Source organism: Leucoraja erinacea, chromosome 32, assembly GCF_028641065.1.
Source record: "Leucoraja erinacea ecotype New England chromosome 32, Leri_hhj_1, whole genome shotgun sequence".
In the NCBI taxonomy this organism is placed as follows: domain Eukaryota; kingdom Metazoa; phylum Chordata; class Chondrichthyes; order Rajiformes; family Rajidae; genus Leucoraja; species Leucoraja erinaceus.
The window spans coordinates 19438496-19543011 of record NC_073408.1 but is presented as its reverse complement, the minus strand read 5'-3'; the positions used below and the strand labels follow the sequence as shown (position 1 = coordinate 19543011).

The window sequence follows — 104516 nt, the reverse complement described above, 5'->3', positions numbered from 1 at the left end:
TTCAAGCAATAGGATCCTTCCACAATAGGTCACTGCAGATTATTACCCTTTAAGTTTACTTCCAACTACTATATAAATGTATGTGTTTCTGTCTGTACCATTCTTTTATTGGATGAAATAAATATTTTCTCATCTCCCCTCAAATCCTTCTACCAATTGCTTTAAATCTTTACCTTTGATATTTGTCCCCTCAACAAAATAAAATTCTATTTAGATCCCTCTTTACAGTACCTCTCAGTTAAATCCCCACTCAGCATTATCTGTTCCAACGAAGACATGCTTAGCGTACTAATCCTTTCCCATAACTTTTGCAGGGTTTTGATTTGAAATGTTGACTATCTCTCTAACTTCCGAGATGCTGCCTGTCCCACTGAGTTCCCCCAGCTGTTTGTTTGTTGTGAAAGTAGACAATAAATGCTGGAGTAACTCAGTGGGCCAGGCAGCATCTCTGGAGAGAAGAAATGGGTGACGTTTCGGGTCGAGACCCTTCTTCAGAATAAGAAACGTCATCCATTCCTTCTCTCCAGAGATGCTGCCTATCCCGCTGAGTTACTCCAGCATTTTGTGTCTACCTTTGATTTAAGCCAGCATCTGTAGTTCTTTCCTACACTGTTTGTTTGCTGCTCATGTTTCCAACATCTGCTGTCTCTTGTGCCACCTCTCCCTTAACTACAGTTTGCTATGCTAGCAACATCCTCATAAATCTCCTCTGTGTCGACGAGTGTTTCAAATAATATAGTGATCAGAACAGTACACTGTACTCAATTGCGATCAATCTATCATGGTATGGAGTTCTAGTATCACTTCCATGTCCTTATATTCTTTGTCTTAGCTAATAAAGAAAAACACCTTGGGTCAATCTTTTTATCCTCCATCAGACTTTTTAACCACTTTGTTGACCCTCATACAGCAGGACATGTCAAAGATCCCTTTTCTTTATGCTCAACAACCCCCATTTTACTATCATACCAGTAAATTTCTTCAGAACCTGATTCTATTAACTGACATCTATCATAAACCTACTGAATCCCACAGCTATCTAGACTAACACTTCCTCCCACCCTGTCTCCTGCAAAGACTCTATCCCCCTACTCCCAATTCCTCCGTCTACGCTGCATCTGCGCCCAAGATGAGGTGTTCCATAACAGGACATCTGAGATGTCCTCATTCATTCTGGATCAGGGGGTTCCCCTCTTCCATCATAGATGAGGCCCTCACAAGGGTCTCCTCGATATCTCGCTGCTCCGCTCTTGCTCCTCCTCCTCCAGTCACAACAAACTATTAGCACATCTTAAACAAATGTGAGCATACCACAGGATACACATGTCAAAATTATCGTCTTGTCTGTATCCATTTCACAAAAATTATGAAAGAATAAGTAAGCACAATTTACTTTTCAACTTATGTTCCTAGATGCAAGCACAGATAATGCAGCATGGTGATGCAGACAGTTTTAATGGACATTAAAACACTTTTTTTCTCTTAAAATATTTATGAAACTTTAGCTATAAACTTTAATTAGCCAAAAGAAAACTTTTGATATTTTTACACATCTGATTTTTTTTATAGCTCTCCTGGCCTGCTGCTTTTCTACTTATTCTTGCAATTCATCCAACATTTTCAGCATTATGTCCACTTATGGGAATAGTTGCGTAACTCTAGACATTATATTTTAGCCGTTTTGGAGTCGGTCTATAGGAAAGATGCCTTTCAGCTGGGAAGAGTGCAGAGAAAATTTTCGAAGATATTGCCAAACTCAAGGGCCTGAGCTACTGGGCGCACTTGGGCAGGCTAGGACTTTATTCCTTGGAGTGCAGGAGGCTGAGAGGCGATCTTACAGAGGTATGTAAAAGCATGAGCAGACTGCACAAAGTGCTTTTCAAAGAGTAGGGAAATCAATAACTGGAGGGCATAGGATTAAGGTGAGAGGGCAAAAATTTTAAAGGAACCTGAAGGACAGCTTTTTCACCATGAGGCAGTTTGAATAACTTCTTCAATCTGAAGAAGGGTTTTGGCCCGAAGCGTTGCCTATTTTCCTTCGCTCCATAGTTGCTGCTGCACCCGCTGAGTTTCTCCAGCACTTTTGTCTACCTGCAGTTTGAATAACGACCTTTAAAAGACATTTGGACATGTACATGTAGAGGAAAGATGGAGGGATATTGGTCAAAACAATGGGATTAGAGTAGATGGGGTAACTTGGTCGACATGGATGAGTTGGGTCATAGGGCCTGTTTTTGTGCTGTATGACTATGCTACAAGGTGCGGGCTGTATTGTAACAAATATTTTGATTATTATTTCAAACTTTAGAAATTTAGGTTTAGTCATTAGCAATTTAGTCAGATAACATAATTTTTATTCTAGCCTGTAAAGGTTTGCTTTAAAATATAAATTTATAGTTCTTCATCTTCCCTTACACATTCAGTTATATAGAGTCACAGCATGGAAACAGGACCTTCGGCACAACTTGCCCATGCCAACCAAGATGCCCCAACAATACCATCTCCACCTGCCCGTATTTGGCTCGTATCCAGCTAAATCATTCCTATCCATGTACCTGTCCAAATATCTTTTAAATTTTGTTATTGTGCCTGCCTCAAAAAACCTCCTCTGGCAGCTCATTTCATCTATCTACCACCCTCTGGGTGGAAAAAGATGCCCCTCAAGTTCCTATTAAATATTTTTCTCTCATCTTAAATGATTATCCTGTTTCTTGATCCCCTTCTCTGGGTAAAAGGCTGTTCATCTTCGTCACTATTTGCCAGAGTATTTATCATTTTTGGACTGTTAACTAATCTTTGTTATTTGTCTCTAAATAGGGTATCGCTAGTTCCACTGTCATTTTCAAAATTCAGAAGTAGAATACTCTAATATTTCCCAGAAAATCATTTCTTATTGTATACAATTGTTTGCCTTTGCTGGAACTCCACACAAATTAGCAGTGAACTCATCCACATTCTTGAACACATTGCAGGAACTCTTGAGCATTTTCTAAACACCTCTTTATTATTGCCCAGTAATATCTTACTGAACTATCGCAGAACATTTTTATGTTGAAGGTGTTATAAACATTTTAGGTATTGTTAATGTTATTCTTTATGAGCATGAGCCCCACCCAACCTTTCATTTTGAATTTCATTAGTCCCTTCAATACCATCTTCCAAGTCTACATATTTCCTACTATGGATTCGGCTGAAAAACAAAGTCATTGAAGCCCCATGGTTATTAAGAGGTTAATGAGCCTTTCATCAGCACTCTGTCTCCAATTATTAACCAAGTTTGAAAAGATTGGGAATCAGCACTGAGCAGTCAAGGAGAAAATATAATTTACTTCTCCATTGCTTGATATTTGAAACTTGCAATACAAAAGTTGAATGACAACATCTTTGACTGCCTACACTCCACTCATTCTGGTAATAAGTGTATGGCAACTAACAGTTGTGCATTTTGTGGCAGGAATGTGTTCTTCTTTTGAATAGGCTTACTTGAGCATAATGGAATCAGGGTCAACGTTTGATCCTACAACAGATTTGTAGTAACAAGGTTTCACTGTGTGATGTGTTATGCAACGTTGATTGGCACAGAACACAAAACGTGGTACAGGAACTTATTGAGGTCAAGAACTAAGGGCTCCAAAACACTACCTGCCAAAATGAAGGACTTATTTGTTGCTTTTGATCTTCTATTTGAATGTTTAACCAATATAAAATACCTCCTTTGGTCAAGGCACATGCTTCTATCTATATTTTAGAAATAAACTGAGAGAATCCATGTTCTGACACCTCACCATGACTTCAACTTTTTTGTGAGACAGCTTTCTGTGTTCAAAAGAGGGCAAACATTTATTTTGTGATCTAGAGCTGAGCACGAATAAAGAAGTAAAGAAAAGGCACATGGAGTTCCCATAGTGATACCATGTCTGTTCATTTTAATGAGGGGCCAATGACTTGAAGGGGAAGAATGAGCAGGGTGGAAATGTCTTTGGTAAGAAAGTAATTCATCTTTTAGGCAAAGAGGTAAAACATAATATACTTGAAGTCCCATCTGCAAACAATATCTACATATACAACCACAAATTATTAAATCACAGCCAAGGAATTGCAGGCCTCAATTAACAAGGAGTTACTTTGAAATCATTACAGTTATAGCTGCAGGTTTTACTAAACTCTTCAAATGAAGTTTGAAAATTGACTTGAAATTGGCTCCGTCAGTATCTTGTCATTTAACATTAAAGGAATACATTGCTCTGTTGGTTTAACTGTCACTATCTATCATGGATATACTTCCAAAAAGAAAAAGGGTGGGACTGCCAAATCTAGAGCCCCCTAGATTACAAACTGACTACTAGATAAAGAAGCTGATGTGAGATACCAATGCATCAGAAATCCTAGAGGAATACAGATAGAATAAGATTTTTTTTTAAATCTAGAAAAAGGGACCGTGCATGAAAACCTAATAAAATCAAATACAGGTCCACCACCGATTTTCCAGTCACTGGTGATCCGGCATCTCCTTTCATCCAGACAAAATTACGAGAGCACACTTGAAATCCCCCCGGACAACCCCTGAATATGCGGTGCTTAGGCCGGGTGATGCGACCGATCTTGAGCTCATCAGGACTTCCGAGGCTGATCACCGGGTCAAATTCACTCTGGAACTGAGCCGTAGTCTGGCCATAGCTGGTGGATCTGTTCCCATAGCCGACTTCAGAGGCCGACTTTGCACACAGCCTAGGCTTCCAGACAACCTAGGCTGTCTAATCTGGCCCTCATTGCGACTACCAAGGGCAGCTCGTTAACAGGCGCCTTGGCTGCCTGCGCAAGAAATCCAAGTTTCACTTCAAAATTAGTTTACATTAATATTTGTTTTATTTAAGTTTCTAGCAGTCCATGGTGCTTTTGAGACATGGGAGGGGTATAATTAGTGGGTCAGAGGTGTATGGTTGTATCAATATTACGTGACCTCTGTTGGGCCGACAAAACACTTAATACTCAAGGCTTTGGAAGCAAGAGTGCTGGAAAATCAGTTATGGACCTGTACAAGCAACTATAGTTCTAGCAATTATTTCAATCAATATTTCTTGGCTGCAAATGCAATTTAATCAGGAAGCTTACAATTTGGACCACAAATAAATATTTTCAGAATGGAAACTTTGTTGCCAGGTACTGCTTATGGAGGCTGGGATTATAAATTGGGATTGTAGGTCCTGGATACAGGGTTTACGTAGAGGTTTACGGAAGGTGGGGTAGAGTAGAAGAAATCAGAAGAGGCGTTATTTTCAGTGGGATGTATAATGCAATGGGTAAGAGTGCGACAAGAGTTTATTGAATAAAGTGATTACATGGCATCAGATTGGAGTTGTTAGTGGGTGTGGGTGTGAGAGAAGGGTAGGTGGGTCACTGTGGTGTCAAGAGGAGGCCTGAATGACAAAGGTAGGTGACTTACCTGACAGGTGTCCCAATCTGATGCTGTGCTGGTGAAACCATTTTACACAGACTAACAATAAATGATATCAAGATAATGTGGCCCACATTCCCTCTAATGCCCTGGAGTCAGAGACACAAAGGTGTCTCACACCAGCAGGTGCTCTAATGAATGTTCCCAGAGTAATAAAGCTCATTCAGAAATGGTTTCACACCAGAAATAAATTATTTTCAATTGCGTAATGCTGAAAAATATACATTGTAATATCTATGCAAATAGCTCTCATTAATCATTACAACTTTTGCTCAACTTTTTCTTAATTTAGTAAAACTAAGGCAGGGATGGCATTCAAATTCTTGAAACAAGATATTTGAGTCAAATTGTATTGTATATCTTTATTGTCATTTCCTGAGTATTCGCATACCCAGAGGAAACAAAAAAACGTTGCTCAACCAGTGTCCATTCAGTGTGCATGAAAAAATAAATAGAAATTAAAAAAAAAAAAAAAAATACATGTCACGAACAAATTTAACACTCTACTAAACATTCAACAGCCGTTCCGACCGGCAGCGGCACAACAGTGGCTCTGCTGCAGTGTGGGGGTTTGTGCGCGATATTTGGCAGGGGGCAAAGTCCATTTAGCAGTCTTATAGCCTGTGGGAAGAAGCTGAGGAGCATCCTGCTGGTTTTGCAGCTAATGCTCCTGTACCTCTTCCCAGATGGGAGGATGGAGAAAATGTCATGCGATGGGTGGTAAGGGTCTTTGATGATGGAGATGGCTCTGTTGATACATCTCTTCCTGTATATGTCCAGCAGGAAGGGGAGTGGAGCACCAATAATCCTGCTTGCGGTCTTCACTATCCTGTCCAGTTGGTGCCGTTCGTACGCCTTGCAGCTCCCGAACCAGGAAGTGATGCCGTATGTCAGTGTGCTCTCGACAGTCCCCCTATAAAAAGTCCGTAGGTGTGTAGTGGGGAGGCCTGCTTTACGTAGTCTTCGGAGAGGGTGAAGTCGCTGCTGGGCTCTCTTGACCAGAGCTGTGGTGTTGGCCGTGGACGTCAGGTCATCAGACAGATGTAGTCCTAAGAACTTCATGCTGCTGACCCTTTCCACATCAGCTCCGTCGATGTGCAGAGGTGTATGGTGTTGTTTCCCCGCCCTCCTGAAGTCAACCACCATCTCCTTAGTTTTTCCCACGTTAAGAATGAGGTTGTGGGATTTGCACCAACCTGTGAGCAGCTCCACCTCCATCCTGTACGCCGATTCATCATTGTCACTGATGAGACCCACCACTGTTGTGTCATCAGCGAACTTGTTGATGAAGTTGTTATTGAGTCTGGCAGTACAGTCGTGTGTCAGCAGACTAAACAGAAGGGGGCTTAGGACACAGCCTTGGGGTGAGCCAGTGCTCACGGCTATGGTTTTTGATGTCCTACTGCCCACCCTGACTGTCTGCTGCCGTTGTGATAGAAAGTTCAGGACCCAGTTGCATGTGCCAGCATCAACCCCCAATAGCTCCAACTTCTCCACCAGCTGCTGCGGAATGATTGTGTTAAACGCAGAGCTGAAGTCTATGAAGAGGATCCTGGCATAGGTATTTTTCCGATCGAGGTGTGACAGTATGAGGTTCAGTGTTGTTGAGACTGCGTCCTCTGTGGATCGGTTGGCTCTGTAGGCGAACTGCAGTGGGTCTAGGTCGGCAGGTAGACTATTTTTGATGTGCTGCATAACTAGTCGCTCAAAACACTTCATTACAATGGGTGTTAGGGCCACTGGTCGAAAGTCATTATGGCAGGCTGGGTTTGGTTTCTTCGGGACAGGGACGATGGTGGCACTCTTAAGACAGTTGGGCACTACTGCCTGGCTGAGTGAGATGTTAAAAATGTCTGTGAAGACATCTTTCAGTTGCTCGGCACAGTCTCTTAGAACGCATCCATGAATGTTGTCCGGCCCTGCAGCTTTGCGTGGATTGACGCTGGCAAAGGCCTTTTTAACTCTGGCTGCGGACAGCCTGAGCGGCTGGTCACTGGGAGATGGCAGTAGTGCACGTGTCTGGGTGCTGTTTTTAACCTCAAACCGTGCGTAGAACTCGTTCAGTTCATCTGGTAGGGAGGGGTTGTTTTGGCATATCTGCAGCGGGGGGCGGCTTGTAGTCAGTGATGGTCTGAAATCCCTGCCACAAGCGACGTGTGTCTTTGTCATCTGCGAAGTGGCTATTGAGTTTTTGTCCGTACAGCCTCTTCGCTTCCCTGATCCCCCGGGATAGGTTACCCCTTGCCAGTTTGTATGCTTCGTTGTCCCCAGATTTGAATGCCGCATTCCGGATTCTCAGTAGGGAACACACTTCCCCAGTTAGCCAAGGTTTCTGATTGGCACGCCTCCTGATGGTTTTTACCACCGTTACATCCTCAATACATTTATTGATGTATGCGATGACGGATTCTGTATATTCTTGGAGGTTGATGCCACTGTCATCTGTTGCTGCCTCTCTGAAAATGGCCCACTGTGTGGTTTCAAAACAGTCTTGTAGTGCTGCCGTAGCTCCCTGTGGCCATGTTCTGACTTCTTTGACCGTTGGCCTGTCCTGTTTCACCCTGGGTCTGTATGCAGGTGTGAGCATGACCGCTAAGTGGTCAGAGTTGCCGATATGGGGGAGGGGGGCTGCTTTATATGCATCTTTAATGTTGGTGTACACCAGGTCTAGTTTGTTCTTCCCCCTGGTTGCAATGTTCACATGCTGGTAGAATTTAGGCAGAACAGATTTAAGACTTGCCTGGTAAATGCTATGTTACTTCAATTGCAAGCTGCCGTCAACACCATCTCTACCATGTAGTAGTTTTTACTGGGTCAGACACATAGAGATTGGGGGTGACAAGTATGTTACTTACTATAATTTTGTTCCTTTCCAGATTAATATTTATGGAGACCATAAAATAACTGGGTATTAATCTGTCCTATACATACTATAAACAGAGGACAAATATAGTCTGGTGATTATTGCCTATTTTTCAGCTAAATATGTAAAATTCAGCAAACAAACATGAAAGATTAATCTCAATAGCTTAGTATCAATTATATAGTTCTTAAATTTTTTACAAGAAAAATATGACAAAAACAAGATCAGTACGTTTGATACTTGGGAACAATTGTCTTGCAGCACTGAATTTCTCTTCTGTTCATGAATGCCCACAGTAACATCTGACTTGCAATGACTTTGTAATATAAAATTCATCACGAAGCACTGTACTTCATGTACTCCTGGGTGAAGGGCGGCTGATTTTCAGGATTCCCATTCACTGCTCTAAAATAATTTTCAGCGTCAGGTTTAATATCAGGTTGAACTCTGGAGGGCAGTATGATACCAAGGACATGGACAAATATTTTATCAGTATTGTCGTTTTACTGGAGGAAAATAATGAAATTCTAAAATCAATAGAAACTAATATGTTGCAGGTCTGTCTCTGTAAATTGATGTCTTAAGTTGTGTGATACATTTTTTCACTTTAGATGCATTGTTAAGCCCCTTTCCCACGATGTGAGTTTACCCAAGAGCTCTCGCGAGTTTAAAAAAAAAATCAAACTCGTGGTCATCACAAGTATATATTTACTCTTGGACATTTTTCACTGTGTTGAAAAAACGTCACGAGTTACTGCATTTCCCGAGTACCTGCCGTTAGCATTACGAGCCGCCACGAGACATCCAAGAGCTCCTACGTACCCACTACGTACATTCTACGTACTTACCATGAGTTTGATTTTTTTTAAACTCGGGAGAGCTCTTGGGTAAACTCGCATCGTGGCACGGGGGCTTTATCACGCTTGGATTATAATAAAAGCATAATAATTACCTGCCTCAGAAGGGAACATAAAATTGACAGGACGCCCAAGACATTTTACATTTTAAGCATCCATTCCCCTCATCCTCTCCACTTCTCCTTTCCTCCCCCCTCCCCATTCCAGAGGAATAACACCTTATATTCCGCTCGGTTAGCTTACAACCCAACTATGTGAACCTAAACATGTTCTCCAGAGATCCCATCAGAGATGCATGTTCTTCATAGATATATTCAGTTCAAACTCAAGTACAATAGGTAGAGCAAAGGGGATGGTACAGAGTGCAGAGGATGAGGGGGGGACCACATTGAAACTTACCGAATAGCAAAAGGCCTGGATAGAGTGAATGTGGGGAGGATGTTTCCACTATTGGGAGAGTCTAGGACCAGAGGCCACAGCATCAGAACAAATGGACACACCTTTAGAAAGCAAATGAGAAAATCCATCATTGTACCTGTACCAAAAAATGCCCCCCCAGCTTGTCTGAATGACTACCGTCCGGTGGCCCTCGCCTCGGTAGTCATGAAATGCTTTGAGAGGCTGGTCAAGAAACACATCTGCACCTTCCTCCCTCGCAACATGGACCCGCTACAATTCGCATACAGTCCGAACAGATCCACGGACGATGCGGTCTCCCAGATTCTGCACACCGCTCTCTCTTGACAGCCAGAAGGGATGCTGTTCATAGACTTCAGTTCAGCCTTCAACACGATAGTCCCCACCAGACTTGCTGAGAAGCAGCTGGAATTGGGGCTCAACATCCCTGGGTCCTGGAAAGCCTGGGTCCTGGGCTTTCTCACCGCCAGGCCCCAGGTAGTCAAGATGGGAGGATATACATTGAAGTCCCTCACCCTGAGCACAGAATCCCCCCAGGGTTGCGTCCTCAACCCCCTACTATTCTCCCTGTACACACATGACTGTGTGGCTAGGTGCAGCTCCAACTCAAGTTTACTGATGACACTGTGGTGGTGGGCCTGATCTCTGATAATGAGAAGGCCTATCGGGAGGAGATGGCTGATCTGGCACTCTGGTGTCAGGACAACAGCCTCCTTTTGAATGTCAAAAAAACTAAGGAGCTGATCGAGGAGGGCACAACATCCGAGGAAGTACACACCATTGAAGATAAATGGGGATACTGTGGATAGGGTGAGCTGCTTTAAATACCTGGGTGTCCACATCTCAGAGGATCTGACATGGACATCACACGCAGCAGCACTGGTGAGTACGGCAAGGCAGCGCCTTTACCACCTCAGGCAATTGGGGAAATTCAGAGTGTCTCAGAGAATCCTCCAGTGCTTCTACTCAGTGGCTGTGCAAAGCAGCCGAACGCACTATGGTAACTACACTCACCCCCCTGCAGGAACTATACATCAGAAGGTGCAACTACAGAGCCAACAAGATCATGGGAGACCCCTTCCACCCCAGCAACAGATTGTTCCAGCTGCAATGGTCAGGCAAACGTCTCCGTTGCCATGCTGTGAAAACGGAGAGGATGAGAAGGAGTTTCTTCCCAGAGGCCATTAGAACTCCTATCTCACCAGGGACTAACTTTACTATACCAATTTACTGTTGTGTGGTGTCTTTTTATAATTGCAGTTTTTTCTTTTTTTTCCTCCCACAAAATGTAATATGTGAATATGTGATTCTGTTCCATTCTGTTTTGTAATTTTTTTGCACAATCCGCAGGCATTGCCACTTTTCATTTCACTGCACATCTCGTATGTGTATGTGATAAATAAACTTGACTTGACTTGATTTAGTCATTTAGTCATAGGGTTGTGAAGACTAGGTCAATGGATCTTTTTAAAGTGGAGGTCGACAGATTCTTGATTACAAAGGGTGTCAGCGGTTATGAGGCAAAGGCAGGAGAATGGGGTTGAGAGGAAAAGATTGATCAGCATGATTGAATGGCGGAGTAGAATTGATGGGCCGAAAGGCCTAATTCTGCTCCTAGAACATATGAACTGCCTACCGAGCAGTCACGGTGGTGCAGCAGTAGAGTTGCTGCCTTACAGCGAATGCAGCGCCGGGCAGTACATGTTCGATCCCGATTACGGGGGCTGTGTACGGTGTTTGCACGTTCTCCCCATGATCTGCGTGGGTTTTCTTCGAGATCTTCGGTTTACTCCTACATTCCAAATTGTACAGGTTTGCAGGTTAATTGGCTTGGTCAATGTAAAAATTGTCCCCAGTGGGTGTAGAATAGTGTTAATGTGCGGGGATCGCTGGCCGGCACGGACCCGGTGGGCTGAAGGGCCTGTTTCCATGCTGCATCTCTAAACTAAACTAAACTAAACTTATGAACATAGTTCCCATAATAGGGCACAAATGTCCCTTGAACAAACCATTCTAAAAAAAACATAATCATACTACTTCTGCCCCTAGAATTTATGAACAGTTCCCATACTTCTGCCCTAGAATTTTTGAACTAGAATTTTATGATTTACAGTTTTCAACATAACCAGTATTTGAACCAAATTGCTGTACCTAGAATTTTAATTGAACAGATCAAATGTTAAAATCATACAAAGTGCAAAAGACAAAACAGTACACTATAGAACAAATCATAGTCCCATGAAAAAAAACAAATCATTCTGAAAAAAAACATTAATGATGGTCTTCAGGATATGATGGAAATGTGTCAGCATTAATAAAGAGGGCGATTTGACGATTATTACCATTTGGTTGATGTTCCTTTAACAAGTCTTCCTATACCAAGATGGCGGCGGGACGGTTTGAATGGAGCTGGGGGCGGGATCTCGGGTGTGGGCTGAGCGAGCGAGTGGCGGTTGGTGCGAGCCGTTGCCGCGGCGACACGGCGGCGCTCACTCAGTCGCTCCCCGGCCTGCGGGCGACCCGGTGATGCCTCGGTTAACGCGCTGTGGGCCGCCGCCGCCGCTACCGGGCCCACACCGCCGCTCCCGCACAGCCAGGGTGCTGGCCGAGAGGAACCAGGCCGTGGTGCCGGTGGGAGCCTGGGTGGAGAGCGCCAGGGACGGACCCGATGACCAGCACCCGGCGTTTGTGAGTAGCGGGACCCGATGTAGTGGGCGGTGGGTAGCGGGCAGCCCGGTGCCGGTAGCGGAGGGAGCCGCAGTCGGAGTTAATGCAGCCCCATCCCCCAGACCTGATCGGAGCCGTTTCCATGGACACGTTATTCATCCTACAGCGCAGAAACGGCCCCTTCGGCCCTCCGCGTCCATACTGGCCCTTTTTGCCCACCCACATTGATTCCTCTTGCCTGCATTAGGAGCCGTGTCCTATATTCCATTATTATTATTATTATTAAAGCTTTATTTCAGACACAGGTCCATATACACATCAAACAGTACAAAGAATTACAAAGATACATTAAGAAATTGCATATTAGCCTAAAATATATATAAGCTATTGCACCAATGCCATCTTAGCTTAGAAGTGAATCTATAGCAGCTTTTCAGAGGGCTGACTAAGGCTTCAATTATGTGGTTCTCTGACTTGTCCAGGCGACACATAAAACTAAACATCAGCTGTCTTAAGAGTGCCTCACAGGTTGGCACTCTAGTGGACACAAACAATTGACTGGCACTATGCCATCTAGGGACACGAAGTAGCAACCTCATTGCACCATTACCTGTCTAAAAGCCTCTTAAACATGTCTGAGTACATCATCACCCCCATCCCCCCCCCCCAAAATCTTTCAAAAATCTTCAGAAACTAGTAACTCTCATCTTCACCGTTTTAATCCCTACTATGCGGAAAAGGAATATGCCTATTTTCCCATATAGAGGCATAACCTATTTATGCCTACATGTGTAAGAAGGAACTGCAGATGCTGATTTACATTGAAGATAGACACAAAATGCTGGAGTAACTCGCGGGCAGGCAGCATCTCTGGAGAGAAGGAATGGGTGGTGCTTTGGGTCGAGACCCTTCAGACCGAGAGTCAGTGGAGAGGGAGACACAGATAAGGAAATGTAAAGTGTGAAAACGAGGTATCAAAGGGGTTGCCGATCAAGGAAAATGTAGGATAGATCATTGTTAGCAAGAAGAAGGTGATGACAAAGCATTCAGAGATAACATTTAATCAGACGGTAGACTAAAAATGCTGGAGAAACTCAACAGGTGAGGCAACATTTATGGAGAAGGGTCTCGACCCGAAAAGTTGCCTATTGCTTCTCTCCATAGATGCTGCCTCACCCGCTGAGTTTCTCCAGCATTCTTTGTCTTGCTTGTTCCAGCATTTGCAGTTCTTTCTTAAACATTTAATCAGAAGGACAGTCAGACTGGTTGGAGAACTAGGGGTGGGGGGGGGGGGGGGGGGGGGGGGGGGTGGAGAAAGAGGGAAAGCAAGGGCTAATTGAAATTAGAGGTCAATATCCATATTGCTGGGATGTAAGCTGCCCAAGCAAAATATGAGGTACTGTTCCTCCAATTTGTGCTGGACCTCACTCTGACAGTGGAGGAGGCCCATGACAGAAAGGTCAGTGTAGGAATGGGAGGAAGAGTTAAAATGTTTAGGACTGGAAGATCAGGTTGCTTTAGGCGGATGATCAGCGAAATGTTCGCCGAGCCGATATATTGGAGTCCACACCTGGAACAGTGGATGAGGTTGGAGGAGGTGCAAGTGAACCTCTGCCTTGCCTCAAAAGACTGTTGGGGGGGGGGGGGGGGGGGGGGGGGGGGGTGCACTAGCGCAGCAGTCCAGTAAACCAGAGACCCAGGTTTTGATCCTGATGATGGTGCTGTCTGTAGGGAATTTGTACATTCTCCTGTGGGGGTTTTCTCTGGGTGACCTTGTTGTCTAATCTAATCTGGGATCTCTGGTTTTCACCCACACTCCAAAAATGTACAGATTTGTAGGTTAATTGGCTTGCTACAATTGTAAATTGTCCCTACTGTGTGTAGAACTAGCGTTAGTGTGCGGGAATCGTTGGTCGGCGTTAACTCGGTGGGCCGAAGGGCCTGTTTCCTGTATCTCTAAACTAAACTAAATTTAGACAACAAGGATGCCTATGTCGGACTCCTGTTTATTGACTATAGCTCTGCCTTCAACAGCTTAATCCTATGCAAACTCATCTCCATATCCTACACCTAGGAGTCCCTTCTCTGCCAGTGAATCCTCAACTTTCTGACCCACATACATCAATCAATGAGTATAGTTGTCAACAGATCCTCCACAATAATTTGGGTTTAGATGTATAATCATTGCCACGTGTAGCAAGGTATAGTGAAAAGCTTTGTTGGTGCTTAAATGAAAATACTTGAGACCCTCAAGTTCCTTGATGTAAATATTATCGACGATCTGTCTTGGACCAATCACATTGAAGCGACAGCGAAGAAGAAGGTATAATGTTTCTAATTCGTCAAGACACTGAGGATATTCAACATGTCTCCAATGACTTACAAACTTCTGCAGATGCACTTTATTCACATGACCGTGCTGTGTTGCACTTAATAATGAGTCAGCACAGAAAGTTAGATGCATCGGTATCCGACTTCCAGGTTGCTTTATACAGTACATATACATTTGGCTGCGTGCACAGTGATCAAAATGGAACTAGGGAGCTTGGGTTATCGTTCATTTTAAATCGGCCAAATATCTGCGCAAAGGACTTTGGTTTTTTGCTCTAACATTACGGTTATTAATTTTTTATTATTTTATTTATCTGTGCGTATTGCGTTTACGAACCTGTTAAGCTGCTGCAACTAAGACTCGTTCTATCTTCAGTACATATGACAATTAAACATTCTTAACTTGAAAATTATTAATTTATTCTTTCATATCAGTACATATGACAATTAAACACTTGATTTGAAAATCATAGAGCTTTTTCAGTAATATCTGCAGTGATCATGCTGGCCTGGAAGGTTAATATACTGGAAGTTGAGAATTTTGCTTTCATGGAGCTTAAAAAATTATCTTGCCGAAATATTATGGCTTTGAGCTAGTTGCCTTTTTTCTATTATTAAAAAAGTATTTTATGGAAGTTTCCAAATACCTTGTGCCTTTAATGCTCATTTCCTTTGACCTGTTTGAAATGTTGTCAGCAATCATTGTGAATCTTTTATTTCTTAAAATTATCACTATTCTAGCTATAAATCTTGCAGCATTCTGTTTAAGATGATATCTTTATTTTTAGATTACTGCTCTGGAGGTAGATGAGCAACTAAAGGAAATCCGTAGAGCAAAGTTGGAGAATTTGAAACGTTTTCAAGATGAAGTGAAGCATCGTGTGACCGAGTATGCTCGCATTTGTAAGAAACATCAACAGCAACGAACTTATGAAGCAGTAAGAAAGGAAAAAAACTATTAAGTAGATAATGCTTTGCTGTTTAATATCCTCAGTGTAGCTAAAATTCAAATTGACCGTTTGAAGCTGATTTTGCCTCATATTAGTACTTAAGTTTTTAAACTTTTATGAAGTGTTTTCATTAGCTAGTGTATGTATAATTTGAATGCAGCTGTTATCTTGCATGTCTTTACCTGGGGATCTTAACAAGGAATATTAATTCCATTTCACTGCCCCACCCTCCCACAATTTCAATACACTTGTTTCATCCATCTCCTTGTGAAGATGGACAAAGTATTTATTAAGAGCTACATGTATTTTCACCATCAAAAAACATCCAACTATTTGGGTCTTTAATAGGGTCTGCCGTTTCCTTAATTTTCTTCCTCAATGTATTTATAAAAATCATTGCTTTTTTTCTAGTGCTTTTCTTGCCTTCCTAATATTCTTTTTCATTTTTACCCAGCTTCTACTATGCTCCAAGGTTTATGCAGTTACACAAATCCAGTTAGTTGGCATAAATTTTGATAACATTTTTACCTTCAGATTAAGTATCCTAATGCATTATTCCCAAATAATAAAAATGCTAACCATGCAAAATCTCATCAGACAGCATTTCTGGGTCTCTAATAATTACAACCGCCGCATTAATTGGGATTTTTTAACTTAATGTTTTACATTTCCTAGCAATAATCATACCTGAATTTTGCTAGAAAATGTAATTCTTCAAATTACAGTTTGCTTAAAAGCAAAGGAAATAACAAAAGTAAAATTATAGAATTTTCACAACCTACTTGAAGAAATTCCTTGTGGCAAGATAAGGGCCCAATTATACAGAGAACTTCATTGTTTATTTTTTCTACTTAGGTTGAAAGGGATGATTGTGTGATAAAACAATCCTCTGCATCAGCTGAACAGCTCATTCCAAATAAAAGCCCATGCCTACTTCGCAGTAATGATAATGAGGTTGGGTTTGCTATATTAAGCCCAAGCTCAAGGTGGGTATCTGCACAGGGGCTGAGTAATGAAAAAGAGGAAGATGAAGATGTATTCAATGATCAAGCAAGACAGGTGAGAAGCTCTCAGAGGTAATTAAACAGCAGCTGCTATTTTCATTTTCAGATCAAAGTCACTCTATCAAGCTAACACCTCCAAGTATAAAATGAAAAATTTCACACCCTGAACTGTGCTACGTGGAGTTTGCCTGTACTCCCTGTGACTACATGAATTTCCACTCCGGATTCTCCTGTTTCCTCCTACATCCTAAACATATGCTAGTTGTTAGGTGATTCCTAGTTAGGTGGTTCTTAGGAGAACCAGGATGTTGGTGTGCATGTGTGAAAGAATAGTTTGGAGGAAGATGTATGCAATTGATGGAATGGCTGTGAAAAGTGATGTAGGTTGACCTGAATGAAGAGGTAATTGTGGAAATAATGCTTTTAATATGTTGATCTCTTTAGTAAATGTCTATAGTACACTGACGGGTCTTGACCCAAAACGTCACCCATTTCTTCAGAGTTGCTGCCTGTCCCGCTGAGTTACTCTAGCATTTTGTGTCTACCTTTGATTTAAACCAGCATTTGCAGTTTTTTCCAACACCTTAATTTATATCACTGAAATGAAAGTCATTTGCATTGTGCAGTGATTTAATTATCTCATTCTGCTTTTTGGGTCTGGACCCTTCTTTAGACTGATTCAGACCCTTCAATCAGTCTGTCTCCAATAATTACTAAAAAACATTTAGATGAATATCACCCAGTCAGGTGTTTATCGTTTCACCCCTGTGTACATTAAAGGACCAGTCTTTCTTTCTTTCTTGGTTTCCAACTGTCATGCGCATCTCAATGGATCCGCCTGATGAAACAGCTGTGATTGGAAACGTGCTCTTTGGAGGTTTTAAGACACAGATCTACATTATCTTAACGGGCCTGTCCCACTTGGGCGCCCTAATCTGCGAGTTCTGGCGAGTTTGCTCTCGACTCATACTCGTAGCATGGTCGACACGAGGTCGTAGGAGGTCTTTGTAACTCTCCTTCATGCTCGAGAGTGGTCTCCGTGTACTCGAGGCCTCAGTTAGGTCGCGGCGTTTTTTTCAATATGTTAAAAAATGCCCACGAGTTTAAAAAAAGGTCGCAATGGAAAAAATCAATACCTTTTTAACTCGTAGGTTTAGTCGTAGTAGATCGTAGCAGGTCGGCATGTTAGTCGTAGGTAATCGAAGGTAGTCGTGGATAGTCTTCATCATAATCGAAGGAGATCGAAGGAGTTCGTCTTCATTCTCCACTATTCGATGTCCAATTTTCCCAAAGTTTGTCGTAGCTAGTCGAAGCTAGTCTTCAACATCGTCGAAGGAGGTCTATATAGTCAAAAGAGGTCTTCAACATGTTATTTTTTTTAACTCTTCTAAAATCGCCAATTAGGTTGCCCAAGTGGGACAGCGCCTAAAGTTTGATCGTGCTTCAACTTATCCCATTGTATCTGAAAATATATATTTTTAAACTTGTTTAAATGTAACGTTATTTTTATATGAACTGGATTCATTGCTAAAAGGGATCAGATTTTGTCTTGAGATCAACAGTCTTTATTTGTAAGACACAAAATGCTGGAGTAACTCAGCGGGACAGGCAGCATCTCTTGAGAAGCATTTCTCGTAGAAGGAATGGGTGACGTTTCGGGTTGAGACCCTTCTTCAGACTGATGTCATGGGAGTGGGCGGTAGAGAGATAAAATGTAGTCAGAGATAGTAAGACTGGTGGGAGACTGGGAGGGGGGGGTGGTGGAGAGGGAGGGAAAGCAAGGGCTACTTGAAGTTAATGTTCATACCGCTGGTGTGTAAGCTCTCCAAGCGAAATATGAGGTGCTGTTCCTTTTCCAGGGGTATATGCTACCAAATTTCATACTGCTGGGATGTAAGCTACCCAATTCAATTAAAAAAACCCAATTCAATTTAAATAGTCTGTATTTGTATTTGGTTACAAAAACCATAATTTTGGAAGTAATAATAGAAATATTGATTTGTTACAGCTGAGCAAAGTTACAAAAGAGGCTCGTCATCGCCTTGCATCATGTCAAACGGTACCACAGATGGACCTGTGCTCAAGTCTACCAGGAGGTGTCTGGAAGGTATCTCCAACAAGAGATGTGAGTTTTCTTTCTTTTGATAACATTAGTTTCTATTGATCTTAAAGCTCGCAAATCCCTCAAAAACCGGTATCTTAAACTGGGGAGAAATTTTTTTTAGAACTGATTTTGTAGTTATGATTTCTTCCTCCAGCACCTGCAGATGCTGGTAATCTGAGATAAAAATGAAACATGTTGAACGCAGGTCAGGCAGCATGTTTCAAGTCGAAGACCCTTTGTCAGAAGTGGAAAAGGGAGAACCAAATTTTGGTTTCAATGATAAAGTGATTTTCATACAGGAAAAATGTTCCCGATGTTGGGGGTGTTCAGAACCAGGGGTCACGCAGTTTAAGATGAAGGGGTAGGCCATTTAAGACTGAGATGAGGACAAACTTTCTTCACCCAGAAAGTTGTGAATCTGGAATTCTCTACCACAGAAGGCAGTGGAGGCTAATTCACTGGATGTTTTCAAGAGAGAGTTACATTTAGCTCTTGGGGCCAGTGAAATCAAGGGGTATGGGGGAAAAACAGGAAAGTGGTACTTATTTTAGATGAACAGCCATGATCATATTGAATGACAGTGCTGGCTCAAAGGGCCAAATGGCCTATTCCTGCACCTATTTTCTATGATCCATGCTTGAGTATATGGAAATAAAACTCGACCACTTGATTTTGAAGCCTTCATGCATGGTGGAGATATAATGTAGTCATACAGTGTGAAAACAGGCCCTTCCGTGCAACTTGTCCACACCCGCCAACATGTCCCAGCTACTCTACCTGCTTTTGGTCCATATCCCTCCAAACCTGTCCTATCCATGTATCAATCTAACTGTTTCTTAAATGTTGGGATAGTCGCTACCTCAACTATCTCCTCTGGCAGCTTGTTCCATACACCCACCACCCTTTGTGTGGAAAAAGTTACCCCTTAAAAAGTTACCTCTTAAAAATACTTCAAACAAAAAACATTGAAATCATACTTCTACAAGGCACTAAAACATGATTTTAATACATCAAATTTGAAAAAGTTCCAACTATGGGAGGGGGGACCCCCCCTTCCACACCCGCCCCCCCACTCGGTTGCTCCACTCCCTCACCAGGTATCCCCAAGGTCAGTGATTGCTCAGCCTCCCCACTTTCAAAAACACTTTGTGGCCCCTGGTTCAGACAGAGCAATGCCAGATGTGAACTGAGGTCAATTGTCCGTGATGTCCGGATCCCAATGCTCAGCGCTTTGTGTTTTGGAGTTGGCTAATGTTATTGACTTGTAATTAGCCTGATTTGTAATTAGTTGCCAAAACCTTAATTTATTAATCCGGAATATACAGGGGGAATGGGTAAGTGTAATATTAAAATGACATGCAAGGTGTCAGGCTGTGTGTCACAACATACAATCCCGATAACCTATTATTTCCTTCAGTTAAATATTGAGAAGGTAGCACTATTGTCATTTGAAATGAAATGAAATGAAATGATTCAATTTATTGTCATTGTCAGTGTACAGTACAGAGACAACGAAATGCATTTTTAGCATCTCCCTTGAAAGGGAGACACAGGGCGTCGCGGTGTGCCCGCGCCTGCCGCCGTTACATTCCATTACAGGCAAAGGTGGGTGAAGTGTCGCCCAAGGACACAACGACAGTATGCACTCCAAGCGGGATTTGAACCGGCTACCTTCCGGTCGCCAGCCGAACTCTTAGCCCATTGTGCTATCTGTCACTGTTTCATTTGCCACTCAACTATAGTTGTGGTGTTATTTCTAAATACCCCCAATTTAAATGGCAGTTTGGCGGCGGGGTTGCAGGCGGCCCCTACAGCCTGTCTGGGTCTGGTTAAATGGTGTTGGTGTTTTTTATAACTGGTTTTAAAATGTGTATGTTGGGGGCGGGACCCTGTTTAAATCTCTCCCTGTCGGGAGACCCGACCTTTTCCCTGTCGGATCTCCGTTGTCGTTGGGACTTAGAACCGTGGAGCGGCCTCCAACCTGAACGACCCGGGGGCTCGGGAGACTGCGGAGCTGCGGACTACTCACCATCGTGGGGCTGGCCGGCCTCGGAGCGTGGGGGAGCGGTAGTGACTCTTAGTGACTTTTAGACCGGGAGCGGGGCCGTAAATCGTCCGGCACGGCCTAAAATGGCCGTGGGACTTATCATCGCCCGCCTGGGGCTTGGACATCGGGAGAGAAATGGAGAACAGGGGAGAGAAAAGACTTTGCCTTCCATCACAGTGGGTTCACTGTGATGGATGTTTGTGTGAATTAAATTGTGTGTATGTCTGTAGGAAATTGTCTTTGTTTGTATGGCTGTGGAAACGGAATTTCGTTTGAGCCTCACTGAGGCTCAAATGACAATAAATATTGTATTGTATTGAATAGAAATGTCCCCAATCTCATTGTTTTATTAATTGAACACGTAGATGAACATCCTCAAGGAGTGTAATCAGATGGAAACTGATTCACATGCGATGTTTAAGAGCTTGTTCAAAGAAGGGGCATATTTTAAAGGAGTGACAGAGATACTTGCAGAGGAATGTGTGAGAAGGTTATTATTTGTCTTTAGTTTTATCTTGAACGGGACATCTGAAGATTCAAAGTTTAATATAGTAATTGTGCTGATACTGACCAACCAACCACGTAATGGATATAATCTATTCCGGAGGTTTTATTTTTCTGATGCCATTTAAACTTCACTTAGATTTCAATCACTTCAATGTAAAATATAGGGGGCATCGTCCTGTACGGGTATGGCTGCCCAGCCTGCAGTTGTCTGTTTTTTCATCTATTTTTATTTTTAGTTAGTTGAGTTTATGTTTTTTGGAGTCTAGTCTTTTTTATGTTGGGGGGGGGGACTGCTTTTCAGGGTTGGAGAGGCAGCTTTTCTCCGCAGCACCTTCGACCCGTCCTCGCAGCCTACCAGCGGGCCTGGACCGGCGTTTCCTGAGGGGACTGCTCAGAACCTCAGTGGCGGCGCAGCGCTGGAGCACTATAGTGGAGCGGAGCGGGCGATGCCTTGCCCGGGTCGCGCAGGAACTCTGGTGAGCTGAAGACCGCCGGTGAACATCGCGGAGCTGCGGGACTGTGGAGCGGCCAGCCGCAGGCGACGGCGCTGACTTTAACATCGGGAGCCTGGGATCTCTCGCCGAGATCACCAGTGATGGAGCTCCATTCAGAGCGGCCTGTTGGCTTCAGAAGCCGCGGTCTCCGGTAAGGAAGCGGCCGTTCCAGGTTTCCCAAGCCGCTGTGAGGATTCTCCCAACGCCAGAGCGAGAAGTGCCTGGAACATCGGGCCTGCGTAGCTGCGACTGTGGAGGCCTCAATAGGCCCAACTATGGGTGGACATGGGGATGGGGACTGGACTTTGTGCCTTCCCTCATAATGGGAACCATTGTGGGGGGATGTTTTTTATGTTTCTTTATTATTGTTATGTTGTTTTATTTTTTATGTGCTGCAATGGCAATACATATTTCACTACACCAATTGGTGTATGTGACTAATGAAGAACCTTTAAAAGTAATTGGGAATGGGGAGCATTGGAACAAAACAATTCCCTCAGTACATATTAACTGTAATATAATAATGTATGCATGTTGGTAGGTGTAATCAAAACAAAGATCTTTTTATCATTGTGTGTTATGAATGCCCCAGAATATATTACGTACTCTCAAGATCACATTTAATAGAATAATATTGCTTAAATATATAGTTATTGGACTTTGCATTTCGGAAAAGTCCCAGCTGAGAGGGACAGCAAAATACTGAAAATATTGGGGGTGAAAATGACTTCAGGACAGTTTGTTGGGAAAATGAAGGAAATTGTAACAGAATACTTATACAGCTGAGTGTGTATAATTTGATGGATGAGAAATTGTGTTCACCCAACTGATGACTTCTTTGACAATGTAACTAGCACGTTAGATAACAAGGAAGCCAATGGATGTGGCAAATTTTGTTATACAAAATTTGGTCTGTGAAGTGCCCCATAAATGATTACCGCATTAGATAAGCACCTGTGGACTTGAACGTAATAGGTTAGGTCCAGGGGGTCAGATATGGGGCTTTATGTGGGCCAGATATATTGTCAGTGCAGAGGGGCTAGGAGCAAGGCCAAGTGTGCATCCAGATTCAAGGTCTGAAATAGTACTAGGTGTGCAGTCAAAGCTGGGACAATGGGAGTGTTCAGCACTGGGAACCTAAGCAGGTAAGCAGCTATGATCAGGGTAGATTAGGGGGCCAGGTGTAAGGCTGGACTCGGGGTCAAAATGAGAGAAGGTATGCAACTGGAGTCATGGTCAGGAGTAGTACCAGGTGTGCAGTGAGACCCAGGTTGGTCAACATATGCCAATTGTTAGATTTTAATCTGATTTCTATACATGAATGTACTAAGATCATTCATGTGCTGCACCTGTTGATCAGAGTCTGGCTCTACTGTGGAATGTAATTTAGCCTAACTTTATTTATAGCTAATCCAATGTAAACCATAAATATTGCATTCAAGTACTAGTTAAAAGACTCCCTACAGTATGCACCAGATTGCACAATTTCAAACTGAAAAATGCAAAAGCTCCGTACCAATGGGAGGGGGGGAATCTATACTCCCTCGCAATTTCTCACTCCCAACTCTCACCCAATGTTGGCAGCCCTGTCATAAGTGAAACATTTTTAGATCCAGTCTAACGGGAGACATCTTTATCGGGTAACTGATCAGGATTGACTGAGGAGTTGCAGGTCTTAATGTTCTGCAGACTTGATCAAATGCTTTGTATGTTGAGAAAGCTTTCAGTTTCACTTTCTGAATGAAGGGTTTGTTTAAAAAGATTTTATTTGTGTGCATGTGCACTGTAATATCAGATAAAAAACATTTCACCATGACTAACTTTGTTAATATCCGTCATGTTCCCCGGTTCATTAAAATGTGCACAGAATAACTTCCTTTTTTGTAAACTATTCTACAAAAAGTAGAATTACAGTTTTGTTTTTTTTACACAAAAGTGCTAACATATCTAAAATCATTGTTTTGTTGCATTTTATTCAATGGTGATTTCTTAACATACGTTAAATGTTGTATAGCTTATTAGACTGCAGTAGCTTGAGATGATTTTTGAAACTGATTCTATAACTGCTTCCATGAAGTGGTAAAGAGATTAAAAAAGATGACAAAGTGAGTTTTCTAGCTAAGTTCATGATTTGCTTGCTTTCTGCTTTCCAGAATCCGGCATCTCGAAGTGGGAGGGAATTAAGTGTCACAGAACATTTCACATGTTTGAAAGACCAACATGACCTGCCCGCAGAGTTGCAGGAACAGCCTCAGCAATCAACAGATGGGAAGCATGTTACTTTCCAGCCCGAGCCACAGAATGAGAAGGTTAGACTTTGACTTCTCCAAACTCCCCAGCAGTAAGCTTCAGACCAAAACCCATATGTAAGATTTGAAAATCAATGATGCATTTTAATCAGTAAAATAATTATACTTAAAAAAAAACTTAAATCTATTTTTAATTTCTGCTTATTTAAATATCTCTTTTGTTGAAACAAATCTTATCTTGAGCTTAATTCCTCAAAGGGCAAGTATCATCCTTGCGCCTTCTTCCTGGATTACTTCAGATAATTATTTCAGAAAGTGTAGCAATCTTGATTTATATAACTCCTATATAATTCTGTTAAATGCTTCAGCTTTATTCATCAACATGAAATATTTACACCAGTCTTCCTTATTGCCAATGCAAGTTGATTCTAAAGCTTAAAACTGCAGTTCATCAGCACTTGTTAATTCTGGATAACACTGTCACCCTTACGTGCCACTAAAATAAAAGAGAAATTAAATCATTGCAGAGTGTATTTGGGATACATTTAGATTGAAGAACTTTTCTTGAGTCACTATGACGAGATTGAGATTCTTAATTTGGTGAATGGATTCAGAAATTAGAAATCAGATTTTTTCGTCAGTTCAGTTAACTTCACCTTGAAAACCGTGAAATGTCTATTGAAGGATTGTTTTAAAAAAGACCATGCAGGGAAAGAAGCCCTGCTAACCACAAGTGACATAGTTGCACTTAGCTGTTTAAAATGAGCACAGGGGCTGGTATTATGAATAGAAGTCCAAAGCATGCATGAAAACAGCTTGATCAATATATACATGCACTGGTACCTCACTTAAAACTTATGCTGATAAAATCAGTTCTAAAAGAGGTCATAGAATATTTAAGGTAGACACAAAATGCTGGAGTAAATCAGCAGGACAGACAGCATCTCTGGAGAGACGCAATGGGTGATGTTTCAGGTCAAGACCATCCTTCTCTGTGAGTCTGAAGAAGGGTCCCGGCCCGAAACGTCACCCAGACATGCTGCCTGTTACGCTGAGTTACTCTAGCATTTTGGGCCTATTTTCGATTTAAACCAGCATTTGCAGTTCTTTCCTACTCATAGAATATTTACATATATTTGTGTGTTTCAGGCCTGTAGCAGACTTAATCGTGAGCCTTATCCCACGGGTTCCTACCTCGGATTTAGTACTGACTACAAGGCAACGGGCATCCTGCGGCCAGGTGTGCACCAGGAAGAGAGTAAGAAACAGGTATGTTCCCCTGTCTTAGAGATCCGTTAAACAAATTCTTTGTTATGATGGTTCACAGATGTACTTAGTCTATCTTATTGACTATTTTTGATAGAAGAAGGAAAGCTTTATTTTAGGAAGCTAAAATCGAATATTCATTTATATGCCTTCTAATGACCTACCCACCTCACTTGAATGCAGGAATGCATAGAATTTCAATGAAATGACCCATTAAAAGTTAAGACTACCTCTTGCCGGGCACGATACAACCTCCAGTCCCTGCTTCAATTTACCATTGGGTCATACAGCATGGAAACTGATCCTTCAGCTCAACTTGCCCACACTGACCAACATGCCCCATCTACACTAGTCTCATCTGCCTGCATTTGGCCCATAACCCTTGTTCAACCTGTCCAAATGTTTCTTAAACGTTGTGATACTACTTGCCTCAACTAACATCCTCATGCACCTAACTCCATGCATCCACACCCTCTATATGAAAAGTCACCCCTCAGGCTCCTGTTGAATCTTTACCCCATCAACTTAAACCAATGTACTCTGGTTCTTGTTCCCACTACTCTGGGCAAGAGACTCTGTGTGTCTACCCAATCTATTCCTCTCATCATTTTGTGCACCAATTTCAGAAATCCAGCCTTTGTCTCTCTCAACTGGCCAGCTCTGATGAGAAGCCATTCACTGTAACATTAACTCGGTTTCTCTGTTCCCTTGGATGTTGCTGGATACTTTCATCATTCTCTTATATTTAAACTTTACGGTCACTGCAACATTTTGTATTTTACAGTTCCAGCATTATTTTGTCTTCTGTCATATTCATATTTTCTTGTGACATGGAAGGAGGCAATTTGGCAATCGTCTGCTAGCCTGGAATTGTCTGTTGAATCGTCTGTTGAAATTGACTGGAAATTCGGATACATATCACGGAGAAGCAAATCTATTTATAAATCGATGTACAATTTTACGATTGCAATCAAAATATCAACTGTCATCTTTTAATTAACTTTGAGCTACCTCGGTGCTAGAGCTGCTTTATCGATGAACATGTTCAAAGAACCTGTTTACTGTGTTAATGCACTGCAGTTTCAAAGCGGGATCCATTTCTAACAAGCATGATCATCTGCAAATCATTAGTGTGCTACAAAGTTAGCGAGTAACGCAGGCCTATTTCCATTTTGATCTATTTTCCCAGCGAGGCAGCCAGTATATGATGTATCGTCGCCTCTTCATGGATATTGAACGAGAGCAGGTGAAAGAACAACGGCGCCATCAGCAACATTTGAAGAGAATAGCAAAGTGAGTGGTCTTTTTTCTTACACACAGACTGATACAGAAGGAGGTCATTCAGCCCTTTGGATTTATTCTGGCTCGTACCAAAGCAATCCCCTATCCCATTCCCCTTGTTAATCCTGGCTAAATTGGACCAGTCAGGACTTCAAAATGGGGTTAGATTTCAGGGCTTGCTGGGAGATTTGGTCAAATTGGGATTGCTCTCTGCAGAGCTGGGACAAGCTGCGAGAGGTGCTAGAGAGTCTGGAACTTAGATACAATTCATATGCAAAGGGTAGGAAACCTTGCAAGCCTTGTCAATCTGATACCAAATACATAGAATGGATTGGGTGGTTGCAAACTAGATATACATTTTATAAATAGATTGTAAATAATGTGGCAGAATCTGGCACTGCTGGATGTTTATTGGATGGGGTGTTAAGCCTTGTCTGAGAGTTCTGTTAATCAGGGTAAATGTTTCAATAGTTGACTTCATCTCGAAGTCCGTTGTGAATACAATGTATTGAACTGTTGTATCATTGGGTTAGGGAAATGTCTGTTATGTATGGGTTAATTGATATCTGTAATAGGAAGAAGGACCAATGTGTGGTTCGGCCCTCAGGTTCGCGGGGCATATAAAAGGCCGTGATCACGATGCTCAAGGTCGATCTTTTGGAGAACTTCTGGAGTGTCTCTGTCTGCGCGAGGCCTAGAGGGCTTGAACAGATAGACACAGGGATTGAACCCGCGGTGAGGGATAGGTACCGTGTGTGATCTGTGACGCGCTTTTGGTAAAATAAAATGTAGTTATTTCAAGTGCTTGATTCAGTTTTTTTACTGATACTAGACTGGGGGGAACTCAGAAACGAGCAATTATCACTCTCACCTTAAGGACCTGTCCCACTTACGCAATTTTTTCAGCGACTACAGGCACCCGTCATAGTCGCAGCATGTCACCTGTATGATCGTGGTGACGCCTGTTTGGTTGTGCGTAGTCGCCCAAAGAGTCATACCTTTTTCTGGTCGCTGCTGGATTTTCAACATGTTGAAAATTTTCGGCGACCTGCGACTATGACAAGTGCCGGCAAGTCGCCGAAAAAATCTCATAAGTGGGACAGGCCCTATATTTCTTTAAATTGTCAGCATTTATTTTCTCTTAAAATGGCCATCAATTTCCCTTTGATTCGTTTTGACATTGGTCTATTCTAAGGCATAATTTACAGTAACCAATTAATCTATTTCTGTCTGTGATGTAAGAGGAAACCAGAACACTTGGTGGAAACCACATGGTCACAAGTACAGCGTAGAAACTCTATAATGACTGTCCTCAAGGTAAGTACATTGGAGCTGTGAGGAGGCTCCACATGTAGCTATTGAGACAAGGTTGAAAATAAACAAATTAATTGCTGCTTCACTAAGAAAACAGAATCCAATTTTGTTCCTCCCTTGTTATAAAAATCTCCCTACACAGAATTTGGCTCCCAAAATATTAAATAATGAGCAAATCATATTTGACAAACTTGAATAAAAGGGTTTTATGGAAATTAATCTATCAGAAGCAGGAGGGATTACATTAGTAAAGTATTCATTATGTCATCTTAAAACGTTCTTAATACTTGAGGGTATGACTGAGAGTGAAAAAGTAATAATTGATCTTAGCATATGCCATATTTATAAATGCATTTCCCATTAGCTTGAAGAATACTGATATATATCCACCACAACCTTTAGTTTGTGTCTTTATCTCAAAATTTAATTCATGTTCTTTGTTTTTTTTCCATTCAGAATTAAGGAGGAAAAGGAGAATCTAAGAAAAGCAGAAGAAAAAAGGATGATTGAGTTTGCTCATCAAAGCGAACTAGGGATTCAATGTGGAAGGACTGCTCAGTTCAAGGAAGAGGAAAAACAGAGGGCAGCCAAAAGCCAACGAAATAGAGAGAGTGCAAGGTATACTGTTTGATTTTAAGAACATTGACATAGTTTATTGAGTCACTAATTGAATTGTACACGTTTATTCTTCAAGAGATAGAATATGCACAATCTTAATCCCATAATATAAAAAAATGCAGAGAGCAATATTAGCCATCACATATAGCCCTTTTCAACCTTACAAAAACATTCAATTGTCAAATGAGGGATTGTGGTGAACTCTTCTAAAACTTGATTGCTCTTCAAAATTCACCTCCTTTCTTCATCTTCTGATTTTAAAGCTCTGATTCTAACCAACAAATCCACTACAAACTGAGTCCCAGTTGGATTCTAGCAAGACTGGAATGTCTCCATCTATGTAGCTTTCTCTGCAGTATGTTTAGTTCAGTTTAGAGGTAATGCTTGAAACCAGGCCCTTTGATTCATCAAGTGTACACTGACCATTAATGTCCCGTTCATATTAGTTCCATGTCATCCCATTTTTGCATCCACACGGTAGGGATAAATTACAGAGGCCAATTAACCTACAAATCTGCAAGTCTTTGGAATGTGAGAGGAAACCAGAGCACCCAGAGGAAGCTCACGTGGTTATAGGGAGAATGTACTAACTATACACAACCAGCATCTGAGGTTAGGATCGAACCCGTCTAGTGCTCTGCAGCAGGGCTACTAACTGCGCCACTGTGCTGTCATTGTATGTTGAATAGCATCAGAAGATAACATAATAAAGTAGGGAGGTTATCCCTTTCTCTTTTTGACAATTAATAAGTAACGGGGAGAAGTTTGTTAAAATTTCCGCATGTTTGGTCCTATTAAAATACAGATACAAATTTATATGTACAAGTGAAAAATGTGAGCATTGAAACAATCTTGGGATTCTAAGGTGTACAACCTGTAAGTGTAGGAAAGAACTTCAGATGCTGGTTTACTCCGAAGATAAGATACAAATGCTTGAGTAACTCAGCGGGTCAGGCAGCATCTCTGGAGAAAAGGAAGAGATGACGTTTCGGGTCGAGACCCTTCTTCAAACGAAGAGTCGGGGAAGCGAGAAACCTGAAGTATGAAAAGGTTCAGAACAAATCGGGGCCGGTCCAAATGACCAAGGAAAGGTGGAGCCCACATTGGTCCATTGTTGGTTGTGGAAGAGGTGATAACGAAGGGATATTGGACGCAAGTGGTGGAACTAGCAGGAACTAGCACCAGGGTGGGGGAGGGGTGGAGAGAGAGGGAATGCATGGGTTACTTAAAATTAGAGAAAACTAGCACCACCTCATATTTTGCTTGGGCAGTTTACAACCCAGCCGTGTGAATATTGACTTCTATAATTTTAAGTAATGTCTACTTCGTTTTAAAAGCTGTTGGACTAGCAATGTAATTTGTGTTTTCATTTGTTTATCTGCATAATCTTTTTTTGCAATGTCAATCTGTTGTTAAACTCTTTAAAGTTCTGGAGGATGCTGTGAAATAGTGCTCATCTGTTTAATACTGTTCATTGGCCCTTGATAAGCCAGTTCCTTACGACAGAATAGAAACTCAAACTCTAGTCAAAGATGCACAGTAGAATTAAATATATAAACTAAATTCAGGCAAGATTAACTTGCCAATGTATCCATATGATCCATAATAATAGATCATAGAATTTCTTCAGGCTGTGTGTATTTGCTGTTTTGACAGCATTTTAAATTTGTTGCAGATATATAGAAGCCTTAAGAGCACAGATGATGGAAAAGATTAAATTGCAGAATAATGATCTGCCACCACTCTGCTGCTGCGGATCTGATTTTTGGGATTCGCATCCAGACAAGTGCGCAAATAATTGTGTCTTCTATAAAAATCCAAAAGGTATGCCTTAAAACTGAATGCTAATATGGAACAATATTTTTCTAAGTATTTTCATCTTATACATTCTCAGGAACATTTGATAATTGAGAGCTGCTTCAACTTATTTCCACAGAAGGTTGTGAGACAGATTGATGATGATTTCTACAAAATATATGCTCATGTCGGTTTGAAGTATCAGTACCTTCTGAACCTTGTAGTCAGCAGGGCATATCGCCAACTTGGACAATTTTACAATTTTATCAAACCAATTAACCAAGCCAATTAACCTACGAACCTGTACGTCTTTGGAGTGGGAGGAAACCGAAGATCTCGGAGAAAACCCGCACAGGTCACGGGGAGAATGTACAAACTCCGTACAGACAGCGCCCGTAGTCGGGATCGAACCCGGGTCTCTGGCGCTACATTTTGCTGTAAGGCAGCAACTCTACCGCTGCGCCACCATGACTGCCCAGTAGTAACTGTCCAGATTCACTTTAAACATCGCAGTACTATCTGTCTCCATTACTTTGACAGCTGTTTGCAAATATTCACCACCCTTATTTGACAACCTACATTTCCTTTACATTTCACTCCTCCCACCGTCAAACTAAACGTTGTTGATCACATTTGGACCATAATTTTCAATAAATGGATTCTACCCAAAACAGTGAGGCTCAATTGAGATCTACAGTACTGGAACCCAATTAATTTCACAACATGTATGATGTTGTATCACAATACAAAGCTAAGCAGTAATAACTATAATACATTTGAAACTTATAATCAACCAAAATGACTTCACTCATTGTGATTGCAGCAGTGTACATGGCACTCCAACAATGACTGAGTTTCTATTTGTGTATTCAATGATCAAGATTATAGCTTTATTTTGCTAAAATAAATTTAACACATTTTTTAAATGTTAAAGTCTCAATTAATTAAAGCTATCCCCTTTATTAAGGGATACAAATATACATCTGCTATTTCAGATAATAAACATTGTGATTTCCTGTGAAATACTCTGGATTTTTCCTTCAGGTTATATTACTAACTCTTATTGGATTTGACAAGTGTCTTGATTTTAGCACGTTAATTTTCTGCAACACTGTGCTACACTTGACTGTTTTGAAAGCTTGAAAATTGCTCAAATCTTTGTGCTGAACATTTCCAACAGTCGAAGCTTTAGGGTTTCATACAATGCCACTTGAGCAGCTGCAGGCATAATTTACCCACAGATAACATGGAATGCTTCACTGTTTTATTATGGTAATAAATAAATTCTGCTTAAAATTATTTTAAACATTAAAAATATATAAACATATTTGTTCATGAAAAGGCTGTTTTTAGAAACACAAGTCATTGAGATCTATGGCCAGGGTGCACAAATGATAGGGTTAGCCATCACTGCAGGCTTCATAGAACAATAATTCACAATTTGCCCTTTGTATAATTTGGGTCTAGTTTCAGCCAGTTGATAATTGTGTAATCAAACCAAACTGAAGGATGGTCTTCACTAAATGTGTACCAAATTTCCCTCTCTATTTACCTTTCTTCTTCCACAGTGTATGCCAGAGCACTACAGTCTGTTTTATGCTCATATGATGCTTGGGACGGACACTACAGAAATCGTGCTTCAGTGAAGAAGTTTGCATTGATGAATGTTTGTCAAACCAAGAAGTAATTCACCAGCTTTGGGAAACTAAATTCAGTCCATCGATAAATTTTCACTGAAAGACTCAATCTGTAAGGTGTGATTAGAAAATATGTGAGTGTTTTTATTTTCTTAACGACTGGTGTTTGATAAACTATTTATAGTGTTTTTTGTATGAGAAACAAATTTTTAAAAGAAATTTAATCATTTTTTCTGAATTTTCCAATTGAGCTTAAAGTTTGATAACTTTGAATAGTATCTTCATTGGAGACCATTTTACAGAGAATGAAGGTGTGTAGACATAGAATAACAATAAAGGATCACCTCAAAACATGTTTCATTATTTCATGTTTCACAACTATATGCTACTTCAATCCCCACCCCCGTCACCTCCAACTCTCACTGTGCCCTGCAAAGGGAGTTCCAAACAGAGAGATGCTTTTGAGAAAATAAATAATCATGACACATAATTTCATATTTGTTATAGGTTACCTTTGAGTTTTTTGCTACGTGTTTGATTTGAATAAAAAAGATAGAATAATTGCATTAAAAAGTGATATGGTTATGTAGAGAGTCCAAACATCGTGTACAAATGTTTTTATTAAGACATTACAGATTTGGCATACATGTGAGTTTGGTGCACTCTAACATAAAGTCATTGTTGCTGCTGTTGAGCATGGTTGTTGACTCGCGATCTCGAGCTAAGTTTCTGCAAGTGGCTTGAATACCAGGTGGCACCACATGACCCCCCCCAACCAGAGGAATGAAAACGAGCAGACAGACGAAACACGGCGGCCTGAACTCGTAAATACAACTGAAACACAACCGGCAAAGATGACAGCGGCGAGGCTGGGTCCCCTGTACAGGCTGACCAATGTCCCAAATGAGCGGGCTGAAGACGAGCCACCCATGTCGAGCACAAAGTCACATTAAGTAGACACACAGGCAGTCCTTGAGGGCAGAAGCGGGCGGGACGGCGAAACAGAAAAGAGCAAGTCCACCTTCATCCGGAAGGTGGAGGGCAGCTCCTGCTGTGGGTCTGTGGGCAGCCCGGCCATGGGTCAAGATTGTGGGGATCGCGGGTGCAGTCTGCGCTCTGGCTGTGGGCAATGAAAGAACAAGGAAAAACAACAGGAGTGGAAAATGAAAAAAAAAACTGCAGACACCAGATGGGGCTGCCATTGACGGCCATTAGAGCAAGTCCTGGTGGCCCGGAACGAGCATCGACCCCCCCCATCGGGGCAAAATGCTCACCACTATTCCCGTGTCAACAAAGGAACGCCTCTCGGAATGCCGGTCTCTAACGTAGGGGCGATGTTGCTGGCCGGCTGAGGCGTTTCCTGGATGCTTGCAGGTCGGTCGACCTTGACGGGCCTCTGAACCCACCGCTGGAGGTAGGAGGACCACGTACCTTCGCCGGTGTCACTCAAGACCAGCCACACTGCCGTTCCCTTGGTGAAAACAGGAACCGGCGACCATGGGTCAGGACCGTGGGGCCCGCGGACACTCTGCCTGTGGGCTGTCCCGGCTATGGGCCATTGGGATCCATCGCTGTACCGCCGACTCACGACTGACTGAGGCTCAACCCTGCTGCTGGGCCGACCACAGCTCGACGTATGGACAGCCAGCGGATGAGGATTATCGAAATCCTTACCGGCACGGAGCAGGCGGACGTCATCGGGCCTCCGCTCCAGGTAAACCTGCTCGATTGGGAGGTAGGGCTTGCGGTCGTCAATCAAGATCTGGATCGCACCCATCGACCCGGACGGCCTGGGATCGCCGAGACCAGTCTTAGGCAGGAGTCGAGCAGCCCAATCGCAGCGGTGGAGACCAAAGGTACGTTACAGGAGTGCGTTGAGGCTATTGTCGGCGGCATATTGTTACAGCACGGAGTTGACGGCTGTATCCATAGCGCAAAATCACTGTAGAACTGGGCTGTCGGCTGCGGACAGCGAGAAATCTAAAATATTGCTTTGGAATGTCGGGTCACCATAGTAGAGAGTCCAAACGTTGTGTGCAAACGTTGTTTTAATTAAGACATTGCAGGTTTGGCATACATGCGAGTTTAACATAAAGTCTTCTTGCGTATGGCGTGCATAGCCTAAAGTTGCAGGACAACTTGTTCTATTTGATTGTGCACGCCAGGTTGATTTCATTCGTCGAAACAGGGCAGACCAGGTGAAGGTTGCAATCTCTCACCCCAACATAAAGTCTTTGTTGCTGCTGTTGAGCGAGGTTGTTGACTTGTGATCTCAAGCTGACTTTCTGCTGTTGTTGTAGGACACACCCCTAAACTCATGACGTTCTCTTCCCGCCAAACGCACTCACGTGACTGTTCCAGTTCTGGTGACGAGGGTTCGATCAGTAAGTGGCTTGACCACCAGGTGGCGCCACAGTTAACTATTTTCCACAATTTGCCCTTCCACAAGTGCAAACGCATTTAGTTTTGACTCTACAACTTGTGGGAAAAAGTGTTATCACCGACAGTTTAGCAATTAATAAAGCATTCAAACTAATTATGTGAAATTGAAATGTCCAGATCATAGGTGAATTAAAATCAGCAAATTAAGATGACCACGGCTGTTCCATTTTTGTGATGACTTTGGCCTTATTCATATTTGTTTTATTTGTGTGTGCCCACTTTGAATAAAAATGCTGACTTGAAATGAATTGTTTTAATTTGTGCTGCTAATTTCAAGTTTAATAATTTGTGAATGTTTTTGTATATATAGATAGATATATATCTATCTATCAGAAACACTATTTCCATAGCTGACCGTTTTTAAAGCGGTGGAGTTGCTGCCTTACAGGGCCAGAGACCTTGGTTCAAACTGACTACGGGTGCTGTCTATATGGCATTTGTCCGTTATCCCTATGACTGCGTGGGTTTTCTCTGGGTGCTCTGGTTTCCTCCCATGCTAAATTTGAAAGCTGTATAGGTTAATTTGGCTTTGGTTAAAAAATATATATAACTTGTCCCTAGTGTGGGGGATAGTGCTAATGTACGGGGATCACTGGTCATCGCGGTCTCGGCGGACCGAAGTGCCTGTGTCTGCGTTGTATCTAAATATAATGCAGGAGAAATGAAGTCAGAGATGCGAAGCAGAGATTGCTATGTCAGTCATATTGAGCACCTCAATGCATTTACCCTGAATAAACATAGGGACTTATTAAATATACCTTGTCTATTGTGACCATGTATTCTATGAATCCTAGAAGTTTATTATTTTCCCCCACATCTGTGAATAACACAGGATAAGGGTACATTTGAAAAGAAATGGTTTAAAAAAAAATGATAATAAATATGGCGCTAAAACAACTTAAAAGATCCAAGTAGCTGCTTTTGTCCTAAACTTTGCCTACACTCAATTATCTCCAAAAACAGATACAAAAATCAGTCATTAGGAATATTTAATATTTGAATTATTTCTGCTCTAAATGGTACAAACCAATTCTATGTAAGGGGATGAATACTGTTGATTATTGCACAATATATATTGTACTTTGGCTATATATTGTAAAACAAACCTATTCTTCCAAAAGAGTTTGACTATAAATGTTGGATAATTCCCTTCCTTAATCTTTGGGGAAGAGGTTCTGGTGAACAAATTTGTCATAAATAAATAGCTAGGACTGAATGGAATCCTTGTGTGAACCTCTTATTAAACAAGAAATTGAAACAGGAATAGGCTACTTGGATCTTCAAGCTTGTTTTGCCATTCAAATGATAATGGCTGATCTGCCCCAGGCCTTAGCTCTTTAAAATGGACTGCTGTAGTGATGTAAGGAGTTTAAAATGCCTTCAATAATGGAGATCAAGAAGGGTCACCTTTAATCTGTGACCCAAGTACGAGTTAATTTAGGCAAAACTGCAAAATGGACCGAATCCTATTTTAAATGTTTTGGAACCATGAGAATTAGTGTTCCAAGAATCTTGTCGCAATTTATATTTTTAGTCTCAACAATGTTTTGTTCATTCAACATTGATAAAGAATAAAAACAGAAATAGTCAGCAGGTCAGGCAGCATCTGTGGATAGAAAAGGCAAATATTTGGGATGATTTTTGCATAAGGGTCCCAGTCCTGAAAAGTTAATTTTCTCCTTCTACAAATACTTATCGACCTGCTTTTGTTTTTATTTCATCTTTACAATACCTTTATTTAATTTTCATTGTGTCTATGGGTTAGGTTATGAAAGTGACACTGTGATAAAAGATCAGGCAAGATATTATTGAAAGTCAGACACGGTCTGAATGGCCTGATTGTACTTATGTTCTTATCAGACCAAGCATTAGAAAATGATCATTCCGGCGTTATTTTTAGATGAACTAATCTAATGAGTTCTACCCCTGCTTACTTGATTTCCTCCTGCTTGATTCTACACTACTTTTCCACTTGTACCTCGCTCAGGGCAATGTTGCACTTTGGGAGGTTGACTGCAAGGGAAAAGTATATACACTTCTTCTTGCGTTTGATGCAGCAGATGTTATGTGACTCCCTCCAGGTGCTGTAGCCAGTTCACTGCTATTGTCGAGGGCCGTGAGGTCTACCCCTCCATCAGGGGGACAGCGCGGTCGAAAATGACATGTAGTGCTGTTTGCTGGTCTCCTCCACACACACACAGGCTGCTGTTGAATGCAGCCGCCAATGATGCATGTTGGTGTTGAACCAGCCGACCCCTGTACGGAGCCGGTTCAGGGCGACCTACCCTTTTCGTGGCAGGTCCGAGCCGGGTGGGGCTGTGGTGTTCAGTGCAACTGTGAATTGAGGAATTCGCGAAGTCTGTTCCCAGCTGGTTCACCATGCTCCTAGTGTGTTGAAACCGGAGCCACAGAGGGTCGCTGTGGGACGGGAAAAGGGGCGACGAGATGACATGCGTTGAGGCCCCAGTTGCTGTGAGTTCTGGGCAAGGTGGTGCAAAGGATGTTTAGCGTCCGATGGGGCCTTTGCACACCAGTCTGTGGGTGAAGTACTCTCTGCGAAGCTTGGTGGGTGCGATACCTGCGAGCCCCGGCAGAAGATCTGTCGCAGTAGGACGTAGGCTACCGGTGATGATCCGCATGGTGTCGTTGAGTATGATGTCTATCTTGTTGGGGCGGCGTACTCAGCGATGCTGTACATGAGTGCAAGAGCACTGGTTAAGTATATTAGGGCTCATGTTGTCAGAGCCCTGTCATCTGACCTCAGTCAGGCGAACGACAACAAACAGCAGCAGAAATAACAACGAACAACAGCTTGCAGCCCTAATGCAACCTCAGTCGCTGCAGCTCGGCACCAACCAGGAGCATGCGCCCTTTTTAGGGCGGGCACCTACGGATGTCGAACCGGATGGCATCACCCTGCTGCAGCTGAATGCAGAAGGCCTCACCAACGACAAGATCACCATCATTGAACATCTGCTACAGGCCCACAAAGTAATTGCAATCCTGCTCCAAGAGACTCGCACAAGTGATAGCTCCCATCTGAAGATCCCTGGTTATACCCTGGCCGCCTACACCGAGAGCGACACCCACAGGATTGCCACTTTTGTAAGGAACACAAGTATATACAGTTAATGCAGGACCCTTAACAGCATTGATCTTCAAAGAGATCTCGTGGTCCGAGTCCAAAGCTCCCTAAAAGTAGTAAAGCAGTAGATAAAGGTGTAAAGAGGACGTATGGTATACTTCCCCTCATCGGAAAGGGCATTGAGAATAACAATCAAGAAGCCATGTAGCAGCTTTACAAAACATTGATGAGGTTCAAGGTCTATTATTGTCACGTGTGCCAATTAAGGTACAGTGATATTTGATTAGGCCACACTTTGAGTATTGTGTGCTATTCTGATTGCCCCCAAACAGAAAGGATGTGGAGAGGTTTACTAGGATGGAGTCTGGATTAGACGGTATTGGATAAAAGGAGAGGTTGGACAAATTTGCATTGTTTTCTCTGCAACGTTGGAGGTTGAGGGGAGACCTGAGAGCAGAATGTCAAATTATGAGAGGCATAGATAGGGTAGTCAATCAGAACCGTTATCCCAGGGTGAAAATATCAAATACTAGAGGGCAAAACTTTAAAGTCAGAGGGTGACATTTTTTTTTACACTGTGGTAGGTGCCTGGAATGTGCTGTTGGAGGTCGTGATGGAAGCAGATCTAATGTTTTTTAAATAGGCATATGAATATGCAGAGAATGGAGAGATATAGGTCATATGCCGGTAGAAGGGAGTAGTTTAATTTTGGACCTTGTTTGACAGTCCTTGTGGGCTGAAGGGCCTGTTCCACTGCTGGAGTGTTCTATGTTCACAAAAGCAACAATAAAACACTTGTCATTCAACCTCTCCAACCCCCACTTCTCTTTATTCCACAAAAACATTGTTAAAATTTCTTCATTTGATTGTTATCCTTCTTGCAGCATTAAGAAACTAAGCAATGTTTTTGTCTGTCACCACACTGCAGCATTGTTTGTTCTTCTCTTGAACCGCTCAGTAACATTGGACAAACTTCTCTCAGTTTTTGTCCACAGTTATCCATCCATATCTACAAAACTCCTAAACTTGTGGTAGGATGATTCAGCTGTTATGAGGCCTCTGAATCGTCCTACCACCAGTCAGCCAGCCAATGGGGTACTGAACTACTATCAACCTATTTGGTAACCCTCTGTGTTGATCATTATTCTCTTATCAAGCATCTATACACTGTAAATAGCTCGATTGTAATCCTGGATTGTCTTTCTGCTGACTGGATAGCACGCAACAAAAGCTTTTCACTGTACATCAGTACACCTAACAATAAACTAAACTGTAACGTAATCTAGCACAAGATGTCCAACAATGGTTTATCTTCCATCCCCTACGTTATTGCATCTGAATTTCCAATATTCATCCTAGAAACATAGAAACATAGAAATTAGGTGCAGGAGTAGGCCATTCGGCCCTTCGAGCCTGCACCGCCATTCAATATGATCATGGCTGATCATCCAACTCAGTATCCCGTACCTGCATTCTCTCCATACCTTCTGATCCCCTTAGCCACAAGGGCCACATCTAACTCCCTCTTAAATATAGCCAATGAACTGGCCTCGACTACCCTCTGCGGCAGAGAGTTCCAGAGATTCACCACTCTCTGTGTGAAAAAAGTTCTTTTCATCTCGGTTTTAAAGGATTTCCCCCTTATCCTTAAGCTGTGACCCCTTGTCCTGGACTTCCCTAACATCGGGAACAATCTTCCTGCATCTAGCCTGTCCAACCCCTTAAGAATTTTGTACGTTTCTATAAGATCCCCTCTCAATCTCCTAAATTCTAGAGAGTATAAACCAAGTCTATCCAGTCTTTCTTCATAAGACAGTCCTGACATCCCAGGAATCAGGCTGGTGAACCTTCTCTGCACTCCCTCTATGGCAATAATGTCCTTCCTCAGATTTGGAGACCAAAACTGTACGCAATACTCCAGGTGTGGTCTCATCAAGACCCTGTACAACTGCAGTAGAACCTTCCTGCTCCTATACTCAAATCCTTTTGCTATGAAAGCTAACATACCATTCGCTTTCTTCACTGCCTGCTGCACCTGCATGCCTACTTTCAATGACTGGTGTACCATGACACCCAGGTCTCGCTGATCTCCCCTTTTCCTAGTCGGCCACCATTTTAGATCATAGTCTGCTTTCTTGTTTTTGCCACCAAAATGGATAACCTCACATTTATCCACATTATACTGCATCTGCCAAACATTTGCCCACTCACTCAGCCTATCCAAGTCACCTTGCAGTCTCCTAGCATCCTCCTCACAGCTAACACTGCCCCCAACTTAGTGTCATCCGCAAACTATGAGATATTGCCTTCAATTCCCTCATCCAGATCATTAATATATATTGTAAATAGATGGGGTCCCAGCACTGAGCCTTGCAGTACCCCACTAGTCACTGCCTGCCATTATGAAAAGGACCCGTTTACTCCTACTCTTTGCTTCCTGTTTGCCAGCCAGTTCTCTATCCACATCAATACTGAACCCCCAATGCCGTGTACTTTAAGTTTGTATACTAATCTCTTATGTGGGACCTTGTCGAAAGCCTTCTGGAAGTCCAGATACACCACATCCACTGGTTCTCCCCTATCCACGCTACTAGTTACATCCTCGAAAAATTCTATAAGATTCGTCAGACATGATTTACCTTTCGTAAATCCATGCTGACTTTGTCCAATGATTTCACCACTTTCCAAATGTGCTGCTATCCCATCTTTAATAAATGACTCCAGCAGTTTCCCCACTACCGATGTTAGACTAACTGGTCTGTAATTTCCCATTTTCTCACTCCCTCCCTTCGTAAAAAGTGGGGTTACGTTTGCTACCCGCCAATCTTCAGGAACTACTCCAGAATCTAAAGAGTTTTGAAAGATTATTACTAATGCATCCACTATTTCTGGAGCTACTTCCTTAAGTACTTTGGGATGCAGCCTATCTGGCCCTGGGGATTTATCTGCCTTTAATCCATTCAATTTCCCCAACACCACTTCCTGGCTAACCTGGATTTCACTCAATTCCTCCAACTCCTTTGACCCGCGGTCCCCTGCTATTTCCGGCAAATTATTTATGTCTTCCTTAGTGAAGACGGAACCAAAGTAGTTATTCAATTGGTCCGCCATATCCTTGTTCCCCATGATCAACTCACCTGTTTCTGACTGCAAGGGACCTACATTTGTTTTAACTAATCTCTTTCTTTTCATATATCTATAAAAACTTTTGCAGTCAGTTTTTATGTTCCCTGCCAGTTTTCTTTCATAATCTAATTTTCCTTTCCTAATTAAGCCCTTTGTCCTCCTCTGCTGGTCTCTGAATTTCTCCCAGTCCTCCAGTATGCTGCTTTTTCTGGCTAATTTGTACGCATCATCCTACGCTTTGATACTATCCCTGATTTCCCTTGTTATCCACGGATGTACTACCTTCCCTGATTTATTCTTTTGCCAAACTGGGATGAACAATTTTTGTAGTTCATCCATGCAGTCTTTAAATGTCTTCCATTGCATATCCACTGTCAACCCTTTTAGAATTAATTGCCAGTCAATCTTGGCCAATTCACGTCTCATACCCTCAAAGTTACCTTTCTTTAAGTTCAGAACCATTGTTTCTGAATTAATTATGTCACTCTCCATCCTAATGAAGAACTCAACCATATTATGGTCACTCTTGCCCAAGGGGGCACGTACAATAAGATTGCTAACTAACCCTTCCTCATTACTCAATACCCAGTCTAAAATAGCTTGCTCTCTCGTTGGTTCATCTACATGTTGATTTAGATAACTATCCCGCATACATTCCAAGAAATCCTCTTCCTCAGCACCCCTGCCAATTTGATTCACCCAATCTATATATAGATTGAAGTCACCCATTATAACTGTTTTGCCTTTGTCGCACGCATTTCTAATTTCCTGTTTGATACCATCTCCAACTTCACTGTTAGGTGGCCTGTACACAACACCCACCAGCGTTTTCTGCCCCTTAGTGTTGTGCAGCTCTACCCATACCGATTCCACATCCTCCAAACTAATGTCCTTCCTTTCCATTGCATTACTCTCCTCTCTAGTCAGTAACGCTACCCCACCTCCTTTTCCTTTCTCTCTATCCCTCCTGAATATTGAATATCCCTGGATGTTCAGCTCCCAGCCTTGGTCACCCTAGAGCCATGTCTCCGTGATCCCAACTATATCATAGTCATTAATAGCTATCTGCACATTCAACTCATCCACCTTATTACAAATGCTCCTTGCATTGAGACACAAAGCCTTCAGGCTTGTTTTTACAACACTCTTACCCCTTATACAATTATGTTGAAAAGTGGCCCTTTTTGATTTTTGCCCGGGTTTTGTCTGCCTGCCACTTTTACTTTTCACCTGGCTACCTATTGCTTCCACCCTCATTTTACACCCCTCGGTCTCTACGCTCACACATTTAAGAAACCCTTTCCCTTTAGCTCCATCCTCCACTATCCCATTCGACACCCCCACCCCCCTTATTCAGTTTAAAGCCACCCGTGTAGCAGTGGCAAACCTGCCTGCCAGAATGCTGGTCCCACACCTGTTAAGATGCAATCCGTCCCTTTTGTACAGTTCCCCCTTACCCCAAAACAGATCCCAGTGATCTAAGAATCTAAATCCCTGCCCCGTGCAGAATAAGAAGGAATGGGAATAGACACAAAATGCTGGAGTAACTCAGCGGGACAGGCAGCATCTCTGGAGAGAAAGAATGGGTGACGTTTCAGGTCGAGACCCTTCAGTCTGAACTCTGAAGAAGGGTTTCAACCCGAAACGTCACCCATTCCTTCTCTCCAGAGATGCTGCCTGTCCCACTGCGTTATTCCAGCATTTTGTGCCTATCTTCGATTTAAACTGGCATCTGCAGTTCCTTCATACACAAGAAGGAATGGGGATTCAAATAAAACAAGTTTTTTATTGTCCCTTCCGTAACATTATCTGTAGGTAGAGGGTCACCCTTCGTGCGTATACCAGTGACCCTTTACTCAACCAGATCTTTTGTCTGCTGCTGTGTAGTATATTGCTTAGTTTTCAATTATCTTGATTAAATGTTAATTATCTCCAGATCAGTTTAATTATTTTAGTCTCTGCAATGCAATTTGGGCCACTACTCACCACCAAACAGGTGGCACCCCGCATTGCACAAAGAGTCGTACTTTTTTTTTCTGGTAGTCTGAGCACAACGGCGAGGACGTGGACTTACCATTGGAGCCGATCCCTTGCCTGGGATCGACGCTCCGACCGCGGCCTACGGATTTCACCATCGGGAAGCTCCAAAGTTGCAGAAGGTTCGACCAGCCCTGATCCGGGGTCAGATCGCCCCATACGGGGAGCTGACAACCCCCCGATGCAGGAGCTTGATCGTCCCGACGCGGAGGGCCCTCCGCCGGCTACGGGAGTAAGATCGTCCCATCAATGGAAGGTTCGTGGCCTCCGACTGTGGGAGAACAAAGAAGGGAACAGATTTAACTTTTTTTCGCCTTCTATCACAAGTGAGGAATGTGGTGCAATCACTGTGGTGGATGTTCATGTTAAAATGTATTTTGTGTGTTTTGTTGCTTTTTAATGGTATGACCATGGCAAATCAAATTCCTCGTATGTTGCAAAACATACTTGGCTAATAAAGTATGATTATGATCATCTTGCACTAAATGTTATTCATGTTATTCCTTTCATCGTGTATCTCTCTGGATGGCTCTATTTTAATCATGTATTGTCTTTCTGCTGACTGGTTAGCACGCAATAAAAGCTCTTCACTGTACCTCGGTACACGTGACAATAAACTAAACCAAATTCTTCAGCTAGTTTTGATGTGAAATACACCAACTCAATGGTAACCTACTAAAATAAATTATATAATTGTAAAGAAAAATGTGTGGGTTTGGAAGTGCGGTTACAATAGATAACTCTTTTAAGGAACCAACAAATAGAATTACTATCTTTTGCAATACATGTTTCATATATTCAATAAATATTTTCCAGTTACTGGACCAATACAAACAATTGGAATGTCTTGGATAGATTTTAAACAAGACTAAACTTTTCATCCTTTTTTTTCCAAAATATTAATTTTATTCACAATGAAGCTATACAAAACCGAGTAAAGATCGCAAAGCTCTTCGTGCATTTTCAGCGTCTAAACAATCATTATGGGACATTCTCAAGAGCGTTTAAACATAGAAACATAGAAATTAGGTGCAGGAGTAGGCCATTCGGCCCTTCGAGCCTGCACCGCCATTCAATATGATCATGGCTGATCATCCAACTCAGTATCCCGTACCTGCCTTCTCTCCATACCCCCTTATCCCCTTAGCCACAAGGGCCACATCTAACTCCCTCTTAAATATAGCCAATGAACTGGCCTCAACTACCCTCTGTGGCAGAGAGTTCCAGAGATTCACCACTCTCTGTGTGAAAAAAGTTCTTCTCATCTCGGTTTTAAAGGATTTCCCCTTTATCCTTAAGCTGTGACCCCTTGTCCTGGACTTCCCTAACATCGGGAACAATCTTCCTGCATCTAGCCTGTCCAACCCCTTAAGAATTTTGTACGTTTCTATAAGATCCCCTCTCAATCTTCTAAATTCTAGAGAGTATAAACCAAGTCTATCCAGTCTTTCTTCATAAGACAGTCCTGACATCCCAGGAATCAGTCTGGTGAACCGTCTCTGCACTCCCTCTATGGCAATAATGTCCTTCCTCAGATTTGGAGACCAAAACTGTACGCAATACTCCAGGTGTGGTCTCACCAAGACCCTGTACAACTGCAGTAGAACCTCTCTGCTCCTATACTCAAATCCTTTTGCAATGAAGTTGCAATTAAACAACTATCTTTAAACAAAACAAAGCACCCACGGCACTCATGTAATAATAAGGAACTGCATATTTGGTTTAGTTGTTTTATTGTCACGTGAACCGAGGCTTGATGCTATCCTGTCAGCTAAAAGACTACACATGCTTACAATCGAGCCGCCCACAGCGTACCTATACAGTGTACAGATGCTGGTTTATACCAAAGATAGACACAGAATGCTACTGTGACTCAGCGGGCCAGCAGCATATCTGGAGAAAAAGAACAGGTGACGTTTCGAGTAGACACCCTTCTTCAGACCCTTTCCATTCAAGTGGTCGCCTCGGGTGATATCCCTTCCTCAGATTGAGGGGTTGGAACCAAAGATCCTATAGCGGATCTTTGGTTGGAAGCGTCCAGCAGTGGAAAGTGTCAATCAGAATGTGATCAGTTTCTGGTTTCGCTATGTATTGTATTTCGCTATGTTTATGTATCGGCAACAGCCAATTGCTGGTTTCAATACGGCTTGAAGGTGGAAGAGAAAAGATTTTGTGAGCTGGAAATCCCACCCACCCACTGCAGAGTCTGCACTCTGATTATTTCCATTGGCTGCTCGTTTATCTTGCGTCAGTTTCAGCCGGTCACATGCGAGCCGGTCGCTGGTGACTCGCCCTGAAGCTCGCATTGGTGACAAATAACAAACACCCTGTATGTGATTCAGACCTTCTCAGTGTTCACCTGATCAGTGCCGGAAGCCTGGTTCCAGCATCTGCGGTTCTTCGTCTCCACGCCTACACATTTGTCACCGCGTTTGGCCGGAATAATGCATTGTTCCCATGTAATGTGTTACATCACCGGGGCCCTATGGATACAGCAGCGGCTTTAAATCAGACCAGGCTTCAATCACGGCTGAAGACGCTGTCGGCGCTTTCCTTAGGCTGGGAGAGCCTTGGACCCTAAAGGCGAGGCAGAAAGACCAGCAGCTGCAGCGGGATTTTTTCAGGAGCGAGCCTTGTTTATTTCTGTTTAAACCCTGTTTATTTCTGTCCTGGGTATTGTCGCCGGCAGCGAATGGATCATGCGCTCCGCTGTGCCTCCGGGGATTCGATGTATCCAGGCATTCACCAGAGACAGCTGGTAAGCATCGGTCCATTGGGTAGGCGAGGATTATCTGGGTGTCGGTTTTCATTTTTGCGCGCTCTCTCTCTCCCCCCACTACGGATTTAACCCATCCTTCCAGGGGAAGATGTGGGTCCGGTCTTGCGCGACACCTTGTTTTCCCCTGTGGCCCTCGGTCTCCGCCTCTCTATTCCCCCCCGGTCCACTCTGAGTGTGTTCTGCTTGGCTCCTGCTGTCTGTCCACAACCACGCTGTTATCTCTGGGGCGAGTTGAACACACAATATTTTCACTTTCGAGCGACTTGTCATAAATGCTCTGACAGGTCCTCTTGGTTCACCGCCCGCGGGTTACATTACCCCCTTCCCACTATCGTTCAAAACAGATTGGTTTTCACATTAGCTGCCTGACCCGCTGACTTACTCTAGGAATTTGTGTCTTTCTTCGGTATAAACCAGCATCTGCAATTCCTTCCCACATATTGGTTTTGACCTTGTTGGCCTGTTACTTTATTAACTGAAGTATCTAAAGGTTCAGACTCCAAGGCTACTGGCTCGACAGGAGGAAACGTTCTCTTTTTTCCACCACAGCTGGGTAAAAAAGAATATAATTTGTTATGTCTTAAGCCTTTAATTGGAGGAAAGTTCCACTCCACCTTGTTTGTGCCATTGAAGGAGGGCGCAGATTGAAAAGGAGACAGCAAGTTGAGATTTGTTTCTCCATTGGGTGATTTGTGGGATATCTTCCAATAACATTACGAGGATGTTGGCAGTACTCAAGGGCCTGAGCTGTAGGGAGTGGTTGAACACGCCAGGACTATTCCTTGGAGTGCAGGAAGATATAGAAGTGTACAAAATTGTGAGAAGATAGATTGGGTAAACGCACAGTATCTCTTGCCTAGAGTAGGGAAATCGAGAACCAGAAGACATGGGTTTATGATGAGGGGGGGGAAAGATTTTGTATGAACCCGAGGGGTAACTTTTTTAAGCAAAGGGTGGTTGGTATGGAACGCACTGCTGGAGGAGGTAGTTGAGGCACCATCGCAATATTTAAGAGACATTTAGGCAGGTACATGGATAGGATCGGTTTAAAGGGGTACGGGCCAAACACAGGCAGGTAGGACCAGTATAGATGGGACACGTTGGTCGGTGTGGGTAAGATGGGCCTGTTTCCATGCAGTGTGACTATGACTAACCTATTGCTCTGTTTTTGTCAAATTATTCAACATGGAGTCCTACAGCACAAAAACAGGCAGTTTGGCCCAAAATATCTATGGCAGCCAAAATGTCCCATTTAAGCTCATTCCATTTGCCCACATGTAGCCAATTTCCCTCTAAACCTTTCCTATCCATAAGATCTGGGTAAACATTATTTAGAGGTGGGAATGTTGCCGACAGGCCCATTCCAGATTGCAGGCGTATGTGCTCAGGGACTCACCGAGGCTTGGTGCACCCAACTCCAAGCCACTTGTCACCGGGGAGTGACAGCGGCCGGAAAGAAGCTGTTCCTCGACCTGCTGGTTCGGCAGGGAGAGACCTGTAGCGCCTCCCGGATGGTAGGAGGGTAAACACCATGGTTGGGGTGAGAGCAGTCCTTGGCGATGCTGAGCGCCCTCCGCAGACAGCGCTTGCTTTGGACAACTCAATTGAATATATAGGTGGACAGAATGCGTTGGGCAATTTTCACCACCCTCTGCATATGCCTTCCGGTCGGAATAGAGCAGTTGCCATACCATACTGTGATGCAGTTGTTAAGGATGCTCTCGATGGTGCATAGGAATAAGACTTCACCACATCTGAGGAGACAGATGGACCTTCTTCAGTCTTCTCAGGACAAGAGAAGCTGATGACCTTCTTGATCAGAGTAGAGGTAGCGGGTGGGTCCAAGAGAGGTCTCGAGAGATGTTGACTCCCAGGAACCTGAAGCTAGAAACACGAACTCCAGATCCTGGTTTAATGCGATGGGGGTGTGCGTGCCGCCTCTGGACTTCCTGAAGTCTACAATGAGCTCCTTGGTCTTCTCTGGAGTTAAGGGCCGGTTGTTGTCAGCGCACCCTGCTGCTAAGGGCTGGACCTCCTCCCTGTAGGCCAGCTCATCGTTGTTGCTGATGAGGCCAATCACCGTTGTATCATCTGCATACTTGATGATGGTGTTAGTACCATGTACAGGTGTGCAGTCATAGGTGAAGGGGAGTAGGGAGGGGTCTCCTCTAGGCAGCCAAAATGTCCCATTTAAGGGTGGTCCATTTGCCCACATGTAGCCAATTTCCCTCTAAACCTTTCCTATCCATAAGATCTGGGTAAACATTATTTAGAGGTGGGAATGTTGCCGACAGGCCCATTCCAGATTGCAGGCGTATGTGCTCAGGGACTCACCGAGGCTTGGTGCACCCAACTCCAAGCCACTTGTGGGGGAGGACCACAGCCTAGGGTCCTTCTGTTGCAGACATTGAGGGGCAGAGTCCAGTGGGGACATCACTCAAACAAGGAAACACATGAGTGGCAAGGACGTTTTGTGTAAACATCACTGTGAACATACTGACTATATAACAATTGAATATATAGGCACAGAATGTATGTGGAGTTTACGCACATTATTTTTGTATATTAATTCAATATGAATAAAGTTTATTTTTGTAAAAAATAGTTAAAGGTAGCAATGAGGCCATAGGAATAAGACTATAATACATATTGTAGAAACAAGGGTGTGCAGATGTTGGCTTACAATAGAAGACAGACACAAAGTGCTGGAGTAACTCAGCGGGTCAGGCAATGTCTCTAGAGAACATGGATAGGTGACATGTGTAGGAAAGAACTGCAGATGCTGGTTTAAAGCGAAGATAGGTGCAAATTGCTGGAGTAACTCAGCAGGATGGGCAGCATCTCTGGAGAGAAGGAATCGGTGATGTTTCGGGTCGAGTCTGAAGAAGGATCTCGACCCAACACGTCACCCATTCCTTCTCTCCAGAGACGCTGTCTGGCCCGCTGAGTTACTCCAGCATTTTGAGTCTATTTATGGGTGGGTAACATTTTGGGTCGGGACCTGTCTTCAGGCTCAAAGCTTATTTGGGGTGGTGTGTAATTGAAAATGGGAATAAGAAAATACACCCGTAGCATCTCTGGAGAAAAAGGATGGGAGACGTTTCGGGTTGGGACCCTTCTTCAGACTTAACTTGCCTAAAAACAATTATCTTATTAAGGTAGTTCCACCACACCTTTCAATACCCCTTGGGCATTCCCATTCCTTAGTTTTTCCACTTGCAGCTTCTGCTTCCCTTCCTTCTCTCTCTTCCCCACTTCACACTGGTGCTGTGTGAAAGCCCTTGTAGAGTCTTCCAGAATAGTTTATTTTCTCTGTTGCTGAAAAGATACAAAGGGTTGAAGTTGGGATCTAACTGGTCAGTGTTTGGTCCTTTCATTTTATTAGCTGAAGTGTCCAGCATCTTAGCATTAGAACCAGCAGAGGTGTTGGCTCATCTCTGACCTGGCAAGTATTAAAGGAGCTGCCAGTTTTGGTGCCTCTCGGGTTGGTGCCATATTTATTTGTGGAAAGCATGTTGAATATGAAGCTGTTCCTAAAGTTGAGTAAAACTTGGGTGGCAGAATGGGGCAGCGGTAGAGTTGCTGCCTTACTGCGCTTGCAACGTCAGAGACTCTGGTTCGACCCTGACTAGAAATTAGGTGTACAGGTTTGTAGTTCTCCCTCCGGCCCTTTTCTCCGAGGGCCAGTTTCCGCGCAGTATTTCTAAACGTACTGAACTTTGTATAAATGTAATTGTTTCAGTGTGTGTAGGCTTGAGAAAATCAGAGGGTGCAGCAGCATCTCGATGGAGCGAAGGAAATAGGGCCTGTTCCGCGCGAAACCTTCTTTCACTCATAAAATAAAATATAGTCGGGCAGCATCTGGGGAGGGAATGGACGGGCAACGTTTTGGATCATCAGACCCTTCCTCTCTGGGCCTCGTTAGCAGTGCATTCAAACTGAAATTTAATGTCGAGGAGGATCAGAGTTAGCTCCCTGTCTGTGTAAATTCTACATGATGTACCCTCCAGGTTTTAAGTGCAAATAAATTTGGAACAGAGCATAGCTCCATGGCGGAGGCAGCCTCCTTCTACTTTGCTGCAGTTAGGAGAGCCCCTGGTTCCAGATTCTAGCATCAGCAAACAAAAAAAAAACCCTGACATCAGTGCTACAATGGCAGCATAAATGTTACTGGTCCTGATCGAGAAAAATATGAAGCCCGAGTTATTAATCATCACATAAAAGAACTGAAACTACAAACATCACTGTGTTACTTCTTAAAATATATTCCTCTTGTTGTAACCAACTCTTACACAACCCAAGACCTGCAGTGCAAGCAGAATGACATCAGTCAGAACTGAGAATTGGATCTCTGGACCTCTTGAACTTGCTGTGCGATTTTATAAAAATCCAACAAAATTACTTCTGATCTTCATGCACCACACCATTTCCCTGCCCTATCCCCATGTCCCTTCTCCAGTTTGAAGAAGAGTCTCGACCCGAAACGTCATATAGTCCTTCACTCCAGAGATGCTGCCTGTCCCGCTGAGTCACTCCAGCATTTGTGTCTATCCCTTGAGTCCTTTAATGTCCGGAAATATCCCAGCCATCTGCCAATTAACAGCCCTCTTACCTGTGTCCGCCTGTCACATGCCAGGCTTTGCCCCTCAGACCATGCTGGTCCATTTTTAATTTGGGTTTTTTAGATGTTACAATTTAGTACATTGAGATTTTCAGTGAACCAGGTGAGTTTAAGAGGAGCACAGGAGCCAGATGTTGAACCATTGGGATTTCCAAACTATTGAATGGTTGGTCTTCAGAGTTTCCCCCAAACCCTCAATTCCATGTCTTTGTCCAGAAGGTCCATGGGTGAGACCTAATTGAAAGCCTTCTGAAAAGCCAAATGCCCCATATTAACCTGTTGCATCATGGCCTGGTTCACAACTTGAACACCTGGCAATGGAGATTACAAAAAATGGTGAACACTGCGTGGTTCACCATGGGGTCTGACCTCTTCACCATAGAAGGGATCTATAAGAGGCACTGTCGCAAAAAGACAGCCAGCATCATCAAGGACCCAGACCACTTTCTCATCGGGTAGAAGGCACAGGAGTCTGAAAACTGTAACATCCAGGTTCAGAAACAGCATCATCCCAACAACCATCAGGCTATTGAACTCTACAGACTCCAACTAAACTACAAACTGTCTGGGTTACATTTGGGACTTTGGCCTTTGGTTTGTCTTTGCACTATATTGTTTATTTATTGCAATTTAATAGTGCGGGCGGCTCAGTGGCGCAGCAGTAGAGTTGCTGCCTTACAACGCCAGAGACCCAGATTCAATCCTGACTACGGGTGCTGTCTGTATGGCGTTTGTATGTTCTCCCTGTGACCGCATGGGTTTTCTCCGGGAGCTCCCAATTTCCTCCAACTTTCCAAAGACATTTGTAGGTTAATCAGCTTCTGTAAATTGTCTCCAGTGTGCAGGATAGAACGAGTGTGTACTGGTCGTCCGGTGACTCGGTGGACCTGTTTCCACGCTGTATCTCTAAACTAAACTTTAATTTTTTAAATTATATCATCTATAGAGTGTGAAGCTGCAAGTTGTGTTGCTGCTGCATGTAAGAATTTAATTGTTCCAGATTGGTACATATGACAATAAAACGCTCTTGACCATCTGCTCTCTTGATCCATGCGTTCATGCTCATTCCATCTTTGTGCTAAATCCACAAAAGAATTCCGATTGATTAGTCAAACGTAGTTTTCCCATTCATAAATCTGTATAGAAGTTGCTCAATGGTATTGTTAACTTCTAAGTTGTAGATATCACATCTTTCATTATAAATGGCAGTACTTTCCCCTTGTGGGGCTGATGTGGACCAGAGAATGTATACGCAAGTTTGCCACTGCTACACATGCCTTCTGTCAAATCCTTCAGACTTACACCTTTGACCAACTTAGACTGGGCCCAAATCTTTAATTTATTTAAAAAGTCCTACATTTTTATCACTTTTAGCAGCATACTGCATCCAAAAGGGATTTTTTTTTCCCATTGGTATGCTTGCTCATGACCTATTCACTGAAGTCAGGGCATCTGCATTGGAGACAGGACATTTAGTTTGTTGGATCTCAGCCAGTGTATATGCTCTATGAGTAATTTTGAATTAGAGAATTGTTAAGTTGGGGAAGGGTGGGAAGGTGGGGATTGTGTCAAAAAGACAGCTTTAACAATGGATGGCACGGCAGTGCAGTGGTAGAGTTGCTGTCTTACAGCACTTGCAGCGCCAGAGACCTGGGTTCGTTCCCAACTACGGGTGCTGTCTTTGTCTACAGAGTTTATACGTTCTCCCCGTGACCTGTGTGGGTTTTCTCCAAGATCTTCGGTTTCCTCCTACACTCCAAAGACGTACATGCCTGTAGGTTAATTGACTCGATGTATGTGTAAATTGACCTTAGTGTGTGTAGGATCCTGTTAATGTTTCTGGTCGGTGCGGACTCAGTGGGCCAAAGAGCCTGTTTCCACGCTGTATCTATCTCTAAACTCAACTAAATAAGTCTTTTGAATGGGTTTGAGGAAAGAATTTGAAGAAAGACTCGTCCTGTATGTGCTTGGTGGTGGGACGGCAGCTCGGAGGTTTGAGGGACCTGATATCAGCCACAGGGAGGACAGCACAGAATGGGGAATGTTTGCAGAGACTATGATCTGAGTGATTTTTATAAACTTTATGGAATTTATCTGCTCTCGCTGGTTTGGAACTAGAAAACAAAGCTGTGCAAGGTACGGAAAATACCATAATCGCAATTAAATCTAATATTTGTTTTTTTTTTAAATTTGAATATCATAAAGAAAGCATTTGTGCCACAAAATGATCAGTGGTTTGCTCTTGTTATGAAATTGAAAGACCAAAGCAAAAAACCACAGTTGCTGCAAATATGAAACTAAAAACAGAAATGCTGGCAATATTCACGGGTCTGGTGGTTTCTATGGAGAGAGAGATAGGGAAATAATTGTTTTCGATCAATGTGCCTGAACCAGAACTGGGGAATGGTTAGAAACTGTTTTAAAATATGAAATGCAAGGCTGTTAATGCTTATTAATTTGTAGCTGGTGAATTGGGTGTAGAGAGCTAAAGGCAATGACGTGGCTGGTTGAAAGATGAGGTGAAGTTCCATGAGCTCGTGTTAAACTTGCTGGGACAGTGCAAGAGACAAGTCAGAAGCCACAGATGTTTGAGTAACTGAAGCAACAGGCCACTGAACATTTTTGATCACTCGTGCAGACTGAATGGAGGTGTTCTGTAAAGTGGGCACCCAATCTGTGTTTGTTTCTCAAAGTGGAGGAGCCCATTTCGTGAACACATGAGATAGGAAGAGATGCAATTAAATTGCTGCTTCACTTGAATGGAGTATGTGGTTACCTGAATGAGGAAAGGGAACGTGAAAGATCAGGCCTCTCCCGTAGCTGTGTGGGAAGCTGCGATGTGCACACTTGCTTTATTGTTTTTTGTAAGAAAATAATTCAAATATTAACAAAATATGTGTTTTAAACATTCTGACTCCAATATCATTTTTCTAGATAGATAACTCCCCTTTGAACTACAGTCAGGTATTCCATCTCAATGATACTGTATATTCCCATGTACCTAGGTACAGTGAGATTCTTTGTTTGCATACAATCCAGTAAAATTATACAATAGATAAGTTCAAAAGTGCAATGATTACCATGTAATAATAGATTTCAATGGGACAGTACACAAAGTTTCTGGCACTAACAATGTTCTAAAGAGTACAGTCTTATCTTGGGCTTAAAGGTGCGTTGTCCTGGCAGCACCGATCCTCTCCGTCCACCGCCATCTTGAAACCGGCCTTTGCCCAGTGTCTGTCGACGATTCCCTCCACTCCCTCACTGGTTCCCGGTTTTCGGGGTCGAGCAGATGATGAGCCTTGGAAGACTCCAGGTGGGTTGTTGGTTCTGCAGTGGGCCAGCCAGTCTTGCTGTTGGGGTTGCCTTCTTCTTCTTCTTCTTGCGTATGGCGTGCACAGCCTAGAGTTGTAGGACAACTTGTTCTATTTGATCTTATTTGATCATGCATGCCAGGTTGATTGCATTCGTTGAAACCGGGCGGACCAGATGAAGGTGCAATCTCCCACCCCACAAGGAGCTTCTGCTGCCCAACAACTTGCCAGGAGCATCTCTTAAAAATTTTACAGTGAATGGTGTAGAGCTGTAGAAATTAATCGTGTTGTATATTTTGTGGAGTGTATGTGGGTGTGGTTAGAAGGTCATTGATTGCACCTTCTACAAGGCTGTGGATTCGGCTCCTCCTCTGGAAAATGAGGGCATCCTGAGATATTGCCCAGGTGGAATTGAGATCATGCAGGTCTGTGTCAATGCAGAAGTGGATACATGAGGGTACTACCAAAGTTTGGGATAGGAAGTCGTGACATCTTTGTGGGAGGCCAGGATCTATTTGGAGTGGTGATTGGGGAGAAATAAGAATTGAATTAGAAGATGCCACCTTCTCTCTCCCTGCCCCTCTCTCACACCAAGGTGCCAGAGTTGTACTTTTCCAGCATTGTGGAACATTCATTGTGTTGGACTACAATGAGCCAAGTCTTAAGGCAGAAAGGCAATGTGTCTGAACTTATGTTGGCATTGGGAACCACGCACAGCTATATTTGAAATCTCCTGGTCTACTGCATCTTGAGTACATACATGCCTGTGGTGTAGTTTTAGGCCCAATGACCAGCCCTGCCAATATATATAATCAAACAATAACAGCCTCAAAATCCCATTTGGGTTTTAATTTTAATAATTAAAAATATGATGACATGCAACTCTTTATATATTAATATGTAGCTAGATGTCTGTGCACATTAGATGCAGCATGGGGGCACAGCGGTAGTTGCTGCCTGCCAGAGACCTGGGTTCAACTACAGATGCTGTCTGTATGGAATTTGTACGTTCTCACCGTGACCGCATGGGTTTTCTTCGAGATCTTCGGTTTCCTCCCACACTCCAAAGACGTACTGTGATGTAGAGAGTGGTGAATCTCTGGAACTCTCTGCCACAGAAGGTAGTTGAGGCCAGTTCATTGGCTATATTTAAGAGGGAGTTAGATGTGGCCCTTGTGACTAAAGGGATCAGGGGGTATGGAGAGAAGGCAGGTACAGGATACTGAGTTGGATGATCAGCCCTGATATTGAATGGTGGTGCAGGCTCGAAGGGCAGAAGGGCCTGCACCTATTTTCTATGTTTCTATGTAGATTAATTGGCTTGGTATAAATGTAAATTTCCCTAGTATGTGTAGGATAGCGTTAATGTGCAGAGATCGCTGGTCGGTGCAGACTCTGTGGGCAGAAGGGCCTGTTTCTGCACTGTATCTCTAAACTAAAATAATTTGAGTGATGCTGGCCCTTTAATTCCTCATGGTCCCATGTCGAGGCCCATTTGTACACTCAAGTGTCAAAGAATGTTTCAGTGACGTTGGTTGAGGTATATATTTTGGCCAGGATCCTGGGAAAGCAAATAGAGAACTCCTTCAATCTGACACAGTACGTGAGCTTGAAATAATATATTGAGTGGGATGGTGAATTTACACCATTCTAACTCGACTGAGAGCTGAGTCGAAGCTCTCTGAATGGTATCTAAATATTTGAAGATCTAATTTTAATCTTCAGTTGAACTTCTTTACAGTTAAGTCTCTGGTTTAAATTTCTCATTCTCTTAAACAAATCCCAGTGCATAATTGACCCACTAGATATATTTTTTGGGTTCCTGATTTCCATCAATGATCTGAGCTGTCTAACCCTACACTCTGGAATTCCTCAATAAACCATTTTGCCAGTTCAGATCTTTAGAAGATGACTTCTCTTCCTCTGATGCCAGTATTCCCAATGATTCAACCACATACACCTGGGTACAGTGAAATTCTGTGTTTTTGCATCCAATACACAAAGTAGGCAGAGAGTCACCATGTATCTGGTGCTGACAAAGTTGCCCAAGTACTCATTTGGCTCCCGATGGTCTCTCTTTGTTCTCAGCCAATTGGCCTAATTCTACTCCAATTCCTTATGACCTGTGATCCTCCCCAAGTGGATTCCGCAACCGGCTGCCTGTCGGGGTTTGGCAACCGCCCGCACGGCCCTGTATACATCGACACCGATGACTCTGGGTTGAGTTCAAAGTTCTGTACCCTGTTCTGATTGTTAACGCTCGTATAAAGCAACTTGGGAAATATGAATAATGTTCAAGGTGATGCCAAGCTGTTGCAGTGTCATTAGGCTTGGGTTTATTATTGCCACGTGTATCGAGGTACAGTGACAAGCTTTTGTTTGCGTGCTATCAAATGGGACAATACTGTAGATGAATACAATCAAGCCAAGTACAAGTGGAAAACAAAGGGATCTGCTTGCTTGCAGATGTCCTGGCACCTGTCCATCAGGAGCTGATACCTGAACCCACAGAACAGTTGATGCCAAGTGTAACTTGAAGATTGGAGTAGTTGTGCTAACCCAATACCGAGTTTTGTCCTTGCTTTGAAATTATTCAGATAATTGTTATATCTTTAATTTTAGTCCAAAGGAGTAGTGTTTATATGTACAGTTAAGATAGACACAAAAAGCTGGAGTAACTCAGCGGGTCACACAGCATCTCTGGAGAAAAGGAATAGGTGACGTTTCGGGTCGAGACTCTTCTTCAGACTATGAAGAAGGACCTCGTCCAGAAAAGGTCAACTATTCCTTTTCACCAGAGATGCTGTCTGACCCGCTGAGTTTGTCTATCTTCAGTTTAAAGCAGCATCTGCAGTTTCTTCCTACACAATATGTACAGCTCTCTGTACTAGACATAAATATATGCTAGGCATCCCAGATAGTCAGTGATAACATGTGTGCTAAGGATAGCACTCGTATAGCATAAATCAAGTGTACACAATGTTTTAAGGTTGAGTTTCTAAGGTATAGTGATGGTAAATTTCTCATTCCATGCACATAGTTTTGGATACAATTTGCATAGTGTTGGATACAATTTGCATAGTGTATCTCAGGAGGCACCTCTTGGCAAAGGCAGACATCAGAGTTATGCAGCATGAAAACCAGCCCTTTGGCCCAATTCTTCCATGCTGACCAAGTCACCTTTCTGAGTTTAGTTTAGTTCAGAGATGCAGGGCAGAAACAAGCCCTTCGGTCTCCGAATCCGCACCGACCCCCACACGTTAACACTATCCCACACGAGGGATAATATTTACATTTATAGCAAGCCAATTAACCCACAAACCTGTACGTCCTTGGAGTGTGGGAGCAAACTGAAGTTCTCGGAGGAAACCCATGCAGATCACGGGGAGAACGTACAAACTCCACACAGACAAGCCCACAGTTGGCCCCATTTGCCTGCATTTAGCTCATGTCCAAGCTATGGAGGGATTTAAGAGGTTCGCATATTTATCCTTTTACTGAATTAAAACCTAGGTGGCTTGTTTAATTGTTAAGGGACTAGTTTACATCTTGATGTCATTGTGGTCCTGTCCATTTTAAATTGTTGTGTTCAACTATCCAGATATTTCTATCAGTTTGTGTTGGTCTGTTGTGGTTAATGTCCCAATAGATTAGTTTGGATTAATTACTTGACTTCAAATACATGTACAATGATTTCCTTTTTGCTCTGCTAGGCATTACTGTCTCGTTCCTCTTTTCACTTCTGTCTGTTACAGTCAACTCTGGGAGAAAGTTGCTGCCTTGAATTTAAAGTAATGTCTGAATTTCCCTTGCAAGAAACACTGAATGTTTGTGCAAAGTGTCTCCATGCCTCTCCTGTTCGACTGTAATATTTATCAATGCCCTTTTGATGCTTTGAAAGGAGCATTTTTAAACTCCATAATTGATGTTTAGATTAGTTTTTCGAGATATAGCATGAAAACAATCCCTTCAGCCCACTGAGTCCACGCTGCTGTTTGATCACATTCATTCGAAGATAGACACAAAATGCTGGGGTAACTCAGCGGGACAGGCAGCATCTCAGGACAGAAGGAATAGATGACGTTTCAGGTGGAGACCCTCCTTCACAGTGAAGAAGCCGACATGGTCACAGGAAGAAAATATGAATGTCACATAGACTGCACCCAAGGTCAGGATTGAACCCAGGTCTTTGGCGCTGTAAGGCAGTGCCACTGCCGACTGCACCACTGTGCCTTCTTTTAAGCCTTAGTTGCCTTAACCGCAACTAATGTTTGTTTAGCAGTAACTCTGTGGTAAGGAGTCTGCATCAGCTTTCTCCTTGTCCATCATTGTCATGCAGAGTTCAGCAAAACTTAAAGTTAGAAAAAGCTGGTAACAGCTGATTATGCTGTTCTCTTGGTCCATGAGGAACATGGCAGCTGAACGAGTGTTCCACCTATGCGTATAATGGGCCAATGGTGTGCAGTGACTCTGGTTTTGAAAGCCACCTTCTGACTGTGGCTGTACAATCCTTTTTATTTAACATATCAACGGTGATTGGCCTCATCAGCAACAACGATGAGTCGGCCTATAGGGAGGAGGTCCAGCGCCTAGCAGCATGGTGCGCTGACAAAAACCTGGCCCTTAACTCCAAGAAGACCAAGGAGCTCATTGTAGACTTCAGGATGTCTAGGGGCAAATTGTTATCATTTCAACAATTAAAATTAAAATTTAAGCTGAAGGATAATCAATATTTCAAATATATACAGATATGTGACTTTATGAAGAAATATATACATAGATTTCAAACTATATTTTTAGACCCTTTAGAAGAAGCAATGAATATTAAGGCTGATTCACAAAAACTAATATCCTACTTTTATAATAATATATTAAATAGAGAATTACCCTCAACAGAGGCACTAAGAGAAGATTGGGAACATGAACTAATGAGAAAGATCCCGAAGGATAGATGGGAAAAGTATCTGATGAACACACATAATTGTTCCATTACTAAAAGAACGACATTTAATTCAATTTAAATTATTACATAGACTATGTTATTCAAAAACGAGGTTGAATAAATTTTACCCAAACGTCTCTCCCAGATGCGATAAATGTTTGTTTCAAAATGCTAATATTAAAAAACACATTAATTTGTAGGATGTACAAAGTTGAATAAATTTTGGAGCGATATATTTGATATATTTACAAAGCTTTTCAAGTCAAGAATAGAACCTAATACGGAATGGATTATATTTGGAATAATAATAGAAGATATCAATTTAAATGACCAAACATTTTTAATTATGGGTTAATAATTGGTAAGAAATTGATACTTAAATTTTGGAAAAATACAGCTATTCCAACTGTTAAAATGTGGATTAGGAATATGATGGACATAGCACGCCTTGAAGAAATTAGACTCCGACTAATAGATAAATATGACAAATTCTTAAGGAGTTGGTCCCCTTTTATCGACTTTTTGGAATCATGTGATGCAGCAGTACCGTAAAGATTACTGATTTCAGGTCAGATCGTGGATAGATTTACATCTCCGAACAAAGATTTGAAACTTTCTCTTTTAAGGGTCTTTTTCTCCTATTTCTACTTTCCACTTTTTCTTTTCTCATACACACACTTCGGGTTTTTCTATTTTCTACTATCTATTTTTCCTCTTTTTCTCTTCTCCAATTAAAAAAAACATTTTTTTTTCCTTTTTTCTTCTTCTTGTCTTTCTTATTTCCTTTTCAAAAACATAAAACTACATAGAATGTACACGTTGTACATAGAATGTATAATTACGTTATGACATAGTTGGCACCTAAAATTAGGTCCCACTGTATTGTTTTGTATTGTACTAACTTCCAATAAAATAAACAAAAAAAACCCCCAAAAAAACCAACTCATAGTCATACATCCCAGAAACAGAATCTTAGTCCCAACTCATCCGTGCTAACCATGATACCCCACCTAAACAAGTCACATTTGCCTGTCTTTGGCCCCTATCCCTCTAAACCTTTTCCTATCCTTGCCTCTGTGTCTTTTTTTTAATGCTGTTATAGCATCTGCCTCAACTATCTCCTCTGGCAACTCATAACTCTGACAGTGTGGAAACAGGCTCTTCGGCCCAACTTGCCCACCCCGGCCAACATGTCCCACCTACACTAGTCCCACCTGCAAGCGCTTGGTCCATATCCCTCCAAACTTGTCCTATCCATGTACCTGTCTAAATGTTCCTTAAACATTGGGATAGTCCCAGCCTGAACTACTTCCTGTGGCAGCTTGTTCCATACACTCACCACCCATACTCATTTCATATATCCATAACCCTCTGTGTGTAAAATTTGCCCCTTGAGTATAAATGTTTCCCCTCGCAAACCTTTGGTTCTTGATTCCTCTACCCTGGGTAAAGGACTGTGTGCATTTACCCTATCAATTTCCCCTCATGATTTTATACAGCTTTATAAGATCAACCCTCGGTCTCCTGTGCTCCAAGTCCTAGATAGAGCATTTCCTTCTGAATCAAGCCTTCAAGTTATGTCAAAACCATCGTAGGTCTTCTCTGCACACTTTCCAGTTTAAATGTTTATAGTTGATAGCGATTTCTCCTGAGCAAGTGTTCTAAGCCTTTGAAGAAGCTGGCCTTAGATGGATGAAATATAATAAATTAATTGGATTCTACAAAACTCCTTGCATCCTAATAACTTTCATCCTTTACACTACGACCTGGATCTTGATGAATGCTTGTCTAATTTCCGGTGCCACTGTGTTGTCTCGTACAAATCTCGTAAGGGTTTTTGTGTGTTAGTAAGCTTGGAGCAAGGCTTGGAGCAAGGAGTAAGTGTTGGAGCAAGGCTTGGTCTGTTTCCCTTGTTTTTTTTCATGGCAAAGATAGTTAGTTCAGTTTAGAGATGTAGCGTGGAGACGAGCCCTTTGGCCCACACCGGATCCACGAGGACCTACATTATCCCATTTTGTATCCTACACACTGGGGCAATTTACAGAAGGCACTTGGCCTACAAACCTACACGTCTTTGGAATGTTTGAGGAAACTTGAGCACCAGGAGAAAACCCACGCAGTCACAGGGAGGACATACAGACTCCACATAGACAGCACCCGAGGTCGCGATCAATCCAGGGTCTCTGGCGCTAGAGGAAGAAGCTCTAACTCTGAGGCACTCTGCTGGTGAAGACCAAAATGGTATATTTGGAGAGACAAAATTGGAACTTAAGTGGAATTTAGGGTATTTAGTGGTAGATTAGCCGGCCTGCCTGTAAATGTGGCTCTTTAACGTGGTAGCATGGAGCATGGGTTAGTGGATTTTGGGTCTGTGTGGAGTCTATTTACTTGTGGTTGTCTATGTCTAGCCTTCCCCTGGGTGAGGTGGAATGTTACATACTTCTTGGCAAATTGAAACTGGGAGAAACGTGCAAAGCTATCTATATTAAAAAATATGCTCTTTAAATGGATCAAAGAAAAAATGGAGTCTATGCTCGGGTATTTATACGGTATGGAGGAGAACTTGGTCAGCATGGGCCAGTGTGCCGCATAACTCTGGGGAATTCAGTATTAAACTGTGTGTTAATAATTGATGGTATATGTAGATAAAAATAAAAATGCCAGTTCTAGGCGCATCAGCCTACGGCGGCACAAAGGCAGAGTTGCTGCCTTACAGCGCCAGGGACCCAGGATCGATGCTGACTACGCGTGCCTGTCTGTACGGATTTTGTATATTCTGCCTGTGACCTGTGTGGATTTTCTCCGGGTGCTCTGTATTCCTCCCACACTCCCAAGACGTAGAGGTTTGTAGGTTAATAGGCTTGGTAAAGTTGTAATTTGTCCCTAGTGTGTGTTGAATCGTGTCCGTGTGGGGGGATTGCTGGCTGGCGCGGATGCGGTGGGCCGGAGGGCCTGTTTCCGCACTGTATGTGTAAACTAAACAAAACCTGGGAAATGGCTTCTCCTCCTTTGGTGGGATGTCTGCTGATTTGTCCAAACCCTCGCTCTCCCCGCACCAACATGTGCTTGTTCCAGCACGTATGTTAAAGGACATGCCAAGTAACAGCCCCGAGCACAGTGCAGCAGGATACCCGAGTTATTTTTATTATTATCTTATTCTTTTTTAATATTGACCCTGCTGCAGCACAACCCCGTTTGTGACTGGTTTAGCAGGCATCATGGTTGACTGGATAATGGTTCTGCATGTGATCTTTCTGGAATCTAATGTTATATCGCTCTCTTGTTATTTCCTGCCAGGTACCGTGGCTTCACTCTGGTGCTGACCTTCCTATTCTACACCAGTTACCACCTCTCTCGCAAGCCCATCAGCATCGTCAAGGTACGTGAACACTCGGGTGGGGGAAGGAGAAGGCTGTGTCTGGTTGGAAGAAATGGGGGGAGGGGGGGGATGGGCATTTTGCCCAACAGAAGCTTCAGATATTTGGGGGCGGCACGGTGGCGCAGCGGTAGAGTTGCTGCCTTACACTGTCAGAGACCAGAGTTTAATCCTGACTTTGAATGCTGTCTGTACGGAATTTGTAGATTCCACCCTGCTTGGGTTTATTCCAGGTGCTCCAGTTTTCTCCCACACTCCAAAGACATACAGGTTTGTAGGTTAATTGGCTTCAGTAAAATTGTAAATTGTCCCTTTGTGTGTGTTGGTGTTGGTGTTGGTGTCAGGGGGTCGTTAGCCGGCGCACACTGGGTAGGCCGAAAAGCCTGTTTCTGCACTGTCTCTCTTAACTACACTAAACATTCAATAACATCCGGTCCTTTTAATGGATTGTGAAGTCTTTACTTCTAGAACCAAGTTGTAGTTTATAGGTGTAATAAAAAGGAACTGCAAATGCTAGTTTATACCAAAGGTAGACACACAATGCTGGAGTAACTCAATCGGTCAGGCAGCATCTATAGATGGGTGACGTTTCGGGTTGGGACCTTTACTCAAACTCCATCATTTAGTGTCTATCTGTAGTTTGCAGATACAAGGCCATTTTGTGTGGTAATAGGTATGCACAAGGTTAGTGGATGAATTATCTGTCTCAATAACACTTTATTCTTGATTCGGTCTCCTTTTGTATTGCACTGACCGATGGACTTGTGTATGGGTATTTATCTTAATAGCACATGAAACACTATTTTCCATGATACCTTTGTGCAGGTGACAAAAAATAAAGCAATGCTGACTACTGGCTGAAGATTGGAATTATTGTTGATCTGAAAGCAAGAGTTTGACTAGGCCACATATCTGAGGAATGTAACTAGTTCATTGTTTTATGTTCCCAATCTCCTTCAAGGGAATGGTTATCCTTGCCCATTCCAGTCTGCGTGTGACTCTAGACACCTACCAATGTGCTTGACTATTTACCGCCCTTTGAAGAAGCCAAGTGAACCATTCGGAAGCAATCGGGAACGGTTGATTCCCCTTGATTAGGCACCAGCAAGAGGACTGAGAGTTCAAGTACTGCAGATACCTCTTGCCAGGAGTGTTATTTTTGTAGCGAGTCTCTAAATCGGGCCTGATCTGGTCTTGGGCGGCAGTAAAAAAAAAACAAGGGCGATCTTCAGGAATCTGAAGGTGTCACTGTTTAACCCATGATCAACCATCGCAAAATCTTCTTGTCCTGTTGAATACTTTAAAGAATGGCATAAAGTAACCCCTCCAATGTTGGAAGAAAGTATGACATATGAATGAGGTAAAGGCCTCTATTAATTCTCATGGGAAGATCCCAAAAGCATCAAACAACAATAGCGATGTTTTTGTAATAGTTGCTTGGCCCATCAATGGCTCGTAGACCATTCCCATCAATTTTATTCCCCCTCGTGTTTCCCTTTTAATCTACACTCCCCACCAAATATGAACTCCCCTAAGAGGCAGAGATCCGGATTCGATCCTGACTATGGGTGCTTGTCCGTGCGGAGTTTGCACGTTCTCACTGAGCCCATGTGGGTTTTCTCCGGCTGCTCCGGTTTCCTCCTACACACCAAAGACGTACAGGTACAGGTTTGGCTATTGTAAATTGTCCCTGGTGAGTGTAGGATTGTGCTGGTGTATGTGGTGATCGCTGGTCGGCATGGACTCAGTGGGCCGAAGGGCCTGTTTCTGTGCTTTATCTCAAAAGTCGAACGCACTGGAAGTGATGAGGCATCACTCGGAGGCATAATCTCTTGCAACAGATGTCAAACAAGGACCCTGCATGCTCTCTAAAGAGTCAAGAGTGTTTTATTGTCATATGTACTGAAATAGAACAATGACATTCTTGCAGCAGCACAACACATTTGTAAACGCGGTACTCAATAGATTATATACGAAACAAAGAATAAAAAAATAATTAAAATATAGTGCAAAGCAAAACACAGTCCAAATTGCATCCAAAGCAGTTTGTCATTTGGTGTTCGTAGTGTTCAATAGCCTGATAGTTGTTGGGAAGAAGCAGCAGAATCCTTCAGATAGACACAAAATGCTGGAGTAACTCAGCGGGACAGGCAGCATCTCAGGAGTGGGTGGAGTAAGGAATGGGTGACCCTTCTTCAGACTTCAGAATACTTCCCCTTGTTCTGGCCAATATTTAAGTCTCCAGTTCTGGTTAAATATGTTGTGTATTATCGGCCTTGTCAGTCTGTTTCCTATTGTTGGAGTTCTGAACGACCTTTGACACTTCTGCTTCCTGAGGAGGTCAGGGTGATTTATGTGGTGAATTCCACTGTAAAGACGCACAGGTTTGGAAGCTGAAGAACCAGCATCTGCAGTTCCTTCCTACACAGGTTTGTAGGCTTGGTAAATTGTCTCTAGTGCTTGTAGGATAGTGTTAGTGAGATTCGTCCTATCGGGTAAATCAGACCAATTCTTAAAGATTTGGTCTCCCTTTATCGACTTATTACAAGCATATGGTGCAACAACCTTAGAAATTAATTGTTTCAGAACCGGGTGAGGGGTGGGTAAAGATACGAAGTAGGTATATCCCTTTCAATTTCTCTTTTTTCTCTTTTTTTTTCTTCTCTATTATTTATTTTTTCTTATTTCACATCACCTTGTTTTCTTTTTCAGGCTATATAACATTCTCTTTCTCTTTTTCTTGCTTTTCTTACTCTTTTTTACTATTACATTTAAAATAAGAAGTTGTACATGAAATGCAATATGTTATTCATGTCTTATTATTGTACATTACTTCTAATAAAAATATATTTTTTAAAACGATAGAGTTAGTGTACAGGAAAATCGCTGGTTGGTGCTCATAGCCTGTTTCTGTGCTGTATCTCTAAACTAAACATTGCTGCCCTACTGCACCATGGGTCACAGGAGCGGGTTCAGTGTAGATGGACAACCATTCTGTGGTTGTGCGATGTGAAAATAAAACCATGCATTGAGTTTTGAAATTATAATCTGAACCCTGGCTCATCTATTTCCCACCTGCTCCCACCAAGGTCACCTCCTTCCTAGTGCTCATACTGGCATCTGGTGGTAGAGGTCGGTATTGCAGCGGAGCACCTGCCTAGTTATGATTGAAATAAGATTTATTTCGTACCTTTCCTCACCTCAAAAATCCTTCAAGTGTGAATGTAAAATGGAAATAATTCTGCTTTCACGCATTTGCCCACTTTGGGCTCCAAATAGAAATAAGCAGTCATTCTTTAATGATATAGGCTTGTATTCATAACACAAAGTGCTGGAGGAACTCAGTGGGCCAAGCAGCTTTTGTGGAGGGAATGGATAGGTGCTATTTCATTTTGGGTCGGGCTAATCAGTCTGAGGAAGGGTCCCAAACTGAAACATAGCCTATTCATTGCCTCCACAGATGCTTTCTGACCCAGCACTTTGTGTTTTGCTCAAGATTCCAGAATCTGCAGTTCCTTGTATTGGCTTTTATTTGTCCTTTATTGAGTCAGATGGCCTTTTACAGGTGCATGTACATTTTTCCCCAGACAAGTTCTGGCCTCTCTTGCAGTTATTATTGATTAAACGTGTCCATACCTGCATTGTGAGGTGTGAATGTAGACACAAAAAGCTGGAGTCATTCAGCGGGACAGGCAGCATCTTTGGAGAGAAGGAATGGGTGATGTTTCAGGTCGAGACTCTAGTTCAGACACGAAAGACTTCTGTGAGGTGTGAAGTCTGAAAAGGGTCTCGACCTGAAATATCACCTATTACTTTTCTCCAGAGATGCTGCCTGACCTGCTGAGTAACTTCAGCTTTTTGTGTCTGTCTTCGGTTTAAGCCTGCATGTGTGGTTCCTCCCTACACATTGTGAGGTGTGAAGATGCTGTATAAAAGTGAATGAGCTGTGCTGGTGACTAACTTTGGGTGATACACAATGGCGCAGCTGGTAGAGCTGCTGCCTCACAGCGCCAGAGACCCGGGTTTAATCCTGACTATGGTTGCTGTGTGTATGGAGTTTGTACATTCTCCCTGTGACTGCGTGGGTTTCCTTTGGGTGCTCTGGTTTCCTCCCACATCCCAAAGGCGTGTGGGTTTGTGGGTTAACTGGCCTGCAACAACATATGGGTGAATGGTGGAGTTGAGGTGGCTCGGTGGTGCTGTATAGGGAGTGGATAAGAAGGTTGGACAATGTAGAGCTGGTGTGAATGGGTGATCGATGTGAAGGGACTGTTTCCCTGCTGTATCTCTAAAACTGAAAGCTAATGCCAGGTGTTGACCGATGGAGACCATTACCCTAGCTCTTTCGCAAAAGCATTTAGAACTGCAGAAACATGCAACTTCTCAACGTATACGCAGACGTTGCAGGGAGGACTCCGCCAGTCGAGCAGTTCTGAGCGCGGTTTGCCGACTCAAAATCGCTCGACCCACAGATGTTGCTTGACCAGCTAAGTTCCTCCAGCAGTTTTCATTTCAGATTCTAGCACTTGCAATTTTATGTTTTCCATTAATGCATAACTTAACCAGTTACTAGTTTAGCCAATTGCTGAATGATTTTGAACATATTGCGGCTTGGGATGTCAGCAGGATGTGCACAGCCTCCTCCCAGCATAGCTGGTTAATTCAGCTTTCACATTCGTATTACTAACAACACATTCAAATGTTTTCCAGAGTGAACTCCACAAGAATTGTTCAGCAATTGCCGGCCATGGAAACAAAAGTCACCTTGACAATGACACGTGGTGTGACTGGGCTCCGTTTGGTAAGAATCTTTCTTCGTACGTACTGCATGTCAACATGGAGCATCTTACCGTGGAGAAAAAATGAGTTGTCACTCATCTCCACATCCTAGGTCATGTTGTAAAAAAAGCACATCTTTCCTCTTTTTTTTTTTCTGTCATGTATCCTTTCTAATTTTCAAGACCCACAGCAATTCATCATCAGTGACCCAATGTATTTTATTAGATTTTTGCCACTCTCGTTGTCATTGTGAAGCTAGCCCAAGATTTATTGAAATTCCAAACCATTGTGACAAGATCTGAACACCTGAAACCTTCTAATTCAGCACCTAAATGTCACGTTCTACTCACGCCCTTTGACCTGTTGGTGAATCTGTGTGTCATATTCATTGATGTGCAAAGTATTTGTGATTAAACCAACAGGGTTTTTCCAATGCAGGAAGGAACTGCAGATGCTGGTTTACGTATACCGTCAGTCTGAAGAAGGGTTTCGGCCCGAAACGTTGCCTATTTCCTTCGCTCCATAGATGCTGCTGCACCCGCTGAGTAACTCAGCAGGTTGTGCAGCATCTCTGGAGAAAAGGAATAGGTCGCCTTTCGGGTCGTGACCCTTCTTTAGAGCTTCTCTCAGTTTTCCCCAGCTTCTCTATTGCGTTAGGAAATTTGGCCAAGGCTCCTGGAGACCTGGCTCGTTGACTTAACCTGACAAAGTGAATCTAGCGTAGAGTTTGGGGACGTAATGCAATTTGAACCTTCAACAGCGGGTGTTGATGCTGCTGCCATTGATGAGGGAGTAACCCATCCTTCAAGATTGGCTGTGGTTCTATTTGTGATAGTTCTGAAGCAGTGGCAGGTCAGCTGATCGCTGGTTGACTGAGTCATCTCTGGGAACCATGCCAGCAAAATGTACTATTCATGCACTATACACTATCATGTATAATGTACTATACACTTCATGTACTATTTTTTTTTGTAAATAATATTCTGTGTTGGGCAGTTTTTTAACTGGAAGGTGGGAGTGGACGGATTTAATAGGAATCCGAGGGACACCATTTTCACACAGAGGGTGGTAGGTACATCAAATTGCTGCCAGAGAAGGTAGTTGAGGTGGGTACAATAACACTTAAATGACATTTGGACAGATGAATAGGTAGGAAAGATTTAGAGGTTATATTGACCAAACACTGATGGGTGCCACTAGAGTAGATGGGGCATCCTGGTTGTCGGGCAAGTTGGGCTGAAGGGCCTGTTTCTGTGTTGTATGACTATGAAGATCTGTTTGGAACACTGGTGGTGGCTTGGCTGATTTATTCTAAGCTATTTATTCTATGGGCGTCATATTGTGAGCTTCACCCTGTGGGTTTCACACTATGGAACTACACAAAATATGAGCATTGTACAACCCATGAATTAGAAGTGGGAACTATAGCTATTGGTAATCATTGCTGCAATGAACTTACCATGACAAAGATTTAGGCCCCTTGTACCATCAGTTCCCAGTACTATTCCTTCTTTCCCTGCACCCTTGCAACTATTTCAATAACAACATATTGCACAATAATCTTGCTCTCAACACGAGCAAGACCAAGGAGCTGATTGTTGACATCGGGGAAGGAAAGGTGAGGATCAATGAACCTTTCTTCATCGATGGGATGGTGTGTAGAGATTCAACAGCTTCAAGGGTGTGCATATCTCTGTAGATCTGTCCTGGACCCAGCATGTTGATGCAATCATGAAGAAAGCCCATTAACAACGCTACTTCCTTTAGAAGATAGATTTGATTATGTTGCCAAATTCTCTATTGAATGTCTACAGTCTGAGGTTGTGCAGTGGTAGAGTTACTGCCTTACTGCGCCAGAGACCCGGGTTCAAACCTGATGACGGGTGCTGCCTGTACGGAGTTTGTACCTTCTCCCTGTGACTGTGTGGGGTTTAAACCGGGTGGTCTGGTTTCTTCCCACATTGCAAAGGCGTGCAGGTTTATAGGTTAATTGGCTTTGGTAAAATTGTAAATTATCCCTAATGTGTTAGGATAGTGTTAGTGTGCGGTCATCGCTGGTCAGCACAGACTTGGTGGGCTGATGGGCCTGTTTCTACGCTGTATCTCTATATTACATAAACCATTTATGGATTAGCTATGCTGCACAATGTTAGTCCAGTTGAAGTTGGTAAAGTTCAGCAACCTCTCTCGGACAGTTTATCTGGATCCAGCCAAAATGTCAAGTTGACCAAATAGAATCAAAGGACATCTATACCGGGATGTTTCTTGAAACGTTGCCTCTCTGTATGTATTACTAAACTTTGCAGCAACCAATGCAGTACTGAAACCAAAATCGGAGAAAAGATACGTTAAAGAGTTGCAGTTTTTTTTGTAACCTCACGCCCGTGAGAGCAATCTCGGCATGAAGAAGGGACATTGAATGCGCTGAAATAGCAACATTCATCTTGGGAAAGTTGACCGGCCCACGTGGGGACTCCCCCCTGCTTCCTTCGAAGACACCAGGCTGCTATGCAGGGAGCGTCTTCAACTGGAAATGTCAACTCCATTTCTCTTTGAGCAGATATTGCCCCGTTGAATGCTTCCAGCGTTTTGGATTTCATTTCAGATTTTTCACACAAAGGGTGATGGGTGTATGGAACGAGCTGCCGGAGGAGATAGTTGAGGCAGGTTCTATCACAATGTTTAAGAAACATTTAGATGGGCATATTTGATAGGACAGGTTTGGAGGGATATGGGTCAAATGCAGGCAGGTGGGACGAATATAGATGGGACATGTTGGTCAGTGTGGCCAAAGGGCCTGTTTCCATGCTGTATGACCACATGACTCTGCACCAACAACTGCAATTTTTATCTTGGGAGTGGAGGGTGTTTGATTCAAGCTGTGATTTTCCTGTAGTTCCTCAGAAGGATATTATTTGTATACTGATGGATCTCGTAATGCTTTCAAAGCGTTGAATCATTATCGAGGTCATGGTTGTTCAGTCCACATACTCACACCAAACAAGCCGACCATTCTGCTTGTGTGCCCCTGTTGTGGGAGCATGGTGTGAACTCCTTCCCACCGCTGACTCTACCACAGCAAAGAAGCCCCTTGGCTTGGAGCGGAGCTACCTGGCAGCGCTGGTGCTGGGCACGGTGAAGGGGGCAGCACCCCCTTCCCAACCACTTGAGCTGACTCACTCCCCAACAGCAAATAGGCCCCCCCTGAGTGAATGGCTTGGAGCCCCCTGGCAACCAAAGATCATTACTTTGTTCATCAGCGCTGGAATGCTGGGTATCCCTGACGATAGTTCTGAGCCTGGGAATATTGCAGTCATTGTTCGTAAGTCAGGACCAGAATGCCATTCAGCCCATGCATTCACTCTGCCACAATTGGAGGATCTATCTTTCCCTGTTTTCGTCCACATCAACCTGGTCCCACCGTGTGGGGCAGCACCCTCTGGCTAAAGAAAATTCCTCATCTCCTTTCTGGAGGTACGTCCTTTTTTTCTGAGGCAGTGGTTCCTCTATTCCGATGATGCAGGAGATCTGAAATAATAATCCAGGATAATTATAAATGGGTGTCAATGTAGTTTGGGGTATGGATCCAACAATTTTATTTTCCTGACCCTTTTGCTACCTTTATTCCTCTGGGATTGAGACATTGAGTTCGAGGGGCAGAAGCTGAGTTACTATAAAGCATCGACCACATGAAGCCACAATACATCAGGCATGCAGGAGGAGTGTTTGTTTGCTTTCTTTGCATGTATATCACTGCTCTGCATTTGATTTTTTCAGATAAACCCAATTACAAGATGCTTTTTGGTGCTTTGGACAACTCCTTCCTGATAGCTTATGCCATTGGAATGTTCTTCAGGTGAGTGTGATGGAAATTGGAGTCAATGCTCATCATCTGTGGTCAGGGGGGAGCTCTTCATTAGTATGTCCCTCCCCTCCAATAGAAGGGAGGGCAGAACAAGGCTCCCTCTGCCTCTGCTTTAATAATAAACCTTGAGCCAATATTGAGCAACTTTAATGCACTAAACTGATAGTGTCCATTATGTGCCGTGTGATATTGGCAGAGCTAGACTCTGGCAGCAGGCTCCAATTACGTCGTTGGGTTCAACTCTAGCTCTTTTTATTGATTTCAATTTACTTGGATGTATTTTTAAAAAGTACAGGCACTCCCCGACCTACGCGAGGATTACATTCGGTGAACCCTTATGCAAGTTAGTATCCCTATCCCCATCCCCTGCCCACAATAACTCGCTGAGAGTATTTTGTCAGCGGCGTCCGGGGCACTTTCTGCAGGGCGTGGCCTTCTGGGAAAGCATCACTACCATTACCGGCCTGTTTCCGATGTAAACTTGAGTGATCACACGGCCTTGTGGACATTGCAAAATGCCTTGATTGCACCAGGGTCCAAGTACGGAATAGTTTACACAAGTCGCCTATTGTGTAAGTCGGGAAGGGTCTGTATAAACCATTCAAACCTAGTTAATGAATATCAGGTCCAGGAGGAACATGTTTAGCTATGGATCAGGAACATCCATGTTGACAGAGGTGATGGAGATATTTTGTTAATCGTGCTAGTTTACAAAACATAGAAATTAGGTGCCAGAGTAGGCCATTCAGCCCTTCAATATGATCATGGCTGATCCTCTAAAATCAGTACCCAATTCCTGCTTTCTTCCCATATCCCTTGATTCCATTAGCCCTAAGAGCTATATCCAACTCTCTCTTGAAAACATCCAGTGAATTGGCCTCCACTGCCTTCTGTAGCAGAGAATTCCACAGATTCACAACTCTCTGGGTGAAAATGTTTTTCCTTATCTCAGTCCTAAATCCCTTATTCTTAAATTGTGACCCCTGGTTCTGGACTCTCCAAACATCAAGAACATTTTTCCTGCATCTACCCTGTCCAATCCCTAACGAATTTTATGTTTCTGTAAGATGCCCTCTCATCCTAAATTTCAGTGAGGGACTCTGCTAGTTTGGCCCTGGTGAAGGAGCATGCCACTGTGTGACAAACACTGCAAGTCATGGGGGAAGTGCCTTGGCCACAGTTGAATGAATAAATAATATTTTATTACCACATGTGAAATGTCACAATGCAATTCTTTGCTTTGCACACCATACACAAAGTATGCAAAGAGTCGCTACGTATAGGGCAGTGACAAAGTTACTAAAGGGCCTGTCCCACTTGGGCGTCATTTGCGCGTAATTTATGGGACATTATTTAAGCGTCACGACACACGACGTGCACGTGATGCGCGCATGGTGTATGGTGACGTAGGCAGTGACGCGCGGTGCCCCAGGATTTTGCACGCTATCTGCGTGATGCGCAAATGGCGCCAAAATGGGACAGACCCTTTAGTGTTCATTGTAGTCCTAATGGCTCTTCGTGGGGTTTGCTTCTGTAACATCACCAATTTATGAAGCTGGAATGTCACACCAAGCTCTATTCACCAGGAGTGCGGGCCCACACTCCATGGGAACTTTAATTCACCAACTGTCCCGATTTGGATTTGTGATACTGGTGCAAAATGTAAACAATAAATTGTGAAAGGAATCCATTTGTCTGGATGAATGAATGAAAGCTCAACCTGCCATTTCCATGTGGCTGAAGGTCCATTCATTGCAGCAATGTTTTTTGTCCAATAACTGTAGTTACCCAGGTCCTTGCACACTGACAGGACGTTGCTTCTAGTTTCTCTCCATGCTCAAGACAGATTTCTTTCTCCTCTCCCCAGTGGTATGTTCGGCGAGCGCCTCCCTCTGCGGTACTACTTGACCGTTGGCATGTTGCTCAGTGGATTGTTCACCGCTCTCTTTGGGCTTGGATTTTACTGGCAGATCCACACCATCTGGTACTACGTGTTCATCCAGGTCAGTGCCGCTGTGCGGTAGGGAGCTTGCCGACCGGCCGTGACCTCCGTGGCCGGTATCGGCTACAGATCCGTCCCTGCGTCCCTCTGTATACAAGAAGGTATTGCTTTACGGTGAGAGGGGCAGCATTTAAAGATGATGTGCGGGGCAAGCTTTTATTTAACATTGCGGATGGAACGTGCACTGGAAGTGATGGTTGAAGCCAAAATGTTAGGGGCATTTAAAATACTTTTGGATAGGCTTAAGGATATGCAGGGAAGGGAGGGATATGGGTTAAATGCAGGTAGATGAGTGATGGGCTGGGCATCATGTTTGGCACAGATATTGCAGGCCAAAGGGCCTGTTCTTGTGCTGCACTGCTCTATGATCTCTGATCATGGGGCAGAATACACTGGGGTTGCTGAAGGATGTTGTGAATAACGGGCTGGACTTGGCGGGCCGAAGGGACCGTTTCCGTCCCAGTTTTATCTGGTGTCAGCACAGGCCCTCCTGCCTCTCCCACTCCCTCTGCCAGGAACAGTTCAAGTTCATCATGGCAACTACCGCTCGTTGTTAACATGGCTTTGGTTAGTCCCGTCTTTGAGCCACGTTCGAGGACTCGTGTGCATCAATCATTTTTTCTCTCTCCACAGATTGCAAATGGTTTGGTGCAGACCACGGGTTGGCCAGCTGTGGTGGCATGCGTGGGGAACTGGTTTGGAAAAGGGAAGTACGTACTGCCTTTTGCTGATTTTACGAAAAATATTGATGTCCTAATGTTAGAGACCGGTCACAAGTTGTCACATGCCAGACTATCTGTGTCAGATTTGTGTTGGGGTTTTACGGATCAATAATCTCCTCGTGAGAGGAAGTGAAACATTTTTTCTGTGCTCAGCCATTCCTGTGTCACATGTCCTTGTCACGTTTGGGTTAATGGTCAATTTTTGACGGCTGTCCTCAGTCAATCAGTGTATGACCGGTAAGGTCGATGTTTATTGAAAACATCATCGGCGAGACCAAGCGCAGGCTCGGCGATCGTTTCGCTGAACTTCACCTCTGCTCAGTTTGCCGAGGCCCACCTGATCTCCCAGTTGCTAAACGCTTTAGCTCCCCCTCTCATTCCCACACTGACCTTTGTGTCCTGGGCCACCTCCACTGTCAGAGTGAGGCCCCATGCAAATTGGAGGAACAGCACCTCATATTTCGCTTGGTTAGCTTACAACCCAGTGGTATGAATATTGATTTCCCTAATTTCAAGTAACCCTTGCTTTTCCTCTCTCTCTCTGTCCCTCTCCCACCCTAATTCTCCAACCAGTTTCTCTGTCTTCCTGATTAATTTTACTGATTGTACACCTCGTTGTCACCTTCCCCTCAGCAAAACAATGGACAATTCTATATTTCCTTAATCATCGTTTGCTTTGTCATTTTCACACCTTGCCCTTCCATCTCTCCAGTCTCCCTGTCCCCTGACTCTCAATCTGAAGAAGGGTCTCGACCTGAAATGTCACCCATTCCTTCTCTTCAAAGATGCTACCTATCCCGCTGAGCTACTCCAGCATTTTGTATCTACCTTCTGCTATGCAATCTCTCCAGGGTGGCTTCAAGCAATTCGCTGACCATTACAAAGGATGATTTAATCAGCAGCATGGCTATTGACATGCGATACATATATATTGATGAATGGTGGCCTGTCTCTAATAAGACATACAAGTATTCAAGATTTATTGTGGTCAAAATCCTCGGTGGGCCGAAGGGTCTGTTTCCCCACTGTATCACTAAACTGAACTGAAAACTGCTGTGGTTTTTGGGATCATATTGCACTAGCCTGTAGAATTAACAGAAGCTTTTAGAAGGAAATTGGGGTGGTGGGGGAGGCAGGGAGAGAAACCTTGACGTTGCTAGAAATCTGAGATGGGAGATGCTGGAAATACTAAGCAGCTCGGGCAGCATCTGTGGGGAGAGAAAGAACTGGTGTAGAAGTAAGGAACTGCAGATGCTGGTTTATACCAAAGGTAGACTACAAAGTGCTGGAGTAACTTGGCCATCAGGCAGCATCTCTGGAGAAAAACGCTGGGTGACTTTTGGGTTGGGATCCTTCTTCAGAACTGATGTTTCGGGTTGGAAGCCCAGGTCTAGTTAGGAAGGTTCGTGTGGTGCAATGTGTTCCATTATAACCTTTAAAGAAAATTGGTATCGCCTTCAAAAGAGAGAACTGCTAAAATGCAGACAAAAGGAAGGGAATTCTGGCCAATAAGCCATGGATGAAATCTGTAACCCCCAATCAAATGCAAATTGACCTAACTTTTATCTGCCGGAGATCCATTTCTCCAGCAAAAAATACCCAGTTCCACACAAGATTCTTCAACTGGCCCTGAATGCTAAAGTTTTATGGTGCTCTGTTAGACGTAGCTTGCCTCTTTCGTGAACTGGTGAGATGGGAAGAAATTCGTGCTGCAGTAGCCACAGGTAACAGTTTGCAATTCCCAGTCAACTGAAGCCCAGGCTAAGCACGTTCTGGACAAATCCACGGTCTATCGCGTCTTGAGACAGTGATGTCTCTCCATTTGCTTAGTATAGTTTAGGAACTTTAGGTTATAGTCTTGCGTACCGAGGTACAGTGAAAAGCTTTTGTTACATGCTAGCCAGTCAACGGAAAGACTATACATGATTACAATCGAGCCATCCACAGTACACAGATACACGATAAAGGGAATAACAGGGACAACACTTTGTGCAAGATAAAGTTTGATCTAAGGTAGTCCAATGTTTTCTAATGAGGTAATAGCTCTGGTCTGCTCTCTAGTTATTGGTAGGATGGTACAATTCCTTTTAAAAATATGTTATGATTTTCAGAGTGTAATGTTATTTTTGCTCAATTTGACAGACGCGGTTTGATAATGGGAATCTGGAACTCGCACACGTCAGTGGGTAATATTCTGGGCTCTTTGATCGCCGGGAGCTTCGTGTCTTCTGCCTGGGGGTTGTCCTTCATCGTGCCCGGTGGCATCATTGCAGCAATGGGAATAGTCTGCTTCTTCTTTCTAATCGAATGTGAGTATTGCATTGATTTTGTACAGCAGTGATCACCTGCTTTGTGCACTGTGCGGGATTAGAATGCAAACAAACGAGGTGGTTGGTGCAGTTGGTAGAGAAGCTGCCTCGTGGCTCCAGAGACCTGGGTTCGATCCTGACTGGGTGTTCTCTGCACGTGGAGTTTGTACGTTCTCCCTGAGACTGGTTGGGTTTCTCCTGGGTGCTCTGGTCTCCTCCCACATCCCAAAGAAATGCCAGTTGTTAGGTTAATTGGCCTCTGTAAATTGCTCCAAGCATGTTGGCGAATGGTGGAATTCATGCCATTGTGGCGAGAATTATTATAAATAGGATGAAGGTAGTAGTTGTTTAGTGGTGTTTAATGATTGGTGGACTGAAGGGCCTGTTTTGGTGCTGTATCTGTCTTAATATCATCATGGGCAGTTTTTTGTTCAATTATACCAGTGAGTGCAGTGCCACTTTTCCCACCCAGTTATATATCTCGCCTCAATGGAGAAGTGGATTGCTGAAGGTGGGGAAGCAGGACTTTGTGTGGTGAAGGCAAGTATGTATATCAGTGTAGAAACAAGGAACTGCAGATACGAGTTTACATAGATGACAAAATTCTGGACTAATTCAGTGGATCAGGCAGGATCTCTGGAGAAAATGGATGTTCTATCCACGTTCTCCAGAGATGCTTTTTAAATTTAGACTTTAGAGATGCAAAGATGCAGCACAGAATTGGGCCTTTGGCACACCTGATATCATTTTGCTGGATCTCAATGCCCATGGAACACAGGAAGATCACTAACGCTATCCTAAACACTAGAAACGCTGTTTACAATTTTACCAAAGCCAATAAACCTACAAACTTGTACATCTTTGGAATATGGGAGGAAACCGGAGCACCCGGAGAAAACCCATCACAGGGAGAATGTACAACCTCTGCACAGATAATACCTGTAGTCAGGATTGAACCCGTGTCTCTGGCATTGTAAGGCAGCAACTCTACCACTGTGCCACCAAGACCAACCTGATCTGCTGAGTTACGCCAGCACTTTGTGCCTTCCCAACTATATCAGTGACTGTAACAGAGCAATTTTTTGAAATGGTCTTGTTTGATATTTGGAGCATGTATGTTTTCTTTTGGGTGGGGGTATTAGTGGGATTTGTCTCTCCATAACCTAACTCCATCAAAATGAGTGATGGGAGTGGGGGAGGAGAGAGTTGTAGAAGACAGCATGATTACCATTAGAAAACATGACTGCTCCCACCTGCCTTTTAGATACCAGGTGAGGGTGAGAGATATCTCTGATGATCTTGGCATCAGCCTTATTGAACTGGCTTGTGTGACTGCTGTGATTAGGGAAACAATTCCTTAGGATGAGCCTAATTTTTTTAAATAAACATGTCAGAGTTGAAGAGCTTGCCTCTAATGTTTGGTGTTTCTGAATTAACAAACTATTTGTTGCCTTTTCTCCACAGACCCTGAAGACGTGGGCTGCACTTCCCCTCAACACCACGTAAGCAGATTGCCCACTTTACTATATCTTGCCACTAAAGCTGATGAAGTAGGTTTCGCATAGTTGCATCAAACCCCAGCCATTTGTGATCTACATGAGGCATGTTGGTCGGAGTAGGCAAGTTGTGCCGAAGGGCCTGTTTCCACACCGTGTGACTCTGCCGGTGCTGCCTTCCACTCTGTTATGGACCTCGTTGACCTCTGGTGCTTCCTGTGCTCTATGGGCATTGAGATCCAGCAAAATGGGACAGTGCGGTGCTTCCCAACACCCAGCTGTGGTCCAAAATTGGGCTGTGACGAATTCTATGTTGTCAGGGGTTATAGAGTGATACAGTGTGGAAACTTGGCCTTAGGCCCAACTTGCCCACACCGGCCAACTAGTCCTACCTGCCCGCATTTGGTCCATATCCTTCCAAACCTGTCCTATTCATGTATCCTATCCATGGGTTCCCAAACACTTTCATTTCATGCTTTAGTTTTGTTGTCAATGATTTAATTTGAATTTTATTAAAAGCTTTAATTTTGTGATTTAATAAGCTGCAAAAGCCAAATAAAGTGTTTTAAACGCTCAAAACATTTTGACAGAATTATGAATTAATTTAATGTCCTATCTTAAAATATGAGCCATACGTCCAAATGTATGATCAATTTTTGGCCATGGATGAAATAAGTTTGACGCCATTGTGATAGTGCTTTCACACTGCAAGTTTATTTGGTGGGGAGAAAGAAGGAAAGGGGTTCACGTTTTTACTGGTGACCCAATTTTTGCGGAATCCATGTGATTGTTTGCAATTAAAACTGTGATATTCATAGCAGAAAATATAGGGCCATCCTTTATATTTCTATATCTTATTTGTGACATAAAAGGAGGCGATTTCAGCCCATCACTATGATGTCTCACAGTAATCCCAAACTCCCATGGATTTTCCATGTAACCTATTTTTCCCACATCGTCATCCGCTCTCTCAGATTCTTAATTATGAAGGGCATCAAAGTTAAGAGGAGAAGGGAAAAATAAATCAGCCATGATTGAATGGTGGAATGGGCTCAATGGATTGAATGGCCTAATTCTGCTCCTATGTCTTGTGGTCACCATTTTCTCCCACCCACCTGCACATTTGGGGCACTTTACAGCAGCCAATTAATTTGTCAACCAACGTCTTTGTAAAAGGGAAGAATCCAGAATATATATGGGAAAATCAATATGGTCACTGCAAAAGTATCCAAACTCAAATAGCAACAGGGATTGAATATAGATAAGAACTGGAGCTCTGAAGCAGCAACTCTAATAGCTGCACCATTTTGTGGTTCTAGAGACATTTTTTAAATTTGTGCTTGAGAGAGATGAGGGTGTTTTTTTATTTTTTTATTTTATTCACCATTGTATGCTAGTGATTTCTTAATCATGTCCTTCAACGATCATTCTTCAGCCCGACTCGTCCGTGCTAACCAAGATGTCCCAGTTTAGTTTTTAGTTTACTTTACTGTCAAGTGTGCCGAGGTACAGTGAAAAGCTCTTGTGAGCCGAGACTCGTGCCGCAGTGGAAAGACTATCTACGCCAGTGTCATTTGGCCCATACCCCTCTAAACCTGTCCTCCACGTACCTGGCCAAGGGTCTTCTAAATGTTGCATGAAAATGGAGGCCTTGCCGTGTGTTACAGGACCAGACGGAGCAGGAGCCGCTGTTACGCCAGGACAGTGAGGATGAGATTTTCACCAGCCTCAACAACGATGAGGGCAGCGTCAACCCCATTTTCAACAGCGTCCAGCCCTCGGCCATCAGCTTCGTGGGAGCACTGAAGATACCTGTGAGTACCAAGGACCCTGGCCGGTCCGCAAATGTCAACTTCCTGCGTTAAATGCTGATGGTCAATCCTGTGAAAAATATCGTCGTAAAATTGGTGAACTTTGGCCTGACAAATTTATATATTGAATATTACATTTGACATTGTACCTTTTTGGGAACCTCGACCAACCAGCCACTCCCCTGTGCCCCACCTGAACGTGCTCCAATTTCACCCCTCCACCTACATTCCTTCCTCCGGCTTCACAATTTGCAACTCTACAATCCTTTTGTCTCACACCTGTTTTTTCATCTCTGGCATTTGTCCAACCATCTCCCCTTGCCTGCGTTCACCGATTGTCACGTGTACTGAGGTACAGTGAAAAGCTGTTTTTCTTGCCTCCTATCGAGTCAGAGGAAAGACTATACATGATTACAATCAAGCTATTCACAGTGTACAGATACAGGATAAAGGGAATAATGTTCAGTGCAAGGTAAAGTCCATTTACAGATAGCTTGTCCTGCCTCCCTCCTCTCTCCTGTTTGGGAACCAGGACAATATGTATTGATAACGATTGGGAAACACAAAATGCTGGAGTTACTTGGCAGGTCAGGCAGCATCTGTGGAAGGAATGGATAGGTCACATTTCTGGTTGAGACCCTCCTTCGGACTCTCAGATGCTGCCTGACCTGCTAAGTACTCCATCCGTTACGTTCTATACAAGATTGCAGCATCTGCACTTCCTTCTGTCTCCGTTCTGTTATTGTATGAGTATACAGGCGGTGGGAGAGAGAGTGGAGGGTATTGTCGTGAAGCTCCTTCATGGCCGTTAATTGAAGCTGCTTTTCCTGTTCGGACAGGGCGTGGTGGAGTTTTCACTGGCTTTACTCTTTGCCAAACTTGTCAGCTATACGTTCCTCTTCTGGTTGCCGCTCTACATTTCATCTGTGGGTGAGTAGCTCATGTTCTTTGAAAAAAAAAATAAATGTTTTGCCAGTTAGATTCTAAAGTGCCTAATGGAATAGAGAACCATTTTGATGCTTTGGCAAGGAAGGATAGAAATGCATCACAGTGACTTGGAACAATGATTATTGGTTGGAGGGGGTGGGGATTGGGGAGAGCATCAGCTGCTGCAGGGGCTTTCTTATCCACAGATGCTGTAAGGGGTTGGGATGTTCTGACCATGAAGCCCATGGATTTGCAGACAACCACTAGCTAGCTGATGCCTGTGGTGGCCCTGCATGTTTGGTGGAAGTTGGAAATGCATTGAGGGAGAGAAGTGTGAACATCCTACACAACAAAGCCAAGGGCACCTTACACAGTGTGTAGGAAGGAGCTGTGGATGCTGGTTTAAATCGAAGATAGACGCAAAATGTTGGAGTAACTCAGTGGGACAGGCAGCATCTCTGGAGAGAGTGAATGGGTGACGTTTCGGGTCGAGACCCGAAACGTCACCCATTCCTTCTCTCCAGAGATGCCGCCTGACCCGCTGAGTTTCTCCAGCATTTTGTGTCTATCTTCGACACCTTGCTCAGGACTGCTGGGATCTCCCTTGAAATCGAGAGGGAACATTTCTCCCACATCATCAGATTCTCTTTAGACTTTTAGAGATGCAGCGTGGAAATAAGCCCTTCGCTCCACCGAGTCCACGCCGACCAGTGAACACCCACTGCACTTGCACGATTCTACACACCAAGGCCAATTTGCAGTAGTTCGTCTGCCTGCCTAATGTCCCTTAAACATCGCTTCCACCACTTTCTCTGGCAGTCTATTCCAAGCACCTAACGCTTAAAAAAAAAAAAAAAAAATGTCACGTACACTTCTTTTCAACTCCCTTCTGCCTGCATCCAACCATTCTATGTATACTTACATTTAAGCTTCTTCAACCCCACAATCAGATCTGAGTCCATCACATTCCAGGCACCATCCATTCTGTGTTTAAAAAAAAAAAAAAAAAAAACTTCTTCCCACGTACCTCCTTTAAACTTTCCCCCTCTCATCTTAAATCTATGCCTCCTAGTGTTTTCCTTCCTCCCCCCCCCAAAAAAAAAAAATCTGAATGTCTATGCCTCCCATGCGTTTATATACTCCTATCCTCTGCCTCTAATGCTCCAGCAGAAACAGTCCAACATATTCCAAGCTCTCATAGTTAATACCCTCTAATTCAGGCCCCACACTGGTGTATCCTTCCCAAAGCCTTCATGTCCTCCTTGTAATACATTGACCAGAACTACATGCACTACTCCAAATACGGACTAACATTTTATACGGCTGCGTCATGACTTCTGTGATGTTTATACACAACACATGCACGCATACAGTACGCCACCTTAACCACTCTATTTGTGTTGCCACTCTCGGGGTGCTGTCAACGTGCACCCTGACATTCCCCCCGTGCATCAGTGTTCCTCGGTGTATTGCAATTAACTAATACTTTCCTCTAGCATTTCACCTTCATAGGTTCAACACCTCTGTCTACCAAGTCTTGTGTACCTGAATCTAAAGTAATGAAATAAAGTGCTTCTATCTTCAACACCCTAGATGATGAAACCAGCTTGCAAAAGAAATGTCTCCGTCTCTCAGAGAGTAACGTCTCTCTCTGTGCTAAAATAACTCAATGGCGACATCTCTGGAGAACGTGGAAATCTGACATATTAGGTCGAGACCCTTCAGTCTGAACCTGATGTCACCTATCCATGTCCTACAGAGATGCTGCCCGATCACCTGGGTTACTCCAGCACTGTTTCTATTTTGTAAACCGGCATCTGCAGTTTGTTGTATCGCCAAGAGTGAGACTGGGCCTCCTATGCATCTGATTTTGAGAGTTTTAGCAACTCTGAGTCATGGCTCATCGGATAGGAAAATGAGAACAAGTTTTTGCATTGGACTTATTGAAACATTTTACAGCCAGGTTTAACAAGTTTACCTCACGATATATTTGTTTTTTATCTTTCAGCTCATTTGAATCCCAAAGCTGCTGGCGATCTCTCGACACTCTTTGATGTCGGTGGCATCATTGGTACGTTTATGTTAAGTGGACATGTAGACTTTTTTTCAGGCTGAGGGTACATTGCAAAAGGCAACTAATTGGAGGAGGGATTGGGGCCTCTGCAGATCTAAATATGCAGAGCAAATAAAAGCAGTTTACTTCAAAAAGAAAGAAAGAGTATTTAAACAGCTGGGAAAAAGCAGCAACTCTTCCCAATAAAAGCAAGGTGTATTTATCCACAGTAAAAAAAGTTGGGTGGCACAGTGGTATAGTGGTACAGCAGCTGCCTTGCAACACCAGAAACCTGAGTTTGATCCTGATTAAGGGGGTACGTAGGTTTTCTCCGGGTGCCTTGATTTCCTGCCACACTCCAAAGGCGTTCAGGTTTGTGGGTTAATTGGCTTCGGTAAAATATCTAAATTATCCCTAGTGTGTAGGATAGTGTTGGTGTACAGGGTGATCGCTGGTCGGTGGGCCGAAGGACCTTTTTTCTGCGCTGTATCCCTAAAGTCTAAAGTGCAGTCTAAAGGGTGGGGAATTATTATATTCAAATATATGCATCGTTGAAATGAATTATGGCAGCAACACTACCAAGCTTAAAGGAGATGCAAAGTACCAGAGTAACTCAGCAGGTCTGACTATCTCTGAAAAACATGGATAGGTGACGTTTTGGGTTGGGCAGGCTGGGGGAGGGGAGTGGAGAGCTGGAAGGGAGGAGAGACAGGACACCTGGCGAGTGATGGGTGGATACAGGTGAGGGAGGTTTTTTGGACAAAGATCAGAGATGAAAAGACAAAATGTGTGAGCTGAGGAGAGAAGATCTGAGAACTGAATCTAGAGAAAGGGAATTAGGTAGAAGTGGGGTGCAAGAGGTGTGGTGGGGCTCAGGAAAAAAGGAGGGAGGGGCTTTGGGGATTGTTTGTGGTTAGTTACCTAAAATCAGGGAATTCTGTGTTCATACCATTTGGTTGTATGTTCCCCAAGTGGAATATGAGGTGCTGTTCCTCCAGCTTCTTGTTTCCATCTCTATGGAATAAAATAACGGTGTTTTAATCTTCAAGTTATTTTAAAATAAGGAACATGAATGGATCACCAGACTATTCAAGCCTGCCGCATACAATCATGAACAGATCTCAACTTCTCTTCTGTAACAGTTCCCCATAACTCTCAATTCCCTGAATTTTCAATTATTTGATTACCTGCACTGTAACTACTCCTGGTGATCATTGCCTCTGTGCTGTTGAGCAGGAAGAACAGATTACGTTCAATTGGAGCCTGTTGGCCTCATAAGACACAGGAGCAGAATTGGGCCATTCGGTTCATCAAATCTGCTCCTCCACTTGATCATGGTTCATCAATTTTTCCCTCTTGACCCCATTCTCTGCCATTTTCCCTGAAAACTTTGATAGGTTCTTGATTATTAAGGGTGTCGGTTTCCTCTTTAAAAAATACCCAATGACTTGGCCTCCACTGCCCTCTGTGGCAATGAGTTTCAAAGATTCACTACCCTCTGGTTAAATAAATTCCTCCTCCTCTCCATGTCTCTTCATCTCAATGACTTTCCAAGGCAGTGAATCTGAAACAAAAGAGAATGATGACGGAGGCGGAGTTCGGAGTGGAATGGAATATTGCAAGTGCTCTGTTTTCGTTACCATAGACTCCATTTCCTACATAATCATGAATAACAGCATAGAGCCTGGCCCAGTCTTTGATTGGGGATGTACATTTCACAGCCATACTGTTCAGTGAGAAAAATTCTGTAATATTCTGATTTAAATCATCAATCCATGACCTTATTCTTTACACTTATTTTTTTAGCATTACAGTCCCATTCTTGCAACAGGATGGAGTCTTGTAAAGCAATCCAGTTTTCTTTTGCCACACTTAATAATCACAATCACAATCATACTTTATTAACCAAGTATGTTTTGCAACATACGAGGAATTTGATTTGCCAAGTCAGCCATACTTATAAAATTCAACGGAACACACAAAACACATTTTAACATAAACATCCATCACAGTGACTCGTCCACATTCCTCACTGTGATGGAAGGAGAAAAAAAAGTTCAATCTCTTTCCTTTGCTCTCCCGCGGTCAGGGGCCTCGAGCCTTCTGGTGACGGGATGATGTCGTCTCCCGTAGCCGGAGACGGTGCCTCCGTGTCGAGGTGATCAGCTCCTGCATCGGGGGGATGTCAGCTCCCCTGCACCGGACGATCGAACCCCGCTTCGGGGCTGGTCGAATCCTTTTTAATTCATCAGATTTTCAATGATTTCCTCACCTTTGATCTATTTGCCTATTAAAAACACTACTTTATCTCACCATTCACATTTTCCTTCAAACTCTCAGGAATGTGGCTGGTTCTTCAGTAGCTTTCAATCGAGGTGCCGGGAAGAGTGGCGTGGTTTGTTTTATTATTGTATATGCGTGTATCAAGATGGAGTGAAAAGCTATGCTCTGGGTGCTATTGAGGCAAATCGCAACATACATGATGGACTTAAAATGCTAGAGTAACTCAGCGGGTCAGGCGACATCTTTGGAGAAAACAACTAGGCGGCATTTCAAGTCAGGGCTCATCTTCTGGCTGAAGAAGTGATATTTCAGATCAGGACCCTGAAGACGACTTCTGTCTGTAAAAGGGTCCTGACCTGAAACGTCATCTATCCATGTTCTTCAAAGATGCTGCCTGACCCATTGATTTTTCCAGCATTTTGTCTGTCTTGGAGTACTAATAGTGGTTGATCACATTGAAGGGCCGAATGGCCTACTCCTGCACCTATTGTCTATTGGTATAAGCCAGCATCTGCAATCCCTTGTAATTTTATACCATACACAAAGTGTGTTCTTGGTATTAATTTCCCCCAATTTTGAGATGTGCAGGTTGTTCACTGTCTCTTTCTGTCCATGAAGGTGGGATTCTGGCTGGAATCATCTCTGATTACACTGGTGGACGGGCCACCACATGCTGGGTTATGTTGATCGTGGCTGCTCCTATGGTAAGAATAGTTTGTTTTTGGGCAGGGTGAGGGGATTGGGGGGGGTGGGGGCGATTCGGGGGGTGATACAGGATGAAGAAATTTGTCAAAGCAGCTAATTTGCAAAGAAAATCTGTTTTCTCCTGTTACACTGACTTTAACACCAAACCCACTGTTATTCACTCTAAATCTGCCTGTCCAACACATATTTGGGTCTAGTCAATAGAGTTACATGACTGGAAAGAAATTGGTCCAACCCATCGGGTTTAGTGGGATATATGCTAAACACCAGCAGGTGATACTAGTGTAGATGGGCTATCTTGGTTAGTATGTGCATGTTGGGTTGAAGGGCCTGTTCTGTGCTCTATGACTATCATATTAATGCATTTAGTTGTCTCTGTACTGTACACTGACAATGACAATTAAAATTGAATCTGAATCTGAATATGCTTGATTCACATGATGAATGATGGATATTCTAGATCGGTAACGTTGAATGCACCTGAACTGTTTTTTTTTCTAGAATTAAATGAGTCAGAGTGGCATTGGTGTAACAGTGTGTGCAGAAGGGCCTATTTCCACGCTGTATCATTTTGTGACTATATAAAGCTCCTCCATGCTTCTTTCGAGGGCATTGGACCATAGGTCCAACTTCTTTGAACCTAACCCCAGAGGAAATACACAATGGTCTTAAATATTCAGGCTGAAAATGTTTCCAAAATGTGAACCAGTCTATAGAAACTAAGTCTGTGATATTATACGGTAAGGAACATGAAAACGTAAATAGTAAGTGAAATGTCGTGTACTTTGATCCATGTCCTGGCCCAGGTTCCTTTATAATTTGGGCCAGTGTGCAATGTGGGAATTGGATTACCAAAGGGTGTCACCTGCCCATTGTCCCATACTCTTGAATAGTATTGGACAGTGTCAGTAGTGTTGCATTGTGCTCGATGAAGCACTGACAGCTGCTCAGGTAAATCTTCTTGCCAAGAATGACATAATGGGGAATTCATGTTGGAGTTAGAAAATATCTTGTTAATTGGAAACCTGGATATTGAGATTTTTTTATTTGCCTAAAATGCATACTGAGTGATTGGAAATAGGGATTTGTCTGTAGTGTCATGATGAACCCAAGAATTTCAAATCTAATCGCACTAGAACTTAAATGGCCTAAACACCTAAAGAGCCTGTCCCACTTAGGCGATTATTTAGGCGACTACAGGCGACTATGCCTGTTGCCACATGGTCGCCGGGGTATCACCTACAGGTCGTGAGTCGTCTCCTAAAGTCGCCCAAAGAGTCGTAGCATCTTTTGGGTCGCCACTGGATTTTCAACATGCTGAAAATTTTCGCCGATAGTGGGTTTGCCGCCAATGAGCGTAGCTTGACGTAGGTGCTGTCGTAGGTTGTCGTAGGGTTAACGTAGGTGCTGACTTCGGTGAATTCCATTGTCTTATTCGCCGGCAGTCGCCTAAAAAATCACCTCGCATCGCTGTTTATTCAGCAACCTGCTACAACTATGACAGTCGCCTAAGTGGGAAAGGCCCATTACAACCGCAGTGCTCATGTCACTTTTCCTTTCTCCTTTCAGCTCTTCGTTTATAACTATATTGGGAAAAATGGACTTGCAACAATTATCGGTGAGTTGTTTTTGAATCCGTCTGTTTTTGAATCATATGATTTTGCTTTAATAATTTGCATTTGGTAATTTCTAAGAAATAGAACCCCAGAAATTTGTGGTGTGTGATCAAATTGTGATCTTATTTGGAGTGGGCCAATGGACTGATGTGCTGTTTACCACTTCCTGTGCTGGTGAGGCATTTGTATTATTAGATTCTATTGTGAATGGATCTGTACCCTTTTACTCATCGAATAATGTGTATAGAATGAGACAGCCCAAAACCATTATTGTGCTTAAAATCACCTCCATACTTGTATGATTCCCTTCCTCTCCACCTTCCTTCCTTCCTTATCAGGTTCCACTACTTGCACCCCTTTGTCTTCTCTTTTATCAGTATTTTGGCTGTGATGAGGTCGGTGCTGGCACACGCCTTCATGAGTCAAGAGTGTTTTATTGTCATATGTCCCAGATAGAACAATTAAATTCTTACTTGCACAACAGAACATGTAAACATAGTACACTGTATAGATACATACACACACGTACGCACAATAATAGTGCAGCAATAAAAATAATAGTCTGTGGTTCCGAGCTTATTTGAGATTGTGGTGTATAATAGCCAAATTGGCTGGAGGGAAGGGTTACGGACGGCTTCCTGTGTCAGAATGTTGCATTCAGGCACGTTCCAAGGGTCTGGGCTACGTGTTGAGAGACTGACCCATTCCACCACCGTGACTCTCTGAGTGACTGGGTATAAAGCCCTCTCTCATCACTTGAGCAATGTTTGGGAAAGAAAAGTTGATGTCTCAATGATCTCATGTAAATCATGCAAAGTGAATGGGAGGAGATGTCTTGTACTATGGATGGGGACTCCACCACGCTAACAATCCAGTGTTGCCTGAGGTAGTACTATGCTGCTTTGGATGTTTGTCTTTCAATTAGACGTTAAACCTCTGATGAAGGGTGTCTCCAGAGATGCTGCCTGACCCGCTGAGTTACCCCAGGATTTTGTGTCTATCTTCGGTGTATACCAGCACCTGCAGTTCCTTCGTGCACACCCTGTCTGTTCTCCTGGGTTTGGCATGAAACATCCGTGAATTGTGATTCTGATTAGTTTATTGTCATATAGACCGGGATGCAGTGAAATTCCTTGTTTGCATGAAGCTCGTCGCGTAAACGGTATACATACATAATTGTAAATGTAACAATAAGGGCAAAACAACAAAACGGAGCAAAATTGTGGTGTCGTTATGCTAAACGTTAAAGTTCAGTAATGGAATAACTGAATATATGCAGGTGTTAAGGGTGTATGGCAGAATCTCTGGGGAAAGGGGTGTGAAAGAAATGATTGATTCAGGAGTCTAATGGCAGTGGGGGGAGAAGCTGTTCTTAAGTTTGGTCATCTGGGCTTTCGGGCTACTGTATCTTCTCCCAGAAAGTAGAAGGGAAAAAGGAGATATAGCCAAGGTTTCAGGGATCCTTGACTTCCTTATGCAAGATGGACTGGATGGAAGTGATGGATAGGGCTGTGTTCATTGCTCGCTGCAGATTTAGATGATGAAGAACACGGCAGTTGCCATTGCACAGGCTCAGGTGTATCCTGTCACAGTACCTGTAGTTGCGCATCTACTGGGCGCACCTTGAATACAGAAGTTGGGATGTCGTGTTACAACCACGCAAGCTATTGGTGAAACTACACATGGAGTATTGTATGCAGTTATGGTCACCCAACCAGAGGAAGGATGGCATTGAGCTTGAAAGTATGCAGAAATGATTTGCAAGAATGTTACCGGGACTGGAGGGATGAGTTATAACAAACTGGCCGTTGCCTTTTCCACATTATGCCACCAAACATTCTTTCATTCTTTGTGAAGTACTTTCTGGTGGCCCAGCGATGTGATGAGACCAAATAGTCCTAGCCTGCGTTTGTTTCTAAATGATGTGATTTTTGTTTTTGCCTGACAGGAATGTTGATCTTCTGTGGAGCTCTGGTGAATGGACCATATGCACTAATCACAACTGCAGTGGCAGCTGATCTGGTGAGGAGCTCTCAGTGCTGCAGGGGGTGGGGACGAGAGCGAGTCATGGTGGCATAGTGCTAAAATAATTGCCTCCTTCCTTAACATGGGTTATCTTGGGATCTGAGCTTTTTTGAAAAGGAGAGTGGGGTACAAGTAATTGTGCATTAACAATTGGGCGGCACAGTGGCACTGCGGTAGAGTTGCTGGCTTACAGCGCCACAGACCCGGGTTTGATCCTGACTTCGGGTGCTGTCTGTGTGGAGTTTGTACATTCTCCCTGTGACCCATGTGGGATTTTTCTGGGTGCTCTGGTTTCCTCCCAAGCTGGAGGTTAATTGGCTTTGATAAAAATTGTAAATTCTCCCTTGTGTGTAGGATTGTGCTAGTGTACTTGTTTCCACACTGTATCTCCAAAGTTATAAACAAAGAGGATGTCATAATAAGTAGAGCTGTGGTTGTGATCTTGTCTCCAGGGAACGCACAAGTGTCTGAAAGGAAATGCTAAAGCTTTGTCGACTGTTACCGCAATCATCGATGGAACAGGCTCAATTGGTGAGTTTACAGTTAACTTTTGTCCAGTTCTGCTGACAAGGATGCGAGCTAACTTTTTAATGTGAATCGCATAAGCTAATCATTTTAAATCTTTGCTTTTAAGTACTTTGTACTGCTAGTATTTTGTGTTATCTTATTGATGTGGTTTACTTTAACTTATTTCCTATTACTTTTCTTGGAGTTATACAGTTTTAAAAATAGCCTCAGAGTTATACGATTTTAAAAATAGCCCATCTTATAATTCTGTTATGAAAGTAGTTATGTTTATGTCAGCAAATGAAGATACTGTCCATTAAGTTAAATTACTTTATGGTGGAATTATGAAATGTTTGCAGTACAGAAGTGGGCCATTCGTCCCATCATGCCTGCACTAGTTTTAGTTCTATTCACTGGTCTTTTCTCAGAAGCCTTGCAAATTATTCTCATCATGTATTTATCCAATTCTTCCTTGGGTCACCATGGAACTTCCATCACCTCTTCAGGCAGTGCATTCTAGTCTGTAAAAAATTCTAGTTGGGGTATAAAAAAAGCTTTTCCTCAAAACCAATGAGATTTGTGATAGTTGTAAGGAAATTATTGGAGAAAATCCAAGGATAGAATTTTTGTTCATTTTGAGAAGTGGGGCTGATCAAGGATGGTCAGCATGGCTTTGTTGGGGAGAAATCGTGCCAGGCCAATTTGCTGGGGTTTTCTACACTGTACAACTGAATCTATGAATCCCTCAACCTTTTTTGTTTCATACCTGTGACCTCTGGTCCTTCCCTTCTTCACCTGAGGTCTATTTCTTAATGTGTTTGGTGAAGGGAATTTGCAGATTATACAAGATACAGGTTGTGAACCAGAGGAGAAATGTATAAAAGAGGATATAAACATATACGCTCAAAAGTTAAATGAGTGAAGGGACTTTATTGGACTAAAGATGGACACAAAGTGATGGGGTAACTCAGCGGGTCCAGCACCATCTCAGGAGAATAAGGACAGATGACATTTTGGGTGGAGACCCTTCTTCAGACTGGTCCTTGGTCTGTAGAAGAGTCCTGACCCTAAACATCACCTACCTTTTTCTTCATGGATGCTCCCTGTCCTGTTCAGTTGCACCAACACTTGTGTCTATCTATTATAAACTAGCATCTGCATTGCTTTTGTCATTTCACTCATTGTACATGAAATTTGAAATGGAGAATTCTGCCTGGATGGCCAGCTCTGCCGGGGATGTTTGAGTTCAAACCTGGTCTGAAAAGGAACCTATAGCCTGAATTGTACTCCATACAGCCCCACAGTACGCCAGTTGCATTTGCCTATTGTGTCGGCATTGTTCCCATGAAAGAGCTAATAGTCAAATCTAATAGTCAAATCTAAAATGGTCGTTCTTCCACAAAAGCATGGCCTAGTAGAACAAAAGAATGGTTTGGTGCCAAGTCTGAATGACTTTGTAAATTATTTGAAACAAAACATGGAGGACAGATTGTCTTTTCAATAAAGACATTAAGATGGCAGCCTGCAGCAATAACACGTGCTTCTTCAATGCCATAAAGAAGCCAAGATTGAAAAAAATAGCTGACACTCCAGAGATAAGTAATAACTTGTCATTGGATGAGCTCGATTTGGACCCAGCTTTCCTATATTGTGAAAGGCTACAGAATCTTTCAGTCATGCCATGTTCAGACTTGGTAGGAGTGTTTTACTGATAAGAAAAATGTATAATTGTGCTAACTGGCCTTTGTTCTGTGGGTGGGAACACGAGAAGCAGAGAAACCTTTGTGCTCATTGTAATCCCGCCACTTTCGTCTGACGATTAGATTAAAGATTGCCATGATCTACCTTAAACAGTTGTTGCTATCTGCTTTTTAAGAAAATAACTTTCACACCCAGTACCTTGCAGGTATTATTGCTGGGCATTACTACAGGAGTGATAAAACCATGAGAGGAATAGATTGGGAAAACAGTCTTTTGCCCAGAGTTGGGGAATCAAGAACCAGAAGACAAAGGGTTAAGGTGAGGGGGGAGGATTTATTAGGAACCTGAGGGGTAACATTTTCACGCAAAAGTTGATGGGTATATGGAACAAGCTGCCAGAGGAGATGATAGAGGCAGGTACAATCACAATGTTTAAAAAATGTTTAGACAGGTACATGGATAGGATAGGTTTGGATGGATATGGGCCAAACGCAGGCAGGTGGGACTAGTGTGGGCCGAAGGGCCTGTTTCCGTGCAGTATGACTATGAGTGGCCATCAGTCCGGGCTCCAGACCCCGAGTCTCTGCTCCTGACAATGTTGATGGTCTTTGACAGGTTTTGCAATCCAGGGCCTTTCGCATAGTCTCTCATAGTCAGAGAAGCAGAAAAACGGATGATGTACATCGAGAGTTAATAATTTGAAATGTTTTGTTAATTGTTACGTGTACCGAGGTACAGTGAAAAGCTTTTCCGTTGCATGCTAGCCAGTCAGCGGAGACTATACATGATTACAATCAAACTGTCCACAATGTTCACATACAGGATGAAGGAAATAATGTTTAGAGCAAGTCTAAATGTGTAAATTGATCAAATACACAAATTAAATAAAAGGAGGAAGAAAACACCAGCTACTTTTCTTGTCAGATGAGCCCATTCATAACATCAGAGTGCTAGAGTAACTCAGCAGGTCAGGCAGCATCCCTGGAGAACATGGATAGGTCAGGACCCTTCCTTGGACTGGAAAGGTTACCTATCCATGTTCTCCACAGAATCTGCCTGACCAGCTGAGTTACTCCAGGGTCTTTTTGTGGGTCTTTTTTTGTAAACCAGCATCTGCCGTTCTTTGCTTCAACATTTTGGTTCATAATGTCGTTCATGGAAGCAGTCAAGCCATCCTTGTCCAGTCTGGTCTGTGTGGCTCCAGACAGATCAATGTGATCTCTCGTTTCGTTTTCAGATATAGATAGATGTCCATTCATTGTCACTGATACATGTACAGTCTCAACCTGAAATGTCACCGGTTCCTTCTCTCCACAGAAAACAAGAAACAGAAAAAAAAACAGAAGTGAGATGGGGGGGGGGGGGGGGGGGGACAAATATCTACATATATCCTATCCATATATCAGATGGAAGTCCGTGTTGTTGGTCATTTCAGTGCATGTGGAATTGTGAATTTATGGGGCAAATTCTCGGAAGCAACTATTCCTGAGTCTGTTTGTCCTGGATTTGCCCCTATAGCGCCTGACTGTGAGCAGCAGGTGAGACTGCATTATTCTCTCTGTCTTTGTTGATCTCCAGGTGCCCTGCTTAGGCAGCGGGAGGTGGCAGAGTCCTCAGGGATTGGAGACAACCAATGATTCTGCGCTGTTGGTCACCCTCCGAAGCCTCTCCCTGTCTGCCATGGTGCACGTCCACCGTGTGTGCTCACGTATGTCAGCAGGCTCTCGAAAAAAAGCGGTAGAACTTTTGTAATTAAAGTCCAAATGGTGCTTCCTGAGGACCCTCAGGAAGTTTCCCATGTCTTTCAGCCTGAAGAATGGTCTCAACCTGAAATGTCACCCTTTCCTTCTCTCCAGAGATGCTGCCTGTCCCGCTGAGTTACTCCAGCTTTTCATGTTTATCTTTGGTGTAACGCAAAATCTGCAGTTCCTTCCTACTCTATGTGGTTATCATTTAAGGATGGGGTGTCAGTGCTGGGGCAAATCCCGTAAGCAAGTAGTTTTATGTTGCCCTATCTGCTGACTGTGAGGTGTAGGTGAGACTGATTATTTTCTCTGTTTGTTGATCTCCAGCTGCTGCCAGGTCCTGCTGGCAGGAGTTCTTAGACTGGAACAACATTGAAATCACGTGGGCAGATGGATCCCAGTCACCGTATCTGGGAATTTTAGTCTGTTAAAAAAAAAACTTAATTACTTTTGTAATTAAAAGCTAAATGGTGGGAACCTGAGCAGAGTTAGGTTTCTGACGAAAGATCTTCATCCTAAAGCATTAGCTCTGCTTCCCTTTCCACAGATGCTACCTGGCCTGCTGAGTGGCTTTTATTTCAGATTTTCAGCATCTGCTGGGGTTTTTTTTAGCTTTCTTGTTTTACAGCACTCCACCTCTAGTGAAATGTAATTTTAGTTCCATTCGCTGTGCCAGGTCCTATACCTTCTCCCCGTGTCCTGCATGGGATTTTTTCTGGAATCTCCGGTTTCCTCCCACACTCCAAAGATGTACAGGATTGTAGGCTGATTGGCTTGGTAAATTTGTAAATTGTCCTGAGTATGTGAGGATCGCTGGTCAGTGCGGTCTCAGTGGGCCGAAAGCCTTACTTTTGCACTGTATCTCTAAACTAAACTTAAGTAAACTGAAGGGCACAGCCTCCGAATAAAGGACATACCTTTAGAAGAGATGAGTGGGAATCGCTTAGCCAGTGGGTAGTGAATCTGTGGAATTCATTGCCACGATGGCTGTGGAGGCCAAGTCAGTGGGTATTTTTAAAGCAGCAATTTATTGGTACGGGTGTCAAAGGTTACGGGGAGAAGGCAGGAGAATGGAGATGAGAGGAAAGTCAGATCAGCCACGATTGAATGGCGGAGCACTCAATTGGCCGACTGGCTTCATTCTGCTCCCATGACTTATGAACTTATGAATTTTGGGTTTCATCCCGATGGAAGTTTGAACAAAACAGTTTATTAATCTGTCTCTTCAACCTTCTTTTCCAACAGTTATTGAGCAGATTGGTATACAAGGAGATCCGGGGCTGGTGTGGAAGCCAGCCGAGGACACGAGGGTAAGAGAATGGTCCTTATTAAACTCCCATTGACCCACTTGTGAATTATTACCTGCGTTGAATTGCATCTTCCACTGGCTTCACAATTATAGATGTTTCTAATTTTTGCAACATCTGTTAGAACCAGAGAGTTAGAACCTTGGATGGGTTAATGGTCTGATGGGAACAACATTATTTGATTCCCCCTGCTCTTTCTTCCAGTTCCCATTTTGCATGCAGTGATGAGACAGAGCACTGATGCAAAGGAGAAGTGGTCAGTTCTTGCAGTGTGCTGTCCTGCCTATGTCCCTCCATCCTTCCACCTTCCACCACTGCTTGATGAGAGGGGTATTGGCAGAGAATGGCAACATCTGTATTAGCACTGCTGGATGGAGACATAGTCTTGGATGTTCCTCTGGTGGCATGGCGGTAGAGTCGCTGCCTTGCAGCACCAGAGACCAGGTTCATTCCTGACTATGGGTGCTGTCTATTCGGAGTTAGTATGTACCCCGTGACCTTTGCGAGTTTTCTCTGGGATCTCCGGTTTCCTCCCACACTCCAATGAGTACAGGTTTGTAGGTTAATTGCCTTGGTATACATATAAATTGTTCCTAGTGTGTGTAGTGTTAGTGTGCAGGGAACGCTGGTTGTCGCTGACTTGGTGGGCCGAAGGACCTGTTTCTGTGCTGTATCTCTAAACTAACCTAAACAGTATGGCAAGTAGTCAGCGACTTGCTCATGTTCCCAGTAATTTTATAATAAGAACCAGTTTTTAACATGTTCCTTTCCAGTAGCTCAACTTGGGTAAACAGTGTTTTGCTTTGTGAGGGTTTTATGGGCTATTGTGGACAACTTGCGACTCCAGGGCAACCAGTCACTGGCAACATCAACCATGGGCATCCTGATGGGAAGTGATCTGAAAACTGGAGGCTTTGTGGTGAAAAGCAGCAGCTTGTGGTCATCCACCACTTGACATTGGCCCTGTAATACTCAAACATGCCTGACGGAAGCACTTCCACCTGAAGAAAGCACCAGAAGTGTGTGTGTTTTTTTTTAAAGCGACACAGGCAGAACCAGGCACTTTGGCCCGTCAAGTCTGTGCCAACCAGCGATCCCCATACACTAACACTGTCCTACACACTTGGGACAATTTACAGTTCTTACCAAACTACAAATCAATTAACCTACAAACCTGTACATCTTTGCTTTCTTCGGGTACATTTTTAGTATTACGGGGCAAACATAACTTTGAATCTTTCTCCACAGATACTGCCTGACCTGTTGAGTATTTTGAGCACGTTCTGGTTTTGATTACAAATTTCTAGCATTTTATAGTATTTATTCTTCAGCATATTGTAGGAGGCAATTCTAGGATGGCAGGGTGACTTAGTATTTATTCACAATGTTTACATGATGTTTAATTGTATGAACTTTTATGAATGAAATGTATTGTGGGGGTGAAGTCTGATCTGGTGCACTCTGCCGTAGTGCTGTAGTGTACAGGAACCTGCCTGGAGCATGCTGAGGGACAGAGCAGAGGTCCACACTCTTCGATAGAACTGGCAGATAGACTTTAATACAGTCCAATGTAAAACATAAAGTGCTGGAGGAACTCAGTGGGTCGGGCAGCATCTTTGGTTAAGTTTAGTTTCGAGATAGAGCACGGAAACAAGCCCTTCAGCCCACCGTGTCCACGCCAACCAGCGATCCCTGTACATAGCACACTATTCGACACACACTAGGGACAATTTACAATTTTACCGCCAATTAACCTGTAAATCTGTCTGGGATGTGGGAGGAAACCGGAGCATCTGAGGGAAAATCCACGCAGGTCACAGGGAGAATGTACAAACTCCATCTGTACAGTACCTGTAGTCAGGGTCGAACCCTAGTCTATGGCATCGTAAGGCAGCAACTCTACTGCAGCGCCACTGTGCCACCTGGTGGAAGGAATCGGTAGGAGACGTTTCAGGTCGAGACCCTTCCACAGACTCCAATTCTGAAATGAGCTACTGAGTCTGAAGATGGGTCCAGACCCAAAACTCCTATCCATTCCCTCCACAGATGCTGCCTGGCCCGCTCAGTTTCTCCCCGATTTTGTTTAGCTTGAGATTCCAGCATCCGCAGTTCCTTGTTCATCAAATCCATGCTCCCCCTGCTGGTCGGAAGGGATGGTGCTTCAACAGTACAAATAAATCTCAAGACGTTGAAGTCATTTTGCACCTTTTAGACTTTAATTTAGCGATATAGCATGGAAACGGGCCCTTCGGTCCACCGAGGCTGCGTTGACCAGCATTCACTGTAAATCAGCACTATCCAACGCACTAGGGACAATTTACAATTTGACTTGGATTATTAACTTACAAACCCGTACACCTTTGGAGTGTGGTTTCTCCACCTTTGGAAGAAACTGGAGCACCCGGAGAAAACCCACGCGGTCACAGTGAGAACGTACTAACTCTGTACAGACAGCACCCATAGTCAGGATCAAACCCAAGTCTCTGGCGCCACAAGGCAACAGCTCTACCGTGGCACCACCGTGCCGTCGAAGTAAATTAATCTCTGAATTTTAAGATGAGGTTTTGCCTGGAAACAGTGACATCAGTATACTTTTTCCAGAAGTGCTATTTTATAAAAATGAAGATCCTAGCTTTTTGATGGTGGCACATCATTTAGTGTGTTCAGATGCACAGCTGATACTCCTGGTATGTTCTGAGATGAATGCACACCCACAGCTCTCCTAGCAGAAAGCAGAAAATTTCAACCATCAGTCTGCATGATGGCCCGTGCTTGAACTTCCTGCTATTCAGTTCCAGAGTTGAAGCCAGGTCCCACATCAGGCATAGCGAGCAGCCAACAAAGATCAAACCTGTGTACTATATCCCAGGAAAGGTCAGTCCTTTTCAGAGAGGATAGGAGAAATACTTTTACAGAGAAAGTAAAAGATATGGCTTTGTGGAGAAGGATGAAAAGTGTCGGGCGGCGCGGTGGCATAGCGGTAGAGCTACTGCCTTACATCGCTAGAGATCCGGGTTCGATCCTGACTACGGGTACTTGTCCTTACTGAGTTTTTGCACTCCTCCATGACTTGCATGGGTTTTCTCCATGATCTTCAGTTTCCCCTCCGCTCCAAAGATGTATAGGCGTGTAAGTTAATTAGCTTGGTGTAAATGTAAAATTGTCCCTAGTGCGTGTAAGGTGGTGTTACTGTGCGGTGATCGTTGGTCGGTGTGGAGCCGGTGGGCCGGAGGGCCTGTATCAGTGCTGTATCTCTAAACTAAACTGAACTACTGTACATTTACCAGTAATTCCTCATGAGGTTTTTCCTCTTTTTTGTGTTCCAGATTTAAGGAGATCTGACTGAGAAGATCATAAAAGAAACCTTGGAAATTCAATTTGTCGATTAATTCTGTTTTGCGTCAAATATCTGGTTCCATCGGCGTGTGGGAGAAAAGTGTCAAAGGGAGGAATAAAGGGTCTGTTTAATGTTTTGATTCTTTCCCAGAGCCGTAGCACAGAGATTAAAGTCAGACCTGCCTTTTATGAATCTGTCAGCTAAATCTTAGCCACTCACTGACTGAAGTTGGCCTGCTAATTTATGGTGAAATGGTTTACATTGAGGGAGCACAGTCTGTGTCTGATGTACTGTCTTTTAATAAATATGTACGCCATTTGTATAATTGTTTCCAAGTGGAATAGTTCTTTTTATTAAAAAAAAAAAAAAGCTTCAAAATTCAAACATCGATCAATCAGTTTTCCTTCCGTGTTACTTTAATTCATATTTATTTGGTACTTTTCGTTCTTGTTGGCTAACCTTTTGCACTGTAGGCAGAACATGATCTTGGGCAGGCATCAAAGTTAGTTCCCTTTATGTTTGTTTGTGTGTGTGTGTGTCACACAGAATAAGACGTCAAGTTACTCACTAATGGTGCCATCTTCTAATGGTTCTTGCATCTTCATTTAAATGGTGGCTATAGTTGGAAGGGCAGGGGGTAGTCTGCATTGTGGTTGTACCAGAGTGCTTCAACATTTATCCTCTGCACTTTGGGCTTATGCCCTTCCTAGCCAGCCCTCAGAAAACCTGCTGGGTAGCACAGGCGAACTGTGCTTCAATTATGTTTATATTACATTAGGCTTCATTGCTGGTGCAGGGAGTGTGATGGGGGTTTACCAGATTGCTTCCTGGGATGTTTAGTTTGGAGATACAGCATGGAAACAGGCCCTTTGGCCCATCAGGTCTGTGCAGACCAACGATCCCCACACATTAACAGTATCCTAAATACACTAAGGACAATTGTTTTTAACATTTAGACCAAGGCCAATTTACCTACATACCTGTACGCCTTTGGAGTGTGGGAGGAAACTAAAGATCTCTGAGAAAATCCACGCGGTCATGGGGAGAACGTACAAACTCCATGCAGACAGCACCCGTAGTCGGGATCAACCCTGGGTCTCCGGCGCTGCAAGCGCTGTAACTCAGCAACTCTACCGCTGCGCCCCCCCTGAGTCTAGGTGGGAGGGAGGAGGAGACAGCGGAAAGAATAGATACCCACATTGGGCAGGAAATGGTGTTGAGTAGACTGATGGGACTGAAGACTGACAAATCCCCAGGGCCTGATGGTCTCATCCCAGGGTATTTAAGGAAGTGGCTCTAGAAATCGTGGATGCATTGGTGATCATTTTCCAATGTTCTATAGACTCGGGATCAGTTCCTGTGGATTGGAGGGTAGTTAATGTTATCCAACTTTTTAAGAAAGGCAGAAGAGAGAAACAGGGAATTATAGACCAGTTAGCCTGACATCGGTGTTGGGGAAGATGCTCGAGTCAATTATAAAAGATAAAATAGCCGTACATTTGGATAGCAGTAACAGGATCGGTCCGAGTCAGCTTGGATTTATGAAAGGGAAATCATGCTTGACTAATTTTTTGGAATTTTTTGAGGATGTAACTAGGAAAATGAACAAGGGAGAGCCAGTGGATGTAGTGTACCTGGACTTTCAGAAAACATTTGATAAGGTCCCACATAGGAGATTAATGGGCAAAATTAGGGCACATGGTATTGGGGGTAGAGTGCTGACATGGATAGAAAATTGGTTGGCAGATAGGAAACAAAGAGTAGGGATTAACAGGTTATTTTCAGAATGGCAGGCAGTGAAGGCAGATTACTATCTAAATGGCGTCAAGTTGGGAAAATGGAAAGTACAACGGGATCTGGGGGTCCTTGTTCATCAGTCTATGAAAGTAAGCACGCAGGTACAGCAGGCAGTGAAGAAAGCAAATGGCATGTTGGCCTTTATAACAAGAGGAGTCGAGTATAGGAGCAAAGAGGTCCTTCTGCAGTTGTACAGGGCCCTAGTGAGACCACAGCTGGAGTATTGTGTGCAGTTTTGGTCCCCCAATTTGAGGAAGGACATTCTTGCTATTGAGGGAGTGCAGCGTAGGTTTACAAGGTTAATTCCCGGGATGGCGGGACTGTCATAAGCTGAGAGAATGTAGCGGCTAGGCTTGTATACTCTGGAGTTTAGAAGGATGAGAGGGCATCTTATTGAAACATCTAAGATTGTTAAGGGTTTGGGCTAGAGGCAGGAAACATGTTCCCGATGTTGGGGGAGTCCAGAACTAGGGGCCACAGTTTAAGTATAAGGGGTAAGCCATTTAATAGTCAATAGTCTATTTAATTGTCATTTGGACCCCTGGAGGTCCAAATGAAATGCCGTTTCTGCAGCCATACATTACACACAAATAGACCGCAGACACAACATAATTACATTTTACATAAACATCCATCACATAGCTGTGATGGAAGGCCAAAAAAAGCTGGTTTCTCTGGATACTTTCAAGAGAGAGCGGATATAGGGCTCTTACAGAGAGTTGCGGTGTGGAGTCAGCCTGAGGTGGAGGCTGGTTCTCTGGATACTTTCAAGAGAGAGCTATATAGGGCTCTTAAAGATAGCGGAGTCAGGGGATATGGGGAGAAGGCAGGAACAGGGTACTGATTGGGGATGATCAGCCATGATCACATTGAATGGCGATGCTGGCGCGACGGGCTGAATGGCCTACTCCTGCACTTATGGGCCTGTGCTCAAGATTTTATAAAAACGAGGTGATCTCATTTTCACTTACAAAACTCTTGAGGGACGTCAGGATAGATATTTCCACTGGCTGGCGTTGACTATTACCGAGAGCCATAGTCTCAAAAGAAGGGATCAGGACTGAGATGAGATTTTTTTTTTTGGCACGGGAGGTATTAATCTTCATAAATCTCTCCTCAAGAGGGCTGTGCAGTTCAATTGCAGAACCAAGATTTCAAAACCAAGATTAATAGGTTTGGATATTAAGGGATTTTGAGAATGGTGCAGGGAACTATGGTTTAGTTTAGAGATACAGCGCAGAAACAGGCCCTTCAGCCCACCGAGTCCGCACTGACCAGCGATCCCTGCACACTTACACCATCCTACACACACTAGAGACAAATTACAATTTGACCAAGCCAATTAGCCTACAAACCTGTATGTTTTTGGAGTGTGGGAGGGTCAGTGTGTCAATACTGGCAGCATTCTTATTATTAATACGTGGGGGGGAAAAGCTTTGAATTAGATTTCACAGCATTGGCATCTCCAAGCTCTGGCCAGTCATTGAAACATTTTTGAAGAGTTTGCCATGCAAGATTTGGCAGCACAGTAGAGTTGCTGCCTTACAGCGCCAGAGACCCAGACTGTGTTCACCGCCTCGTTCCTGCAACAAGAAGGTGCCGGGAAACCAGGGCTTGCACCAAGAACCGGTTGGAAGAAAACGGATGTCACGGTGGCGCAGTTGTAGAGTTGCTGCCTTACAGCGCTAGGGACCCAGGTTCGATGCTGACTACGGGTGCTGTCTGTACGGAGTTCGTATCTTCTCCCTGTGACTACATGGGTTTTCTCCGGTTTCATCCTACATTCCAAATACATGCAGGTTTATAGGTTAATTGGCTTCTATAAATTGTCCATAGTGTGTAGCTTAGTACTAGTATACAAATGATCATTGGTTGGAGTGGACTCTGTGGGCTGATAGGCCTGTTCCATGTTGTATCTCTAAACTAATTAGAAGAAATCTTGAAGGTGACGTTTCGGGTCAAAACTTCTTCAGGTCGCCTATTACTTCTCTCCATAGATGCTGCCTCACCCGCTGAGTTTCTCCACCTTGGATTTGTCTACCTTGGATTTTTCCCACATCTGCAGTTCTTTCTTAACAAAAGAAATCTTGAGGTTGGTTGGTGGGTATATGGAAAGGGCTGCTGGAGGAGGAAATTGAGGCGGGGGCTATAACAACATGTAAAAGACATTTGGACCGGTACATGGATAGGATAGGTTTGTCTTGCTTCCACTGTACTTTTGGGAAAGTGAGTTCCAAAGACCTAACAACACTCCTGAGAGAAAACGCTCGTCTTCAATGGGTGGTTCCTTATTTTTAAACGGTGACTTCTCGTTCTAGATTCTTCTGTAAACTGCGTTTAATCTCTGCCTCAAGGAGCAGTTTAGTGTTGCCTGTGTTATGGAGGATGACAATGTGAAAGGTTCATCTCTACCCATGTGGCAAGATCAAGATTGGGCTTGGCTTTGATGCCAGGGTCTGAATGCACGTTAAGCAGTGCCCACATCTCTGATTTGTTTTTTTTAAATAAAGTTTTCTCCCCCTATTGAAGATTTTGGTTGTGCAATTCTGTTACATTTCTACCTTGGGGATGGAAAGAATGTATTTCCTTCTCAGTCTTTTCTTTTCATTTCCACGTTCCCAAAAGTAGCTAGGTGTGTCCTCCTCTGGTGGATTGTATCCTACAGGTTTGTTTTTTCCCTTCCCGGGATCACAAGTCACTTTGTGAATTGTCCTGTGAACTGATACAAACTGTGTCAAAAAGGCATGTACTTCCTACGGCAGCTGAGGAAGCACAATCTGCCGCAGGCAATGATGGTCCAATTCCACAAGGTCATCGTACAGTCTGTTCTCACCTTCTCCATCATGGTCTGGTCTGGTCAGCCACCAAACACGGCACCTGGAGGCTGCACCGAATCGTCCGATCAGCAGAGAAGGTTATTGGCTGCAACCTTCCCACCATTGATGAACTGTACAGTGCAAGGGCCAGGAAGCGAGCGGGCAAGATCATCTCTGACCCCTCTCACCCTGGCCACAAACTCTTTGAATCACTTCCCTCTGGAATGCGACTCAGGACTGTCAAAGCTGCCACAGCCAGACATAAAAACAGTTTTTAATCCACGAGTAGTTGCTCTACTCAACAGCCAAAAATCTGTAGCCTCCCTTTGATCTGGCATTTTGTTGGTTCACATGCTTGATCAATGGTGTTTTATCATTAATGTTTTATTATTATTAATGTTTAATGTTTTCGGAGTCATTCGTAACTGTCACTGTATGTCATGTTGTTACTTGTGGGCAGAGCACCAAGGCAAATTCCTTGTATGTGAATACTTGACCAATAAACTTACTTAATCAAAATGATGAACTTATCTTCCAAATAAGATCGCTGAACCAGGAGGTATTTTTGCATTTGAGCACAATTGGTTCAGTGGTGCATCTGGCGTAGTGTCCATTATGTGCCGTGTGATATTGGCAGAGCTAGACTCTGGCAGCAGGCTCGAATTAAGTCGTTGGGTTCAACTCTAGCTCTTTTTATTGATTTCAAATTTCTTTGCATATATTTTTTTAAAGTACAGGCACTCCCCGACCTACGCAAGGATTACATTCGGTGAACCCTTATGCAAGTTAGTATCCCTATCCCCATCCCCTGCCCACAATAACTCGCTGAGAGTATTTTGTCAGCGGCGTCCAGGTCACTTTCTGCAGGGCGCGGCCTTCTGGGAAAGCATCACTACCATTACCGGCCTGTTTCCGATGTAAACTTGAGTGATCACACGGCCTTGTGGACATTGCAAACTGCCTTGATCGCACTAGAGTCCAAGTACGGAATAGTTTACACAAGTCGCCTATTGTGTAAGTCGGGGAGGGTCTGTATAAACCATACTTGGCCAATAAACTTACTTAATTATCTATAAGCACTAAAAAGTTTTATTGCCTCACTGTTGCTTCATACCAGTATGCTTTAGATCCACAGGGTGGCGCTTCAGTGGTAGCCTTGCCTACAATCTGTCTGTCCTTCTCGACTTTTATTTGTTATTTTTAGTGTGTTTATAAAGTATGTGTAAATGTTCTCTGATTTATTTTATGTGTGTGTGTGTGTGTGGCGGGGGGGGTGGGGGGGGGGGAAGAGTGGTAGGTGGGCTCAGAGGAAACTTTTCTCAATCTCTAACCTTGCTGGAGATGCAATTTTTTTCTGGGTCATATCTCCAAATGCTCTGCGGCCTAACATCGTGGAGCTGGAGGCCTTGCTCGGGACTGAGTTTGAGCCCCACTGCGGGGTGTGTACTTGCCATCGGAGCCAATTCCTTGCCTGGGATCGACACTCCAACCGCAGCCTGCGGACTTTAACATCAACGGGCTCGCAGTCTAGGGTTGAGAACGATGTTGGGAAGCTCCAAAAGCCGCACGACGTTCGACTAGCCCCGACCAGGGATAGATCGCCCGTCGCGGGGGAGCTGAGATTCCCCCCCCCCCTCCCTCCCCTTGATCACCCCGACGGGAAGGCCCACCAATAGCTATGGGAGCCAAGATCGTCCCGCCAATGGAAGGTTAGAGGCCCCTGATCGCTGGAGGACAAAGATGGGTGCGATTGAACTTTTTTTCGCCTTCCATCACAGTGAGGAATGCGGAGGAGTCACTGGTGGATGTTCATGTTAAAATGTATTTTATATGTTCTGTTTCTTTTTATTCCTCGTATGTTGCAAAACATACTTGGCTAATAAAGTATGATTATGATTATCATGACAAACTTGTGTGTGTGTTGTTATGTTAATATATATGGATCCAAACACAAGTGCCTATGAGCATCTGACTGTCAAGTGTTAGGTTCCATTCCTGAATGGCTTTTGTGTGTGAAAAGTGGTTGGCAGTAAAAGTTGCCTGGATTGCAGGATATTAGCTACAGGGAGAGGTTGGACAGACTTGGATTGTTTTCTCTGGAATGGCAGAGGTTGCAGGCCGACCTGATAGAAGTATACACAATTATGAGAGGCATTGATAGGGTGGACAGTCAGAACCTTGTGCATTATCGAACATGGTGTCAGAAGATAATAGGACAGAGAGAAAAAATAGTTTGCTGAGAAAGAGAATTTAAGATGAGCTCAGAACAAGTCTGCAGAATGGGAGAACCAGCAGTCCCCACACTGTCCCCCCCCCCTTGTCCTTGTCAACCCCTAGCACTTACGTTACTGGTCCTCGTCCGCTGGGTCCCATGGTATAATAAAGATTCCAGTGATGCCGGTGATTTTAATGGGATTGGGAAATATCTGTATCTCTAAACTAAACTGAATATATAGCACTCTGGATTCCAGTTCACACACACAGTGTTCCATACACAAACCCCAGCTCCAGCCTGACATCCAGCCCATAATCCAGATGCACCCCAAGCTTTCAAGGTCAAGGTCGCATGTACCAAATTAAGGTACAGTGAAATTCGATTTCCCCACACAATCATTCCCACATTTAGTTTACTGTCACATGTAGTGAGGTACAGAGAAAAGTTTTTGTTGCGTGCTAACCAGTCAGTGGAAAGACAATACATGATTAATATTGAGCTATCCGCAGCGTACAGATACATGATAAAGGGAATAACACGAATAACATTTAGTGCGAGATAAAGTCCAGTTAAAGATAGTCCGAGGGACTCAAATGAGGTTGATAGTAGCTCAGGACTGCTCTCCAGTTGTGGTAGGACGGTTCAGTTGCCAGATAACAGCTGGGAAGAAAATGTCCCTGAATCTGGAGGTGTACGTTTTCACACTTCTGTACCCCTTGCCAAATGGGAGAGGGAGTGTCTGGGGTGCGACTCGTCCTTGAATATGCTGCTGGCCTTGCGGAGGCAGCGTGAGGTGTAGATGGTCAATGGAAAGGGAGGCTGGTTTGTGTGATTGTCTGGGCTGTGTCCACAACTCAGTAATTTCTTGCAGCTCTGGCTGTACACTCTGCCTGCACTCTAGTCCTCCAGCTCACCATT

At 43.3% G+C, this 104516-nt stretch overlaps 2 protein-coding genes and 1 long non-coding RNA gene across 3 annotated transcripts; all 3 read left to right on the top strand.

The window, feature by feature from the left end:
* Window positions 1-11980: 11980 nt before the first annotated feature.
* On the top strand, window positions 11981-34546 carry ccdc15 (coiled-coil domain containing 15). Its single transcript, XM_055660844.1, has 10 exons — window positions 11981-12280; window positions 15379-15528; window positions 16396-16599; window positions 18553-18669; window positions 23850-24005; window positions 25095-25214; window positions 26401-26504; window positions 28263-28424; window positions 30100-30248; window positions 31790-34546. Exons 1-10 carry the CDS (start codon window positions 11996-11998, stop codon window positions 31906-31908), a joined length of 1566 nt encoding a protein of 521 aa, XP_055516819.1. The 5' UTR covers window positions 11981-11995; the 3' UTR covers window positions 31909-34546.
* Window positions 34547-44399: 9853 nt separating this feature from the next.
* slc37a2 (solute carrier family 37 member 2) lies at window positions 44400-88784 on the top strand. The gene is made up of 15 exons (XM_055660845.1): window positions 44400-45306; window positions 61502-61583; window positions 66291-66381; window positions 70137-70215; window positions 72092-72227; window positions 72860-72936; window positions 75091-75257; window positions 76722-76759; window positions 78421-78567; window positions 79404-79494; window positions 81500-81562; window positions 84446-84531; window positions 86102-86150; window positions 88097-88170; window positions 88626-88784. Exons 1-15 carry the CDS (start codon window positions 45248-45250, stop codon window positions 88767-88769), a joined length of 1383 nt encoding a protein of 460 aa, XP_055516820.1. The 5' UTR covers window positions 44400-45247; the 3' UTR covers window positions 88770-88784.
* Window positions 88785-92839: 4055 nt separating this feature from the next.
* On the top strand, window positions 92840-97095 carry LOC129712424 (uncharacterized). Its single transcript, XR_008726051.1, has 2 exons — window positions 92840-93436; window positions 96760-97095. It is a non-coding gene; the product is annotated as an uncharacterized LOC129712424 (long non-coding RNA).
* The last annotated feature ends 7421 nt before the right edge of the window (window positions 97096-104516 follow it).

What these genes read in the sequence shown, in the direction of transcription:
- ccdc15 (XM_055660844.1), top strand. Translation starts at nt 11,996, where the DNA reads ATGGAGCTGGGGGCGGGATCTCGGGTGTGGGCTGAGCGAGCGAGTGGC. An exon ending in AGCAACGAACTTATGAAGCA is followed by an intron (nt 15,529 to 16,395) that starts GTAAGAAAGGAA and finishes TTTTCTACTTAG; the next exon opens with GTTGAAAGGGATGATTGTGT. An exon ending in AGGAAGAGAGTAAGAAACAG is followed by an intron (nt 25,215 to 26,400) that starts GTATGTTCCCCT and finishes CTATTTTCCCAG; the next exon opens with CGAGGCAGCCAGTATATGAT.
- slc37a2 (XM_055660845.1), top strand. Translation starts at nt 45,248, where the DNA reads ATGCGCTCCGCTGTGCCTCCGGGGATTCGATGTATCCAGGCATTCACC. An exon ending in AGCCCATCAGCATCGTCAAG is followed by an intron (nt 61,584 to 66,290) that starts GTACGTGAACAC and finishes AATGTTTTCCAG; the next exon opens with AGTGAACTCCACAAGAATTG. An exon ending in AACTGGTTTGGAAAAGGGAA is followed by an intron (nt 72,937 to 75,090) that starts GTACGTACTGCC and finishes TCAATTTGACAG; the next exon opens with ACGCGGTTTGATAATGGGAA.